Genomic DNA, 141,935 nt, shown 5'->3' with positions numbered 1-141,935 from the left:
TAATTATTAATTAAATGTATATATTAAAAAAGATTATTGAATTTAAGATTTTTACTTTTAAAAAAATGACTAAAATAGGCTTTTCACATACAACAAGTTGATGCCTGTTCTTCAACTTATAAACCATATAGTAATCCTGGGGTTTTTATTTTTAATTAATTAAACTTGTTTGTGGAGGACTGATGAGATTTTTTATTTCCTTCTTCTGTCTTCATTTTCAAAGCCTGAGCCACCCCTAAAAATCCAAAGCTTTTTATAACATTATTTCGTTGGCTCTCCCTTATAACAATTTCCAACCCCCCCGCCCCCTCTGGCCGACCATTTTGAATAAGACCAAGCGATTCGATTAGCTTTTTGGCTCAAGGCTATTAAAACCACTGTTTTTCGACTAAATTATATGTTTGTTTCTCTATTTATATCCAGTTTTTTTTTTTTTTTTTGATCGGAGAAAAAATTTAATCATTGAAATAGGTACAACGATTGAAAGGGATACAAGTATAAACGGCATCCTTATGAGAAAAACCTGACATCGCAACTAGGTTGATAAGTTAGTTATAGATGATCCAAAAAGAGTAATAAAGCCCCATTCAGTTGCAGAGGAAGAAAATACAAATACAAGAGTTGTTAATTTGTCTGCATTGATACTTGTTTAATCAGCAGCCTTTAATTTTGTGAGACCCCATAATAGGCCATAGTCCCACGTCGCCTACGATGTGAAAAATAGAAATGGTATATAAGTGATTTCGATCAACTACTGTATAACTTGATGTTAACATGTTCAGCCACGTAGTTAGGCTAACGGTTAAACATGTCAACTGGCCAAGTTGTTACAAATTTTTCACTCGGATTTTTTTCCCCAAAACTTATTTGGGATTAGCATTTTTTTTTTTTTGAGGAATTCTAATTTTATACTAGTCTCCACACAATTAACTTACAATATTTTACTTGTTTATTACAATTTTGTATTAAGTGTAACCATTAGACAAAATACATTTCCTATGTTTTACCTTTCTAAAATTTCTTCAAAAGTAATTTTTATGCACCAAATTCTTGAGAAATAAACGGAGTCTAAAAGACCAGAGCTAGAAAAGAATTAATTGCATGCCTTGTATTCACAAAAAAATCTCCAAATTTCACACTCTCAAATCCACACCAGCTCGATATAAGTAAGGTTCCTTCTACTGATCGACGGGTTGTCGATAAGCTTAAAAAAAATACCAATTTGAAATACTGTTACGCTTTTCAATACATTTGCACACTTTTATGTATTTTTCACATATTTTAATGCACTTTTTAATTAAACTTTGACAATAGTCCAGGATGTTATTGGCATTACACAATACGTAATTGGAAAAAGTTTCTTCATATCCATTATTTTGACAATCTCTTTACCTGATCATCATTGCCTGGCTAGTTGACCATTCTTGACAACACCCTTAAAACAAGCAAACAAACAGTGAAATGGTTGATGATTATCTTTACTTTTGGAAAGACAATAGACTTCTCCTCTAGTATTCATGTGACATTTATTTCTGAACTCTGAATTTGAAAACCGTACAGTCTATACACAAAAAGAAATGCACAAAAAGAAAAACCTTCCCCAAGTAGTACTATCAAGTATCAACACAAAGATATAAAGAGAGAGAGAGAGAGAGAGAGAGAGAGAGAGAGAGAGAAAAAAGAAGAAGAAGAAATGTTTTTCTTTTCAATATCCATCAGAAAACACAAAACCCCAGAAACTGAACAAAAGTCATATCTGAAAAATCTCCTTCCCCTCCTCCTCACACCATGCCCATTCAAACCTTCCTTCTGATTTTGTACTTACAACACAGTCAGTTAATAATATCATAAAGATGATCAGTAGTAGTAGTACATGGTATTTTCTCCTTCTTCTCCTTCTGCTTCTTCTTCTTCTTCTTCCTCAGCTGTCTTGTTCTCATCATTAAACAAGAAGCTGCTACTGCTATTGTTGGTAATCAGCTGTTTAACTTGCTCCAGTCCATACTCCAATGGACTCATACCACCACTGTTCCCAAAATACCCTTTTGTAGTCGTGTACTTCTGATGATCATCTGTACTCCATGCTGTAGTAGTAGTAGTAGTAGTAGTAGGAGTAGTAGTAGGGAACATGTGGTTTTCATTTGGATCACCTCCATTGTTGTTGCCATAGTCAACAATGAACCTTTGGTTCTCTTCCAAACCCAAAAGACCCATATTTTCCTCTTGCTTGATCTGACCTTTTCCATGGCTGCTAATTTGACTGCAGCTTCCATCAGAGTTATTAGATGAACAACTAGCTTGATCTCCTGATCCGAACACCAAGAACCCTTCTTTCAATGGTGGGTAATAGTGCTGTTGCATGGCATTGAACAAAAAGCTCTCTTGGGGTTGAAGATTGAGAGAGGAGCCATTTGATGTTGGTACAGAAGAAGGGGTAAAATCGTAATTATCATAGCTGCTGTGGTGGTGGAAAATAGGGTTAGGTGGTGGGATGAATGAAGTTTCAAGGCAACTGAGAGACTTGATCAATGGGCTGTAATTGTAGAATGAGGGAAGTTGTGGTGGTGGAGGGTATGGTGGTAATTTTTTGTGGTTTAGTGGATTATTGTTAAGAGCCATGTTTCCGATCATAAGCTTCTTCTTGAGCTTGGTGTTCCAGTAGTTCTTGATGTCGTTGTCGGTTCTGCCCGGTAACTGAGCTGCTATAATTGACCACCTGCCATAAATTGATTGGATGAATTAATAAGTTCAACAAGAAGATCAAAGACAAAAGACCTCTGAGTTTCTCTTTTAATTAAGTTCTTAACACCTGGAAATGGGTTTCTGGTTTTGGATCTCAACTTGGCTTCCATGCACCAGAATTGTCCAAATTTATCAGAATCTTGTAACAAACTATGTCCAATCTATCTCTCTCTCTCTCTCTCTCGTGTTCTTTAATGCCATTTTTGTGTGGTAACATCAATATTCAGTCATGATTACAAGAGATGGTAGGAGTAATAAAGTAAAAATACCAAATTTTTCTCTATCTCTTTGTGTGTGAGTGTGAAATTGTGAATTTGTCCCCTCTCTTTTTTACTATTTTCTGAGCGACATGATACACATTCAGAAATCAGAAGTAATAATTAACTAAAACTAAATAAAGAGGGAAAACACCATGAACCCAAATTTAGCAGAATCTTGAAACAAGCTACTCTCTCTCTCTCTCTCTCTCTCTCTCTCTCTCTCTCATTGTGTTGAATGGTAACATCAGTATTCAGTCATTATCACAATAGATGATAATTATGTAAAAGTAGTCAAATGTTTCTCACTAACTCGGCTTCTTTTACTATTTCTGGAGAAACATCATAAACTTTCAGACATCAGAACATAGGTCTTATTAATCATTATGTAAAAGCAATAACTAAGTTTAAAAAGTGGGGAAAAATCATGGACAGATCTATTATACGTGAGTGATCAAATGAGCATATATAGGTCTTCCATGTGTGTAGATTCCAGGAACAGCCAAAAGGAAAAAAAAAAAGAAAGCTTAAAGAGGAATCTAGCAGGATGGAGTAGAGTAATTACCTGCTTCCAATGCTAGCAAACAAGGTGCAGATAATCCTATCTTCTTCCTCAGAAAATTCACCATGTTTTATGTTAGGCCTCAGATAGTTCAGCCATCTCAACCTGCAGCTCTTTCCACATCTCTTTAGACCTGATCTCAGAGAGAGAGAGAGAGAGAGAGAGAGAGAGAGAAAATTCGTTAATGATATTCTGAAAAACAATGAATATAGCTTATACATTTTTGTTGAATTACAAGTAAGGTGATCTTTACCAGCTTTTTGAGGGAGAGCAATCCAGTTTCCACCAGTCCCATATTTGTCTATGAACTCTTTAAGCTTCAAGTCTTCTTCTGGCGCCCATGGCCCTTTCTTCACATTTGCCTTATCACAACAAGGAGCCCTCCCCATTCTCTCTCTCTCTCTCTCTCTCTCTCTAGAGGGTTGTGTTTTTGTTGGATCTGGTGTTTGGCTCTATTTAAATGGGACTTGGGTGATGGTGGGTGTGGTGGTATATAGGCTTCCAAAGTGCCCTTTTATTGAGAGACTTTTTGGGGTTGGAAACTTGGGATCGATAATGAAAAACAAAACTAAATCTTAAATTATTGTCTTAAGAGACAAAGACAAAAATGTCAAAATGATTGGCCTCTCTTTGATCAGTCTCTCCAACTCCTTTTTTTGCTGAATAATACTAATAAGTAGCTGATGCATGGATTTAGAAGTTTCTATCTCTCGAGTGATTGAAACCCTGCCTATATCCAACCTTACCCAGTCTCTTCCTTCTACAATACAAAGTCTTGAGTATTTGCGGAAGAGAGAAATTTATTCACGGCGGAATAACTTATTCATGGCTCCGTACGATCTCGGCCGTTCATTTATGCAATCAATGGTTGATATATGTTTTTCAATTTTGACCGATAACAATTAATTCTTACTGGTCAAAATTGATTTTCAATTTGGGCCATCTAAAACACTTTTGAACGCGCGTAATTGAGCGCCGTAAACTTTTTTTTTCCCGGGTTTGCTCCGTAAAGAAGTTTTTCTCTTAGTAGAAAAATCAAACAATTTGATGGCTATGGGTATCAGAATTAATTGTGACATTTTCCAAACTAGCTATAAGCTTAGGGACGTACTACATAGTTAAAATTAGGACTTTGCTACTGTGAGAATAGGTAAACCAAAAATATTGTTTTAGTTCCGAGATGTATCGAGATATGGATAATTTAATTACTTGTGACTAAGTTATCGTTCCACTAAGCCTTCTTATTCAATATTTTACAATTTTGGAAGAGGAAATAAGAACTCTTGTTCCGTTAAGAGAGTTTCTACTTATTCGGTGTGCCTATTTTTGATTGCTTAAATCTTTTAACATGTATCTCAAAAAATATGCATTATGAATCTTGTTTGGTACTCCTCTCAATTAGTTCCATTATACAAAGTTGACAAAATCATGAAATTCATTATAAATTGAAAGATGTAAGCGACCATGACACAGATTTTGAAATGTAGAAATAAGAAGGTAAAAAGTTAGTGAAACATAAGTTCTTATTGGGTAAAAAATAAGAACTTATTTTCTTAGCGGAACGGGGCCTAACTAATTACCTGTATGTGAGTTTGGTTAGTTTCTTCATACTATCATTTGTTTCTTAGTAGAGTATTCTTAATCCATGTGCTTAATTTTTATACATTATCTATTGAATAAAAATTTCAAATATCCAAAGAGCTTGGGGAACTTGCCCCATGCATCTCACCCCGAGTGGTAGGACGTTACAAGGCAACATATATTGATCATACTTACCAAAAAAACGTATGAACTCACGGTTGGATAATTGTGCAATAGAAAAGAATCATATATGTACGTCAAATTAGTGTGGGAATTAAGGAGAAGAAAAAAAACGTATGAACTCACGGTTGTACCATCCGACTCGAACCGAACATCATTATCAAACCGGTAAAAGATGGTCTTAGCCGCCAATCTAATCCCTTGATTTCATAAATGTAGATGCATGCATATAAAGTGATACGCACGTTTGCTAACAAATTAGAAGGTCCAAGATCCATTGTTAAGAGATGCCGGTTCTGTGGCATACGTAGGATGGGCACAGTGACTGATGAGAATGATCATGATCACGTTGATCATGTTTGATGGGTCAATTTATAGGATTCTGGGGCACCTAGACTCATCTGGCCAGGTGTTTTGGATTGACTAATCAGTGCTAGCTATATGTATATGTACCTTTATTGAATTGTCACAAATTGTATGCAATATATAGGTAGGCAATTAAACCATTTCGCTGCTCTCCTCTTTGCTGTGCTACATTTTCATCAACAGCAATTTTCCACTACTAGTGAGATAAAGTAACAGGGGGGGGCCTAATTAGGAAAAAATTAAGAGAGAGAGAGAGAGATTGACCACAATTATATTGTGGGTTTTGACAAATTAACACTCCCAAAGCCACTTTAAGTGAGGAAATTTTCTCATTAATTATTGGTGAATGTGATGCTGCATGCACAAAAGTACTACTACTTGAATTGATTGACTGTATGTCTTTTGTTTGTTATAACATGTGACCACCAAAACAAGCTTAAAGTTTCCCTTATTTAGTGTGCTAAAAAGAATGGTCCAAAATCAAGCTACGTAGCCATTCAATCAAAGTGAATCACCACCGCCTTGTAGAAGCATCGTAGAAGCATGAATGTCAGTCGAAATGTCAAAAAAAATAAAAAAAAGATTTGTATTAAATTTTTGCACCGAAGAGCATATGAACGCCGCAGTTAGCGATGTATCCCGTGACCCCAAAAGTAGTCTTGCACAAACTAAGTGGGGTCTGAGTTAAAAAGTAATGAGATTATGAGACTAGCTCAATGGGAAATGCAGGAAATTTAAGGGGCGGCTGAGTTAAATTAAAGTAATGAAATTATGGAGAGGTTGTAGTAGAATTATTTGAAGTCCTAAGGGGAAAAAGTAGGATTATGAAGTTGTTGGAGGGGCCAAAATGTTTGGCCGATACGAGAAATTGTACGACGAGATTAACAAGCATGTCCCGAAGTTTGGGGCAATGGCCCACCCTCCCTATTTTCGTGAAATGAAAGAAAATAGCCTCTTGGTTAAAATTACTGCTATTGTTCGTTGGCAGTTGGCACTACACAAGTATATAATATTCAAGATTTTGGAAGTTAATTTAAAAAACCTCAAAAAAGAAAAAATTAGAAACCAAGTTTTTTTTTGGGGGGTAATTAAACCATTTAAAAAAAAAAAAACTCCTTCATTTGTGTTTTTCTTATGCATGTGTACGCCGTATTCATCAAGAATATCGTTAATCTTAAGACCTAATTGCGTGCGTACATGCTAGGAGCACTTCAGAATATGTTAATTAGCCACACCGATCGAACGATTATAAAGACAAATTAACCTAAGTATTTACCAATACAGAAAGTCTAATGGTACATATGAAAAATCTGTACCAGTGAGTACAAACTCCTTTCTGGATCCATTTTGGGTCTCAAAAAAAATGATCGGAATCACTCATTTTGTTTGAAATACTTTGCTCATGGTCCCTGCAAAAAAAAAGTTCAATCCGGTATCGGTAAGAGCATTTACAAAACATTCAAACTTTGCTCTAAAATTCAAGCTTAATATCTGGGACAAAGTTGGACGTTTTGTAGGTGTCTTAATCGATATCGGATTGAGCTTGTTTTTTGCATGAGACGTAAATAAAATATTTTAAACAAAATAATCGGTTCCGATCATTTTTTTGAGACCCAAAACAAGACAAAAATGAGATTTGTACACACTAGTACAGATACCAGTAGCACCATTCTACCAATAGAGAACAAGTTGTGTCCGGACACTTTATTTGTATACCCAAACAGACAATCCCTGTTCAAGAACGGGTTTTAAGTACTTATTTTTAAAAATGTAATTTTAAGCTTAAAAATAAGACTTAATTAAATCTAAAAATATGTAATATGAATTTTGTTTGAAAGATCTCACCGTGCAAAAAAAAACTTCAAAAAATTATTTTTTATTTACATTATTTTTGAGTTTGAAAATGTGACATAAGTACTTATTTTTTAAGAAGATGTTCTGAAACGGGGCCCGGGGATGCTGCCAAGCAGCTTCTTGCCAAGCGGCCGATCCGGTCTTTCATCTCGGCACGGACGGCTTAGATAAAATCTGAGTGTATCCAAATCTTAACCGTCCTTTGCTCGGTTAAGATCCGAGCCGTCGATTGCCGAGATGAGCTGCCGGATCAGCCACTCTGCACCACTCGGCAGAGAGCTTCTTGGCAGCATCTCCCATTCCACAAGGAAGCACATGAGAAATATAATCTCACCCAAAACATTATTACTCCATCTGCCCCATAATTTTGTCCGATCCGCAAAACGAGGGCGTAAATAATACAATTTTTGCAAGAAAAATTTAAATTTGTTTCAACAATTCAGTAGATATCGATGAGTTTTTTTAATTTAAGAAAAAAGTTTGAATTTTTTCTTGAAAGAAATACAATATTTTTTAGTTCTCATTTTATGGACCAGACAAATATTTTTCGACGGAGGTAGTACTACATATAACTACGTAATTTTCAAAAATTTAGGAGGTGTTTTCGATATTGAAAAATTTGTAGATTTTTATTTGTGGTTGAGAAGTTGTTAGGTGTTTCAGGTAGTGAATAAATTGTTAAGAAATATCAAGCTATTTCCGGTAGTGAATAAGTTTATGAGTTTATGAGTAGAGTTAGTACTGTAGCAAAAAAAAATTTGTTGTTAGTGAAAATTAACGAGATAATAAAATGCTGAAATTTTTTTGTTAATAAAAACGAGATGATAAAATACGTTAAATTTTTAGTGTTTTTTTTTTTTTTTTTGGAAACACCTTGATGGTGGCGGTGAATTGTCCTCATACTCATCCAGCTATTGCTTTTTCAAATATTTAATAGGATTACACCAAGATTTTTCTACTGGAGGTGAAAATTACTACTCTATGACTTTTGTTTTGCACTGTTCCCCTTTGATTGGCTATAATATTTTACTGAGCAGATTCAAATTAAAAAAAAAAAAATCAGTCTTTATCCTCCTTTCCAGCCAATGCTAGAATTGGGGATGGTGTTGTGTAGTGGTGTGCGCAGCACCGTACTACACAACTTCAAGCCATTGGATCGTGCATCGATTTTACAGCTCGGATTTCATTTCGGCAATGAACAGCTCTCAATCGTTGGTTGCCGAGATGAGATCCGAGCCATCAGATTCACGATCCGATGCCTCGGAGATGCGCAGCATGGTACACTGTGCACCTCACATCACAGCACCATCCCGAAGTCCGCTAAATTAAATCATGTCGTTACTCCAAAACCGTTAAACAGAATTTGACCTTCGGATAACAACTCCACTTATTCGTCAATCAGAATACTAATTAAACAGCCACGCAAGCATGCTGTACATTTTTATAATATTCGTATGCTTCAGTTGCTTAATTTGGTAGTTACATACATTAACTATCTTCGTAATTGGTAGCAAATTAATTAAATAGAACCATCCTGAAAGGGAAGTTGAAATGTTTATTAAAATTGAAACGTTGGCATCAAATTCATCTAAAAACTTAAGCTTGCGTAAATGTTGCCCGGTTTAATTTCTTGCATACACATGCCTACATATGAGCAAAAATGTGTTTTATCTTGCAAAAGTACAAAAAGAAGAAGAAGTAGAAGCTATGTTTAACATAAAATGAGAAATCGTTTCAATTTCCCTCTTTCTTGAATGGGTAGGATTTTCAAGGACCCGAAAAACGTCTTGGAAACATCTTATGAAAAAAGAGAGCTTTAAAAAGGAGAACGGAACACCCGCCAAATTATAAGAATGTTTTGGATATCGTACCAACTAAATATAATTTCGGAAAAGGCACATCAAAAATGATTACGAAAACATAAACCAAGTCGAGGCCAAGATACGTGGAGGAGAGACTAACAACTTTATTAATTATATCCCCGACTTTAAATTAATCCGATCGCGAAACTCACTGAGAAATTAAAGATCTTTTTGAGCCGGAAAATGTAAAAAGCATCCACATGTGGGCATCTAAAGGAGAGGGAGCTAGGCCTTGGATGTCTGATTCATAGTGCTAATTAATCAATAAATAGATTATAATTAAGTGTATACATACCGACAAAGATGCTCTAATTAACTAATTAAAAAGTCTGAAATTCTTGTTAAGGGGGTACGTAGGGACAAGTTCATTAATTTACAGATCATTGTTCAACATGCATGCAATTTTCTTAATCAGTATTAATTAAGATATGATCACCTCACACCTCTTGTTAATTATGCGGTAAATGAGCTTGATTGAGTCATTAAGCACATTTTCGCAAGCCACCAGCCGACGGAGGGGGACCGCCTCCCACAAATTCTTAAAAAAAATAAAAATGTCTGATTTTACTATAGCCATATATATAGATAATAAAAAGCGATTATAAAAGTTTCGTCGATTATTAACGTTATTTTATGCGAACGTCTACGTGGCCTAATACAATTCACTTTGATACTCCATGCATGTAATCTCCTCCAATAATCATCAACATTTTTCGAGAACAATATTGAAGAGGAGGGTTGCTTTGCGCCTACGGAAAAGCGTTATCGAACATTTACGATAACGTTTTTCCCCATAGAAACGATCAATCCAAACATGGGAGAGGACCTGATCTGTACAAATCTTTGGTGATCATTAACCGATTAGGGAATTCTGGACTCGGGATCGCTTGGGGCTGTAATACTTTAACTATGCCTGCACATCTGTTGCATAACTCTCTGTTGTGACTAATTTTTTATAATATTCTGAAGTACCAAAAAAAAAAAACCAAACAAAAAGCTTAATTTGGTCATTAAATAGAGCTGAAAGATGGCTTAATTAAGGCTAGGGTTGTTGCAACAAAGATTTGTATAAGTACTTAAAGCTTAATTATGATGTTTTTTTGGATGTAAGCTAGCTTGCCACCTACAACACATGAACTGTGATCTCTTCTTAATCACTATCTGTCAAATGATTGTCTGCATGCAATATAAACCATTTTGGTTGACTTTACTAGAACACTATAGAAATTAAGCAATCATGCATGGATTATCCCCCTTTAATTAACCCCCTTATAATTGATGGGATATCCCACCCAACTCATGCAAGTTCACTTAATTTGTCGTATTGATTTTTCATTATGTTTTTGGCAATTTTTTTCAGCTAGAATAATCAAAAAGAAATGAAGGAAGGAACCTTCTGAGATAGAGATTCAAAGATTAATAAAAATAAATAAATTGCCGATCAAAAAAAAAAAAGAACTTCTGAGATATAGGCATAATTCTCAGTACTTTTTGACAATCTCTGCAAGCTTTTTAGCTCAAGTTATCCTTTCAAAGTCGGTCATGCTTTTGGACCTTTGGTAGTTGAAACTTGCATTAAATTAATTTACTAGACTTTGTAATGGAAAATTAGTCAGAGTTAGATTAGTACTAATAGTTTGAGACAATTAATTAGATATTATATCTAATTCAACAGTAACAATTGTCAAAAAAAAAAAAAGTACTCATGAAAATTTGCAATGGTCAATATAGTAATCAACAATTTGTCATTTACGATTAATATTTATCACTCTAAATATATGTAATTCACAAATGATTTCTTGGAATTATATAAATCTATGTTGTCAAATCTACCTCCAGTTATTCTATTTGGCGCTTTCTGGTATTATGTTGCTTTCTGATATTATCTAATCACTCTAGCTATATGTTGGTTTCTTTATAATAGTTTTCTAAACTATTTTACAACCGCACACATTTTACACAAATTAATATTTGCAAACAAACTCATATTTTTTATGTAGGGGCCGACAAACACTAGTGTTACAGTATGTGCAAAGCCCCTACATAAAGATGAGCGTGTGCAAAATGTTTACGTAAGAGTGTGTGGTCATATACTTTTTGGTTAGGATCATGAAGGTCGACTAGTAACACAGCGAATTGTACATATGCCTATGTGGCCTTCTCTCATTGGTGACCGGGTGTACCTAGGTGAGACAATCTCTCCTAGATGCATGTGTTGGGCAACTTCGTGTACAACTCATTGTGTTACTAGGCTTTTTTTTTTACGATATACAAGTAACTCTAGATATTTCTTTTAGTTATTTTGATGATCAATTCAGAAACTTATGTACTTGTCAGTAATTCTTAAGTCTTAGATTTGAAACCTGCAAGATACTATCAATTCTTGCTACTCGGCTTTAATTGCCCCCCTCCCTCCTACTGGACATTGAGAGTGATCCTCCAACGGCAATTGAGGTGGCCAAAAACTTATCCGGATTAAAAATAAATAAAAATTAAGAAAAAGACAGGCAAAAGGAAGTGGCTTAACCCTACTGTCAATTAATTAATGTTTTTTTGTCTGTCTTCTTTCATGCAGCATCGAATCTTGTTGTATTAAAAAGAAAAACATAACAAAAGGTGTTCCTATGATCTGTATCAAAAACTAAACTAATAAATAAAGAAATTAATTGATTCTTATGATATATAATGGATTCCATAGATCTTAGATATATTAAATATCTTCATGGAAAAAAGAGCACAAAAAAGACAAGTGTCATAATCCCCATTGACTCTTAGACAGGAGAAATTAGACTTTGCGTTGCTCTCACTTCTCAAAGGTTGGCAAGCTAAGGTAGAAAAAAAGTTCATGCAGCTAGCCCATGAGGAAAAAGTTGTGGTATACAACTGTCTATTGTTGTACAGTTTTGCCAATTTGTAATTGTTATTTTGGAATTATTCTTGTCATAGTTATAATAGTGGAGATTGAAAATTTTTTGCCAATAAAATAACTTGCTCTTGAGTGTGACATTAATTAGCATTACAAGTTGAATTACTATTATTAATTGGGACAACATTTCGGTTATGAATCATGAGAAGAATCAATGATGCACCGAATGAGTAATTGATAAGTGTTAGCATATATAATTGCATATTAGATAGGTATTTTTGAATGCATGGATACTGAAACTATCATGCAGAGCTTCGAAATTAAATATGATAACTTTTCGTGTTCTAATTTTGTTACTAATATAATCATTTTGTACTCCCTTCGTTCCTAAATGAGAGTTCCCTTTTACTTTTTTCTATTGTTTTTATCTTGTTTATAACTTTCAATTTATAATTTTTTTTATCATTTTTAACATTTTGTCTACTAAAACTAATTGAGATCAATCAAATAAGATCCATATTGAATATTTTTAGCATTATAATTGAAAGATATAAACAAAATTTTCAAATGTTTGAAATGGTAACATGGACTCTCATTTTGCAAGAGTCATGTGTAAATATTTGTGTGTCATCGTAGCAAATTAAGATTTAGAGTTAACATATGTGGAGTATCAACTTTGCTACAAACACTTACAACACATTCTCACAGAACATGTGAGATCCACGCATGATAACACTCATTTTATACCCAAGTAAAGTAGTAACTCAATGGTAAGCCTCACATTCGCCCCCTCATCTAACTTGAGTCCAAACCTTAGTAATTAAGATCATCTCTAACAACCTAAGCAACCCTAAAATTTAGGCAAAATGGCGAGGAAAACCCCTAAATTGAAGACTGACCCAGCTGACTCACCATCAACCTCAGCAATGAGTGGGGAGCTAGAGTAACTCGCTAAGGTTGGCGAGTTACTGTAGCACTCCCTGGGCTGCACTTTCTTCCCTCTCTCCTCTCATCTGCTTTACCACCCAACTCTGAATCTTTCACCTTAATGCGATGCCGGCTCCAATTCTCGATTACTTTGCCTTTGTGAACTCCGTTGTCAACAAGGAATTGGTAGTGTAGACTATTGTATTTTGATTTTTTTTTATATATATAGAATACGTGTGGATAGTTTAAATGCCTAGGCTATTGAAAACTTCATCTATTTGGTGAATAGCCAAATACAAATTGGCATGCCTAGGATGGGAACTGCAGTAGATGCTCTAATAGTAATGCTAATTTTCGCCGAGAGAAAAAAAAACAAAAAAAACACTCAGTTTATGCCTTAACCACCGCCTTGCAATTTCCAATTGAAAAAAGCTAGGGGGTAAGAAAGAGGAAAACAATGAAAAATGGAGGGTGGGTTTGTGGAAAATGAGGAGGAGGACCCCATCAAACGCAAAGTCAAAGGTAGCAGCAGTCTCTCCAAAGACTGGGATTCGATTTTTTTAACAACGGACAAGAGAGTTTCGCTGTCGCCGCTGACGTCACACGTTGCGTGCGAGTTCTCGCCAACTGGGCGGGAGAATCATCATCGGAGATCCGAAAGGTCCCCACGACCATCCGACGGTCGAAACGTGTCCCTCAGAGATGCCTCGATGCTCTCGCCTCCATTTGAAAAAAAAAAATTACACGAAAAGACGCCTGTCAAATTTGCACGGTGGCGAAGTAACTTGTAGCCTAACCTCACTTCTTTACCTCTTCCACGTGGAAGGTGACGATTCAATTATTGCAGGCGCACGAGTGTTTAGTGTTGTAGTTGATGACCCCTAATTTGGACTTGTCTACTCATATGCCACTTAGCGGTACCCCGAAGGCCAAGATCAGGAATAGAGCTAGAATTTCTTAAACGTAGGGCCGGATTATAATTAAACAACAAGATTATAAAATTTCAAGATTTGAAAATTTATAGTTTGTCTGGTTTAGATTTTGAGAGATTTTTTTGGATAATCGGTGGAAAAAGATAGAAAAGGAAATTAGATTAATAATTGAAGAAAAAACCTATGAGAGACCATGAGCAAAGAGAGAAATTAGATTTTGGGATCCAAAACGAACACATTTTTAAGCATTTAAGCATCTAAATAACACATAGCTATTTTTAGACAACAAGATTAAGCGCCTATTTGCTGATCGACTAAGCGCCTATTTCACATAGCTATTTTTAGACTTCGGGTTGTTGCTGTGCAATAAGGTGCACAACACCGTATTGCGCACCTCTAAGCCGTTGGATCATGCATCCAAGTTGGCGATCATCCGCAGCGAGTTTTTGTACTCTTGAAATTAATGAATATATTAGGTAACATTTTAGTGGTTGCATTTTTTTTTTCTTGTGTTACTAGTGGTATCATTTTTTGCAGTGGTCGGAGTGAGTCCCATCAATCAGTGGAAGGATCTGATCATGATCTCATGGGTTCGATTTGGGTTGGTAAACTCCGGTTGAAATTGATGAAGGTGAGGAGGAGTGTGTCAACGAATCGGGTTTGGACCGAGGCTGGTATACAGTATGAACCAGCTAGAGAGAGAATTAATTATTCTTCGTCTTTCGCGATAAGTCATGTGGTGTAATTGGAGAAAACTATGGGATTAATTTTGCTTAATTAGAGAGAACAAAATGATATATGATGTGTTGTAATTGGGGTAGAACATATATTCAAGAAAAATAATAACCTCTCACGGACCAGAAAAATTGGGTCTAGCTCAGTTTAATTTTCAGTCCTGTGTTCCGATCAGTTAATTTGTCAACATTTGTGGACTCCATCCTTAAGCCAAGAATAATTTAAATCGTTCGTCACGTCACGTTATTGCAAGGGGCGGAACATACAAGGGACTACAGCGGGCCGTAGCCCAGGTGAAGTTCTCATGAACCCCGAAAAAAAAAATTCATAAGTAGGTTCGTAGCCGAATTACTCTCGAGTCTCATCCTCCAATCAGCCCCTTTTGTCTCACATTTACCCATTAGTTAGTCATAGGAGTAGTACCGTTTTAGAGAGATTCAAGAAGTCAGAGAGAGAGAGAGAGAGAGAGAGAGAGAGAGAATTCGGCAAGACGGGGGGGCCTGTTGTGGATGCTGCTGGGGTTGGGGGCGAATCAATTGCTTGCCGACCTGAATCGTTTGCTCTCTTTACTCTTCCACCACGTGTGTGTATATATGTCAGTTCAGTTCAAGTTCACGCCATTTTACCATCCAAATCGTCCGCACCTTCTATTTTCCGATCGAATTTCGATGATTCGAGCCGCTCAATGTAATCAGAACGTGATTTTAAGAGTATCCACAAGAAATCGACAGAAAAAAAAAAAAGACTGAGAAGTGCTTGATCTGAGCAATTTTTTATTGAACTGTTCAATATCAAGCCTTTCCTAGTCATTTTTTTGCCGATTTCTCGTGGGTACCGTTAAAATCACGTTCTTATCACATTGAGCGGCTCGGATAATCAAAATTCGATCGAGAACAATGAGGTACAGAAGGTGCTTAGGTCAAGGATCCCTGACTGGATCCTAACTGTGTGTGTGTGTGTGTGTGTATATATATATATATATATATATATATATATATATATATATCCTGTTTGCACCCATTTGTTGCAAGTATGCTTAAATTTGTACTTATGTTGTTAAATGCAGAATGTGCTTAGATTTGCTAATTTTGTTAAACGCAAAGCATTGGTGTCTGGTTTGCGTGCTTAGATTTTTACTGATTTACGTAGTTAATACAGAGCACTGACTAATGTACTCAAATTAGTTTAAAATATTAGTTCTTACAATCTTACTCTTTAGGTTAAAATTATAATGCATATAGGAGGTCTCAATTCACCACATTCCAATGCGGCGAAATGTTGTGATGTTTTGATGAACGTTGGTCGGTATTTTGGTTCATATATAAATTTTGGATTAGCCCAGGACAGAATCAGTTCTTGATTCCGCCCTTGCGTGATTGACAAAGAAGAATTTCGATGCCACAAATTAATTTGGTCGGAAATTGATAGCTACACAAACAAATCATGCATGCTTGTGCAATAAGACGTGAATGGTTCAAGAGAAAATAGACTAGTCTCAGTCCCTAAATAAATGTCTAATCCGCAAACCTAGGCCTTTAAATAGATGAATTCTTTTCGTTCAAAAATTTTGGAAAATTTTGGGAAAAAATACCTTCGGGGCCAAGGCAATTTTTTCAAATTTTTTGAACCAAAAGAATGCATGCTTTAAAAACCAAGGTTTGTGGGCCGGACATTTATTTATGGATGAAGATAGTACGGAGTATTTGTTTTCTTGCACATGCAAGATTTTTTGATACAACTATTTATGTCCGATCAAACTGAATTTCGACATGATGATGATTCTTATTTGCGAGACAGGTTTAGTTCGATCATCTTTTGCAAAGCCCGAATCGAGCACACAAATGCTAAAAACTACTAGATAGGATTGAAAGATTGAAACTGAACGAGAGTAGGACGCAGGATACAGCAACAATCATGTGTAAAAGGATTTTGGCACAGCTCACTGTCCTTGATTCCTTACGAATGTTGCAGGATACAGCAACATTCGTCACAATTACCCTACGATGTGTTCTGTTTTCTGAACTTCTCTACGATGTATTCAATTTTCTCATCTTTCTCCACACGTACTGGATTAACTTATTACGAACACAGAGTCTGGAATGGCTAATTGTTAGCTCAAACCCCGTAACATACGCTTAGGGAGCCATTTTGAGATAGAACTCCAATTAGTATCACTCAATCAGGTTGAACAGTTGAACCTTTCGAAATAGTATTCCACATTTTTTGTTTCATAACACAAGCATGCAAGATCATGCACCAAGCTTGGAAGTCTTCTTCTGTTTCCAAAAGAAAAAAAGTTAAAATCTACGTGAAAGGTCAATATCCTTGGTATATTCATATTTCATAAACTAGAAACTACGACGATGAAGACAGACTTAGTCATGGTGTTGAAGAAGTCTTTACTCGTTGGAGATTAAATCAAAATCTGCTTGCTTTTCTATGTCAAAAAGTGAAAGGAGTAACCAAGCATTGAGTAATATCGTTCGATACAAGTCCACGCGAATCAAATGGCTCTAGATGCTGTTTGCATTCTAAAATGGTGTCAGTAGACATTTTGGCTCAGTAAACAATTAGACATAATTAGAAAAGTTTCGAACTCCCAAAAGCTAGTAGTATTTCCAAACAAAATGAAAACCATATGGAAACAAGAAGTATCATCCATTTACTCCTTGTTTCAGTTTTCAGAAAATACGAAAAGCGATCACAAATAAACAAAATACAAAAGGAAGACATCTAAAATATATCTGTACCAACCCTTAACAAGCGGAAAAATTTCTGGAATTGCTGATAGTCTCCCTCCCAACTTTATTGGATGTCCCAGAAGGAACCTTGTACGCTGGAAATTTTCACTTAAACGCATACATTCTTCCAAGATTGAAATAAAAAAAAGTTGGTCTACTTCTCTGTAGGACAAAAAACCTACATAAATTAGTAGGACACAAAGAGTAAGACTACTGAATTAAGCAACGCGCTTAATATCAAAACCTCTCGCAGGAGGTAGAAACATCGGATTAGGCATGGAGACCCACCTGCATCACAAGAAACAAAATTCAGATCATGCACAGCCGAAGGAACTAGTATTTACAGGTAATTTGTTACAGCAACAGTTCGACTGCACAAAACAGAACATATTTCCCGATAGTTTGAATGGATAGCATGGCCACTCACGAGAAAAGAAGACAAGTAGTGCTAAGAAGACTGAAAGAGAAGGAACAAACATGGAGAAAGCAAATCAAACAAGATATACCACAAATACATCCTACAACAAGGCAAAGGAATAGGGTTACCCAGCCTATCATGGCTCGAACCCTACAGACTTTAAGCCAGACTGTGGGAAGGTGGATTCAGTTGTCTGGCTCCCTCACCTTAATGGTTCTTCTGTGAACTCTGCTTGGGAAGCAATCAGACTTAGACTACCTGTCCAGCGGTGGTCTAAGGTGATTTGGTAAGCAGAAATGTCCCTCGATGGTCTTTCATTTTGTAGTTGACTGTACGCATAAATTAAGCAATAGGGATAGGCTTTTGAGCTGGGGCATGAATGTGGAAGTCGTCTGCACCTTCTGTAATAGAATCACATCATCATCTATACTTCCAGTCTCCATTGTCTTGCTCAGTGTGGAATGTGTGGAGGAGGTCTTCTAATGACCAAATCCCCTCTTACTTTGACTGATATGGTTGCTTGGTTTATTCAGAATGTGAAGGGTACAAGTTTCAGGAGTGGGATCTTGAGGGGTGTGTTAGCTGCTACCGTGTATAGCCTACGGATGGAAAGGAATCAAAGGGTCTTCCAGCATAAGGCCATAGCTTCTTTTTTTTTTTGAACAGCTAGGCTATAGCTCAATACCAACTTATTCTTAAGACAGTAAACTGTATTAGAGATTCTTTGAGCTCTAAAAGGGGTGTGAAGCAGTCTCCAATGAATAGAGCGCTGTGTGTCAGCGGGGGTCTTTCAGAAAGAATTTTTGGTCCAGCTGGCTAATTGTGTAGTGATTGGCTACTTGGCCGTTATTGTGGTTTCTGATTTTGAGTCTTTTTTTCCTTTTGGCTTTTGCTCTGTTTTGGTGGTGATGCTTAAATGCCTTTGTATAGCGAGGGGATGCCCCTACGAGTTTGTAAATGTGTTTGAGCTTTATTAATAGAAAGTACTGATCAAAAAATAATATCCTACAAGGCCACCACAACAAAGCAAGGAAGGGGTTAGATCTCAAACTTGAAGTTTGAAGTACAGTGATTATGGGAAAATTGCTTCCTACAACTGACTGCTTCACATTAGAGTGTTTACCTTATGTATATTCAGCGCCATATCAAGCAGCAGCACTAGTTGTAGTGCCAATTGTTTTAAGATCAAAAATCTCAATCCAATAGCCATCAGGATCCTTTATGAATGCTATCCCTTTCATCTTCCCTGCAAGTATCATCATACATTTTATGCAAGCAACAATAGCGGTTTCAGACAATGGGAAAAACCAGAAAATTAATATTGCGCTATAGGATATAGTATAGTTGTCAGAACTGCACGATTCACGATTCGATTCACTATTTGATTCACAATTCACGCAAAAACAATACAAATCTACAGGTGAATCAAGGTTTATATAAAATCGATGGTGAATTGTATGATTCACAATTTGATTCACGATTCACGCCAAAATGACACGAATCTATAGGTGAATCGAGGTTTATCACAATTGTTGCATTCGACTAATATGAAACCACTTTTGCGGTTTTGCAATAATCCTATTTCATAGAAAAGCAATAATATAAGATCATATTCTATGAAGGCTAAGCTTTCATTTGTATAACGAATCTTTCCTATTAGAGTCTTGGTCCTCTTGGACCATATGATCATCAATTAATAACAGAAAACAAAGTTCAATACTGATTTACGCTTGAATTTTCAATTTTACAACGTATCTTTATCATGTAGGTGCATAGATACATTTTCTAGTGTATTTTTTAAATTTGCACCTAATCGTTACGATTCACGATTCGGAAAAGGGTCAATCTGAATCTCGATTCACTTCGCAATTTCACAAATATGCAAGTGCAAATGAGTATAAAACCACATCAAATATCAATACAAACCATGCAGGTGGAAGTACAGAAAGCCCATCCAGGAAGCATTTTATCAACGTTAAAACAAAACCTGAAATTGGAAAGATTAAAATTACCATCATCAGGCTTCTTGACAAATTCCACCCCTAGACGTTCAAATCTTTCGCAAGCCTTGTATGTGTCATCAACAGTAATGCCTATGTGTCCTGAAAGCAAAATGAGTAAAGTCAATCTCACGACTCATGAGCCATAGGTTGAAAACTCAACACCAACTGAAAAAACAAGATCATCTTTTTAAATAACTCATCCATGCTACATTTAGTGATGTGCGGGTCATTCTTGTACACAGAACAAGGAATGGAATGGACTATCCTCATGCCCAAAACTGTGCCACTGTGGTATGATAGGTGTACACCTCTCGCAAAGTGATCACAATATTATAGGCACGAGTATACTTTGAAAGCATATTTTCCAAACTGTTTTCCACATTTCTAGGAGCATTAAAGCCATTACTTTCACATTTTGTCTAGCCAAACTCTACCCTCTCCATTTTTACTTCATTACAGTTGGTTTTCTTCTGATAAGGGAAATGTTAAGGAACATGAACAATTGGTTTTCTGCAATTGGTATTTTCCTTGACTATGATCCAAATCAAACCAAACCGAGCCTTGTGTCCCAATCAATTGAGGTCGGCTACATGAATCCAATTTTTCATTGAGCTATGTCTGGGGCTACCTGTTCACTTAGATTTAATAAGCCCAAATCCTTCTGTATCACGGCATCCAAAGTCAGTTAGGTCATGGCATCCTATTTTTCCTTGACATGATGCAAACATTTATTTAATTAAGTTGAGGAGAATGCAGTCATCATTTAAAAAGATGCCCATAGCACTTTCATTGCAAACTCACAACATGATTCGTTGTCTGCCTTTGGTCGGGGGGGGGGGGGGGGGGGGGGGGGGGGGGGGGGGGAAAGGTTCTCCCTAAACCACAACAGGGTTTGATTTGTTTAGTTTTCAGAATATTTTTTAGACAAACTAATTCCCTTGTTATTTGTTATATGTGTAGAACAAGCAAACAAATAAACTGATCTAAGATGCAATTGGACAGATCAACACGGCATTGAATAAATTAATCGGCAGTGCCAGGCCGTTCAAAAAAAAAAAAATTCAGCAGTGCCCGTGAATGGTCTTTCCCAAAACCTTATGTGTGACCTAAATGCACAAAACAAGAGTCGAATTTGTACAGCAGAACTTTAAGAAGAAAGAACATCAAATAGGATATATATGTACCATGCAAGCCAATGACTGAGAGTTACATACCAAAGCCACGAGGTTCTGAATTCCCATTATGGTGGCCTTTGAAATCAGGATCACTCTCAGTTCCCCAATTACTATGAGAAGTATCCGAGTGTTAGTGATCATCAAACAGGTGAACCATGAAGAACTTTTCAAGTGGAGAGAGAGAGAGAGAGAGAGAGAGAGAGAGAGAGAGAGCAAAACAGAATATACTGTGTGAGCTCAATTGTAGCCTTCTTACTGAATGTCCAAACAGTACGATCAACTGAATCACTTGGAGCTGATGTTGGATCCTAAATTAGAGAGACAGAGAGACGTCAAGTCTTTGTAGAAGTAAATCAGAACCAAAAGGGGGAGCAGCCCATGCATGGATGGTTAAAAAGATGAAGTTAGTCCTCCAGTGAGTTATTTTCTCCTCTTTCCATAAGGAGCACCAATTATAGAAGAGCATCTTGTCAAGAAAAAAACTTATAATATCATGCTTGTGAGAAATAAATTCCAATGATATTTCTAATATCATGCATGTGAGAAATATCATGCTTCTGAGAAATAAAAACTTATAATGTCATGCTTGTTAAAAACATTAGAAGGACAACCAAAAGTTTGCGCTTTAATGTTATGTCTTCCCCCAAGCAACTAAGGGCAATTGGGGAGTGCAATTTCTCTGGCTGTCAAGGTAAGGACCCCTTCCCTCCCGATTGGCAAAATCAGAGTCATGTAAAAGTCTTATCAGAGGAAATGCAATGATATTGGAGGATTACATAAGAGGAAGGCATACAATTAGTGAACCCAAATTATGTAGAACAGTAGAAGCCAAAGGCACAAGAATGACCACTTAGACAGTTGTAGAATACACACACACACATACACACATCTACAGAATCAATGCATAGCATCTCACCTCATAGCCCATAAAATACAAGCTGAACTTCATTTCTGGAAAATCCAACCTCTTAAGTAACCTGCAATATGCAAACAAGAAATTCACATAAAAAGCTAAACTTCAGATTATCAAAAGTAAAAACAGTTAAGCATTTACAAGGTGTATGGTTTCAACAGGACCCAAGACTAAATATTCAATCCAATTGTCCTCATCTTTGCAAGCAACTAGAAACTACTAGGAAAGAAAAGGAACACAAAGGCCGTGAAAGAAACTCCCTGCACAGTCCTTTACATATTAAACATGACGCTCTTCGTTTAAGCCCTATTAATCCAGTATTTCATTATAATTTTATTGCAGCCCGTGCTAATGAATAAGCAACTTTGTAGATCATATGCAAATAAATTCAAATAGACTCCAATAAAATTCAACAACTTTGTAGATCATATTCATATGTAAGTAAAATCTTCTGTCAAGCTTGGCTAGGTATACAAATACTGCATTTGACAATAAAGTCAAGCAAGAGCCTGAAGAATGCGCAACCGGATTGCGGGAAATAACAAATGATCTAGCAGGCACCTTTGTTCTTCATTGCAGATAACCTGGAACCTATATGTATTTAATACTCCGTATGTTAAAAAAATAGACTTGACTTGAGAGAATCAAATCAAAAATGCTAGTCACACATCCAAGTTTGCATCCACTTTTACATCTTCTCTCACAAGCAATGTTCTAAATGGCGCTTGGCGCTAGTAGGGCGGAGACCCACCTCCAAGCGCCAAGCCGCCTAGGCACCGCCAAGCAATTCGGTGTTTTTTTTTTTTTTTTTTAACAAACCATTATCCAATCAAACTATATTCTATGTATCCATAATACAAGTTCAAAGTTCTACATAACCATAATGCAAAGTTTGATGTACAAACTCAAATGAAATTAAGTAGTAGCAACTAGCAAATAAGTTGAATAAGACAATAAGTAGAAATAAACGAGATCGGAGATCCCTAATGCCAAGTTAAAAGTTCATCTCCTTTCTTTAACTCTTCTCCTCCATACCCTTCCAAAACTTGATCTACATTAGTTTAATACTATACATTTTAGGCCGCCAAAGGCCTCCAAAGACGTCGATGATGCCGCCAAACACCGCCAAATCAAACGCCAAGGGGTATTGGCGTGGCAGCAGGGTACCTCCAAGCGCCTAGGCAGCCTCGGCGGCCGCCATTTAGAACACTGCTCACAAGTGATGGTGGGACCCTCTAAATAGTGTTGTGGGTCCTAACATCACTCACTTGTGAGAGGGATGTAAAAATGGATGTACATTTGGATGTGTCCCTAGCATTGCTGGAATCAAGTATGCATAAGGTTTTAATTAGAGGGTCGTGTCATTAACCAATTGCATTACTTCTCAAACCAGCCTGAACCAGCCTTTACCAACGTAAAAGCACAAAGGATTTGGACTGGCCAGATTAGACAAGGATTTGGAACATAAATAAAAACCAAGTTCACAGTGTCTGTCATAAGCATCAGATAGACAGATAGCTCAATTGGAATTTGATTATTCGACATTTCAATTTAAGTTAAAAGGCATACCAATAGGCTACTAGCTAGAAATTGCCGCAAATACCAACATAGGGTCAAAATCATAAGTACTATCAGTCTATCAGACAACCATACCAGCCTACAAACAAACTTTTTCTCAAGATAAAAACGACTTACGACATGCCCAATACGCGAGAGTAGAAACCCAGACTCACTTTTGGATCCTTAATCCGATACATCTGAAATTCAAAACAAAAAAAAAATACAAAATAGTAACTAATAAACCTAATTTTAAAGGGTATATGAATTGAAAGCAGAAAGGGCTTAGAGTTTGTTGCATGAAATAGTCTTTGGTGGCTTCATCGGGGGAAGCTTGTAGGCCGGGGTTGTTGGATGGGGACTCCTTGGAACCTGAAGCCATTGATGACGAAACGAAACGGCAGCGATTCGAGGACTGCAAAGAGCCAAAGAGAAAATGGAGATTAGGAAAAAGGGGGGAGAGTTTGAAATCAGGGGAGTAGAGGGTTCAATGGGTTTTTTTTTTTTTTTTTTTGGACCTTTGGTTTGATGGTGAGGAAGGCAGTTGGGGTTAGAGGTGAGGTGGAAATGGTGGTGAGTCGGAGGAGAGAGAGGCGAGATAAGGAACTGGCGATTGCAGAAGCCATTAAGATTTGCAGAGAGAGAGCGCTCACCGTGTGATGACTGAAGAGTGACGAGGCAATTGGTTGACGAGATAATTTGCAGGGTGTAATATATCTCCATGCGACACCTTTATGGGTCAATCCTTCCAGGCCTTATCTGGGATGGGCCAGGCCCGGGCAGCCACTTTGTATTGGGCCATTCTTCCATCCAAAGCCCAATTTCTCGTAAATGGAGGAGGAATTTAGTCTCGTAGTGATATTGAAGAGTATGTAGTTGAGACCCACTACTGAAGTTTTATTATCTGAGAGATAGACAATTGGAATCTTTGTAAAGTAGATTTCATATGTTATTTGAAAGGGAAAATGAAAGAGCAAAAACTTTGGGATTCATCATTCTGCATCAAAATTTTAGGGTTGCATTTGGATTGATTGGTAGGGACGGCATGAGTGTTGAGCCCATCCGGGCCATCCATGCTTAGCAATGGAAAGCTCAAATTTAACCTTGACTGGACGGCTGAAATATGTTTGACCGAGATAAAATCTGAGCCGTCCATTGTTGAGCATGAATTGCCCGGATGGGAACAACACCCATGCTCAACAGGGTCCCCCATTTCTTGAAATTAAGGATTCCAAGGTTTTCAAACTCACAAAAAGTAACAAATATAAAAGTTGAGAGATTTGAAGAGAGGAATGAAAAGAAGGCCTTGCATCCACTAAAGTTCTATATGGTCCTGTGTTTTATGGGTTACTTTGGTTTTATATTATGGTCATTCCCACTAGGTTGTCAATAAGTTAAAGAAAATGGAAGGAAAAAAGTTCTATATGGTCCTGTTGTTTTATGGGTTACTTTGATTTTATATTATGGTCATTCCATTATCAGCCCACTAAGATGTCAATAAGTTAAAGAAAACGAAAGGAAAAAAGAAAAAAAAAACACTTCAATACTCTTTTTACATTTTCCATATACTTTTATCCACTTCTATACAATTTTCATATTTTTCAACCTTAACAACAGCTTAGTGTGCTGTTATTTGCATTTATCTTATAGAATGCTTCCTAAGCAGAGCACAGTGGTTTGGATAGATAAGTGAAAAAAATAAGTTGTTTTCAATTTTTTGTTAAGAATAAAGTCATCTCGCTAATTAATGTCTTGGGTATTTTTGCACAATAACATAAATAAGTTGGATTTTAAAACCCATATTAGGATTAAGCTAGGAATATGGATTAATTGGGAAGCAGGTGTATTAAACTTAACGTAAAACACATCATGAAATAGGAGTAGTATGTGCTTATTGGCTTGACAACAACAAACATTCCCAATTTACTCATGAAAGAAAAATCGAATAACGTGTGAGCATTGATGATTTGATGGTTTGGGGATTTTCATTATTGAGAATGAAAGGCTGAAATAACCTAACCGATGGTGGGCTTGGCTTTCGTGATCTTTATGCATTCAATTTGGCATTTCTTGCGAAACAAGGTTGACGTCTCTTACAAGGCCCGCCTTCTTTATTTCTACAACTTTTTAAGGGCAAGTATTTTTTTAATAAGTCTTTTTGGGAAGCTTGTTGCCCGAACTCTGCTTCTTGGGCATGGCGCAGCATTTTGGCAGGCAGAGCCATTCTCAAATGGGGTTGGAGATGGAATGTGGGGGATGGTTCTTCCATTGATATTTGGAGCGATCCTTGGCTTCCGAGGTCTCTCTCTTTTCAAGTGCTTAGTCCTCCCCCAGCAATCGCTTCACCCTTTAGTCACATTCACCGTGTCTCGGATCTTATCGATAGCACTTCCCATAGCTGGAATGTTTCATTGCTTAAGGAGCTTTTTTTGGAATCTGATGTGGAATCAATCCTCTCGATTCCAATCAGTTCACAAGGCTGCGGAGATGGGGGTTTATGGCACTCTACCAGCAATGGGTCCTTTTCAGTTAAGTCAGCTTATCGTTTGGCAAAACAAAGCAACCTTCCACGGCAGTCTCGAGAACACGGTGAGTCAATTTCGGGTATTCCTTCTGACTCTTTCTAGAAATCTTTGTGGTCTTTACCAATCCCTAATAAAGTCAAGATATTTTTGTGGAGATGTTCCCATAATGCTATTGCTGTATGTGCTAATTTGAATCGTAAAGGTATTGATGTTTCTCCCTACTGCCCAAGGTGTAAGACCAATTATGAAACATTAGAGCACTTGCTTTTCCAGTGCAAGCTATCGCGAGCGGTGTGGCTTGATTCCCCATTTAGCTCTGTGGTTTATTCTATGTGGAATTCCTTTCAGTTTATCGATTAGTGGTATTCGTTCCCCCATAATTCTTATGCGTCTGATACATTGGTGAATATGAGTGCGTTTTTTGTTTCTATTTGCTGGTTCATTTGGAAGGCAAGAAATCAAATGTATTTTGATGGCCTTGGCTAGGATGGTACTATGATTCTAGAAAAGGCTTCTACTCTTTGTTCCAAATTTAAGGTTGTCATGGTTGATCATCATTCTCTCCAAAGCCCTGTTGTTTCTGGGAGCGTTCCTATGTGGCGTCCACCTCTTGTTGATGTGATAAAACTTAATGTTGATGGGGCTGTTCAAAGGGCAAATGGCTCAGTTGGGGTCGGCATTGTGGCTCGAGATCATTGGGGGCAGATTGTGGGCATGGTGGCCATCCCTTTTATTGGGCTTTTCTCCCCTAGAGCTGTTGAGGCCATGGCCTTCCGGGAAGCTTTGGTCTTTGCAGCCAATAGAGGCCTTTCAAAGATTGTTCTGGAGGGTGATTCTCTCCAAGTTCAAGCACTTACTCAAGCAGGAAAATCTTTTGCGGATTGTAGCTCTATTCTCTTGGATTGTTTAGTTCTTTTACCTCTATTTTCCTTTTGTACTTTCGTGCATGTTAATCGTTCTTGTAGTAGGGTAGCCCATTCGTTGGCTAAGCATTCCCTATTAGGGGTTAGACTAGAAAATTGGGGGGGGGTCCTGTCCCCTATTAGCTAGCTAATCTTGCTTTGGATGATGTCCGGTCCTTTGACGGGTTTCTTCGTTAATAAATTCTTCTCTCTTTCTGTTGAAAAAAAAAAAAGGACACGTACGTCTAAGAGATTTATTTTACGTCGTCATTTCCTCGATTGATCGAGGAGGTGGAGAATGGGAAAAAGGCTAGGGTTCCACTTTAAAAACTTTAGGAATTAATCTGGTCCCAAGTTGTCGGTCTCACCTACCATTTTTCAGTAGCATCTGCGAATTTACATGCGTTTTTTCACACAAATAAAAAAATAATTACACCTGATAAAAGCGAAAAATATAAACATCAAAGTCAATCAGTTGTGGAACAAATAATGGCCAAGAGATAACGGGCCTACACAGACCAAGGAATTTCTAGCACGTAATTATAGGCCTCGAGACTGGCCACCACAATCACTACAAACCAAGTTTAAAAGAGAGAGAGAGAGAAAGAAAAACTGTCCACTACCAACGTGACTGAAATTTCGCAGCAACCTCCAAATGCTCACGCGTGAAACTAGTACAACACGGGGATAACAGTGTGCTCCAATCGTCCCGAAATGTTAGATCTTTTTTAGATGGTACTCCGTATATTGTTTTTTATTACTTATATTCTTTAATATCAATGTTAAAAAAAATTTATAATCTGCATAATAGATTTTGATCAATTCTATTAAACAAAATTTTTAAAATCGTACTCCCTCCGTTCCATAATATTTCTCCGGTCCGCAAAATGAGGATGTAAAAATAATACAATTTTTATAAGAAAAAATCTAAATTTATGAAAAAAGTTTGAATTTTTTTTTGAAATAAGTGCATTATTTTTAAGTCCTCATTTTGCGGACCGGACAAACAATTTGAAACGCAAAAATCGAAAGACATAAGCAATTAAAACGACACACAATCTCCAAAAAAAGTCCAATATTTTGGGACGGAAGGAGTATCGTTAACATCTGTGCTCATGCACAGGAGTACATTTCCATACATACATACACCTATATGCAATTCTGTCACACTCCCGCACTAACCACCTCTCTCTCTCTCTCTCTCTCTCTCTCTCTCTCTCTATAAAGCTAGACCCTCGCTACTAATTCTGCCTCCTTCCACATTCCAATCCAATTCACAGGACACAAACAATGGGCAAGGTGAGTTCAGAGTCACAAATTTGCCTACCCCCTTCAAGGAATTCCCAACTCTCTCTCTCTCTCTCTCTCTCTCTCTCTCTCTAATGATTTGTTCTTCTTGATGTTTGGTTACAGAAGAAGAGCAAGAACAACCAAGGCGAGAAGAAGAACAGCAACGATGAGCAGCAACTGCAACCGCAGCCGCAGCAGCAGAAGAAGAAGACCGAAGACAGCGAAGGAGGAGGAGGGAAGCAGGACGACGGTCTAACCACCGCGGTTTTGAAGGTCCCCATGGACTGCGAATGCGAGGGGTGTGCTACTAAGATTAGGAGGTTCGTCCGAGGAATCCAAGGTTCATTTCTTCCTCACTTCCCTTTTCTTGCTATTTCCCCATCGGTACTATGTTATTTCCACGTCCTCGTTCCATTTTTCTCGTTTTTCCTGCAATCTCGACCATCGGCTCTGTTTCTATGCAAAAACAGATGTTTACTTTGATCAGTTTGATGTGTCCCTAGCATTGTTCATCTGTTATTACTTCCGCTTTTTTTCTGACCCATTTTGTTTGCTCGCTGCGGGAAACGTGCTTTTTGACCTCCAAAATTAAAATTACTTTCCGAAATAATTTATTTGAATTTTTGTTGCATCATTTTAAAAACCTCAGTGAGTTTTAATTTTGAATTTAAAAGCTAGAAAAAAGTTTGAATTATTATCCTCTTTTTCTTTGAAAATGTTTGAATAATTATACCGGAGAGCACCTTTCGGAGGAATTTATCAAAAAAACAAAGAATAATAATAATAATAATGGAATGGAGGACCTTTTGCTGAGATTCATGTCTATGTCAACGGTATTTTTCTGCTCCCAGAGTTTTATTTCAGTAGTTTCGCAAAACATCTAGTATTTTATTTATTTTGTACTTGTTTGTGAGGTGTTGTCTTCGTTTGTTGATATGCTTTGTACATGTGTACGAAGGTGTTGAAACCGTGAAAGGAGGCGGTGAGTTAAGCAAACTGACGGTGGCCGGGAAAATAGATCCGGTGAAGCTCCAAGAAATGGTTGAGCAGAAGGTCGGGAAGAAGGTCCAGCTCGTATCTCCGGTGCCGAAAAAAGACAACAAGGACAAGGACGGTGGCGGAGGAGGAGGGGAGAAGAAGGCGGAAGGGAAACCGGACAAAAAGCCAGACGAGAAGAAATCCAAAGAGGTAATGATGAATATTCCATTTCAAAATATAAAAACAAAACCAAAAAAAAAAAAAAACAGAGGTAAGTGAAATCATAGATGCTCTCTGCTAGCCTGCGCCTGTTTTACTACTTGTGTCTTCTCCCCCGTTGGATTCTGTTGTTTTGTCTTTTGCGTTGCGCATCTGGCGCACGTTATCTCACCCTCTGACGTTTCACATCATCGGTCCTTGATTCACTCATTCCAATATTTATTTACTCCATTTCCAATTTTCCATCGTGGTTCGGTAGTAGTAGCAGCATTATTTTTTAATTGTTAAAACTATTCCCATTTTCGATATTGGTTCAACTGTATTTATTACGAGCTGTGCTACGTGCACAGCAGCTGTGCACAGCGGCCGTTTTCTCCCGCCTCGGGTCGCACAAAGATGATCGGAGCCGCTCATTTTGTTCAAAATATGTTGTTTAAGGTTTCTGTAAAAAATGAGCTTCATTCGATATCGTTAGAGGCATTAACAAAACACCCAAAATCATTTCAGAATTTAGGCCTAAATTCTGAAGTGATTTTGGTTATTTTGTTAACGCCTCTAACGATATTGAATGAAGCTCATTTTTTACAGAGACCTTAAACAACATATTTTGAACAAAATGAGCGGCTCCGATTATCTTTGCGTGACCCGAGGCGGAAAAAAACAGAATCTGTGCACAGCTGCTGTGCACAGCATGCTGTGCATGTAGCTTTTCTGATTTATTACTGCATTTACTATCATTTTTTAGGTTTCCAATAATATACACAGGTTTCTAAAATCAGGGTGCTATCTTCCCGCTGGATTTTTTTTTTTTTTGTTTATTCGAAATTTTCGATGGACATGAATTCACAAGCATCGATCAACTTTAAACATAGTTGTGTCCGGAATTATTTGAATTGTATTTGTAGGCTTTTGGGATTTCGAATCGACATTTCGCTTACCATCCAGAAAATAAATAAAAAGAATGAGAAAACATTAGACAATGCACTCAAATTACTGGTGATGATGTGAAGTTTCAAGAATTTTCGACACTTCATTCATGTACCCACGTTACCGGTTACCTTTATCATTTCGGGGCACAAATTTTGGGGCGACCGAACGAGTTAATCCCAAGTTTTACGTTATTCAGTTGTCTAATAATTACGCAATTTTGTAATTATTATTATTATTTTGCTCAAAATTAATTGTTGTTTCTGTTTGAGATTTTCTCAGCCTCAGGTGACGACGGCGGTGATGAAGGTGAATCTGCACTGCCAGGGTTGTATCCACAAGATTCGGAAAACCGTCACCAAGACCCCAGGTGAGATCATTCCCCTCGTTTCGTACAAAGGTGGTGGTTTTCTTATTTATTCTTATTGGCATTTATAGTTCTGTTAATGTTTCATTGTGAATGGTATGATTAATTATTCGTCGTGATGGGAAGAATCATAAATTTTCATTTGAAATTTTGTTAAAAATTAATCGTTCATCACGATCATTTTTGGTGGAAAAAGAAAAACATCTTTAGTGAATAATTTTACGCGTGATTAGACGAAGAATGATCCAGATGAGTTTAGAGGGGGGGAAAAACATTACCCCTGGTTTAATTTAGGAAAAACTCCCCGAATTGTTAGTTACAGTTGTATTTGGATATGTTTCTTGTTTAACGGGAATTTAATGGCGTTTCAGGGTTCCAAGACATGTCCATTGACGAGCAGAAGGATCAAGTAACTGTGAAAGGGACAATGGACATGAAGGCTCTGGCGGAGGCACTGAAGGAGAGGCTCAAGAGATCGGTGGAGATAGTCCAGCCAAAGAAAGACAACGCGGAGAAGAAAGAGAAAGGCGGTGGCGGTGGCGGTGGTGGGAAGAAAGAGAAAGGTGGCGGCAGCGAAGAGGGAAAGACAGGCGGTGACGACGGAGGCGGCCAGGTGATGGAGGAGAACAGGATCCAGTACGTGCCGCAGGAGTATCCGAACACGTACATGTACGGGTACGGGCTGGGTTACCCGGTGGAGCAATACCACCATGCCCCACAAATGTTCAGTGATGAGAACCCAAATGCCTGCTCTGTTATGTAAGGGGTCTGATTAGCAGAGGATGGGAAAGTGGAATTATGCTACTCCATAACTATGAATAGGAAAGTGTAAATAACAGGTATTTAGTGGGTTGATGAACCATATGGGGGTTCATCTCTTCCAATATCTAGTTGGTTAAGAGTATTATTATTCAACTCGAGAGGATCTCTTTTGTTATAAACTACTCTGTTTCTGTGGGGGCATTAACTATTGGAATGGTGATGTTCTAGGTTGGGATGAAGCCAACTGTACTCAAATTTTGCTTTCATATCTTTGTGGCTATGGGTGTAGTGTAGATAAACCATGCAGCTCGCGAGCTTGGTCCGGCTTAGCTTATTAACGTTCGGCTCGTTTAGTTAACGAGTCGAGCTAGAGCTTGTTTATTAAACGCGACAAAAGCTCGGATCGTTAAATGATGTTCGTTTAGTAAATGACTAAACTTGATTTGTTAAGACTCGATTTCAAGATTTTGGTTCATTTAGTAAACAATCCGAGCTCGACAAAGTTGGTTTACAGCCCTAGTCAGCATAACCCATAAAGAAATACTACTAGAATAGTATTAGTGGTTAGCACGTTGTAGTATAGGTAAGGGCGGTTCCTCTTTATTTGTTTGATTAATGATGAAAAGAAAAGGGCTTTTGGGCTTTTGCAAAAAAACCCAAACAGAATCCCCACTAGTACGCGGAAACTTTTGCCAATTTTTACTCATCTGTGTATGCACCTTGTGAGACACTTCCCCTTTGCATCTAAGTTGTTTAATAAGTTTCCTGAACAAACCATTTTTATAACCCAAGCTACTCAGCCGGCCTCGTGCTTCTCGTTATTCTTGTTATTATTGCTATTGTTACTAACTTTTAGACATATTTGTCACACTGAGTTGTTTTTTTTTAACTCGCATTAAAGTTTTTATTTTTATTTTTCACGTATTTAATTTATTTTTTGATGTCAAAATGAAACAGACACTTTATTAATTTCTCAGATTTTCTGTCATTAAATTCGGTAAAAATGTGAAGCAATCAAGCAATAGGACCAGAGTTTATCCATCTAAAATCCTCAAATTTTTTTTTAGAAAAAAAAAGTGGAAGAATATTAGTTTAATTTAGCACATACTAATATAATTGTCATTTTTTTGCTGATCATTTAGCCGAGATGCAATTGACATAGCTGGGGGAATTCAAGTGCTTACTCAGCCTCTAAGGGCAGTCCAACCTATTTCCTTTAATTTGCATGGGACACTTTTGGATGTGGAACTACTACTAGTGTTATGTTTTAGTTTTTCTTTTTTCTTTTTTTGGGCTTTGGCCCCTTCTTGTACACACCCCCCCCCCCCCCCCCCCCCCCTCCCCCAAAAAAAAAAAAAAAAAAAAAAAAACCGACATAATATTCCATTTCAATAGGATTCATCCAATGAAAATTCTCAGAGACTCGTCATTGAGAGGGAGGGGTCCTACAAATAGGAGTAATAATAGACACAGAATATAAAGAGAGGAAGGACGGGGGCAAGAATGACATGCGCAACCAACATTTTATCAAGAGAGGCAATAAATAGCTCGTACCCGTCCCTTGGGGTAGTGTGTAAATGCATATATGGTGTGAAAGAGGAAAAACTATATATAGTGCTTAATTTGCTGGGTGCTCTGTTATTATTGTCCTCTCTTGTATGGCACGAGGCAGGAGGAGGAATAGCCAGCAAACATGCAGAGTAAGGGCAGCATTCACCCTGGTGGGAACGTGGGTGGTGTTCCTTAAGTGGAGTTCATACACCCTGTCCTGCACCACCTAATTCTTACTACCTTTTTCTCTTTCACTTTGGATCAGTACTTACTTGGACCACTATAATCTTATCTAATTCCATATGGACCATATCCTCTTGTACGCCGGCTTACAAGAACGCCCTTTCACAGACAACTTTTACTCTTATTGGAAGTTATAAGTAAGCAGTACATAAGCAGTGTTGGGGGCAAAAATAAGAGAATGACAACTTTCTTTTGAAGCAGCTAGTGCTGGCTAGGTTGTGTGTTCAAATCTCATGGAGCCGAACTTGAAATGGCAGAAGCCAAATTAAGCTCGCTTAGCGTATTCATCATGAGCTGGCTAAATCATGTTGCGAGAAACTTTCATAATCCGCAAAGCGGTTAGCTGATACATCATTAATCCACAAAAAACAATTAGGTGATATATATGTAAGAATAAGGTTTCGGGGGGCAGATGAAAAAAAAAAAATTTCACCTCGAATGTCTTTCTATTCCTTACTCAACAAATAAATGAAAGAGTAACTACCAATATTATTGCGTACCATGGTCAAAGAAGCAGCAAAACCACATTTTTTCAGATTGATCATGTACCAAAATCGAACACAAAGTAGTAATGCAACAAATTATCAAAGTGGAACCTAACTCTTTCACATCTCGAAATAATTAATCCAAGTTCAGTTCCATAAATTTGTTGAGAGTACTTACTAGAGGTATGCAGAGTTTTAACATTGAAGAAATCCTAGATAGCCTACCAAATGATCGAATTGCACTTTCTTCATGCAAATATTACTCTCAAGTCCTACCCGCTAATAAAAATAAAATTTGATAGCTTTGCCATTGAGCACCCAAACCCTTGTAATCTACGGCGTGGCCTCCGATCAAACCGTCTCTCTATTGCGCGGCCTCCGATGCTAAGAAATCACCTCCTCTCTCTCTCACACCGGCGAATCTACTCTAGCTCTTTGTCTCAATCAAACCCTAATTCTTTGAAACCCCTTGAGATCATAGCGATCTCTCTCGGTCTCTCTCCTTGTATTTGTGTGTGACTCGATCTCTCTCTTAAGCAGAATGAAACCCTCACACAGGCGGTGATATCTCCGTCGTTAGCAAATTTCAGCCACTGTGAACCTGATTTTGGCGAGATCAACAAATTCTGGCCATTTTTGGGTGAGTTTCAGGCACACTCCAATTCAATTTCTGATACATGGCAATTGGGTTTGCTGATCTGTCAAGGATCACTATAGCTATATGAGGTTCCAAATATACAACTCCATATAAAACTTTGCCATTTTTCATCTCCATCATTAATTTTCTGGGGGATGGAAAATGGCTATATAACCCTGTACAGAACCCAATTGGACTTGCTCATGTATAATGCATCATTGCATTCCACGTTACCAGTCCCATCCTATGACTTTTGATGCATTAATCCCCTCTCAACGAGACATTCAGTTTTATTGGTCTTTTGTGAAAAAAAGCAAAAAAAAAGGACCCACCATAAAGAAAGGGGAAAATAAAAAGAATAAATGAGAGGGCGAATTAATAGATTCCAAACTTAAATATAAACTTCTCCTTTAATCATTTATATTTTTATAATTCTACTAAAAAAATCCATTCAACTATAATATAGTCGTGCATGACAACTTTAAGTATTTGAGGTAGGTGACCTATTTGGTTTGGGTCTACAACTTTTTTGGGCTTAAAATAAGTAAGATTTGCGAGCTCTTGCAAATTTGCAATTATCCTAATTGTTTGGAACTTGCAAGCATTCAAAATTTGGAACTACTTAAGTTGGTTCGACCTTCTAGTCAAAAAATGAAAACTATGTGCTTACCAATGCATGGGAAGGTGACATATGTCGGTAACTCTTTGGCCAATTGGGTATAAAAAAATAATAAGTGTCTGTCCTTCCTGAGATCGCATATTCAAAGCATCCTAATGCCAAATATTCCAAAGTCTTTGGCCACTTGAGGAATTGTCCGATCATTAAATTCAAGACTTCAAAATTATTTAAAATGCTCGCAAGCTGAACCCAAACTTCCAGCTAAAAAAAAGTGACATGTCGGTCAGGACAAGGCAAGGAATATTCTACCTACTAAAAACGACCTCACTCTTCGGTCATTTATTCCTTGCAACCGTCCACTCACTATTTTAAATGAGATTTTAAGATAACAATTTTTGAAGAGGATAAAGTTTTTTGTTTGATCATTTGTGGCTCTTCTTTACTATTGTGATTATTTCTAGGGCTTAAGAGAATTTATGGAAAGAGAAAAACAAGAAAAGATATTACTTAATTCTTGTTTCAGCTACTACTCCATAGAGTTGACTGTGGACTTCTTGATTGGGTAACCCACCCCTGCCTTGTTTTGGGTGTTGTTGAATTGATTCTTGAAAACAATGCATTATTTTTTAGTTTCTGTTTTACGAACTAAACAAATATTTTAGAACGGAGATAGTACTTAGTTTATTTGATTCATAATCACATCAAATGAGTTGTCATGATAATAATGCCAATTACAGAAAATTCAACAGAAAATTCAACGAGTGACACTAATATCTTATCTCAAAAAGAATAAATATGGATATTGATCATCAATCATTTTAGCTATAATTTGATAGAAAATTTAAGGATACAAAGGGAAAGAAAAAGACTAACGGGTAATAGGAAAATGTAGTCAATCAAAAGGAATTAACAAAAGCCTGTGTTCGATTTTTATTTTTTCTCCTCTCAAAAGCCAAAGCATGGCTTCTTTTTCTTTTCGTACACCACTCTTTTTTTCCTTTATTTTTTTTTTTTTGGGAGATAAAGGTACGTAAAAGCCAAAGCATGTCATGTGGTCGTCCAAATCAACTTGATTGATCTAACTTCACTCAACTTTGGATTCGAAATACTTTCAGTATTTCTTCTCATGCCCAATCAATAGACAAGAATTTTGTACTGTGAAGTTTAAATATTAACAATATATTTGCATAAAATATTTTCCATGAAAAACAAAAAAGAAAGAAAGAAAGAAAAATCAAAATGCAAGCTCAGGGACGACCCAGGCACCAGGCAATTAAGACCAGTGCCTGGGGCCTCTAATTTGGAGAGGTCTCAATTTTTACGCATGTATATGTATGTATACTACAAATTTTGTCTTCTCAAAACTACTTTCATTGGTAAGAAAAAGTTCCATTTAGCCTAAGTGATTTAGGTAAAATACCCTTCATTTTTGGATCCTCTTTTCCCAACATTGATTATTTCATAGCGTGCATTACTCTTCCTATTTCACGTTTCTACATGATAAAATATTAGAATTGTAGACATGCACTAGAGATTAAGTATTCTTATTAAGAGATAGGAGATTATGAGTTTGTACATTAATTGATACTTAATTACACTCTTAAAGACCTCACATTAAGATTTCACCTTGAGCCTCCAATGAGGTTGGGCCACCCTGAAAATGCTTGCAAAATCAGTTTCCAGTATCTAATAAAAAAAGTAATATTTTGATAATGATCTAGCCATTCCCTAATCCAACCAAAATACAGAAAATAATAATTGGGTAGGTCTATTCCACTTAATTGAACTAATTAATTTTCCAATCTTATTATCCTTTCTTTAGGATAAAGTTTTCGAGCGTCATCGGAGAAGTACGTTCGTAAATGGAAAATTGAGATCACTATGGCCAGAAGAGCTCAATAAGAAATTCCACTTCAGCCCATTTGGTTGTTGAAAATGTTTGTGAAAAATGTAATCTCAAGGAAAGTGAAGCAAAGGAAATGAATTTAATTTCTTGCATGTGTTCTGTTGACAAAAAATCTTGCAAGAAAACTCAAATTTATTCTTTTATATGCAAGATCTAATTTGCAAGAAAAACGTTTCTTCTAGAAAACTTGAAATTGTAGGTCTCATAACTCTTGTGATATCTAATCACTAACAAGTTATAAAAAAAATAATAATAATAAATTATTTTATCATTCTTTCAAATCCTTTTCCTGTAATTGAACGGAACATTCGAGTTACTACTAACATTTATCAACAACGCCATGAAGGGAGAAATTGGTAAAAGTACATAAACATCTTTCAACTATTACTTTTTTTCATAAATACCCCTCACATCTAAAAGCGCCCGTGGAAACCCCCTCAACTTCTCTCGTTATCCAAGTGACACCCTTCCATCTCAAAATCGTTTGTTGGAAGGCCACATTGGCTTTTTCTGTTCAAAAATGCCATTTTACAACTATATACACCACCCCCCCCCCCATCCCATTTCTCTGTCTCTCTTCCCTTATTTTTATCTCTCTCCCTCTCTTCTCTGTAACTCCCTACTCTCGCCTTCCTCCTCCTCCTCTCAACCACTTCCTCAACCCTCCCTCCATCATTACCAAGACCAAACTCACTTTTTCCTCCTTTTCAGCCTCGTCCTCTCCTCCCTTGGCTTCAGAAAATTCGCCGCCGTAGCTCCCTCCTTCTCAAACTCCATCGTCTGGCGCGGCCCCGTCACCTTCTTTGCCCCCTCCGACACCTCCCTCCTCACCTGTGGCCCTTCATACTCCCTCCCCTTCTGAGAACACACCGTCCCAAGCTTCTTCTCCCTTCGCTACCTCCGCACCCTCCCCTTCACCCCCAAGATCAAAACCCTAGCCCTTGCCCACTGCCTCATTGTCACCTCCTCCACTACTAACGTCTCCAAGGTCTTCGTCGGCGGCGGCGAGATCACCCACCCTAACCTCTTCGACGATGGCCCCCTAATCATCCACGGTTTTCAGGGCTTTGTTTCTTACCTCTCCCCATTCTCCTGCAACATCGAACAAACTACATCGCTCCCCTACCCCCTTCCTCCCCCTCCCCATTGTCTCAAAACCAGATGTTGTTGGGGTTGTCGATTGACTCCCCACTCGCGACATCGTCGTTTTCCTGGCCTTCGATCTGGTTTCTTTGTTGTTGGATGTTCATGGCGTTGGCGTCGTGCATCGAAGGGAGGGTTGAGGCGATGGTGGAAAATAATTTTCTTTGCTATTGTTATTGGCGTTGCCATTGAATCTGAAGAAAATTAGATAGTTTTTGAACAGACTTGGGCGTTTTTTGTGGGTTTTGGATTTGGCTGCGTCGGAGAAAGAGGTGTAATCGGTCAAGAAAGGGAGAGAGACGTCAGTATGAGACGTAAAAAGGGTATATTTGTCATTTCATTCATTCCGTTAATGGAGTTATCGATTAATTCAATTTTCAGTAGTTAAGGGAGTCTCTATGGGCGCTTTTAAATGTGAGGAGATGTTCATGAGAAAAAGTGATAGTTGAGGAGGTGTTTATGTGCTTTCACCGGAAAAAATTTTCAGCACTAGGTGGGTATCACATGGTGTCCGCTCAGCACATCCGAGTCGTTCGATAAGATTTTGAACGGCTCAAATTTAAAGAGAGAAAGAGAAGGAGTGAGAGGAAAGAGAAAGTTTTAATCTAAACTGTCTAAAAGTATATTAGATGGTACCCGCTTGGCACATCCGAGTCGTCCAATAAGATTTTGAACGGCTCAAATTTGAAGAGAGAAAAATGAGAGAGAAAGAGAAGGGGTGAGAGGAAAGAGAAGGTTTTAATCTAAACTGTTCAAAAGTACAGTGGCGGCTCCAGGAATTTGTAATAGGGTGTTCAGAAATTACCTTAAACTCTACTGGTTAATATATTAACTAATAATATATGTATAAAATCTCATATAGTTGTATAAACAGGTCAAAAAACATAACTTCTATTCTTAAAAAATTAATTACCCAGCGAAATGAGAACTTAAAAATATATACTATTTTTTTAACAAAAATTTAATTTTTTTGAAAGTTGTATTTTGTAGTAGACAATGTTTCGAGAATGGAGGGGGTACAATTTTGCAATTGTCCTGAATGAGTTTTCATATTTTTTGCCAACGTTTCTCCAGCGTATTAATTAATCTACTAAAACCCATGTTCTTTAGTTTTCATATTTCAAAAGTTGGGGTTGACCTTCTCGAAATATGTTCTTTAGAATGAAATGATAAGATTTTCTATCATAGTCTTAAATTCAAAGGAATAATATTCGAGTAAACGGGATTTGCAATGTAGTTGAATGTTGTTAAAGTTTTGTCCATAATTTTGTAAGCTAACTAGACAAAAAAAAAAGGTTATTGTCATGAATGCGAAATTAACACTTCTAGACCATGAACAATAAAGATGGAGAGAAAATGCAGAGTATAATACTTACATCAATAGATTCTTCTTTTCACTTTCTTTTTACAAATTTTGTATTATGATTATGAGCTTTATTTGATGTAATGTGTAAAATGTTCAAATATGAATTACTTGAATTGATGAGCTGTAATTGAGTTGTGATTGAGTGTTCAATTAGTTTTGAGTTAGGGGTTCAATTCTTTTTGGGTTAGGTGCTTAAGACTTTTAGAATTGGGTGTTCATTGATATTTGTGCTGGGTGTTCAAAGAAAGGCTAACTCATAATTTTTATATGTATTCTAAGCAAAAAAAATTTGTTCGGGTGTTCAGTGGACCATGGAACCTACAACATAGAGTCGCCTCTGCAAAAATATATCGGACGGCTCGGAAATACTGAACAAGCACCACGTGAGGTATATCTGTTCGGCACTTAAAAATTTCTCCCATAAAGGAGCCTTGAAAACACAAAACCTGTCATGTCAGATTTTTCTTTACAAATCCTCAAATATCTGCCGCGTTACGTGCCTTGTACAACTTCATGCGCAAAAAAATATCTTGTTGTTCTTTCGGTATCGTTACGTGGTGCCCCAACACTTTTATCTATCTCACGTAGCAATGCCCCAACGTCCAAGGGCGGAACCAAAAATGTCTAAAATAGGTTGATGGATGGAGTGGGTTGGACTAAAATTATTTGGGCTAAAATATATATATATATATATATATATATAAATTTTTTGTTTTTTTCAAAGTTGACTTGTGCTACAACCCACTATGAGTATAGTTCCGCCCTTGCCAACACCCTTATCTGTAACACATTTTATGTGCGTTTCAATGCCAAGTGTATTGACTCTGTTAAATATGAGAGAAGAAATATTTTATTGAATTCGATGATAAAACTATACAATGATACCTCTATTTATAGTTTTATACAAAGGGAGGGAATTTAACTATAAAAGAGAATCATCCTAATTCTAATAAAATCATAATCAATTATAATTAAATAAATTTAAAAGAATCATATAATATCATAATCATATCAGGACATGATTATGATATTATATGATTACTAGTATATTCTAACAGAGACTCGATCCACAAAAATGTATAATAAATAACGATGTTGAGGCACCAAATAACGTGGCGGTGGTTGTGTGAGTGCATTTGGACGTGCGTTTTGGGGTGGTTTTACTTTAAGACTTTTTGCAGCAACAAAAAATAGTTTAGGACGATTATTGTACCATAAATGAGATCTGATTCATCGACTTCATGAAAACAACAGTACAGATGGCCAATCAGAGCCATCGTTTGATGGGAATTATGGGGCACACAAAGCCAACTTGATGTGCCGTACGTGGGGGGTGGGGTTTCTTAAATTGAAAGGGCTTTGGAAAAAGCAGAGGAGCCTTTGAGTGCATTTCTTTTTCTCCAAAAGCTCTTTTTTTTTTGTTTTTTCACTTTCTCATTTACATCATAGCAAAGAAAAAGACCAATCGGGTTAAATTATCGACTGATTGCTTTGCTTTCTCATTCACTCAAGTGTTGGAGTTGGATAAGGATCAAGAAACGACGAGTAAATAATTATGTCTCTGCTTTCGATTGGATTGAGCACTTGGGTTTTTGGCTAAAATATCAGGTTGCATTTTTATATTTTTAATGACTCGGGTGTTATCAATTTGTTCTTTGATGGTAGATTTTCTTTGGATGTACAAAGTTGATAATGCGTTTTTTTTTTTTTGAACTGTAAGTAGATAACGCGCTTGAGTTCTTAGGATAATCACAAGAACAAAGAAGTGAGATATTTTTAACCATTTATACATCTCTCGTGCTCCAAATTTTCCATGATTATAACAGCAGGGTTGGTCGGAGTGACACCGTTTTGCATATCCTTTAGTTATTTTCTATTCAGATTAATTATTCAGGTCTGTGCATTATTAATCTCTACCCAAAAAGGTACAGTAGGTGGATCACAACAGGGTGCCAACCACTTCTTGAATTTCTGTCGAAACAGGGGCACGAATCCTACCTACATAAATAACCTCTTTTTTCCAACTTCCGAAAGAAGCTTTACAGGGTAGCATGACGAAATAAAGCTCCGGGTAAATTGAACAATACTAATATCTGCGTCAAAAATGAAAGAGAATAAATTATTTATACCGTCGGTGTAAACATTTGTTTCCTTCAAATCAACTGCATTGCGCCACGTCACCATGTTTTATTAATTGGGACCACTATTTTGACACGTGTCGCGATGCAATTGATTTGGAGGAAACAAATATTTACACCGGCGGTGTAAAGAATTTATTCTCAAAATGAAAAAACCCACCTTTTTTTTTTTTTTGTTAAGCAGAAAACCATCCCAATTGTATTGATACGAGAAAAAAAATACAAATAAGACAACAAAATGAAACACGACAAAATATATAAAAGAAAAGAAAAGGGGCATGAAATCAGCACCGGTGCTGGGACCCATTGTCGCATTTGTGAAGGTGTGTGGAGTGATCAAGATTTGCGACCCACTGAAGCTCGTTCTCGCTGCAGGCTGAAGAATCGTCGTTGAATCCGTTGCAGATACCGTCATCGCCACTGAAGAAAACGAAGATTGAAGATGAATTCACAAGGTATCTTTCTTTCTTTGTTTTTATTTAATGGAAGTCGTTCTCTGGGGTAGTATACGGTATGTGGAGTACCTTTCAGCCAAATATAGTGTAGGTGGGTATTCAAATTTTGGAATTAATAGGTGGGGCCATCCAATGATCCATAGCTTAGGAAAATTTAGTACTCAAAGTGGGCCATGTTTTGTCTGCATTTTAGTACACTTGTCCTTCACAAAAGTGGTACCATATTTGGCTGTAAATTCAAAACCTGTAACATATCCTAGTCCCAAAAAATTGATAGCATTATGTGACATGTTTCATACATCAAGGCCATATTATGCATATACCCCATGTAATATCATAAATATGCATTGAGATTGTTTTCAGAGATTCTTCCTAATGTAAATCAAGAATACATGTTATAAGTATATATCTTTCATGAAGTCAGTCCGGACTTCATCCCAATCCCAATTATCAAAGTTTTGAAAGATCAACACAACACGACTTTGCATCCTTTAAGTAATTTAATCTATGAATGCAAGTAACTCCTGGAAAGGTTTACAGCTGTTAAGATCAGACATGACTTTCGAGAGACGAACAAATCCGCAGACCTATTAGCTAAAGCAACTCTTACTCAATCGTTCCGTTTTTAATTCATTTACCGTTGCACCTTTTCTATTGTTTTTTGGATTGCAACCTTCTGTATTGTTATTTCAATTGCAAGAAGATATTATAGAAAATAAATACCCCAAACTTATGATGTCGTAATCTAGTTATTTGCCCTTCTGACCGAAAGGAAAAATATCTTACATGACAATTTAAAAAGGTAAAGTTTGGTGATGTGCTCCAAAAGACTTTTAAGTATGACCGACTAAAGTATTGCTTTATGAGTTTAAAACAATAAAAGAGTTTTATCTACAAAAGACAAACTACAAAAAGAAGAAAAAATAGTTAGGAGAATGAAATAAAACTGTATTTAAATTCGAAGATTTGGTTTATATTTATTTTTTGCCAAACAAGATCTATCCTACCCTACCCGACCCAACCAATCACAACAAACATCAAACTTCTTTCTATAGGATTTGAGTTGAAAACTTTACGTGTGAAATGTTGTCTGACAACTGTTGAAGCGCCAAAAAAAAGGAGCAAAAACCTTCATTTTACAGAAAAGGGGCAAAGATACGGGCCTAAGCCCATGACAAACTTGCATCAACGGGCCTAAAGCCATTTTGTCATGCAGGCTTCAGTTGTGAATATTTTCAATTCATGGCTTCACTTTTTTTTGAACAGCGAAAACAAATTTTATTATCTTCGAAGGATTACAAAGACTAAAAGGACCGGGAGAAAAGCAGGATTACAAAGACTAAAAGGACCGGGAGAAAAGCAACAAGTGCCTATCCGAGACCCAAGCCTTGATTGGCAAGATGCCAACCAAGAAACAAAAGACCCAAGGGCCAAAGCCCGACACCTAAAAAGCCTCAAAATCCAGATAATACAATGAAGATCAGATAGGATGCAGCCCAAACACCAGAAGAGGCCTAAAGCCCAAAAATAAGGGCATAAGCCCAACAAAAAAGCCCAACAAAAACCCTAAAAGGTGAAACACCACAGCAGCCATGCCCAACACACCACAGCCGCCTGAAAAAGGGCGAGCCGCTGCCACGCCGCGCCGGAGACCCGGGGATCGTGGCAGCTGGAGACCCGGGGAACAAGCCCCTGTTGCTGTCCCGGAGAACGGCTCGACCACCCCTCCAAAATAGGCCACACCAAGCCGCCCAACAGCATCTATCGCCGCTGTCCGCCTCCCCTCGCTGCACGTCGTCCACCCCCCAACTCCTAGCCGTCCAGCCCAACCGCCGCCCAGAAACCCATAAGATCCAGCCACAACTCAAGCCGTTAGCCGTTAGGCACCAATCCGTAGAAACCCAACAGTCAACACCGGTGGCCATGAGCAGCGAACTGAGACCGTTACAGAACGCCGGACGAGGATGCTGAACCATTGCCGCTGCACCACCAAACTTTGCCCCATCGCCCAAACCCCTAGAAACGCAGCCGTTCGCCGTTAGGCATCAAACCGGTGTAACCCAACAATCACATCGGTAGCTGAAATGAGCTAGGAAAGCCGGAGAGAGGAAGAAAATCTGGAAATACGGCGGCGGCCATGTCCTCCTCCACTTGACAACCTGTCAAAAAAAGAGAAACAAAGAAGAGAGAAAAAAGAGAGAGGGAGAGAAAGAGAAGAGGAAGGGAGTAGATCCCTCCCCTCCCACCGCCGGAAAATGGGGGGAGGGGAAGGAGGGAGGTTGGATGATGACGGCTAGGGTTCGAAAGTTTTTTAGAGAGAGTGTTCAACCTGCTTGCAATTGTCTATGAAACGATAATGGATTGTAGTATTCATGGCTTCACTTGGCAGCTCCCAGAAATAACTTTGTCAGTATCAAAAGAAGTGGGATTCAGAATTGTGCATTCACAATAAAATTCAGACATATGAACTAGTACACGATATACTTGAGAAATTGAGAACCGGAAAACGAAGAAAAATTATCAATACTATGTAAAGGAATTCTTTCGCACTGTCCAAACTGTATAGAAGTGTCTTCAGGGTCATGTTTCTATTGTTAAGATGAAACCAGTGGGTCGAGATTATTTCTCGACATCAGTTGGCTACTACGAAGACTTGAAAACAACCTACCCATGAGTCTGTACACGGAAGCAAGAAGGATCCCTCAGGAAATTCAAAGCTAGAAATAAAAGAATTCGTTTATCAGTGATTAGGCCGTGAATTACCGTTCTCATCCTCATCAAGTATGAGTTTGACTCCGTTGCCCTTTAGGGCATTCACAATGGCCGAGACCTTCATACGGTTCTTGAAGCCTTTCTTCTCAACCTCTTTGTTGACATCAACGTGGATCCCTCTTCCCTGTCCCTGTTCAAAACCCTCCACCTTGAGTCGCATCGCCAACACCTCCCCCACTACTGCTGCTGCCTTGGCATTGCCAGATCGACCACACTCCAACATGTTCTTGACAGAGTGTTCGACTGTCGATGCTGTTGCAACAATCTGTCCATTGTTTCTGTCTACAACGTTGGCAGTAATGTACTTCAGTGATATGAACAACCTAAGCATGTATCTCTTCAATATCGTCATATCATGAAATATCGTGAAAAAACTCCAATGTTCTGTCGCACGGGCAAAATAAGTCAGACTTAACATCTGAGGGTTCCTAGCTGCAAGTTGATAAATTGAAAAAGAAGAAAGAAAACCAATCACAGAACATGAAGTAAACAGAAATGCACACCTGCAAACAAGAAGGAAAAACTGGAAGAAAAAAGCAAAACACACTTGCATATATAAACACAGGCGTATACACTACACGGGCACAACAAATGCAGACCGCACAAGGCAAATGCAACAGAACGGATGTATATCCACAGACTGACACTTGCAATACATATGTGAATGAGTCCTAGGCATGACATTCCTCTATGTTCATGAGGATAAACATATACCATAGCTGTACATACACCTACATCTCCCTTAGCTATAGTATACGCTATACACAACCTTATGTGTTAAGTGTTAACATCTGGTGTTGAAGATCTACATAAAGCTCCTATATACCCAAAGGCAAGTTATGTACTTCAGCATATCAAACAACCTTAGCACATATTTCTTCAGTAGCGTCATATCAAGAAAAAACACCAATGTCCTGTCTCACAGGCAAAATAAAGCAGATTTAAGAAATTCAAAAAGGAAAACAAAAAAAGTCGAATCCCAGCGCATAAAACCAACAGAAATGCCCACTTGCAAGCACTATGGAAAAAAACTGGAAGAAAAAAGCAAACACACTTGCATATTGATATGAACTACCTTGGCACATGCATATCTCTTCAGTACCGTCATATCGTGAAAAACACCAATAATCTGTCTCACATGCAAAATAAAGCAGATTTAAGAAATTCGGAAAGGAAAAGAAAGTCGAATCTCAGAACATAAAACAAACGGAAATGCCAACTTGCCAAAAAATACGAATGTTCTGCCTCACATGCAAAATAAAGCAGATTTAAGAAATTCAAAAAGGAAAAGAGAAGTTGAATCCCATAATGAAAAACAAACAGAAATGCCCACTTGCAAGCAAGATGGAAAAAAATGGAAGAAAAAAGCAAAACACACTTGCATGTATATATACACCATACAAGAACAGCAAATGCCACCACACACCCAAATTCACCTGACCATATTTATATCTCAGACTGAAACTTCCAATATATATGCAGATGAGTCATAGAAATAACATTCCTTCCATATTCATGTATATCCTCAGACTGAAACTTCCAATACATATGCAGATGAGTCATAGAAATAACATTCCTTCTATATTCATGTATATCCACCTTCATATAGATAGACAAGCATCTAAGCACAGATATCTGCTCTACCTGAATGTACACCTACATCTCCCCAGCCTTATAGTACAGACAGCCTCGTGTGTAGCATAGAGTAGAAAGAAGAAATACATAAAGCCCATATATACCTGAAGTCCCAAAATCTTAGTTCAGGACTATTACGTAATCTAAGCTCCATATGTGGGATATACACATTGATGCAGCGGAAGCTAATGAAAAACGGAACTACATAATCGAGTTCGAAATCCGTTGATTCGTAACGAATACCCGGAGATCAAAATCCTTCTCCAAACCTGTTTAGTCAAAGAATACCCAGGAATAAAGGCATCAAACACTCTGTTGATTCCGTAGAATACCAAAGAATTTGGCATAAAAGAGAACACTCTTTATAATTTTATTAATCATCAAAAACTGAATAGCCATCTTTACGCAAAACAATCTCATACTCCACATCATTGAATGGTTCCTCATCAAAAATAGGCAGTTTACTCCAATCCACAACTGGATCTGGAACAACTTTGGATGTGAAAGGCCATCGAACTGTAGCCTCCTCCATGAAGCACGAACTCAATGGGCTGTAGTGAGGTTGATTATCAATGATCAAGGCGGCCCTCTTGACCAACGCTTCATGCGTATCCTCAATCCGTTGAAACCATACCCTTAGTTGTGCACCCCGTGCAGCCTCATCACCTTCGTTCACATCTTCGGCAACATAACGACCATTACAAACTCCATGTCGCACCATGATCCGGAATCGAGTGCAGGCTCTGATACCAACTGATGCAGCGGAAGCTAATGAAAAACGGAACTACATAATCGAGTTCGAAATCCGTTGATTCGTAACGAATACCCGGAGATCAAAATCCTTCTCTAAACCTGTTTAGTCAAAGAATACCCAGGAATAAAGGCATCAAACACTCTGTTGATTCCGTAGAATACCAAAGAATTTGGCATAAAAGAGAACACTCTTTATAATTTTATCAATCATCAAAAACTGAATAGCCCTAAGGCTTACAACTTAATTTATAGTAGGAGAAACCCTACACACTAGGAAATAAAGAAAAAGGAAACTACCAAAGTTAGAATCAAGTCTTCTTAATCAAATAATTCTTAAAAGGAAACTAAATAAACTAAATAATGTATACACTTATTTCTATAATTGCAAGATTCCTAACAAAATAAATAAAAACAAAAATAAGGAACTTTATATTCTTTTTTTAAATAATATATAATCTTTTCATTTCATTTTGCATCACACATGCATATATGCTTGAGTGTGTACGCTCGCGGGTTGACCAATTGTCTTAAAAACTTCAACCAAACGAAGAAAAAACAACGAAGTTTTTTTCGCGAGACAAATTTCAAAAGGTAAATATCTGCAAGTACAAGAGAGATCAGCATTACTCTTCTTACCTTAGATCAAAGCTTGGGTAGTAGACCTGTAGAGGTACAAGGATGGGGCAAAGCGAAAAGTGCTCCATTTTGCTGCAACCAGTAGGTGCTAATCCATACTGAAGTCTGGCCATATAAAGGCGGTACCTCAATTCTAACCAGATTGCTACTGCCTACCGATCAGTAACGAGTGTAACTCCTCCGCCATCACAAATAAATTAGGTCCCCATATGCCTCCCATAAAACAAATGGTCTATAATTCAGATGAAACCATTTGTTTGGAACCACACTTTGATCATATAGTTATCATTATCCACTAGCTAACGAAAATTTTATCTCCCTTTCCGCGCATGTAATTATGTAAAAAAGTAGGCTTCCCACAGATAAATGTAGTGGAAAAATAAAGACTTAAGCACAAACACACGAATAAAAGACAAGAGGCCAGCACACGAACAAAAAGGAAAGCGCAAAGGTAGATGAATTTCAAACTTAATTGCTACCTCAAGATCTCCAGCAAGTCTCCGAAAGGACAGCACCCATATCAATAAGTCACTGCGGCTTTGTCCACTTGGGGTTCCAGAACCCCAACCCTCTCTCTCAGCACAATTTTCAATAAAATTTCTCTCCACTTATTATCTCAAAAACTTTACTCAAAACCTCTACCAAACAACCCCTACAAGTTCCCAAAAGAAAGGTAGTTGATGGGAATAAGCAGTAGCAACGACAAGAGATAAGAAACAGGCAAGCCATAAGCAACCTACTTACCATAAAGCAAGAGTAAATGAGGATCCACCATAACAATGGAGTAAGACACGCATTTGTGTGCACAAGTGTCACAGAGAGAGAGAGAGAGAGAGAGAGAGAGAGAGAGAGAGAGGAGTTGACACGGTATTCAACAGTCTTAACTAATTAAGAATTGGTTACGAGAATCCTATTTGTGAATTCCTCTAATCTATGGGCATATTTCAGCAAACCACATGATACTACGTCTTCTCTTTGCTGCCTCAACCCATGTCATCTAACACTGGTTAGTTTCAAGTTTCAACTAGGAGGAAGAGAACAGGAGAAGGTGTCACATGACTCACATCACAGACAGAATAGCTTCAATGGGCATCGGGTTTTGGAGACCCACCTTCTACCAAGCTGAACTATGATAGTTTTTCAACAATAAAAGTAATACAATTTTGCAAATCAACCAGGATATGCCCCCAAGGAAGTGAAGTGTAGTGCATCAGCTTGTAGAGCATGGATGCAAGTAAAGCAAATTGCACGCAACCAACTTGATCACAGCTCATTGAATGCCCATTGAAGCTGGCTTTGTTTGCTAAATGGATGAGCTTTAGGCTTCTCAAGCACTTCAAGCTGAGCTCGACCAGATATTGGGTATTATTTATATGTCGAATTATGAAATCAACCCAGGCATTCCATTCCTCTATGGGAGGAAGTCTCCCCACGGAAGTGAGTTTTTTGATCTACCTATTATGAATGGGAAAGCTCTTTATGCCAAAAAGAGCAACAACGGGTTTCCCCACCAAATAAGAGAAAAAAATTACTTAAAGCAATTCTTGGACCCAGTCACATATACGTGATGAGAGTGGAGAATTATGGAAGATTCAATATACATTAAAATACACCTGAAGAAACTGTTCGACAAACTACTCAAGCTGTCAATTATCCGATATCAGAAAACTATGAAAGATTCTCGGGACTGCTAAGCTCCCTGAATAAGGTGCTTCTCATTACTCTCGATGGGTTGACTAAGGAAGGTTGTATTGAAGCAGCTTCTTTTTTTGGGGCTATGCTTGGTGTTTGTGCACCTTTACCTACTTGACCGATGATATGTTTAATACCATGTCCGAGTGTTAATTACCTTGTTTTCTCGCTCTCAATGCGAATGTTAATCTATGCTTGACTTTTCATTGGCAGCTCCAACTCACTTGTTTAAATAATGTAGTTGAGTCGAGCCAAGATTGAGATCTTCATGCTAGACGAGCTCAGCTCAGTCTAGGATTGGCTCGAACGATTTTCACTCTATTGTAAACAAGCAACATGACTCGTACCTCAGCACACAACTTCCCCAGAAAAAAGGAGAAGAAAGCCCTAGCTACGGGAACCAAAACAAGTATAAAAAGACTGTTAAACGGTGATTTCACCTCAACTTTATATAAACACAAGTTCGTAACCATGATCATGAAATACAACTAGAGCTTTACCATTGATTGTTTATCCCTATTTGTAGCTACACTAAACTGAACTGGCCTAAGCCTGGAATTTTATGTACCATACCTGTATCTTAACAATACAAGTCGAAAACAAAACATATAACTGCGCTGACACCCTCTCGAACCGGAGCTGCTTCATGACCAATTGAAAGCAACTCCAAAGGGTAGATACCATATCACGGCGCCTCGCAAAAAATTTGTGTAAAGATAAGTTGCCATTCCAGTATGTCCTGAGAAAGGGTGAGATAAGAAAGGGGAAGAGCCAATCAAAAAGTTCCATTTTTGGTACTTTTCTCTCCGTTTCTCACCAAAATATTCAATTCAAATGAGTGATATGGCTAGAAACCATAACCCTTTCTTTTCTTTTTCTTATGAAATCCTTCAATCCAAAGGGACTGTAATAAGAACACCCACTCTTGTATGCAAAATCAAAAGGGTATTCTGGAACGTGGAGGAGGAGTTGCCAGTTCTTGTCTAGTTTCAAACTACTGATCAATACAGACCCATTGCGAATAGTAATCTCATTCTGGTTCGGCCAAGTTTTGATCCGGGTGGTGTTAAAGAGCCATAGCGACTCAATTGCACAATACAAGGAATATTTACCAATTCAACTAAACATACAGGCTTTTCAAATCAAAGAAACAAAAAGGAAACAGAGGCAATCAAAGCAAAAGAAAGAGATGACGGAGGCAAATATTACTCCTACTAACCGTTGCGTAGAGCAAATACGCTAGAAAGGAAAGGTGTCGGTTTCGCCACCGATTTGGACCGGGTAGAGAAGATTCAGACGTTTTGTTTTCTTTCTTCGACTTTTTTGACCGCTGATACATCAAGTTGACCGCGAATACATCAAGAGGGAAGGCTATGAGCATCTCCACCCTTACTCATTTTAAGACTCAAATTTAAAAATGGGATAAAAATTACAAAAATCTCTCTCCAATTTTTGATCCAAACTCTTTCTTATTTTGGGTTTTACCCATTTTTTTGCCCAAATCTGAGACAATTTTTGTCTTGACCCATTTTTTCAACGGCTAGTTAGAGAGAGAAAGAGAGAGATGTGTAAAATTTGAATTTGATGGTTGGAGATGTGTCTATCCAAAATGAATTTTTACCCAAAATTTGACTCAAATTTGAGCAAAAATATAAGTGAAGGCTGGAGATGCTCTAAGGAGCACACAAGCTCAAACTCAGCCAGGGGAAGGGGAGACGCAAATCATTCAGAAGGAGTTTGAATAATTTAGGCCCCTTACAGAAATCTTCTAAAAATTAGCAGTTTATTTCGTATTTTTAAACTAAAAAATAATGTAAATAAAAAATAAAATTTTAATTTTGTTTACATCGTATAAAATTTCGTGATCTTTCGTACAAGATTCATATTGTATATTTTTAAATTTCAATAAGTCTATAATTTTTGAGCTTGAAATTGTTTCTTAAAAAATAAGAGCTTTTTTTGCATTGCGGAACGGAGCCATATGCCAAAACAATTACAATTTTAAAGAACGAATACCATCCAAAAACTCTTTGAAATCCTCCACGGAGTACAACCTAATATTGAATTTGACTTTAATCCACGTAGCCACCCTGAACTTAATTAAATCTCCCACCTATTCAGATCTTGCAGTTGCATCCTTAAAAATATACCCATTCCGCGTCAGCCAAATGGACCAAATTGACTGCTGATTTTATCACTTTTTTTTAACGTCACTCTCCTGCATATTTGCTAAAATAAGTAAAAAATTTGACCAAAAAATCACTAAAAACGAAAAAAACACAGACAACTAAATAGTCAAAAATTTTAAAGAAATTATTTATGAGAGAAGGACCAAACGAAGTGTTATTTTTTAAAAACTTTTAATGGTACACAATAATTTACTAAAAAAGTAATTTGATTGGATGTTAAAACATCATAGATAAGTTGAATTTTTTAATTGTTAAATAGACATTTACAACTCCTTTGGATGGAGGGGTTTCATGAAAAAAGAAAAAAAAGAGTTATGATTTCTTGTGAAATTCTTTATTTGGCTTGAGCATTTTGGTGAAAAATGAAGAAAAAAGTAACCAAAAAAAAATTAAAATTCTCGCACAGTTTTACTCTTTTCCTGAGATTTGATGAGGATAAAATTTGAGCATAAATGGAAATAAATCAATCAAAAACTAACTATTTTTGTACATCTTACTCTTCTTCGTCAGTTCACCCTACCAATGTGGCAGATACCCATGTTTTGTGAGCACTCTTCAAGACCCTGAAGTAATTGGGAGGTTGTTACTGGTGTAGCCGTGCTAACTCCTTCAGATGTTTGGATTGCACAATCGGATTCATTTAGTGGCCTGACTGTAGGGCCTCTGTTAAAAAGAAGAAAAAAATAAAAGAGTTCACTGTAATCTAAAAAAGACACTTTGTTTTTGTGTCTTGTCAAAAAAAAAAAAAAAAGGTTTTGTGAGAAATAAAAAACAAAAAAACTTCGGCCTTATTCGTTTAGCATATTTACTTTGTTTTAATTTTGTTTTTCAATCATTACCCTATTTCTCTAATTATTAATTTCATTTTTCTCTTTGTCTCTCTCTACTCATTACCCTTCTTTTCCATCATTATCCTATTTTTTCTCTTCATCCACTACCAAAACTAAAATATCCAAATGTGCTAAACTAAGAAGGCCTTCATATTTTTCTAATTCGAAATCAGGGAGGAGGCTAACAAATTTGGTACTCCAGTATATCCCCCTTCGATTCCGACACGTGTTTCTCTAGATTCCACATATACCATATAAATTTCCAAACCGCCGCTGATCAAAACCCTCGAAGGCTCAAACCCTCTCTCTCTGTCTCTCTCTCTCTCTACCTGGGCATCCCTCTCTCGGCGCCTCTCCTCTTCCGACCTAGGTAGAGAAAAAAGGCTAAACCTCGCGCAAACTACCCTGTCCAAGCAATCCACGCACGAAACCCTAGATCTCCACTCTCTCCCCTCAGATCTCACCTCACTTCTCTACCGTACGTTACCCATATCCCATTCTACATCTCTTTTCGCCTTTACTAATTATTATTATTTTTTTGGATCGATTTGGATTGATTTCCGTGTTTTTTGTGTGGAATAGATGGTGTCGGATGCGAGCAAGAAGAAGGCGGCCCAGAAGAAGGCGGCGGCGGCCGCCAAGAGAGGAGGGAAGGCCGTGGCGGCTGCGGCGTCGTCTAAGGCTACCGCTACCGTCGATGACGTGTCCAACGGAGTCGACGCGCTTCAGATTTCGGATCGGACTTGTACTGGTGTCCTCTGTTCGCATCCTCTCTCCAGGGATATTCGGGTAACTTTATCCTGAAAGGCCTTATCTTTTTATTTTTTTTGGATTGTTTCAGTTGGTTCCATTTTTAGCATGGTTTTCAGACCCTTGCTTTTTCTATTAGTCTTGTATTTGAAGATACAGGTAAAGAAATTTAATATGATTACTTTTGTAAACATGTCAATTCGTAGAACCCTTGATAGAAGAAAGATATGTTGGGAATGTGTATTAATCACTCGTATATTCTTCTCTACTGTATGTGTACGCAGGATTAAATTGGAAATGGTGTTTATATGTAAAATACTTGTAAAAATTGCAGTATTAAAGAAAAATTACAGTATTAAAGAAGAGCGGTGTTTATTTGATTTCCGGTGTCTGTAAGTCCTGGAGTCATATGCAGAATCCATTAGCACTCTCTAATTCACGAGTTTATGTGAGCAATACTTGATGATGTAGGAGATAGATTACAGAATCTACAACTTCCCAGTTTCTGTGTATTCTTTCTTCTTAACTTCCCTCCGATGGCCAACCAGTGGATGAAGTTTTGTCTAGGAATGTACTTGGGGAACCAAATAAGCTTATGCTATGTGACAGCAGGAGGAGGAGGCCTCATAACATTTAAAATGATTGTAACATTGTGGGAGGCAACCCTGTGGCCCACTAGCAACTACAGTCAAATTTGGTGGAATTGTGAAAAGAAGGCGTCAGGTGGTGGTGGGGCGCCAGGTCCAATGAAAATTGTGTGTTATTGAGGAGTCTAGCTACAATAGGGATAGATCATAGATGAATGCACTATAGTGGAGCCTAAGCAGCCATATATGGTTGAGACGGCCAACTGTTGAACCAAAGAAAGTGAACACGAAATGGTTGACACCTTCTGGGGTTTAACTTGTTTTCACATGTTTGTCCTGAAGTAGAGGAAATGTAAATAGAACAACATATGGGCTTCGCAAATACCTTTCCAAAGTAACAAGACACCAAAAGCAAATTTATTAGGTGATACAATGAAATTTTGGTAGACCCTAGGAAGGAATTTCATAATTTATGATCTTAGGCTCTTGCCCTTAAAAAATTTGGTTTATTGTGTTATGCTACAAGTCTTGGTCAAAGGTATTATTGTATAAGGATGACAATGGTTGGGGTGAAGCACGTCTCTATTCTACGTCACTAATAGGAATGGCAACGGGGCAGGGCCGGGCGGGTTTTGATGTACCCCGACCCTAAAATTCCCGAACTCCCCAAACCCGTCCTGAAACCCGATCGGGTAATGAAAAATTCCCCTGTTCCCAACCCTGTCGGGTAACGGATTTACCCGCCCCGCCCCGTCACCAATCCTAATCTACTGTATAGTTGCAGGCTACCGCTTGGACGACTGGAAGTATTCATTCTACCACAATCTCAAAATAAATCCATGTTGCAATTCAACATTCCTCCAGCCATAGTAACAAGTGAAATATCGTCAGAAAATAGAGATTGTGTTCTGAAATTGCAACACTTTCTTTACACCACAGTAAAGCAAAAAGAAAATTGGAACAAGTATATATATAGATCGGGGCGCGTTACCGTCACCCTGAACCTGGTCGGGTATTATAATTTTTGCCCCGACCCTATACCTGAAAATATGGTGGAAAACCCGCCCCGTTTGGGACGGGACGGGGCAGATTGCCAAGCCTGGTCACTATTGATTATACCTCAGTACTTGAAGAAATTAGTTTCTTGATGGCTAACCTCAGGGATAAACATGGCAAAGTTAGTCTCTTGATGGCTGCAAAGTCTGGTGCCACTTGAGGAAACCTATCCTACTACATTAGCTTTCGGTGATAGTCATCAAAGATATTCTGAGTCCATCTATACAAGGGCAAGCTAAATACGTGGAGTCACAATCTTGCATTAAGAGGGAGGATTTAATTAGAACATGAAATGTGTTTGGTGATATCATTTATGAGAAAATGCTGTTATGTTCACCTCCTAGAAGATGCAAGGTGGGAACCAAATTTTGAGGGCACAGGGAGGGGGAGGAAATATGGAGTTTGTTCTTGCCGATTATGTAACCATGTTCTTTTATACATAAACGGCATTCATATACTTATTTGTGAGAAGTAGAAGGTTGATTTCTGTCGGTCTACCAATTGCTTGCAAGGGGCCTTCTTTCAGAGGTATGAGAGCACTCACCTACCAAAAAAGGAAACGGAAAAGAAGATAAGAAAGGCCTGTAATTGGGGAATTTGGTACTTTTTGCATTATAGTTGATCCGCCTTAAATTCATTTGAATGCATGGATGACCTGACCAACATGTTGCGCTATGGTATTATCGTGCCAAATCAGTTTTGACAAGTTACCAAACATTCATGGATTGCTTTCAAGTCAACCAGTTACCAGTGTAATTATCACACTTTACTTGAAAGATAACAATCTACATATCAAGTCATTCTGGCCATCTACACATCAATGCAAGTCTTTAGTCTTGAACTGGTAATAGTTTCTTTTTGTCTCCGTTCACTATTTGATATGGAGTCTATTCTTGACATAAAGCAACTCTGTGATGCCCTGCACGACTCATAGAGGTTACCTGGATGATGTAAACTTTCTAATCTCTAGTGAGTCTCACTTTTAGCTTATTGTTGCTAGCTTGATGCACCTAGACGAGCGCCTAGGCAAGCAGATGGGTGTGTCGCCAGAGTGTTCTGCCAACTATGTTGCCAGCTTAGTTTCATGAACACTTTTGTGAATATGTCCCGTTTGTTCAACCAATCTTGTTGGACCACTTGTGGATGAGGTAATGACATGCATCAAAAATCATTTGTTATGCAGAACTGATCTAGTTAGTAATCTTATTTGTCCTAGCTGCTTAATTCTTGATACTGAGGAAGAACTGTGCTGCCTTTGCAGATAGAGTCTCTATCACTCACTTTCCACGGACACGATCTTATCGTCGATTCTGAACTGGAACTAAACTATGGCAGGTTTGTTCTGGGCCCTATTATGCCACTGTATGGTGCATGTATATATCTGTTTGACTCATACTATTTTCTTTGCAGACGATATGGTTTACTTGGATTGAATGGCTGTGGGAAATCTACACTTCTTACTGCAATAGGACGTAGAGAGCTTCCCATTCCCGACCACATGGATATTCATCACCTTTCCAGGGAGATTGAGGCTTCTGACATGTCTGCACTTCAGGCTGTTGTGAGCTGTGATGAGGAGAGGTTGAGGTTGGAGAAAGAAGCTGAAGCGTTGGCCGGGCAGGTTTGTCTGAGTGTTCTTTTTTGGTTACAGTTTTCAGAATCTGTTTTTTCAGAAACTTGTTTGGTTGACTGTTTCTAGAATTTATTTTCGTGGTTTATTTTTAAAAAAGTCATTTGGGGAAAGCATTAGAATGATTTTTAGATTCTCGATTCTCCAAAGCTGATTCTGGGAACTTACAAACGAAGAGAGTCGTGTCTTGGAGCTTGGTAATTTCAGGACCTTAATCACAAAACTGTGTTGATTGTTGCTGTTTTAGGAGGATGGTGGTGGAGAAAATCTTGATCGCATTTATGAACGTTTGGAAGCCATGGATGCATCAACTGCTGAGAAGCGAGCTGCTGAGATCTTGTTTGGTCTTGGTTTTAACCAGAAGATGCAAGAAAAGAAAACACGTGACTTCTCTGGAGGTTGGAGAATGAGGATTGCTCTGGCAAGGGCTCTGTTTATGAATCCAACCATCCTGTTGCTCGATGAACCCACCAATCATCTTGGTAAGTTCCACTGGCTTTTTTCTTTTCATTGTGCGGACTTATTTTTTTTATTGCCTTTGGTGCTGTCAAATTTATGTCTCCCCTTGTTGGGAATTTTGCAATAACAATGTGTTACCCAAATACTAATACGAATATAGTAATACCCTAGCGATCGATGTCTGGAATGCTCGTTTTGAAAAATGTTACAAAAACACTGAATTTTAGGGATCCAGAGCAGTCTCAAAAGGTTTTTCATTCTATCTTCTTTACAGTTTCCTTGGAGGAAAAGAAAAAAAGAAATGTAGTAATGTTGCTGACTTGATGTAGACGTCCACAGTCCATCAAGCCATCGATGGGAACTGTTAGAGTCGATAGGGAGCAATATTATGGTGAAAATACTATATAAAATCACGAGTAGAGCTTCTCAAGGAAAAAATGTAAAAGTTTGGCCACAAGGCTCATAGAACTGCGATTTATTTAGAAACTTTTTGAAGTGATAATACTCTTTTATTTTATGGTGGTTGCTTCAAGCCCTCAATGAATTAATTACATTAGAATATTGTAACCTGTAGAAGCCTACCTATCTATGAAAGTTCAAGGCATGTGGCGTACCACATTCCCTTTCACCATAGCGAAAGGATTCCGAATTCCAGGTAACATGGGCTTGCTGTCAGATGTTTTTTTTTTTTGATCAGCAAAAGTAACAATCTTATTTAGGGAAAGGGGGAAGGGAAATTCGAACCGAAGGTTGAAAAATACATCTAAGGGGCAAAGCCCGCATCACCTGATGGCCTAAACGCCCAAATAATACAAACGCTGTCAGATGTTGATATGGTGTTAAGGTCATTCAATTCAGATTTAGCTGATTATGATGTTACAAGATATGTTTGGTCAAGTTTTAGATGGTAAGGCCAAAAACTAGTGACCTTGACTGAGAATAATTCTGTTATCACTAATTGTTGATGTGGTTGATATGAAGCTTTGTTTTCCTTCTCATTTTTCTCCCTCGATCCCCTTTGATCCTGCGGTTTAGAAATGTTAATAGTGAACTTGCGGTTGATCTTCCAATAACAGATTTGGAAGCTTGTGTCTGGTTGGAGGAAACTTTGAAGAATTTCGAGAGCATTTTGGTCGTCGTTTCACACTCGCAGGACTTCTTGAATGGTGTTTGCACTAACATCATCCACATGCAAAGCAAGAAACTGAAGATTTACACCGGTAACTACGACCAGTATGTTCAAACTCGTGGGGACCTAGAAGAAAACCAAATGAAACAATACAAGTGGGAGCAGGAGCAGATTGCCAATATGAAGGAGTACATTGCCCGCTTTGGACACGGATCAGCAAAACTGGCCCGCCAGGCGCAGAGCAAAGAGAAAACCCTGGCAAAAATGGAGAGAGGTGGTCTCACAGAGAAGGTGGCTAGAGATCAGGTTCTGGTTTTCCGATTTCCTGATGTCGGGAAGCTTCCGCCTCCTGTACTCCAATTCTCGGAAGTCTCTTTTGGCTACAACCCCGAGAACATTCTCTATAGGGATCTTGATTTTGGAGTAGATTTGGACTCTAGAATAGCTCTAGTGGGGCCCAATGGAGCTGGGAAGAGTACTTTGCTGAAGCTGATGACAGGGGAGTTGACCCCCCTCGACGGCATGGTCAAGCGGCACAACCACCTGAGGATTGCTCAGTACCACCAGCATTTGGCTGAGAAACTTGACCTAGAGATGCCCGCTCTCCAGTTTATGATAAAAGAATACCCAGGAAACGAGGAAGAGAAGATGAGGGCGGCGATAGGCAGGTTTGGGCTGACCGGAAAAGCCCAGGTGATGCCCATGAAGAATTTGTCTGACGGGCAAAAGAGCAGAGTGATTTTCGCGTGGCTGGCGTTTCGACAACCCCAGATGCTTTTGTTGGATGAACCTACTAATCACTTGGATATTGAGACTATTGACTCGTTGGCTGAGGCCTTGAACGAGTGGGATGGTGGTATGGTGCTCGTTAGCCACGATTTTAGGCTCATAAACCAGGTGGCCCACGAGATCTGGCTGTGTGAGAATCAGAAAGTGACACGATGGGAGGGTGATATCATGGACTTCAAGAAGCACTTGAAGAAGAAAGCTGGTTTGTCCGATTGAAGCACGTTTTAGGCTTGTCTTCTTTGTTATAATAGGGTTATATGATTCACTATGAAAGAGGACCAGTGGTCTTTACAATGTGCTCTCTAGGTGGAGATTATGAGAACAGCCAAGGGAGCAGAGGAGGCGATGAAGGTTCTCTACTTTGGTTAGCTGGAATATTTTTTCCTCCTATATTCACATCATGCATTTAGAATTTTGTTTATTCTCGGCTGTGGACACCAATACGATATATGACGGCTGGTAATTTCTTGTTGAGCGGATACGCGTGTTTGGATTATGTCATTTTTATCTATTCAATTTGAACCTGACATTGTACTTGAAATTTATGGTGATCTTATTCTACTATTCACCATCCCCGTTACTTGGCTTCTAGTCAGTTTTTGTATGGGATGGCTTGTAATGATATATGGATTTCAGTAGTGTTTTGTTTTGCTGGGTTGCAATTTTGGATTTATCTTCATGTCTAAAAGTTTGGCCGAAATTGTCTGTGGGGTTCTCTTATCAATTTCAAAGATGGTATTCCATATTTTCTGAACTCAAATTCGGTCTCATTTACCAAGTCCGTTGAATACATCAAACATTGAGAGTTATTGTGTTGAATATGCGTGTGTGGTGATGCAGTTATAATGTGTTAATGGGTTCGGTTAAGTTGAAGAGAAAACAGCATAAGCCGATCTTGTAACGGTTAACGAAAATATCATCTCCTCTTTCGGCATGAAGCAACACCAAAACTAGGGTTAGTTTTGCTCTCAGAGTAGCCCTGCGATTTTCTAAAGCTTCTCTTCAGTTGCAGAGATGGATTACGGACGTCCAAGTGATCAACAATGCTATGATGATCATTCTCTTCGACCTTTTATATTTTCGTCAAACAGATGACATTACATTATCATGGTATTCATGAATTTCACCTCTCACTAAAATTCTGGAGTCGTGGGATGTGCCAACCCAGATGGTAAATACAAAAGGATGAGAACAGTCGCCCAAGCATTAGCATTTAAACTGTTAAGAGAATAGATAACTTGACCTTCCATGTACACTCTCAGCACATACAATCAATAATTTCACAAGCAAAATATCATTCCGGATGAGTTTTTCATCACTGAATTATCTGTCCTTCTCCTACTCCTCATCGAGTATTCGCTCAAGTTCTCTTGGAGAACAAGGGAGTGTGAGTGCACCCTCACCATAGAAACCCTACACTTCGGCTGCTTGCTCCAATATATGGCCACTTGAAGGAAGGAAGGGTGAGTCAAATAAGTCAATGGAATGACAAATCTCTTGAGCTTGTAATCGTCCTCTGCTATCACTGCAAAGTACCCTTGTTTCACATCTTTTGGTACGTTGTTATCATCGGTAGTTGAGAATGGCAACAAGTGATCAAGACTCTTTTGATGCATCTCCACCGCTGTCTTAAGCTTTAGAGTACTGATCCCATTCTTATGTTTCTTACCGTTGGCTGCAACCTTTGGCATGGCTTTTGGTTTGACTCTTTATGATCAACTCACGTCCTTTTACATGAGGATAATGCTATGTCTCCCCCTTTTTTGGGGACAATTTACATGGTAGCATTCTTATATATATTAGAGAGAGAGAGAGAGAGAGAGAGAGAGAGAGAGAGAGAGAGAGAGGGTGCTAATGTGGGAGACCAGTACATGTGAATGAAGTTCAAGTTCTATATCACAAAGAAGTGAGAGGATCAAGAGATACACAAACACTGGAGAATATTATTGCTAAGTCTGAGTACGTAACTGGTGGCCTCCTCCTTTACATATGATGATAAATAACCCACCTTCCTGGCATGCCACTTACATTATGATCCATCATTTCCTCCTAGAAAGTTATAAGCATAATATTACAAGTACCGGACAAACACTTCAGAGTTCAGGCCATTATCACATATAGACAAACAACTCTACTACTCTCTAAAGAAATGAAATGACTGAAAGTTAAAGTAACAATTATTGTTGCTACTTGAACTTTATTTTCGTCACCCATGAAACGTCCCTATACCTAGTCACATCTGCTTTCCAATTAGGGAAACTAATTCATTCGAGAATTTGAAGTGGCAATCATTTTAAGCTTTTAGTGTAGTCTTGAGCTTTTCTAATCAAATACTATTAACGCGTATACAGTGCACATGTCTATCTATGTATATATGGTTCTGTTTGATTTGTGAAGCGTGATTCAGCTATAGATTACCTCTACGTTGACCACGTCAAGTCTAAGGGTACAAGCAACGAGGGCTCAACCAGGTTGGAAGGAGTATTATTGTAATATTGATGATGTAAATCCTAGAATTTAAATATCATGCTATACATGGATGTAACTTACGTTGTTCCTTCAGTTGATACATAATAAAAACTGCCATAAACGTAATCACATAAAAATCTCTCTTTTCAATTTGCATTCTCTACTTGATTGTTCTTCGTGTGCTGTGTGTGTATTATTCTTTGGCCGAATTCTCAACATGTTCTTAGTTAAGGGGCTCCCAATCCGTTGTGGCACATGCAATTCGGACAATAGAACTTGATCAAACCATGTAAAAGATGAGCTGGAGGATATCTAGAGAGAGAGAGAGAGAGAGAGAGAGAGAGAGAGAGAGATGATTGATTTTGATATTTTAGGGATCATATTGGTCCTTGTTTGGCATGCCTTCTTATATAGCTATAGACATTATTGAAAATGGCCCTCCAGACTCATACCAGGGACAGTCTCTTCGATTCTATGGGTACCAAAAACATGGTGCGACAAGAGGGAGAAATTTAAGGTAGTTTACTACTTTTTCTTTAAATTTTTACAAACATTTGTTCGTATCAGTCATCTCTAATTTCTATTTTGGTTGAATGGGGTAACGAGGGTGAGGTTTTCGCAATGCTGATGCAGAATTTGCCCGTAGAAGTTGACGATGGTAGAAATGCTTCAAGATTTGTTCACCTGTTGCTTTTCTGAAGATGATCAAAATGTCGTAAGAATTTAATTGTCCAAGGATTGAACCCTCCGCGTAACAAACAAATTAGCTTAGCTCCAAGTTTCGTAACAGTAATAGTTGTCCAAAAGGATGCTCAACTTAACACCAAAGTACAAACGCAAACGATGGAATCTCTAGAGATTTGTAGTCCAATTCCATATCTGACTTTGAACAGCTTAAGCATCATCCGGTGCGACAATCTCACTTTTTAGGCGAGGTTCACAGGAGATGAGAATGGAGTAAAAATAAAAAGTTTCACTGCAGAAGTTTTTAATTGCAGTACAGATAAAGCGAACGAGGGTGTGCATGCAGTGAATGTTCGTGAAACAACTTCAACTAAATGACTAATCATTCTCAATGGAATGGGGGAATGGGGGAGAAATAAAATGAATTCGACCCGAAAACATGCTCTTTGTATTAAGATTGCACTAAGACGCTACTGATAACATGACCTGAAACCATGCTTTCTGAGCACCATTCCATATTTTCCTTTCCAACATTTACAAAATACAAAAAATCCGCCAAAGATGCCGATAGTACATTCATTCATCTAGCATTGTTTGTGTCCTTACGATGAAAAAATCTAAGGATAGATGTGCTTCTCCGGACCCGAAATTGCAGCAAAATTAACACGAGAATCCGGTACCCAACCGCCATTAGGAACAACACCAGTAAATTTTCCCACTTTGAATTACTGTTTGGAGATACTTCATACGCACTTTGAAGTGCCTGATAACCAGAGATCGTCCTTACCTGCCCAACCGCATAGGAAGTTCCAATGTACTCATTCTCCAACATCCCCTGAAACACAAGCAGGTAACAGATACGTGAGATTCAATCAGTATACTAAATAACTAATACAGAAACGGACACTACTACTAAAATTTTCTGTTTTTCCAAGCTATGTAACAATATTTTCAGTACCAAAATTGCCCGTAGAAGTTGCTCTCAACCTCTACTACAAGTTTTTATTTACAGCTTGGAGTCATAAGTCCATCTGCTCTCAACTGCTTCAGTTTCGATTGTGGAGGATTGGTAGTGAGATTTCCATTTCCATGGCACAACCATTGGGTGTGCTTACCTTCTTGTAACATTAACTACAATTCGTTCAGTGGGATTCACAGTAAGTTAGTAGCCCATTACTAACTACAGCATACTTGAAAATTGTGGGAACAATCTTTATGTACAAGTAGAAAAGTGAACACTACGGTACGGGTCCTCTGGCCAGAGATTCCAAAAATGGAACTGGAATAACATATGTTGTGACAGTCAAGTTACTTTTAAAATCCGCAGCAGTATTACAGGGTGTACTGGAATGCCATGGCGAATAATGAGTCTCGACTTGCCTGGATTGAGTAAGTGTGGAAAGCAATATAGGATATTGGGTATGTCCAAACTAATTTGGGTAAAGTACTTCGAACTCTGAAATAGCCAGCCGAAAGCATCATTACCACCTGCAATGCCATACATATGACCCATTAGATAAAGGTTAAACAGATACATGGGCAACAACGAAAATTCGAAAATAGTAAAAAATGGCCCCCATAACATCCACGAGGTCTTTCAACAAAAACAAAAACCAGATTAGTCATGTAATTAATTTAAACATATCAAAAGAAGATGTAGTATTAAAGAGTAGCTTGATATAAACAGTTGAGTCCATTGTCTAACAACCTAAGCATTTGGGACAATTGGAGATTCAATAGGGTCTCAGTGTTCTCAATATTGGAAGGTCTTTGGTTGTAAGTTCCTTTGCATTTGTTACCCATTTACAGTATCCTTCTCATCATGAATGAATGTTTGCATTTCCGTGTGCTCGTGTCAATGTGAGAAACAGTATTGAACAGCTTGATGCAAAATGTTGCACAATTACCTAACAACTAAGCTTAGGGGACAATTAGGGATCCAAATAAGTACATGGTACTGAATTCTGATACATCAAATCAGTCTGCTCATAAGAATATGGAGAAATCACAAATGAATGGAGAGAGAGATGACTAGTAGTTTGATAATAAAAAAAGGCTCTACTATAAGTTCTACATGAAAAGTTTGCATAGTGCATCAGGTACTTACATGTATGCACACCAAAGTTAAGATGCTCCAGAAAACATCTTGCCAAATGGTAACAAGAGCCAACACTAGTCCTTCATTTACTAAAAGACACATGAAGAAATTCAGCACAAAGTACATCAACAAGCTGAACTCGTCCCGAAGCCCAATGAGGAAATAGAAGACAAGACCAGATGAAATGGATATAAGGAACAAGAATGGGATACTGGAGAGGAGTTGCCCAAGTAAGAAAACCAATGATCCCGAATGCTGATTCAACTGTTCACAAGCGTATATCTGCATCATCATGTGGAAATTTAATTAAAGTACAGAATAGCAGGCATGCATAAAGCATCCATGTGGTGTTTCCAAGAATGATGTAATGCTATGCACCACTTGGACACTCCATCTAATGCAAATAATAAATAGTGCTTTAGATGTTCATAAATTAGGTTTAAAAGGAATCTTTGCAATGACATTCATGTGATGTTCTACAATATCTAAGAAAGTACTAAGAACTTTTTTCTACTGAAAGTTTGAAAGTTCATTTGTTACAAGAAATGATCCAACTCGCATGGTGGTTACATAAAATGAAAACTAAACTCCTAAGTTCAGCATGCTTACACAAAAGGTTATAATTAATTGAATGTAGGAGGATAGTTAGTTTCAAGAAAATGTAAGAACCAGTAGGCGTCAGATGTCTAAAATGAACCGCACATTTTGCAATAATAACACTTTCAGATGTCTAAAAAACAGTAAGCAGGAAACTCAAAGGGACTGAAATACAAAATCAGGCCAACACTGGCAGTAAACTACTATTTTTAAAAACTGACATACAGCTGGAGGTTTTCTAAGCAACCCACTACTCATTTGGTAAAAAGTTTAAAAACCAGACGCAGTTCTCAAGCTGACACAACATGTTTTCCAATGTAGTCTACCAGATGTAAAGACTATACTATCCATGACCAAACAAAATAGTATATGCAAAATCTTCAGACATGAATGCCTCAAGTTTTCTTCTTCGATTTCAAAACCGCCTGTTATTACCCTTTTGAATAAACCTCAAAAGCGCTAGTCACATGATTCTCTAGAGATTTTCATTATAAGCTAAATGTAGACAACAGTTTCAAAGATAATTTTCCATGCAAATGGTATCTTACTGGCAGTTTCGTAGGCTACTTGAAGTTAACATAAATGGTCAAATTGAAAGTTCCTATTACCTTGATTTCTTTCCTCTGTGCAGGCACTCCAGCAATGCTTAGAAGTGAAGTAAACGATACAAATACAAATATCCCTGCGACTCTTGTCTGCATTTCCATGTCAGATTGTCAAAAGGTTAGACACCTTGAAAAGACAACTAAACAAGGAGATGTAACTAAAGGTTTTGAAAGCATAAATTAGAGTTAAAAAGCAACACCGGACTACTAAACAAGAATTGATTAACAGTACATGCCTTGATGCAAACATCTCAAAATCATTTTAGGGCTAACAAAAAAAATCACATCCCTGTGATCGTTGACAAAAAAATGCACCACCAAGAAGCCAGCATTAAAAGGTTCCTTCATTTTAGGGATGAACTCCAGAGTAACTATTGATAAGCTGGAAGAGAGAGATTTTCAGATTTGGATTTGAAAGTACCAGTTTTAGGTTGATATAAGCGACAATGAACCAGGCTGACAGCTGCATGTTACAATTTCACTATTGTACGGAAAGCAAGGTGTCTGATCTGAAATTACAAAACTTACCACAACAGATGACAAGGAATGCCCTAATCCAGAAAATACTGTTCCAACACATAGTGTGAGAAGCATGTAGAGAACCAGCCGAAGCCAGTAGAATTTCCACTCCCTTGACACAACCAATAAGGATCTCCAAGTCAAAACTGCAATTCGAGTGGCATTGCTTGCCTTCCCCTTGCTTTTGAGAAATGAACCTTCCTGTGTTAATATTGCTTGTAACCAGTTAGGGAAGATGATAGCCCAGATAGCAATCATATGAAAATTATAGCTGTTCATTTCAGGCATTGGACACATGCACATTAAAAGCACAATGGACAAGTCTTAGGGAAAAAGATAAGATATCAGAAGAATGATGATAAGCCAGACACTAGACACATTCAATTCAGGTACAACTTTGAAAGGAAACAAAAAAAGGGAACATTCGAGGACTCACAACAGAGAACACTTGGAATCATGAACTGAAACATACATCCCAATTCCCTACATTAACCTCCATTTTCACAGCTTGGATTTAATTTTAACTTTTTCCTGTTTCTGATACCAAAACACAATTGAAAGTTCAAGACAGCAGTTCATCTTGAATTTCTCCTTAGAAAACTGAAACTCCATACGTAAAAACACCCTTTTACTAACTATTTTGGACAGATTTTTTTAATACAAAAATCAACTATTTTGGACAGCTTGACATACGTTTTTCAATGCATTTCCTAATAGCATAAGCTTTAGGGGTTACTGGGGAATTCAAATTCATAGGTGATCCGTTACACGGACTTGAGTATTGGTGTCAAGTCTGGGAAAATCTAGATGTGACTACAGCTTAGGGGTGACGCGCAAAGGAAGCCTGCCTAGGTGGGACAAAAAAAAAAGTACTCCCTAGGTTCCTTAGTGTTGGTCCCTTTTGGGATTTCCAACTTTCTAATAAGACATGTAATGATTCATGATTGCACTTAAATTCAAATTTAAAGACATAATTTCCATCATTACTCCTATATTCTAACCACTTTGGAACACTTAAGTCATCTATAAAGGATTACTTAGGAAAGCTACTGTTTGAGTTTTTAAAATGGACCAACATTTTGAATTTGCCAAAATGGAATAATGGACCAACAATTAGGAACTGATGGGAGAATTCAGTAATGCCAATACCTTTTCAGTAAGCTTTAGTATCATAGTCTCAACTGCAGCAGCATCTGCTGATGATTTATAAGTTGCTTCAAGAGTTCGAATTGCAACAGCAGTGTCCATATTTACAGATGAAAAATCTCCCTGGTCATCCTGTGAAAGATTGTTTAAACCACTTAGCATAAATAACTAGGAGAGAAAAAACAGAGTTTAACCACTGTTTAGCCACCACTTCATAGATACAACCAAAAACAACAGCAACTTTAAAAAACCAGCTGTCATTAAAGATTAATACCACTACCCATAACAAAAAGAAATCAAGCTGCAACGGTAAGAATTAGTAAAACTGCAAGAAAAGAAGCAAATACCTGCCAATTTTTGCACATTGCAATGATCCTGTCGAAGTCTGTATTTATTGCACGTAAAAAGTGATCAGACGGACTTTGCATGATTGGGCACGGAAATCCAGCATTTGAAAAGTGCTTCATCAACAGAAGGCATGTTAGTTACAAGGCACATATGAGGAAAAGTAAATCATAACTAAGAATCTCAGACGATAGCAACAGTATTTGATGTTCACGTCCTCACATTACTCCTGGACATCCTAGCAGCATCTAATAATGTAATAACATAGAAGAAGAATAGCCGTTCAAAAAAAAAAACATAGAAGAAGAATATAAATAGTAAGGATGAATAACCAGTATCATTAGTCTTTACTACCTCAATCGTCTTAATTTGACAATCACTCGATTCCAAATCTAGAAACACCACATATAATGGGCTCACAAACTCTTTAACAAAGCTCTAGATTGAAAAGGGCAAATGAATATTTTCTGGTGACGTATTACCTGCAAACAAGCCAATGTCTCTCCAAAAAACAGTGTGTTTCCGTTTGAAAGCAGACAGATTCGGTCAAAGAGGCCAAACACTTCTGTGCTGCTCTGGTTGATAGTAAATATAAGAGTGCAACCTGTGCTCGCAAGCTTCTTTAATGTAACCATCATCAGAAGTGCTGAAACACTGGAAAAAGGAGAACCCGGTTTTAGTTGTCATCAGAGTAAAGCACATGGTACAACATCATGACATAGCAGTATAGCACTTCTAGGGGCATTGAGTCACAATCCACTTAACGCCCTTGACCCTTTCTGTTTTAAAGCAGAGAAAGAACATGGAGAAACAGGAAAACAAAAAAACCTGTTAAGATGATAAAGAGGCTCGTCTATAAAGAGAACATGCGGTCTCATGACAAGCTCTCGAGCAATACTAACACGTCTTCTCTCGCCATTCGGAAGGCCCTTCTGGTAACAGTGACCACCTATGAGTTTATTTGCATAATCACCCAGAGACATAGCAAGGATAGCATCCTCAACCACACTCCTTCTCTGACAGAAGAAACCAGGAAGCTGGAGCAGTGCCGAGTAGTAAAGGAACTCACGCACGGTCAGGGATCCAATAAGTGTGGTTTCCCTCTCAACAAATCCCTGTTTACAATGCCACATCAGAATTTGCAAACTCAAAAAATTATAGACATTGAAAGATGCACTGCAATCATGAGGTTCAAATCTAAGGCAGTCTTCCAGCCTGATATCAAAATCAAACCAAGTATAACTTGTTCATGTACTTTTACACAGCACATGATAATATAAATGAGTCTCTTGATAAGCAAATTATACAGTATGGAAAGATGCAGAAAGCACCGTCAATAGTGTGCAAGTTCAATGAAGAGAAGTTGAGAAGGATTTATGTGGTTCGGCAAGGATGAAACAGAAAGAGAACTATAAAATATTGAATTCCAAGATTTAGATTCATAGAATTAGAGACTACTCCCAACGAAATCTACTAATATCTCACTTCTAGAAAGCTCAACTGAAAAACAAACCCATCATACACACTGCACCCTGTTGCTTTCACACAACCCAACCACTTCCAAAGTCTCATCCTTGACCTGCACACATTAACTGTTGTCAAATAATCTGTTGGCTTTACTGTTTAATTCTCACTGATCTTCATCTTCTCCTTCTCCTTCTGCTTTTTGGGGTTGTAAACTCCCTGGTTTTAGTGTTTATATGCATTTTTACTGCAAGATTTCAATCTTTGGTGTCCTAGATATCTCTTATATGTATTTTATAGTCTTTTCGGTAATTTTGTTTCTTTCACAAAACAACAAAGAAAGGTTTGACCCAAAAAAAACAACAAAGAAAGACAAAGCACTAGAATAGCATGTCACAACAAGCACACAAATTGCATCTCTTTTGATACCGAAAAAATTATACACTTCTAACCACTAATTACAGTTCACTAATTCCAATTTTTTTAGCAAATTCGTAAGTTAAGAATAGGCTTGTCACAAACCAATGTCACGGACACTACAAACACATGGGTAAAAGAAATATGGTAACAGATTGATTTGAGTGTTGACATCCGGGAGTTCGGGAATGGATTCAAGTTTTGCAATCTGAAGAGAATCCTGTGAGCTCAGGTTTTGAACCAACAGAAGGGGGATCAGCCATAGTGGCTGAATTGATGATTGTTAATTTATAAGCAACATGCAATTGTAAAGGAGACCGTGCAAGGTGAGTGGAGGTCGTATAAGATAGTTCATAAGTCACTGTCTTATCTGAAATCTGTAGAAGAGAAGAGAATCTAACGTGTATAGAGTTGTACACAAATCAATCAGCAAGGTCATCATTTGTCATTAAATTTTTTGTATTTGGACAAGTAGAAACGTAACTATTGCAGTTTTCATATACGATGGAAGTTGCAGTTTCACTATAACTTTTACTGATACAAAACCAAGCAAAGCATTTTGAGAAGATACCAAATTAAGCCAAAAGCCCAATACACACCTCAATGTAAATTATCACTGAGTAGATTCAATGGACACAACATAATTCATTACTTACATAAGACCCATATGGCAAGCGTGATTTCTGTCCATTCACAAACACCTCCCCATACATCTTGGCCGAATCATGCAACCTTCCTACATTACAAAAAAAAAAATTAGTTGTTCCATCTACGTAATTAAGTGCACTTCCGGTAATAACAACCAATGTAATGCTAGAAACCTGCAAGAGCTCTCAATAGTGTCGATTTCCCGGACTTGGCGGGACCCATAATAACTGTCATTGTCCCCGGTAATGCATACCCGTTTGAACTCTTCACAACCTTATCAGAGTACTTTCTTTTTCCCTTTATAGAAACGGTTAAGTCCTTCCAAGCAAGTGAAGCCCCTGCAATATTTCTCACAACAACAGCACCCTCCGGCAACGGTGGGGATGGAAATGACCCACTATTGAGCTTTGAGAGAGATGGTGACGCTGGAGTGGTGGCAGCATTGATGGAATCGCCACCTTCCTCCATCCTAACTTCGACATCCGTGTCATCCCAAACTGGTGAATCTTCGAAGGATATGGGTTGCCTGACTGAACCAGGTTTCCGTAGATAGAAAAAATTACTTGAAGGCACCCTGCTCGCTGGACTACTCGCCGACGAAGAAGAAGATCTGTAGTTATCTGATTGAGTCTGTATTTCTTCCATTTGACCTTTTCCAATAACTGATCGCATTAGAATACATAACAAAATTCTTATGAGTACTTTAATGGACTGAATGCATAACAAAAGACTTTCAATAACTCAAAAATTCAATTGCACGTCTATTTACTTTTTAGATGAACAACCCAGAAACCCGAATGCCTTCAATCCAGTTGAGTATTTGAGACAGCTGTTCCTGCATCCAGCAGAAATTAAGCTAATAAATTACAGGAAACAAATGCAATGTCCGACTGGAGAAGTAATTTCCAATTGGATGCAAATTCAGAATCAATAAAACTTCTCAGATACTGTTTTGGAAACATAACACGCTCAATGTCCTCATTATCTTATTTATTTGTGGAGGGAAAAAGTTGTTAAGAACTTGAAAACATCTTTTTAATGGCAGCTAAAAGTTGGATTCATTTCTGGAAAAAGCCCACAAATCAAGTTTCGAGAAAATGGCAACTAGTTGAATCTCCTGAATAGTTATTTGCAAAATTGATTCTAAAAACTGCTAAAATAGAGGCTTGTTTTCTGATAAACAGAAGAAGATAAACGCACATAGAAAATCAAATCTTGGGTCTTTGCCTAGTTGAGGCGAACTTTTGCAACAGTCACAACATTTTCTTTTCTTGGCTTATTTTTTTCTTTTCTTCTTTTCTTGGATTACTTATTTCCCCAACTCTACAGTTTCTTAAAATGAGCCAAGAAACCCAAAAGGATGAATACACATACATATCACACTTCTAGACAGCATAAAGAAGATATGCGAGCAGGTGATTTCATTTGATTCATTCCAAAAAAATCATTTTCCCTACAAGAAAACCCACCAACTCCTTGCAATAAGCAGTGCAACCCAACTTAGACAGTGGAATTTAAGACCCAGAAAACAACAAAGAGTGTTAAAGACTAGACAAGAAGAAAAAAAATACTGAGTGCGAAAGAGAGATAAGGGACTTACCTGGATCGGAGGTGGAGGTGGAGGTGGAGGTGGAGAGAGGGCAGAGAAAGGAGAGTGTGAAAGGAGTGATATATGAAAAGGACAATGAAATACTGAAATGTATTGGATAACTATAGTGGATCTTTTTGACCCGCTTGTTTTCCGGTTATTGTAATGTCTCTTGCTTACTTTATGCTACTACTACTTTTTTTTTCTTTTCTTTTTTTTTTTTATTTTCCTTAGTTTATGCACAAATATGGGTACATTATTTCAAAGAGCAATCATTATGTCTTGATACCTTAGATTTCAAAGAGAACATGAATGTGTAAGGTACTGGAATAAACTTTCGCTTTGTTCTGGGTAGCCCAAGCTTATAAATTACACCAAAACAATCCGGCATAAAAAAATCTGGCATTTGGAATATGGTTCAGCCGTTAGTCACGCAGTTTATTAAAATTGCATTTGTTTGCGCTCTCAATCATCTCTGTGCTCAAACTTTTAACCTTCGCACTCGCGAATTATAGTTGTTTGAGAAGTTTTTAAAAGACACTTTGACACTCGCGCTCCTGCATCCGTCCTGTCCGTGCATTATGTGAATTAGCACAGGGCACCCGTGGCAGTAATCTATCCCGCATATTTTTTTTCATAAAAAAGGATAAGAATAGATAAAATCGAATGAACAGTGTCATCATTGGTTATACAAGGAATCTGCCCTCAGTAGGTGACAGATAGTATCCGTCCAGTTTAAGTAATTGTACGTATAAAATGATTCAAAAGAGTATAATTGCAGAAATATGAAATGTTAAGTTGCAAGCAAGCTTAGCGTATAATAATAATAATAGTAACTAGGATCGATCATGGCAAATTGGCAATCATCAGAAGTTTCTTTCGTTGTAATTAATCCACTGCAAGATGATTTCAGTTAATAATTATAGGCGTGGACAATGTTTAATTAATTGCTTATAGCACATACCAAAATATTCCTTAAAATAACATGACCCGCAAGAACTTTGCAAGCTAGCCCAAGTGAATGGGCGTTCGAAATTTATCTAGTCATAGGATCAACTCCCCCAACCCTCACTGACCCACTAACATGCACGGCATGTTTGGAAGGGGTCACAGACTCACAGGGAGGCTAGATATGGGACAGGGAAAAAACATTCTTCAAAAAATCAGTTTGATTCAATATCGATATATAGGTATATCAAAAATTAAATTTTGATTTATAAAACCGATGCATGTATCATTTTAACTTAAAAAACTATTGACTGAATTCAGACCGTTGATTTTATAAACCAAAATTCAAAATAATACATGCCGTCGATTTTATAAACCAAAATTCAATTTTTGATATAGTTATCGATGTTGGGTCAAGCTATTTTTTTTTGCATATATACACTACTCTGTGGGCCCTATAAAATAAACGGTTCAGATTATTGCGATAAACTGTCGATAGAGCCCACACATGGCAGCGGTACAAACCCCATGTTTGCACCTCTTCCGTAAATAAGTTAATCTCTAAAAGAAAAGAAGCATAAAGAAAAGAAGCAGAGGAAGTTCTGAAAACAACATTAAAGTATGTTTTAAAAGTGTAAAAAAAAATGTGAGATGTGCATAGAGATTCCAATGTATTTTTAATTTCCAGCTTACTCGCTGGCTAATTGGCAATCATTAGCACATTCTATTACAATAATCCTATCTTAAGGGTGGTATATGCTATATACTATCTACTGAATTGTTTTAGGCCCCATTACTTCCCAAGCTTATAGGCCCCATTCTAAATACATTTCTGTACACTGTACAGGTAGTAATACAAACCCTATCTAAACAATCAAAAGCCCCTCAAATTTCCAAGTTTCCATAATTTCGACCCTTTAAATGTTTTAAGAAATCAAAAAAAAAAAAAGTTCATACATACCCAAAGTCCATGCAAAAAATTCTTATCTATAGTCAAAATAGGATATTTTCTTGTCCATTGTCAACCCTTAATAATAAAGATTCTTTTTTTTAAAAAAAAAATTCTGGTGCTTGTTGTCATAAAGAAGATTCAATAATAAAGAATAATTCTAATCTTATTAGTTATTAGAAGCCCACTTATGGACTTTGCTTCAAGCCTCCTAGAATATTATTAAAAACGTAGCACTAGTTAATTATGGAAAATGATATTGGCACCTCAAAAATTGATACAGGCACTCCAAAAATAAAAGAAAGTGACTTTGGAATTACATTGATTTTAAAGTGTCTGCATTAATTTTTGGAGTGTCAATATCATTTCTCTTAATTTTATATATATAATCTTAATTATGAATACATAGAGCAACAAACTCATTATCTTGAGCCGTGGGATAGCACTATCCCTGTCATAGCTAGGGTCATAGGAATAGCCCTTTTTGGGCCTTCATGCACTGGATATACAAGTCTCTTTCCATGCATTAATGTCGTAGGTTTTGGTTGGCCGATGTTTATCACATTAATGGACCAATGATCAATGGTCCTGTGTCCACCTCCTCTGATGAATCGTAGAGATAGTTGACAAATCTATTTTAATTTGCAATTGCATGGACGAAATTTAGGGTTATGCTACAATACACACTCTCTTTTTGGGATATGATAATCCACCAATGAGAGGAGTAACATTTCACCGGGAAGCATAACATTGGCGTGACATTTTAGCCAGTAGAGGTAACACCTATGAAGGATGCGTTATGACATTTTAGCCAATAGAGGTAACACCTATGAAGGATGAGTATCATATGTACCTCTAATCATTGAGAGATGTAACTTTTTTTTTGAAAGTAAGGGGTGTGTTGGAGCTTTTCCCCAAAATTTAATATTTCCTGACTTCAAACCTGCGGTGTCTATGCCTTAAAAAAAATAATTCATGGTGTTTCCCCACAATTCCATATCTTTCGATAGGCAAAGGAAGGTTAGAATATTTAGATAAACACCTAAAAGAGAACTTGAACTCTTGACTTTCTTTCTCATAGCACTTAAGTGCACCTGATGCCGTTGGGCCAAAGATCTTGACCACATTTTCATATTAAAGTAAATAGAATCCCCAATGATATCCCCATCAAAGAGAGATTTAGCTCTCATCTTTGGATTTCCCTCAATAGCCTAAACAGGTGTGAGCCCTTCATTGCCAGTTTTAAGTTCCTATTCAATTAAAATTGGGTTTCTTAATAAGTCTGCAATATTCTTTTTTAAGTCAATAGAACAAGGGTGTTGATAATGCCATTTTTTTTTTGTTAGTGCCAAAACTACAGTACATAAATGCCTTGTCAAGACGTTTATGCACTACAATTTTGGCACTAAAAAAAACATTTATGGCATTATAACACCTTAGGACAAAAATTAAAAGTTACTAACATTCCGAACATAGTGCACGTCGGGAAGGGAAAAAGAAAAAAAGTTTTCATTTTTAATAACCCTTGACATTTCCCTTCACGTAGGATTTTTGAATGCTGAGAAAGTGATACAGGGTGCACAACTTCTTGCATGATAGAATAGATGCATTATCTCGTGTAATTCAGGACATAAAAAGACATAACAAGGGATAGAGCCCAACTTGGTGTTTTACTTATAGGGTCCTGCACATTATAATTCTATTTTAATATGTTATTCCCAATATTTTTCCCCTGGTTGCAGAAACACTCTATGCAATGAAGGAATGGCGGATTTAAAAGTTTGTGGAGCATTTCTTACTTATGTCGTGTGTGGGTACTTGTTCATCTAGATCGAAATGGGTCATTTTGGTTTTTGATTTTGGAATTTGTAAATTCAAAGCATATGTGATCACTTACTTTCATGATTTTTTTAGTAATTGCACGCGCACACACATTGGGTGTGCCCAAAGTACTCTAGTTATAATTAATATGTTGTGGATTCAGGCTGTTCAAAAAAAAAATAATACGTGTTGTGGATTCAATTTTTTAGAATTGTGCTCAAGATAGCTTTTCTTGAGATTGACTAAAAAACAAACACATGGTTTATAATATCGGACATCATGAAAGTAACCCTCTTGATACTATTTAATTTTACTATAGCTGATGAAACCCGGTCAAATAGGAGGAAAAATATTAATTTGGCTCATTTTGGTGATGCTCGTTGCATCGTATGTTTATTTAATTAAATAAAATAACTTATTAGCACAAATTTGACGTTAATTACTTAGTTTGTATTTTACAAAATGAAAATACTAAGAGCATCTCCAACCATAAGGCGTTGATTTGAAATTTTGACCGTGGAGTTTTTTTAATTCCCCAACCATAAGTTGTTTTATTTTCCCTTCCCAAAAAGAATTCATATTTAATTTGAAGATCTTTTTTGTTATACACTTTTGAAGTATTGATTTTGGAGAGTTTAGTTTTGCGAACAAATTTGTCGTATTAATGTGTGAAACATAAAATTACTTCATTTGTTTTCATTCTTTAGTTTTTTTTGAGAGTCCGTATCACTTTTTAATTGATTATATCTTACAATTTATAATTTTTTAGGTAATTTTGAAAACATCTTTTAAAAGAGTTTATTGAGAACTATCAAACAAGATTTATATTGCATATAAATAGTATTACCAGTTAAAATTATACTTAGTTTTTTATTTGATTGGGACAGAACGAGAGACAAAAAATTCATATTGCATATAAATAGTACTACTACGTATTACCAATTAAAAATTATATTGTACTTAGTTTTTTATTCGATTGAGACGAGAGGAAAAAAAAAGGGGACGGATAGAGTATTATACAAAAGATTAGATGGATCAAGAATATCGTTCTCCTTGAAAACAGAAAAGAATCGGGAATCAAACCAAATGTTGAGCTTCATTCTGCCTAATAAAGAGTAAATTGTCTTAACTCCCCTTCTACTATTACCCACTTTTTAATTGCCCCCCTAAAGTTGAAACTCGGACACTTAACCCATTCATTTACTACATTATGGCAATGAATCCCTTCAGCCATCAAATGGTTAGGGTTGTGGATGGAATATACCATTGGCATAACACATGACCTTGTAATAAGGTATCCTAAAAAAAATTACTCTTCTTCTATGTATGCAACACACACACACACCCCCCCCCCCCCAACACACACACACACACACACACAAGGGCCGGTTCTGCTCATTCAACATTTGGCACAAGTTTCGCATTGAATCTCCATGCAAATGATCGAAGTCGTTCAATTTATTTTAACAAATTTTCCAAGAGTTTGCTTAAAAAAATAACTTATTTGGATATTAGTAAGGGTTTGATCAGTTGATTCCAGTCAAATTTTACAAGATAAAACTGAATGAACCGATAAAGCCCTTACCGATATTTGAATGAGTTGATTTTTTACGTGAACTTTATAAAAATGGGTTTTAAACAAATTAAACGGATCTAATTATTTGTGTAGAACTCTGATTAGTTTTATGTCAAATGTTATGTGAGTGAGATCGGTCTCATATATATATATATACCCCCCCCCCCCCCCCCCCCACACACACACACACACACACACATATTATGATTTTCGTTGCAAGTTTATAACTCTTCTTTCTAAACACCCATCACACTGCCGCTGTCGGTAGCCCCACTATGACTACGCTAATCATTATCAGATTGTAGCGCCCACCCCTACACTTCTCCATCCATTCTCCTTATGGGGCCTTTCTCAATTGCATCCTTGGCATCCCCATTACATTCACATGTGCAATCATAGCCTCTTCCTCTATTGCACACTCCACCCATACCCATATTCTATCCCCCTTACTCTCTCTACTCATTATTTATTTCTTTAATCATTCACTTACCACTAAAATCTCGTATCTAGCCCTAAGTAGACAAATCTCACATTTCAATAGAGCTTTGACGCCAAAATTGCCCCAAATCTTAAGCCTGAATTAAGACCTAATTAATCACCGTTGTCACATACAAAATAGAAGGAGCTGCAACCTTACAACACTTGCATTTAGAAAGAATTGAACATGTAGTTTTTTGTGTTTTCTTAATGGTGTGTAGATATTTGTGGGATTATTTAGGCAAATAAAATCATCGCAAGCGATGGGGCCATGTTGTAGTTCAATGATTTTAAGGATTTTTTTTTCCTCAAACTAGTTCCACTTGACGTCTCTCAAACTTTGTTACAAAAGACAAAAAGCAAAGATAAAAAAGGAGATGCGAGTGAACACATAGAAAGAAAGAAAGGTGCTCAAGTTTCTTAGTGGCTGGCTTTAGGTTTGTGATATGGTTGTGTTGAAAATGGAAGGCTCTGCCTGGTGGTGGAGGTGAACACTAGGGAATGGTTGTTGGTTGTAAGTAAGCCTTGAATGATTGCAATGGGGGTTCTAAGCAAAGATGATGGGTGGATCTGATTAGAAGTAGAATTTCCCTTTACCAACATTTAATACACCTCTGATGTTTATTCTTTCTTAAGGAGGTCAAGTGTTCGAATTCAAACTCCAGGGGGCGAGCAGAAAATAGTGGTAGACGAGAGGGGTTTATTGTAATTTACCCGCATAAAAGTTTTCTTGTAGAGTGGGGCAAAAGAAGCATCTAGAAGGTAAAATAAGGAAACCTAAGCAAAATCCCCTCCTACTTCTAATACAAAAGAAAAACACAAAACCGTACCCAGCCAAGCAATAAATATCCCAATCCCAACCTAGTCCCCATATATCGCTCCGTTCTCTCCGCAATCGTTTTTTTCTGTTTTCATCATCGTCTTCTTCCTCTCAGATCAAACCCACAGAGCAATCGAAGGACGAAGAAGATGTCTCACCCAGCCGAATCCTCCGAATCGTGAGTCCCGATCGACTAGCTCTTCTCTTCTTTGGTTTAACTTTCCGAATCGATCTGAATCTGACATTGTTTTGAAACTTTGAGACGAATTTTATGACAAGGGTTTGGTTCTCTTTTATTTTATTTATTTTCAGTAAAGGAGGGGCTAAGAGGGACTTCTCCACGGCAATCTTGGAGAGGAAGAAATCGCCCAATCGGCTCATCGTCGATGAGGCCGTCAACGACGACAATTCCGTCGTCGCCATGCACCCCAACACCATGGAGAAGCTGCAGCTTTTCCGAGGCGACACGATCCTCATCAAGGTTTGTTTTTTTTCCCTGTTCGTTTTCCATTTGAACGTGTAGTTGAGTTTGCATATCTTGTGAATCGGGTTTTTAGGGTTTGTGGAGAATCGGAGAGGTTCTATTTGTCTGTCTATTTCTCATCAGTGGATGTTATTTATAAGACTTATGAAGTGGGTTTTAAGGGTTTGGAAAGGGTGGGAGAGGTTGGGGTACTTTCCGAATATTCTGGTGATTTATGGAAGCATTGGTTTGGTTTTGTTTTGTTTTTCTTTCGCTCTTCACATTGTTGCTTTAACGGTTTCCGTTTCGTTTGTGTATTGCATCTGATGCATTAATCACCTTGGAAGGAATTGGAGAGGTGGGAATTGAAATTGTTGTTCAGGCTTAGGACATGAATTCATATAGAAGTTCTGGTTTGGTTTTGTGTTCTTTTTAGTTTTGCTTGTGCTTTTCAAATTGTTGCTTTTATGTTCCTCTTGTTTCTGTATTGGGTGTGATCTGCTTGGTAAGCGGAGGTAAGTTGATGCTAGTTGAGTGAGCAGAGAGTGATTATCTTGGAAGCCTTTTGGAATATGTGCTTTTGAAGGTGTATGTAGATGTGGACTGCAAGAATATCGTTATCTTCTCCTTCTCACTCACATGTGCATGTTTAAGTGGGCTGACGCTGATGGAAAGGAAATGTATAAGTTGATTGATTGAATTGAATATCTATCTGAAAGCTAACATATTGATGTTCAGTACTTTGTCCACTCAATCATTAGTATTTTGTCGCAATGGGATAACCTTCGGTCCTCCACTGCTGTTCCAAACTCTATTTTACATCAATAGTGAAAGCTGAAGATGTTTGAATTTATTTTGACGGACAGTGTATGGTAGTGAGTCTGAACAGGTGATGCTTGTATGTATTGAGCTCGCCACTGTAGGAGGATATCTGGGATGAAGTTTAAACTGTATCATGGACCTTGGTTGCTGTTATTAATATCCTATATCCCGATTTTATCCTTTGTGGGTGTGTTGGATGGGGAAGGAAGTCCGATGAATCTCTATTTTCTTTGAGTCTCAGATAATATTGTGTATCTGAAGTAAGCAATTGTTAATTTGAAGCTTTATTCATTGATTCAAGTTAACCAGGTAGCTTTATTCATTGATTCAAGTTAACCAGGTCAGCGGATGCGCTTGGCTATAGTTTTAGGCATGCTTGGAATCTCTAGGTTGGGGTAGAGGACTTCCAATGTGAATGCTGAACATAGTGAGTTAATGATTGATGAGTGGGGAATGATGCCAGGTATAGTGCTTTATATGTCTTGGCCTCAAAGAGGTCCAGTAGTAGAAACTGAACTGTAGTCTGTAGGATAAGCCTGTGACTCTGTGAGGAAAAATAATTTTTTGATTTTTAGGGTTTTATTCTGTCCAAATAGACGGCAATGAAATATTTTAATTGGTGATTGCTTATTCTGCGTAATTTTTAAGTATATTGGTATATTCATGTGATTTTAGGGAAAAAAACGGAAGGACACAGTCTGCATTGCCCTTGCTGATGAAACATGTGAAGAGCCGAAGATCAGAATGAACAAGGTTGTCAGGTCAAACCTGAGGGTTAGGCTTGCTGATGTTGTATCTGTGCACCAGTGCCCAGATGTTAAGTATGGGAAACGTGTCCACATACTGCCACTGGATGATACCATTGAAGGCATCACAGGGGATCTGTTTGATGCCTACCTGAAACGTAAGCTTATGAACCTTGTTTCTACCTTTGCATGTGCACTTACTCTTTTTAGCAGTGTTTGTTGCTTGCTAGTTCGTCTAATGTTTAAGCTGTTTGTTTGGTTTCTTTTTCTTTTGTTGCAATATCATGTGTAAAAAAAAGTTGCCATGCGGTTTTCCTTGATGTTATGTGCGCACCCCCCCCCCCCCCCCCATCCCATAATGTTACTCATCTTTGGGAATCCCAAATCTTTAAGGAGACGTGGCAAAAGATAATTGCAATCATGTTTAAGCGGTTTCAAACACGGCCCCTTCTGTAATCATGTTCAAATACGGTTGAGTTTTGGAAAAATAAAGATTTTATACTTCTGCTTTCAAAGTGGAATGATGATTTGGGACATTCGAAATGGAATGATTAACCAATGATTTTGGACGTAGGAAGAAGTTATTTCTATTGTTGCATGATCTGTTTATACTTTTGCTTTCAAAGTGGAATGATGATTTGGGACATCCGAAATGGAAAGATTAACCAATGATTTTGGACGTAGGAAGAAGTTATTTCTATCGTTGCATGTTGCATGATCTGTCCATCACAGGGGTTGGGTGAGGATGTCGTAATCCGCTTCTGTGTTCATTTCTCGGTTTAATTGCTCCCTTGCACAATAGGTTCTAGAATACGAGGTTGAATCGAACCTTAGGGTGTTTGCGATAGCTGTGGGAGCAGATTTTTAATAGTAGCCTAAGCTTCAACTTTAGATTATAGACTTTAATAGAATCAGGTAAACTTGTTTCTCATAGCTGTGAAATTAAGGTTAATCTGTCTCGAAAGCTGATATGGTTTGTTGTAAAATGCTGGAAATCAGCTTTCATATTACTTAGAATCCAACAACTGATTGGTCGTAGGTCGAATCCTACTTGGGGAGATTTGATTTATTGTGAATTCTTTATTTGGTCCCCAAAGCACCCCATAACAAGCTTCTCCATAATCAAATTTCAGACTATTTTTCAGCTTCTAGTAATCACCTAGAATCTCAAAATCTACATACAGGAATTTTTGACAAATACTGAAAACTGCTTTTTAAAAGCTAAAAAAATTTCAGAATCTAAGCATAAATTTTTTCGTAAACTGGGTCTTAATTACTTAAATTAGTTTCAAGTTTGGGATCTTGTAATTTGACGTGTCATTTGAATTCTCTTTACTTGCTCCTGATGATAGACTTTGATTTATATCAGTTCTCAAATTTGATACGATAGTGATTATATCAATTGTGGATATCTTTTTGCAGCTTATTTTATGGAGGCATACCGCCCAGTGAGGAAAGGAGACAATTTCCTCGTGAGAGGAGGGATGAGGAGTGTAGAATTCAAGGTCATTGAGACTGACCCAGGAGAGTACTGCGTGGTTGCCCCAGACACGGAGATCTTTTGTGAGGGGGAGCCCGTGCGAAGGGAAGATGAGGATAGGTTGGATGAGGTTGGCTATGATGATGTAGGTGGTGTTAGGAAGCAGATGGCTCAGATTCGTGAATTGGTGGAGTTGCCATTACGTCATCCGCAACTTTTCAAATCTATCGGTGTAAAACCACCCAAAGGCATTTTACTATACGGACCCCCTGGCTCCGGGAAGACATTGATAGCCAGGGCTGTCGCTAACGAGACTGGTGCTTTCTTCTTCTGTATAAATGGACCGGAAATTATGTCCAAATTAGCTGGAGAGAGTGAAAGCAATCTTAGAAAGGCGTTTGAGGAGGCTGAGAAAAATGCCCCATCTATCATTTTCATTGATGAGATTGATTCAATTGCTCCAAAGAGAGAGAAGACGAATGGTGAAGTTGAAAGGAGGATTGTTTCGCAGTTGTTGACCCTTATGGATGGACTGAAGTCTCGGGCCCATGTTATTGTGATGGGGGCCACAAATCGTCCGAACAGCATTGATCCTGCTTTGAGAAGGTTTGGTAGGTTTGATAGGGAGATAGACATTGGTGTTCCTGATGAAGTTGGGCGCCTTGAAGTTCTTCGCATTCATACCAAGAACATGAAGCTCTCAGAAGATGTAAACTCAACTCCTATTTGTTGTTTAAGGGTGTTTTTTTTAATGAAGTATGCATTTAGGCTGATTGACAATTACAATTTCTTTTTTTGCAGGTCGACTTGGAAAAAATAGCTAAAGATACTCATGGCTACGTTGGTGCTGATCTCGCTGCTCTTTGCACTGAAGCTGCACTACAGTGCATCAGAGAAAAGATGGATGTCATTGATTTGGAAGATGATTCTATCGACGCTGAGATACTGAATTCCATGGCAGTATCTAATGAGCATTTCCATACTGCTCTTGGAACAAGCAACCCATCTGCTTTGCGTGAAACGGTAACTTTTGTTACAAAAGCAGTGTTCTATAGCATGACCTTGAAGTTTATTGTATTTTTTGGTGAAAATCAGATGTCAATTGGTTTGAAGTTCTAATGATTGCATTTCCGAATAGGTTGTCGAGGTGCCAAATGTCAGCTGGGAGGACGTTGGAGGGCTTGAAAATGTCAAGCGGGAGCTTCAAGAGGTAATAAGAATGCTTGAATTTCATTTGATCTGTATTATTCTGGTCGTATCTTTTCTGCCTGCTTACATCATCTTCTTTTTCTTCCTCCCTCTTCTCCTTTCACAGACTGTGCAATATCCCGTGGAGCATCCCGAGAAGTTCGAGAAATTCGGCATGTCACCTTCAAAAGGAGTTCTTTTCTATGGTCCACCTGGATGTGGGAAAACTTTACTTGCTAAGGCAATTGCTAATGAATGTCAAGCCAATTTCATTAGTATTAAGGGACCTGAACTTCTTACCATGTGGTTTGGTGAGAGTGAAGCCAATGTTCGAGAAATTTTTGACAAGGCTAGACAATCCGCACCTTGTGTCCTCTTCTTTGATGAGCTTGACTCTATTGCTACTCAGGTCATTTTTTAATCTCCTTCAGTTCTTCAGGATTTTTATTTGGATATGTGGAGTTTGTATGAAAGTAAAAACTACTCGCATATTGAGTGGTGGACAATTTCAAAATGGTTTGAGATTCAACAGAAGATTTAATTTTAGAACTTCTGTTGTATGAGCTCCTTAAGTGTTAAATTCCATGTGCTTATGCTTCCACTAGTTTGGCTTCCTGGTTATGACTTAACAGTTGACATTGATCATCGTTGTTTGCAGAGGGGAAGCAGTGTTGGAGATGCAGGTGGCGCGGCTGATCGAGTTCTGAACCAACTCTTGACTGAAATGGATGGCATGTCTGCAAAAAAGACTGTTTTTATAATTGGGGCCACTAACAGGCCCGATATCATTGACCCAGCACTCCTTCGGCCTGGCCGTCTTGATCAGCTAATTTATATTCCTCTGCCAGATGAAGAGTCACGCCTTCAGATTTTCAAGGCATGCCTTAGAAAATCACCTATCTCCAAGGAAGTTGATTTGAGAGCCCTTGCCAAATACACTCAGGGTTTTAGTGGAGCCGATATCACAGAAATATGCCAGCGCTCGTGCAAGTATGCCATTAGAGAGAACATCGAGAAAGTATGTTTATCTTCCCTTTTTTTTTTCCTTTTTCTGTGCGCTTTTAATATATCATTTTTGAAGGATTATGAAGTTATGTATGCTTCTGTGGACTTGCTTCTGCGCACTCATGTGAACTGAGTTGTTGCAGAAGTCTGGGGTAATTGAACCATCAGTAGTCCAATGTCTTCAACATAATGCAAGTCTATCTTGGTCCATTTATACTGGGAACAACAGAAAGGGGAAAATTTGCTGCATAATCTATTATCCATTGATTGTCAATTGTCATACTGTTAGTCATATTTTCGTAGTCATCTACGTTCCTTTGGGTGCCTTAATCTTTTACACACACTCATCCTAGTGTGGTATCAGAATTCCATTTTTAGGGTGTGTTGTGATGCTATTTCCCTTTGATATTTAAGACTATTTACAAACTGTTGCAATTTTGGATGATAAAGTTTGCTCTGGAACAGTGTTTGGTTGGCCAGTGTTATCTGGTCCTTGACCAAACTTTTTGTAGGGGAAGTAACTGAATTAAGTTTAAATGTTGAGAGCTTTAGGGTGGGGTTTGGGACTTGGGATGCTCTGAGGGGTGCATATTTTCTAGGTTGGCCTTCAGCTTAATGATTTGGACCATCTTATTTAGGATTGCATGCTAGAGGTCCTGCCAACTTCAGACTACTTGTGATAATTGGCCATTACTGATACTCTGATCATCGTTGTTATTAGCATGCTTTTGGCCACATGAGATGGGGTGCGGTGTTTTTGTCCCTTTTGGTTTTTAGAGATAGTTGACCAAGGTTTTGTTCAATATTGCAGGACATAGAGAAGGAGCGGAGAAGGGGGGAGAATCCTGACTCCATGGACGAGGATGTTGACGACGAGGTGGCAGAGATTAAGGCTGCCCATTTCGAGGAGTCGATGAAATACGCCCGTAGGAGTGTGAGCGATGCTGACATACGCAAATACCAGGCCTTTGCCCAGACCTTGCAGCAGTCTCGTGGTTTTGGATCTGAATTCAGGTTTTCCGAGACAGCAGGAACTGGAGGAGCTTCTGGAACTGACCCCTTTGCGACTTCTGCTGCTGGGGCCGACGAAGATGACCTTTATGGTTAGGATATATCCTGCTCTTATTTATTCAAGGATGGTTTAATGTCTTGCTTTGTTCGCTACTCATGGATGGTGCATGGAGCGGACAATCACTTTATCGAAGACGTTTATATTAATTGGGGGGTGGTTCTGGCTGAACTTTCTGTTTCCAGCTTCACTTGTATTTTGTTATTTGATGGTAATACTAGTATTATTTATGGATGGATGGATTCTTTACTGTGTTTGTCATGTCATGGGATTTTTTAGCCTGAGAACACGACTCCAGACATTATTGCATCCGGAGTCCTTTGATGTACACAAGTTTACATGCATCGAACGGCTCCGGACGCAATCGCAATCGTATCTGGAGTTGTGTTTTAAAGTTGTGTTTGTAGACTTTATGGAGATTTTATGGGCTGTTCTGCTCCAGGATACGCGTGTGGTGTGTGGTCTCGACCAAATTAGATTTGAATGTCATGGTATTCATAGCCTGAGATTTGAACAGAAAATTGCAACGAGAGCATATTTTATAGTATTGTACGATCTCATTTCATTGGTCATGTATGGCGTGTGCCCACGTTGAGTCTAGGAGGGTATTTTTCCTTTTTAAGAAACGAAGTAATCATTGATTTTAGGTAGAGGTGGCAAATGGACGAATTTGTGTTAAATTAGAGAAGTTGTGAGTGAATTGGATCTTTAATGGGTCATTGATCTATTTAGACTCATTAATTATAAATCTAATTATGGGTCATTGATCTATCCGCTCTGGCCATTAATCCAATTATATACTATATGCTAAAATTTAAAATACTAAAATACTTCTCTCTCTCTCACCCAGGCCATGGAAGCTTCTCTCTCTAACCTAGGCCATTAAAGCTACTCTCTCTCTCTCTCTCTCCAAATATATCTCTCAAGAAACCCACTCCTTCACTCTCTTCCAAATATAGGCCAAGAGAAATTGTAAAAACATGTTTCGGATAGAAGCCTATGGAGCTTCAAAACTCTTGAGGAGCCCACAGATCACTCACGTCAGGCCTAGAACCGGCGGGCTGCATTTTTTGTTAAAAATGTGAGAGAAGGCAACAAATCTTTAGATCTTTAGGCAAATTAAGTTGTGGACACATGTATTTGATAGTGATTCCGAGGATAATATATGTAGTTGGGGAGTTTACAGACACGAAGTGGGTACAAACACGAAGTAGGTTAGGATCAAAGAGTGAGAGAATACAAGACAGGATATATTAGGAAGACACTGGCTTTCATTAACTTGAACTAACTTGCCTTTACAACGGGGAGAATCCCCCTTTTATAGGCATAAAAGGGTCATCTGCTTACATCATAGAACAGTATGTAAGTACAACCATTATTACAAGTTACTATTACTAGTCCATCTACGTAGGACTTTTTCTACCTATGACTACTTTTACATTTATTACTTTACAGACCTATGACTACTTTTACATTTATTACTTTACAGACTTTCACCCCTCTCCGGAAAGAGGACAATACTACCACACTTTATATTACAGTACATACCAATAATATGATACAACAACAAACAGTAAACACCAATAATTTTCAACCTTGTCACTCTGGATCATCTGAACTACTTTCTTCATCCCTGTCAGTCAAGTAATACTGTTCCAAAAGATGGCGGATATTTTGGCGCCATTCTTCCGGATAAGTATCATTGAATTTCCAGTTTGCAGATTCATAATGGAGGAGAGATGAGGGAACGTCTGCAGGTGTCAATCCATTGAGTGAACACATTGTTTGAGTCATGACTAGATAATTTTCGCTGTGGATCTCAATACTCGGGGACTCTTGATATGCTGAAAGGAATATAGTGTGATACTCCTTTCTCCAAGTAATAGAACCATCAGGATTAGGAAGACATCTGTTGTTGCGAGTTGTCCAAAAAGCAAATTGGAGGTCTTCGTCTGGACCTGTGGTGACTTGTCTGACCTTCTGTTGCCAGTAGGGTATGTTGCCAAAGAGCAGAAGAAATTTCAAAAAGAAATCTTCTGGAAGTTGAACTTGATTGAACGCCGCATGAGCAAGATAAACCAAGACTGCTGATTTATTAAAACAGACACTTATAGTATAAACATCGACTAAATACCATAAGAGGAGAGACTTCTTTTTTGAAATTAAAGACATTATGGTAAGACACTTCAAACTGGGTGAGAAAAGGATAGACATGGTGAAAAGGTAGACCTTTTATGGGACCTTCATCAAGACCATACTTGAAAATACAGAGATGTTGAAGGTTTTGACACATTTGGACACATCTAAAAAGAAGGGTTAACTCTAAACGATGACACTGAAGGTGGACAGGGAGATTGACTGGGTGGAAACAGGAAATCATGGGAAAAGAACCAGGAACAAAGAAATGTGGTTTTGTTTTTGAAAACTGGTTGATTTCTTTTTTGAGCTTTGATAAAAAATCAGGGAGGACATTTGTTTTTCCTTTTATGTGAACAGCATCAAAGCTCCAATTGGAAAACCAATTTGCCCATCTGAGTAACTGTGCCTTTGGAAGGTGCTTCTGTTTGAACTTGAGCATACTGGGGAAACTCATCATATCAGTCTCAATCAGGAAATGATGACCGATTAGATGAAATTCAAACTTCTCAATGCTCCTTTTGATTGCCAGAATTTCTTTGTAAGTAGAGTGGTAATGAAGTTCTGCTGGAGAGAATGCACCACTCTTGTATCCACAAATTCTGCGCTTTTGATCTGTATTTTCATCCAAAAGAATTGCTCCCCAATATAGATCAGAGGCATCTGTTTGAAGGACTCTCTTTCCATCTGAAGGTATGGTTAATGGAGGAAGAGTTTTGGTTAGGGCTTTGAGGTCTTTTACAGTTTTGGTACAAAGGGTTGACCAAGGAGGAGGGGTTTTCTTTAGTAGAGCTGAGAGAGGAGTTCGGTATTGGGCCAGGTTGGGAATAAAATCAGCCATATAGTTAACAATTCCAAGGACCTGTTGGACTTGTTTGACTGTGAGATTTTCATCTGAAAAATGATCAAGTTGGGAGGCTATATGAGGCTGGAGGGTATATTGACCTTTAGAGATATGCATCCCTAAAAAATCAATTTCTGGTTGGGCAAGAAGCATTTTTTTCTCTGAAAGCATGATACCATGGGTTTGGACTAGGGAATGGAAAATTTGTAGTAAGACAACATGAGACTCAATATCTGGGGAAAAAAGTAGGATATCATCTATATAGACAAGGGCTGAGGATAGAATTGGAGCAAATACCCGAATCATGGCCTTTTGAAATAAGGATGGAGCTGTTTTCAATCCAAAAGGCATGACTGACCACTGAAAGTGGTGGTCTGGAATGCAAAAATCAGTTTTAGGGCGATCATCTGGATGGACGCCCAGCAGCCAAAAACCTGCTTTTAGGTCAAACTTTGAGAAAATTTGAGCTTTAGGCAAGTTTGCAAAAAGAACACTTCTTTGACAAAGAGAGAATTTGTTATCCTGCAAAAAATGATTAAGAGGCTGGTAGTTGATAACCAGGCGAAGCTTTCCTCTTATCTGCTCTGTTCTTTTGTTCACATAAAATGCTTCACATGCCCACTGAGAGGTTGTGGTCTCAATCAAACCTTCTGATTGAAGTTGCTGGAGCTCCTGCAGAGCAAGCTGATAATGATTTGGGTTCATTCCATGATGGAAAGCTTTGGTGGGGTTGATGTCTTCATTTTTCTTAAAGGGAAGAAAAATGAAGAAATCTGAATTTTTTCAAAGTGGATTGGAGCATTTGGTGAGGAACTGGGAATGGGATTCAGCACAGGAAGTTTGGATTATGGCTTCTTTGATGGTGGAGAAATTTTCTAGAGAAAAGAGATTTGGTTGGGTGGTCCAGGGTAACAAGTAGTTTTTGTATTTCAAACCTTTTTTGAGCCAGGAAACTTTGCTGAGATTTTGGAGAATATCAAAGCCTAACAATAAATCTTTTCTTGGGAGATCAGAACCATAGACTTGGTGTTTTATGGTGTATCCTGGGAAAAGTTGGATGATAATAGGCTTACTGATCAAAGTGATGACAAAAGTTTCTCCATTAGCTGCTGTAAAGGGCCTGAAACAAGACTGCCAGTAAAACCTGGGAAGGATTGCTGGGTTGAGAATGGAGGCTGCTGCACCAGTATCAAAGAAGGCGATGATTGGTATGGGTTTCTCATATTTTCCAAGCAAAATTTTGACCTTGGCTAAAGGCTGAGCCAGCATGATGTTGGAAAACCCAATTGTTTGGACTTCATGGGGGAATGAGTCAGGATCATCAGAAGAGTCACCTGATTCTGAGGAATCGTCTGAATCACCAAAAGTGAATGCAAGGACTGCTTCATCTGTTGCTTCATTGTCGATAGAAAAAAGAGACTCGACATCAGCATCGTCAAGATCATCATCAATGAGAGACAAAGAGCTCACCATTTTGTCTCTTGCTGCCTTATTTGGACACTGTTTTGCATAGTGCCATTTCTTTCCGCATATGTAACAGTGATCAGACTTTCGCTGCACTCTGAATTTTTTCTTCTTGAAAAATTTCCATTTTTTCCGGCGTGAGAACCTGCCAGATTTTGGAAACTTTGAAAACTTGCCAGGAGATTGGAACTTCCATTTCTGAAAGTGTTTGGACTTCCGGTATGAAGGACGGCAAGTACACTTCTTGTCTTTGCACTTTATGGATAAGTCTGGTCGGTCACATGCTTTGCCAAGAAGTTTTTCCTGTTCTTCAAGAGTTCTGAGGAATTTCTGGTGATTGCACAATTTTTCCAAGGCAATCAAAGAATGCTGGTAAATACCACCAAGAGATGTTGCATTCAATGTCAATTCTTTTGTCTGAAGTAACCTTGTCGTCTCATTTCCCAATGGTTCAGGAAGGGAATTGAGAAAGGCTTGCTTGAGATTGACATCATCCATGCCGTTGAGAAGATAAAATCTCTGAGACATGCGGTCATAATGAATCTTGAGATCTTTCCTTTTGAATGAACAACACTTCATGCTGAGATATTCCTCTCGAACAAACTCTTTTGTGTTGTTGTGGTCACCAAGAAACTCAATATGCAAGACTGAGATGAATTGATCAAGGGTTGGCAATTGTTTAAGTTGTAGCTGTCGGTACTCACCCAGAGCTAAGTACCATTGACGTAGACGGCCAAGAAATTTTGCTGTACACTTAGTAATAACATCATTGAGTGTAGCATTAGGAGAGAGCATAGCAGCAGTGCACCAAGCATGAATTTCATAAAGTTTATCCAACCATTTTGATGGGGAAATGTTATCAAAGGAGAAACCTTGGGCATGGATATTGGAATGTGAGAAGGAATCAAAGGTTGGGATTTCTGGAGGTGGAGGTGTATTAAACTCAGGACCTCTTCAATGATGGGATCTTCAACATTTTCCTCTGGGTTTTCAGGGTTCATCATGAAAACATGAGGAATTGGCATAGAGTTTGCGGATTCAGTATCTGAATCAAACTCAATAGTTGGTTCAGGAGATGGAGCTTCAGGCATACTGGCTAAGGTATGTAGGAAGGTGGAGATCGGATTTTTAGCAGGGCTAGATGTTGGTTGGACCATTAACTGGGGTGACTTGGAGTTTGGGTCAGATGGTTTGGAGGGAGTAGAGGTCGATGTAGATGGTGGAGACGGAATTGTTGGAGGCTGGATAGGTTTTATCTGGGGCTTTGGGAAAGGAAGTTTTGGTGGAGATGGTCTTTTTGGTGGAGGAAGAAAAGCTGATGAGCTCCCAAAGATATTGGACTCACCAAATCTTGAAGTAGGATTTATAGGTAAGGGTTGAGACATTTGAGGATACCCAAACAAACATTCTTGAGAGTAAGAAGGGAACATGTCAAATGGGCTTTTTTGCTGAGAATACTGCTGAGCTTGAAGTGAGTGAAGCTGGTTTTTGAAGTGTTTCATTTCAGCATCCTTTTGAGAAAAAGCTGCTGAAAATGCTTGGTTGGTATAGGCCATCTGGAAAAGCTCCTGGTGAACATTTTGAATTTTCTGCTGCAGATCTCTGATAAGAAGTTCCAAGGTGGATAATTTCTTATGAACAACATTCTCCAAATTTTGCTGGGAGTTAGCAATTCTCTGAAGAATTTTGTTCTGAGCCAGAGAATTTGCTGACTGCCAATTTATTGCTGCTTCTGCTGCTGAAACGGCTTTGGTACTACCATCAGGGAGAATGATAGTAGAGTCTGGAATTTTATGCCGATGGGTCGTCCTTTCTTGGGAATTATGAAATTCCAAAGGAGGAAAATCTGCTTCTGTCCAGGAGGGGGATGAGGTGAACATGAAACATCCACTCGGTTATTCGATGAACCATCATCAGATGGAGGTTGAGGAGGAGGTGGAGATTTACAAGAAGTGGGAGGTGACGAAGGACATATGGGACATGGTTCTTCAAAGTCCTCATCATCTTCTAGGAGACTATCTTCTAGACACTCATCACAATTACAGGCATCAAAATAACAATGACTTGTTTCTGGATTTTTGAAATAGAAGACTGGAAGGCCACTGGGATCAAAATATTTAATTGGAGGACCAGGCCTAGAACCATCCACAAACATGTTAATTCTTGAAGAAAAAATAACAGGATGGATTGAAGATGAGGCAGAGGTTTCTTTTGGAAAAGTGATTTCCACAGTACCATCAAGTTTGGTGATGAAAGTTGGGTTGGATATTTGGACAGGTATGGGCTTGTTTTGATTTTTTTCATAAGCTGTAACCCAAGATTCTGGGAGAAGCTTGAGAAGCTCAGGACAGAAAATTTGTCGTGGTACATGGACACAAGAAGCTTGGAGGTGCGTTTATAGTGAGGAAAAGGGCTTCATCTGTGGAGGAAGGTAAGGACATGTCAAAGGCATGGTTTTGGAGACGGTAGGCCATTTGGTAGTGAATGGTTGCTGCATATGTGGTGGATATTTGGGAGGCACCACCAATTTGAACCTGGACCTTCAAGGCGGATAGCAGATGAGGATCTGCTAATGGCATGTTGAAATTGAGGTAGAAGGTAAAAATCACAGTTGCAACATTTAGAGTGGTTTGGACTGTAGCGATACATGCGTGCTGATACTATAGAAACCTGGTATCGACCAGAGCAAGTCTGGAAGTAACAGGCAAACATTTTCTACCATGGAAAGTAATAGCCAAGCGGATTGCACCAAAAGTGAAGATGGGTAAATCCTTGTTGTTGCCAAAGGCGAGGCAAATCAACCGGGATTTCCAAAGGTAAAAGTTGTTCAGCTTCTGTAGCTGCTATGAAGCATTGGTCAAATTTAGAAGCTTGAACATATTCTTTTACGGAGGTTGGGCGTTTTGTGGAGAAAAGTTGGGTGACGGTCTTTTTTACAGAAGTTTGTGGTCTGACAAAAGCATTATAGGGGTTTAGGAACGGGAGATCAGTAAGAGGAACCTTACTATCATCAGGAAGGTATTCAAACTCATACAAATATTCAAGATTAGAAGAAGAAGATGAGGAATTTCTACTGGTGGAGGAACATGAAGGGACTAAGGAATGACGTAGCAGAGGAGTGGGTGGTAAACAGATGATTCATTTTAAGTAGAAATCTGGGTTCTCCTTTTCTTTAGTACATCAAACCTTTTCTTTTTCAACGTAAAAGACTTCAACCAATTTTTGATCAATAAAATTTTGTATACCAGGGTAGATAAACCGAGACACACTGCTCAATAGCCAAAAGTCTCAAGGTACTTTAACCCACTGATACAAAATTCTTTTAACCAAAATAGTTGATGAAGTTTCTGATGTGGAGGATCCTTAAAAGGCAACCACAGAGCATACACTTCAAGTTTTTCTTTTAGAAAAGATTTGAAGTAGTTTTGGAAAAGAAGTTCCCAGAAGAGGGTTTAAGCTAGAATGGAAGACATGGCTCTGATACCAAGTTTACAGACACGAAGTGGGTACAAACACGAAGTAGGTTAGGATCAAAGAGTGAGAGAATACAAGACACAGGATATATTAGGAAGACACTGGCTTTCATTAACTTGAACTAACTTGCCTTTACAACAGGGATAGTCTCCCTTTTATAGGCATAAAAGGATCCTTTGCTTACATCATAGAACAGTATGTAAGTACAACCGATATTACAAGTTACTATTACTAGTCCATCTACGTAGGACTTTTTCTACCTATGACTACTTTTACATTTATTACTTTACAGACCTATGACTACTTTTACATTTATTACTTTACAGACTTTTTCCCCAGTATGCTCAAGTTCAAACAGAAGCACCTTCCAAAGGCACAGTTACTCAGATGGGCAAATTGGTTTTCCAATTGGAGCTTTGATGTTGTTCACATAAAAGGAAAAACAAATGTCCTCCCTGATTTTTTATCAAGGCTCAAAAAAGAAATCAACCAGTTTTCAAAAACAAAACCACATTTCTTTGTTCCTGGTTCTTTTCCCATGATTTCCTGTTTCCACCCAGTCAATCTCCCTGTCCACCTTCAGTGTCATCTTTTAGAGTTAACCCTTCTTTCTAGATGTGTCCAAATGTGTCCCACCCTTCAACATCTATGTATTTTCAAGTATGGTCTTGATGAAGGTCCCATAAAAGGTCTACCTTTTCACCATGTCTATCCTTTTCTCACCCAGTTTGAAGTGTCTTACCATAATGTCTTTTATTTCAAAAAAGAAGCCTATCTCCTCTTATGGTATTTAGTCGATGTTTATACTATAAGTGTCTGTTTTAATAAATCAGCAGTCTTGGTTTATCTTGCTCATGCGGCGTTCAATCAAGTTCAACTTCCAGAAGATTTCTTTTTGAAATTTCTTCTGCTCTTTGGCAACATACCCTACTGGCAACAAAAGGTCAGACAAGTCACCACAGGTCCAGACGAAGACCTCCAATTTGCTTTTTGGACAACTCGCAACAACAGATGTCTTCCTAATCCTGATGGTCTATTACTTGGAGAAAGGAGTATCACACTATATTCCTTTCAGCATATCAAGAGTCCCCGAGCATTGAGATCCACAGCGGAAATTATCTAGTCATGACTCAAACAATGTGTTCACTCAATGGATTGACACCTGCAGACGTTCCCTCATCTCTCCTCCATTATGAATCTGCAAACTGGAAATTCAATGATACTTATCCGGAAGAATGGCGCCAAAATATCCGCTATCTTTTGGAACAGTATTACTTGACTGACAGAGATGAAGAAAGTAGTTCAGATGATCCAGAGTGACAAGGTTGAAAATTATTGGTGTTTACTGTTTGTTGTTGTATCATATTATTGGTGTGTACTGTAATATAAAGTGTGGTAGTATTGTCCTCTTTCCGGAGAGGGGTGAAAGTCTGTAAAGTAATAAATGTAAAAGTAGTCATAGGTCTGTAAAGTAATAAATGTAAAAGTAGTCATAGGTAGAAAAAGTCCTACGTAGATGGACTAGTAATAGTAACTTGTAATAATGGTTGTACTTACATACTGTTCTATGATGTAAGCAGAGGACCCTTTTATGCCTATAAAAGGGGGACTCTCCCCGTTGTAAAGGCAAGTTAGTTCAAGTTAATGAAAGCCAGTGTCTTCCTAATATATCCTGTGTCTTGTATTCTCTCACTCTTTGATTCTAACCTACTTCGTGTTTGTACCCACTTCGTGTCTGTACCCACTTCATCTCTGTACCCACTTCGTGTCTGTAAACTGTAGATAAACAAAAATTTAATTGATCTTGGAGTATTATTTTCGTGATTTTTTGGGGTTGTATTTTTTTCAAAAAAAGGCAAGCCTATCCCGCGGGCCCATTACGCATCATCAATGGCTAAGATCAGTCCGGAGCCTCCAAATTTTTCTTTGTTTGAATTGAACAAACCACATAGGAGAGAGAGAGAGGCCAGAGTCGACTGATTAAGGTTTTTTGTCACTAATGAAAGGAGTTTTTTGTTGGGTTAGATGGGTTGGACCCATTCTAACCCAACTAATATCTAATGGATAGGTTTGGGTTGATTAAAGGGTCGGTTAAATTTGCCCCCTCTTATTTTAGGGGTGCAAATTGTAATATACTCCAATATTTGAAGTCCAAAATAAGGAAAACTTCAACAGATAATGGCTTAAGCAGATGGAGGGAGTATAAATCTCTTTCATGAAGCAGTAGTATTCTTTGGTTACTGTCAGATATTGGTTTCTTGCTAAACCTGTATAGTCAAATCGTTAATTCATGAAGCCGAGGCAAACTCAAATCGTGGGACATAAAAATAAAAGGGTCCTACACCTACAAAGATAATTTACGGTGTTCTTCCGTAATTCCATCATGTAGAGTGCAAACGAGACTAGCCGAAGCCAAGTTTCAGGGAGTTCGAGCTCGACTCATTTGAAATTGAGTGAGCTTGAACTCAGATCCAGGGGCGGAGCAATGTTGGGACCCGGGAGGGCTTCGGCCTCTCGGTCCTAGTTCTTTGAGCATTCGAGTTTTAAAAATTTTATTTTGTATATACCTAATTTTGAATATTATTGATAATTATTCGTATATACCTACTTATAATCGCAATAATTTTTATTCGATTTGATAAAAAAATATTATTTTATAATATCATTTCTCAATTTCTCTCATAAATAAAAAAAATAAGCACGTGATAGTTGATATAGCCTAAAGAATCATTTTAATGTACAAATGTAATGAATTGAAAAGCAAAAACCTTATATAAGTATACGTCCCAATAAAAAATATAGGTCTACGGAGTTGGCCTGTAACGCCCCTAATTTTTGGAGCGTTAAATAGACATTTTCATTGAAAAACTAAATAGAGTCTGGCTCGATATTACATCATGATCTTAACAAAGTACTTTTATTCAACAAAACAAGTGGGAACTAGGGTTTCTATCTACTGCTCCGCTTGTTCCTCTTTCCTGGCCAGCTCCTCGGCCCTAAAAGTTTCCAAGGTGTAGAGTTCACCCTGTTCGTCTATAAGATCTGACACATTATACCAGCGTCGCCACCAATATAATTTGTTAGGGTCACCAAAGGTAACACAATGAGTTACAAAAGCTCAATAAAATAACCTATACCATTTAACCCTTAACTTACAAACAATCGATTTCAAATTCAATGATTTTCACATAGTTCATACATATTCGACAAAACAGTTAATAATAACACATCCTCATTCATTATCCAAACAAACGTTGGTGTTCTTGATTTTTTGAGTTTCTCCTACGCGACTTCTCGTAGACCGTGTCACCATTTTTCACATTTCATAAACTACATCAACATTTCCAAAAATCGTTTTTAACGCACTCAAATTCAGTTCCGCCGTTCCGGTCTCCCGAGTATCCTCACAATGGTTCCGCCGCACCGGGTTCCCATTGACACACTTTACATTGGCGCATTTCCGCGGATAACTAAGCTACACACCCAACCTCAGTTCCGTCGTTCCGGTCTCCCGAGTATCCTTACAATGGTTCCGCCGCACCGGGTTTCCATTGGCACACAAAACACACACCACATAATGAGCTACCACGTCCGGTCACATTGCGGTTTCCAAAATATTTCTCATTTCAAAAACATGTCTTTTCATTAACTACACCCTAGGTGCCATGTTTTTACTTTCTCGATTTATGTGTCTCGTTCTCATGCAACGACTCTGCGGTAGGACCTTTCACATACGTAATCATAAAGATATAATTCATTGTAATCTTGAAACTAAATTAGCAATATCATCCAACTTTATTTTACTAATCATGCTCAAATCACCACTTAAAGCATAACACCACATGTACGGACGCCTTTGGAGTGAAAATCACTTATGCTTTACAACAAGACAAGTAATACAAACAATTCATGTATACATGTTCATAACCATCTTAAAGATCAAAATACGAATACTTCTATCAAACGATAAGTCTTATCTTTCGAAAAATCGTTCTTTCCTCCTTTGTGGGAAGTTCAAAACAACAAATGTTTATTAGAGTAAAAGTCGTTCATTTCAACATACTCATACTTCCATAAGTTGTTAATTATCATGCATTTCAAACCTTATGGGTGATAGATAACCTTATATACTTAAAGATAGGATATAAGAAGATTCTACGTTAAACTTTTCAACATACGGTTCTATGTTATACGTTGAGTTAGTGGACAAAGGACTTTACCTTTCTTCTTGGCGGTAGTGACGACTACGGAAAAGTAAGTCCGTGGTCGAATGGAGTAACTTCCTACGGTAAGCTTCCGGTAGCTTTGAAAGAGAAAAGTTTCTCTCGAAACTAGTTTGTGACTCAAACTACTAAACTTTATGGATCGAAATGGTGGTTTAGGATGAGTTTCTTGAATACTTAGGAAGAACTTAAGAACAAGAAGAACAAAGTAACAATTCAAGGATTTTCTAGAGAGAGAAATTGATAGGTGAAGGTATGAGTTGAATGGGGGGGGTTGCTATTTATAGCAAAATTTGGCTCTCCCTCTCCGCTCCTTGGCCGGCCCTCTCTCTCCCATTTTCTCTCATGATTTTGCTCCATGGACTTGTCAAATCAAGTCATTAACCAAAATCCTAGCCTTCCATCACTTGTCAATCCAACTTTTAAGCTATATCCTAGGTGATTATGAAGGGTTTTTGGCTTGTTATGTCCTAGGAAGGCTTGTCTTGCAAGAATGAACATAATGATGGGCTAGGTTATGTATGAAGAAGTTTAAAATGGGTTGTCAAATAGGCTTAAGGCTAAAAGGATGACTTGTGGGAGTGAACAAAGTCACATGCACACACCACACTCTCTCCCTCTCTCTCTCGGCCTCCCCTCTCTCTCCCTCTCTCTCTAGTACTATATATATATATATCTACATATATGGTTATATATGAGTACACTTAGGTATCAAATAGACTTACTAAGGCTAGGAAAAGAGAAATGATTATGGTAAGGCTTCCAATGACAAGAACATTGTCCATTGGATAATAGTTTCCTAGAAAGTGTATCTATGCATGTATAGGCTCATATAGGCATGCTTAACATAGCTTATGAGGTACATATATACATATATATAAATATATACATGTATCTAGGAAAGTAACCCTAGAATAATTAGGCTTAAGGTTATAACTCTAGGTTTGCATGCATAGCATGACTAATGTTGCTTCTTTTGGAAGCTAAATGATGACTTCTTTTGGTATGACTTGTCTTGTCAAGTCAATACATTCATTGGCAATTTCTAATATCTATTGTCCAAGAGATAAAAATTTTCCTAGCATTTATTAACTAATGGGTAAAAGAATAATGATGAGAAGTAAGGTCTTGATGTGACTAGACATATAAATATATGTATATATAAGTGTAAGACTAGACATGATTAGGTCCAAGTAGGCTTATAAGGCTAGGGAGAGGTAATGATTAAAGGTGAGAATCTTCATGACTAGATAATACCCAATGGGTAACATTACCCCTAGCAATCATATATATATATATACACACACACACACACACACTTAGGTTCAGGTAAGGGAGCCCTTAAATTACAAATCGTGCAGGACTCTCATCTTAGCCGTTGGATTAGATCCAACGGCTGGCATTTTAAAGAGCATTTCGTGGGTAATAGCCGGGCGGGTCACGGGTAAATGGGAACACGCGGGTCATTCCATTAGAAATCGGATCCCTTCTTTCCCCTTTTTCATTCGGCCTTTCCAGATACACAGAAGAGAGAGAGAGAAGCGAAGGCGATTCACAGAAGAGAGAGAGAGTGTGAAGGCGATTCACACTACTCAGACAATTTCGACGACGAGAACACCACAAGGTCTCTCTCTCCCTCTCTCTCGTTCCGTACAGAAACTGGCTTGGTGTTCCCTAACCCGTTGTGTTTGAACACAGGAGAACGGAGAACGAAATCGATCTCCGATGAAGCCAGACGACGAAGAAGAAGAACACCACAAGGTCTCTCTCTCTCTCTCTCTCTTGTCTCTCTCGATCGCTCATTCTCTCTCTCTCTCTCTCTCTCTCTCTCGTTCCGTACAGAACCATAAACCCTAACCCGTTGTGTTCGAACATAGGAGAACGAAGAATGATTTCGATCTTCGACGAAGTCAGTTGACTATTAAACCATAAACCCTAACCCGTTATATTCCCACACTTCATGTGATGTAGTACTTAAATTTGATAGTTTGATGGGTATTATAAAAAATTGCAACACGGTAGTACATGTAGCTAGTCATTGGAAATTGTAATTGGTCATGGTTCTATGCATCAATTATTAGTTGGTGTATGACTAGGTTATTTTTTGTTGCTTATAGATCGTAAACTCTGCCCACTAGCTATGGAATAGGCATAGTAGTTTACTGAATATGCATCTTGCACTCTTGTACAGATCTTATATGTTTGAAGCAGAAATGGAACATGAAGAAATTTCTGGCGTCAATCAAACCCCCATGTTTCGACCACCACCTCAAAGGTATATCTTTCTCTCTGGTGTAGACAAATAGTGTAGAACGTTGTTTTTCTAGTGTAGTTACCTAAATAGCTATTGTTGTCTTTTGGTGTTTAGAATGCTGTCTTTGGATGATATACCACTAGTCTCACCATCACCATCTCAACCGTGTGTGGAGTCTGGTAATTCTGCCCAACTACTTTTCTCACCATCACCATCCTCACCGTCACCATCTCAACCGTGTGTGGAGTATGGTAATTCTGCCCAACGACTTTTAACTCCTCAAGTGAAAGCTGAATTGATACCAAAAATTGGACAACAATTTGATAACTTAGACAAGGTTTTCAAGTTTTACAACAATTACGCTAAGGAAGTTGGTTTTAGTTTGCGAATCTTTTCTAGCAAGACGAATAAGAACAAGGAAATCATTAGGAAGGAGTATGTTTGTTTCAAAGAAGGGGTGAGGAAAAATTCTAAAGCCAATAAATGGTGTCGGGGTTTAACTAGAGAGGGTTGTCGTGCAAAACTGTCAGTCGTGAAAAACCGGTTAGGTGAAGGGTTTGTTGTGAAACAATTTGTTGAGGTGCATAACCATGAACTTACGACGCCAAAGAAGGTGCATTTGTTGAAATCTCACTGTCGAGTGTCGGATGCACAAAAATCATTATCACAACAACTTTCAGCTGCAAATGTGCCACCCTGTCAACAAATGAGTTTTTTTGAGGTGCAAGCTGGGGGTCTTGAAAATGTTGGCTTTACACGACGAGATCTTTACAACTATGAGAGGGATAAGAAGGCATTTGTTGGTGGACATGACGCCAACATGTTGTACGAGCATTTTGAGAGGAAAAAAGAAAAGAATCCCGGTTTTATGTTTACATTTGAGAGAGATGATCAAGATAGAATGACTCATTGTTTTTGGGCCGATGCAACCTCTAGGAAGTCATACCAATATTTTGGGGACGTAGTGGTGTTCGATACAACATACAACACAAACAAATATTGTTTGATATTTGCACCTCTATTTGGGGTTAATCACCACGGGTAAACAATGCTTTTTGGGTTTGCATTCTTAAGCGACGAATCAAGTGATTCCTTTGAGTGGCTTTTCAAGGAATTCTTGAAAGCGATGCCTGGACCCCCGCCCAAAATCATCATTACTGATCAAGATCCAGCAATGACCAAAGCAATTGCTTGTGTTCTTCCAACTACGTTTCATAGATATTGCATTTGGCACATTCTTAGTAAATTTTCTGAAAAGATAGGTGCATTGGCATATAAACTATATTATGAGGAGTTCAAAAAATGTATTTGGAATTCCGAGAGCCCCGAAGAGTTTGAAGCAATATGGGCAAATCTTGTCGGAAAATATATGCTGTCCAACAATGAATGGTTGCAGGGCAAGTACAAAATTCGTGAGAGATGGGTGCCAGCATTTACGAAACACATTTTCTTTGCTCACATGACAAGTAGTCAAAGAGCTGAAATTTTTCATTCATTCTTCAAGAGGTATGTGTCTTTGGATAATTCAATGTTGGATTTTGTGACACGGTTCAATAGTGCACTTTCACGTCTACGACATAATGAATTGGATTTGGATCGCAAGGATGTATATGAGAAGCCAATCTTGAAAACCTCGTGGTTGATGGAAAAGAGAATGAGTGAAATATACACATTAGATATATTTAAGAATTTTCAGGGGGAAATATTTCAAATTGATGCATATGTGCTTACGCTTACACATGAGGATGAACATCGATGTGTGTGGGAAGTTCAAAGGGAAGAAATGGAAGCTTCGAGAGGTTGTAAGGTTTCGGTAGACAAGTTATCGAACCATGTGACTTGCAGTTGTAAGATGTTTGAATTTGACGGAATTCCATGTCGACACATGTTGGCGTGCTTGTCTAGAATGCAGATTAGGGAACTCCCTACGGATTACATTTTGCAGAGGTGGACTAAAACAACAAAAGCGGGCAGAGTTATGGATGACTTAGGCAGTGCCGTGAAATAAATATGTGATCGTTCGGTTTTAGTGAGGCGAAAGGGTCTGTTCGAACAAGCTCATGATGTGATTGAAAACGGTGTAATAGATGAAGAAGGAACTGAAGTGGTATCCAAGCACCTATCACTTGCGAAGAAGGAAATTGCTTTCATGAGGAGTGCTTGCAATGATGGTTCAACGAGTCATACCCAAGTGCCTGTTTCTATCGGAAGCCAATATAGTTTTAAAGACCCACTTAAAGTTAGGGCAAAGGGTTGTGGTAAGCGATTGAAAGGAGGAAAAGAGAAGATCGTGAAGAAAAGTAGGAAATGTAATGGTTGTGGGTTAACGAGGCAGTCGCATGACAAAAGAAATTGTCTAAAACTTCTTAACATGTAGGTGGATGCATTTAAATATGTTCATTTATAATTTTAATCGTTTCATAGTGGCCTTTTAATTTAATTGTTGTATTTTTTTTTGCCTTAGCAGAGTCGCAAGATGTTAGGTTGGACGACGACGACGACGACGATGACTTTGACGATGAATGTAAGTGTTTTTTTTTAATGTGAAATACGCACTTGAAATAGACATCGACTATGATTATACATGGTTTGAATGCTAATTTTATTTGTGTTTCAGGAACTACGTGGGTTTGTGGTTCCGGAGATGGAAATGGCAAGGCAATAGAGAGATACAAAGGTTGTGATGACTTGGAAGATCTTGGGTTAATGGGACCTGTGACCTTTTTTTTGTCTTATAATTGGGCTTGGTTAATGTAATGGTGTAGTAGTTTGACTGCGGCCAGCGGCCAGCTTGTGTGTTCAACATTTGTAGTACGGAGAATAAATCCACGTAGTGCTTGAACAACTTGTTTGATTATTCTTCTCCAATTGCTAAATATTTTTCATGGCAGCTTAAAATAAAATGTGTGTTTTTCACTTCTTTTTTTTATTTGTTTTAAAAACTAGATAAAAGGCTATGCGCACAACACGTATGTCATGCCCGTTGATTAGAAATTGGTGCGAATAAGTTTGGGTTACTTGGTAGTTGAGTAGTAGTGTCATATTTAGCAAAAACCTTGATGAGGAACTAAAATATAGTAAATCTCTTTTCATGTACTACATCATTCAGTGCGGCATTGAAGGGTAATGAAAAATCAATGGAAGCATGCTATGAAAAGTTGCACACAAGCCACTATTTTACATACAAGCCACTACTTGACAGAGATGGAAGAAGATAATGTTTTTTTTGTTTAAACAGTAGCAACCAATAGTACATTATTGTTTAAGCAGACAATGTTAGAAGTCCATTAAGCTGTGCTTTAGATTACGATCGATGTTACTTGCTTTAAAAACAGAGTCCAAGTACAATGGCGGATGCTATGAAGAAACACACTATGTTTCTCTGTTTTCCTTCTTTTTGAAGGGGTACGGAGAGAGGAAGGAGTGTTCTAGGCATAGACTTGAACCAGATTCACAACCACTAGTACATTTTGAATCCAACATACCATCCATTTCATAATACAAGTTGCCCTCAACCAAATGTAAACCTCCATCAAGTCATGCTACCAATTTGAACGAGAATACACAAAATGTTAATATTTTCATTACATTAATATTAACTAAGGCAAGTATTTCATGTTCCTCATGTTCGGAACAGTTTCAGTTTTCTTCATGAATCACACAACAATGCATAAAACTAATAACATAATCAAACACTTTGTTTTGTAGTCAAACAATTTAGCTTCAGCTTCTTGTAATTTCTTTCCCAGCTTCTCGTTCTCTCTTGTAAGTTCCTCCACCTCCTTGCTCAAAACTTGATTATCTCGTCTCAAATCCGAAATTTTCCTCTCCATATTCTTGTTGTCAGCTTCCAACATTTGTTTTTCCGTGTCTCTTTCAGGGTCAATCCAATAGAAGAAGCCACATCCATTATTAGGTAGCTGGATAATTTTCAAAAAAAGGACATCAGTTTCTAATGGATGGAATAAATAATAAATAAGAAAAACAAAATATTACCTTATAGTTTGCACAACCAAGGAATCTTCTTCCCCGATTAGCCTCTGTGTTTGCAGTTCTTATAGGTGATGGTATTCCACATTTGCAAGGAGGGCCTTCACTTATGCTATTGAAATGGGAAGAAGAAGATGAAGTAGACATCTTTGTACTGCAAAAGCAAATAGGAATTTGAACTAGATTCTTCTTATTTGGGGTATTGTAGTATAAGGTGAGACCAAAAAATGGCATCTCTTCGAATATGCTTAATTCACAAAGAGGCTTTATGCTTAAGAACATCAGGTATTGGACTTAATTAACAAAACTTTTTTCTATGTGTGGTCCGAGTGGAAGGTGGATTTATCTAGAGAAAGGGAAAAAATATGAAAGAAAACATGCATTCCAAAAGCAGTGAAGTGAAGAAAATGAATTATCCAAAATGGTACACAAAAATAAAACGATTAGATTCTTATCCTCTTTGATCAACAAAGGAATGTGATTCCTACCTCTATCTTCCCATCAAACTAGCTTTCCCTGCACCTTGAATGGGGAATTTTCCCACCCAACAAAAGGATCATCAAGTTTGGCAGATATTCTTAGGTACCATTTGGCAACAAAAAAAAAAAAATTCCACCTTTTTAATCAGCATGTTTCCTTTTCTAAGGATATAGTCATATGAAGGGCCATTGAGGATACAGTCAAATTTTGACCTCAAATTACTAATATCATTAATACCCACTTCTAAGGCTGTGAAAATATCTGGTAAATACTTCCTTGGTTCATCCATGTTGGATAACCATTGAACATGGCCGTGAAACAAAGAAATGGATAAACCAGACATACTATGGGCCTGTCATAATTATATCCAATACTGGGTCGTGATTGCCCATATGTTCCAGTTTACAATTGTAGAAAAAATTGACATCATTCCCAGGATAGTATTATCCATAATGCCACTGAAAGTTAAGTGATAGTGGCTTCTTCTCATCCACAACCAATTCCATTAGCCAAACTATAATATGCAATAAGAAAAGTATACACTCAAGACATCAAACAAAATTTGCATGCTCAACCATCTATGCTAATCACTAACGTTAAGATAGTTCAAATGATATTTCAGCATATTCGAATCAAACATACAAACGGCTTCTGGTTCGAGTCAAGTTAAGCCCTAAATCTGGAGCAATTGCCCTAACCCTTCAAATCAAGCAAAGCCCTAAATCTAGAGCAACAGCCGTAACCCTAGTTTTTGTACGAGAGAGAGAGAGAGAGAGAGAGAGAGAGAGAGAGAGAGAGAGAGAGAGAGAGAGAGAGCTTGTGGTACCTTGAGGTGTTCTTCTTCTTCATCGTCGGAGATCGAAATCGTTCTCCGTTCTCCTGTGTTCGAACACAACGGGTTAGGGTTTATGGTTCTGTACGGAACGAGAGAGAGAGAGAGAGAGAGAGAGAGAGAGAGAGAGAGAGAGAGAGAGAGTGTGTGTGTGTGTGTGATCGAGAGAGACAAGAGAGAGAGAGACCTTGTGGTGTTCTTCTTCTTCGTCATCTGGCTTCGTCGGAGATCGATTTCGTTCTCCGTTCTCCTGTGTTCAAACACAATGGGTTAGGGAACACCAAGCCAGTTTCTGTACGGAACGAGAGAGAGAGAGGGAGAGAAAGAGAGGGAGAGAGAGACCTTGTGGTGTTCTCATCGTCGAAATCGTCTGAGTAGTGTGAATCGCCTTCACACTCTCTCTCTCTTCTGTGAATCGCCTTCGCTTCTCTCTCTCTCTCTTTTGTGTATCTGGAAAGGCCGAATGAAAAAGGGGAAAGAAGGGATCCGATTTGTAATGGAATGACCCGCGTGTTCCCATTTACCCGTGACCCGCCCGGCTATTACCCGCGAAATGCTTTTTAAAACGCCAGCCGTTGGATCTAATCCAACAGCTGAGATGAGAGTCCCGCACGATTTGTAATTTAAGGGCTCCCTTACCTGAACCTAAGTGTGTGTGTGTGTACACACACACATATATACACACACATATTTCTAGGTGTACTTAGGTCTAAGTAGCCCTAATCGGTCTTAAGGAAGGTAATGATTAGGGTTAGGATTCCAAAGGTAATCCTATGGACCAATGGTTAACCATTTCCTAGAAATTAAGTCTATGGTCAAGTAGTCATAATTAAAGTAGACTATGAGTGCTACTTTTGGTAGTATCATGATTACTATCTTTGTCCAATGATCCTTAAATACTAGGGAAAGGTAACTAAGTCAATTGGTACTTAGGCTTGCCTAACTAGATGGTTGGAAACAAATCCTATTACCCAAAGGATAAAAATTTTCCTAACAACTATCGTTCAATGGGTAAAGAGAAAAAATATACTTGGAAGATGTAATGTTGAGGTGCAATGATTACTTTCTATGGTCCAAAAGGTTCATAAGATTCAAAGAGGGTCAAAAAGGTTCATCTAGAGTTAGGAGAATATAACTAGGTGAAGTGATAGTTAGGTTTCTCTAACTAATTGGTTGGAAGCTAATTCTACTTGCCAAGTAGGATTTCTAGTCAAGAAATACATTTTAAAGATTTTATTTTACTCGCTAGAAAAATATACAAGTACTTCTACAAACATACTTGTCTTTAGAAAATGACTAGATTGTCCGTTGTAAAGGAATTCAATTTTTTAAGTCTCAAATATAATTATGACGGATTATTAGAAATTAAAAAGGAATTTTAAAAGCAATCCAAGTAATTAAAATAAAATTCAAATATTTAACGAAATTTTTATTTACAAAAAATCAGGGTTGTTACACGGCCCCCTCGGGGTTAAAATCCTGGTTCGATTTTTTTAGTTTTTATTTTACCCCTACCTCCAACCCTAGTGTCGATTGAAATTGTGACCACAAAATTCCTTTATTTCCAGCAGGAGAACTCAAATTTTGAATTTCTCTTTTGTAACACTCTTCTCAAGTACTTGTTCAGAGAGTTTCAATAGGTATTTCAAATATACTCCATTTACTTGGAGAGGATTAAGAGTTTTGGCTTAATAATTTTGTTAGATTATTTTTATCTGTAGTCATCTTTTTTTCCCTTTTTTCTTGCTAATTTTGTGACATTTTTGTGAATTATTAATTCTTCTGGATAAGAGTAATAACAAAAATAAAACATAAAACAAACTTAAAAAGAATTTAAATAAAAAAAAATCATTGAAAAAGCCTGTCTGTTTTGAATTGTTTTTTAAGTTTTAGTGAACATTTTTAAGGGCTTGATCATATAATTTGTTACCTTTTAGATTCTTCTCTTCAAGGCAAACTAATATTTCAAAAAAAATTTGATGTAAAATTAAGAAAAGATAAATTTATTTTAAATAAAAAAATAATACAGAAAAATCATTAAGCTAAGACACTCAGGTTGGAACAAAAGGTCACCTTCTCCTTTAACAAAGAAAAGATTCAGAAGATTTTAAATAAACGTTCAGCTTTTATCCCACCCAAAAAAGAAAAAAAAAGAGAGAAATAAGTAAAAGTTTTCTTAGAGAGGGTTCAAATCCCACGAGCCCTGTCCGCTATTTGTCTTCATTCTTCATTAACTTTTCTGTCTGGTAATTTTAGGTACTAGGAATTGCCCGTGCCTAAGGTACAAAGCAATGCGTTTTGAGCACAAAAAGTTTTTTTTTTTTTTATCATAAAAAGTGTTTTAGTTTTTGATCCCTTATCGCTATTTTCAATTTTATAATATGAAGAATAATATATAATCCGTGTGTACGACACTACTAATGATCATCCAAATCACATAAATTTGAGCTAACAAATTCAAACCCAATACCATGTTGCATTCATATGATTCTATGTTTTTTTTTGTTTTTGTTTATGACCGTAGGGAAATCAACTCTAAAAGGAAACAAATTAAAAGAAAATATTGAATTGAATGTAATGGAATCAACTTTAGACAGAAATCAATTATTTAGTTGATTTAAATTCAAAAAGATAATCAAGTTTTTTTAAGGGAACAACCTAAAAGCAATCAATTGTAAGAATTTACCAGTCATAATGTTAGGAGGTTTATATTGGGAAGTATGCTCTCAATTGGACGGATAAGATCTATTGAAAATTCGATTTGATGGTTGTAGAGGGTGTTGGGTTTGTACGAATAGACAAAAATTGCTTTGTTTTATAATATAGAACAATATATATATATATATATATATATATATATATATATTAATTATTTTGCCTTACGTAACTTTTGTTTAGGATTTCATCTTAATTTTTGGAATTAATCATTTATTTCGAATCAGAAAAATATAAAAGATGTAGCCAGTGGACAAATATTGAAAAGTTCATGTAAGATGACAGTTTGAACAAAAAAAGACAGTTGTTTGATGGAGTATAATTTTTTTTTCGTTAGTAAACTTTTTTGTTGCGGTTGGTCATAATTATTTAGTACTCTCTCCGTTCCGTAATAAGTGTTTGACACGTAAACTTAGGCCTTTAAAAAAAAATATTTGTTTTGTTAAAAAAATCAAATTTTTTCCACAAATCAATAGATGACAATAAATTCTATTAGATTGTGAAAAAAAGTTAGATATTTTAATGAAAAACATGCATTTTTTTTTGTAAAAGCTAGGTTCGTCCACCGGATACTTATTTAGAGACAATGGTATACTTGTTATACTGCTCTGATTAATTCAAAAAATATGATGCAAAATCTAATAATTATTCAAAAGAGACCAATAAAATACACAAATTCCAAAATCTCCTGTACACTATTTTTAATAATTTTTTTTTATATATTTCTCACCACTCATTACTTTAAAATAAACATCTATCAAAACACAAACCGAACCGGACTTTATGGTCTCCGGATTTAAGTGGTAGAATAGGATTTGCTTTGTAAAAGAGGAAAAAAAAAAAAGAAGTTTTCTTGCGAGTAAAGAAAAAGAAGCAATATAAATATCAGAACTCAGCTTCATATCCTCTTCCCCGTTCTATCCGAAGTCGTTGCGTTCTCATCGTCTCCTCTCAGATCATCAATCGAACTACAAACATGTCTCACCCAGCTGAATCCTCCGACTCGTGAGTCCAATTCACCAACTCTCCTTTTGTTTTGACTTCCCAATCCATCTGAAAATCTCCCACTGTTATCAAATTTGGACGATTTTTTTTTTTTTTTGTCGAGGGTTTGATGGATTATTTTTTGTTTTTGTTTTCTCCAGTAAAGGAGCGTCTAAGAAGGACTTCTCCACCGCAATCTTAGAGAGGAAGAAGTCGCCCAATCGGCTCATCGTCGATGAGGCCGTCAACGACGACAATTCCGTCGTCGCCATGCACCCTAACACTATGGAAAAGCTGCAGCTTTTTCGGGGTGACACGATCCTCATCAAGGTTTGTTTGTTTTCTCGCCTGTACACCTGTATGTGTAGTTGAGTTTTGAGATCTTGTGAATTGGTTTTTTTTTTTTTAGGGTTTTGCGGAAATTTTGAGAGGTTGGGGATTATTTAGTTGTGGAGTACTTGAAGTGGATATTTTGATGTGGAAGTTTTGGTTTAGTTTTGCTTCAACTTGTTGCTTTAATTGGTTCAATTTGGCCGATCAAAAATAAAAAAACGGTTCTTTTTGTTTGTTTATTGCATCTGATGTCCTTCATCAGTGAATCTTATAAACAAAAAAGAATTTTAAAGTGGGTGTTAAGGGGTTTGGAAAGAATTGGAGAGGTTGGGGATGTGATGGGTTGCAGGAACAGACTAACGGGGTGGTTATATGGGTGTCTATGTTTGGTTTGTTCATCTTCTGTATAGCTACGTTCTTGAATATTGAGTAATTATGAATTTTGGAAGAATTTTGGAGGTCGTGTGTTTGTATTGTTTAGATCTTGTGAATTGGGTTTTTAGGGTTTTATGGAGAATTGGAGAGGTTGGGGTTTTTTTCTTGTATGGGTTAGTTCTGGAGGAGTAATTGAAGTGGGGATTTTGATGTGGAGTTTTGATTTAGATGTCTATCCACTTGTTGCTCTAATGTGGTTCTGTTTGTTTATGTATTCCATCTGATGTCCTTCTCAGTGAATGTTACAAAGAAGACTTATGAATTGGGTTTCTTGGGTTTTGTGGAGAATTTGAGAGGTTGGGGATTTCGTGTGCGGTTTAGTTCTGGAGGAGTAATTGAAGTGGGGATATTCATGTGGAAGTTTTGGTTTATTTTTTGTTTCAAGTTGTTGCTTGAATTGGTTCTATTTATCTGTGTGCTGCATCCAATGTTCTTCATCAGTGAATGCTACTTAGAAGACTTACGAAGTGGGTGTTAAGGGTTTGGGAAGAATTGGAGACGTTGGGGATTTGAAGGGTTGCAGGGCAAGACTAATCTAGTGGTTATATGGATCCCTATGTTTGGTTTGTTCATCTTCCATATAGGTATGTAGTTGAAGCTTGAGTAGTTAAGAGTTGGGTTTTCAGGGTTTGGATGAATTTCAGAGATCGTACGTTTGTAGTGTTTAGGTCTGGAATATCCTGGTTATCCAATGGAAGTTTCAGCTTCTTATGGTTATTTGAGTGAGTCTGAACAGGTGATGCTTGCATGCATTGCGCTCACACCTTTGTAGGAGGATATCTGAGATGAAATTTAAACTGTATAATGGACCTAGATTGCAGTTATTAGTTTCGTACATCCCGATTTTTTTCCTTTGTTGGTGTGTTGGGTGGCGAAGGAATCCTGATAGATCTGTATTTTCTTTGATGGATAATGCGTGTGCCGAAGCAAGCAATAGTTAATTGGTGACTTATTTGTTGATTTAAGTTAACCAGGTCAGTGGATGTGCTTGGGTTATAATTTTAGACTTTTAGTCATGCTTGGAATCTCTGGATTGGGTTCAGAAGTTCCAACGTGACAGCTGAATCTCACGAGCTAATGATTGATGAGTTGGGAAGGATGCCAGGTTGTGTGCTTTATGCCTTGGCCTCAAAGAGGTCAAGTTATAGAAACTGAGTTGTAAGAGGACATATACATTTGTAATTGTTACTGCATTTTAGGGGAAGGATGGGAATGAAATATTTCAGTTGGTGATTACTTATTCTTTGCAATTTTGTGTATATTGTTTTTTTCCAATATGGTTTCCAGGGGAAGAAACGCAAGGACACAGTCTGTATTGCCCTTGCTGATGAAACCTGTGAAGAGCCTAAGATCAGAATGAACAAGGTTGTCAGAGCCAATCTGAGGGTTAGACTTGCTGATGTTGTATCCGTGCACCAATGCCCAGATGTAAAGTATGGGAAACGTGTCCACATATTGCCACTGGATGATACCATTGAAGGCATTACTGGGGATCTGTTTGATGCCTACCTGAAACGTAAGTTTATGAACCTTGCTTCTGCCTTTGTGTCTGGACATTCTCTATTAAGCAATGTAGTTTTGTCAACTTTTTACGTGGTTTCCATGGTTTCTCTTTCTTTTGTTGGGTCAATAATTATATGCTTTAACTCCCAGAATTGTCCCGGTTTCTTGGTTGTAAATTCGAAACACGGTTTTCCTTAATGTTATGTGCTCCCCCAGCCCATAATGTTACTTCTCTCTAGGAATTCCAACTCATTGAAACTGAGTGAATCTGTTTCGTGGGAAATCTACTGATTGACTGAATGATTAGAGTTTCATGGAAGAAAGTTTTTTATTCTGGCTAGCGAGCACAGAAACCGGATTCCTTGGGGAAGATAGCGAGAGAGGGGCAGATATCGAAACACGGGGGAGTGCTGAAATGATGCGCATCTATCCCCTACATGCATTTGAGACGGCTTAAGAGTGACTTATTCCGCTGTCTCCGTTTTCAAACTCAAACTCATTTCATCGGTGTCGACATTTTTTCTTCATCTCAGCCAGTTCCGGCTTGCACCGCAGAGGCTATATCTCGGCCTTTCATTGATTGATATTCTTTTAATTCATTTTTGAAGCCCTTCCTTTGGTACTGCGGCCAGAGAGTCAAATAGGTCGGGAAGAAAGAGTCTGAGGTCTGGTTGGACAATGAAAAGCATCAGTTTAAAATATTATCCCTTATTTAATCATGTTCAAATAAGGTTAAGTTTTGGAAAAATGAGAATTGTATGCTTTTGCTCTCAAAGAGGAATATGATTTGGGACATTCTGAAATGGAGAGATTGACCCGTAATTTTGGATGTAGGGAGAAGTTATTACTAGCACTACGTTTGTCCATCACAGAGGTAGGGTGAGGATGTTGTAGTCCACTTACGTTTTTGTTTCTCGGTTTGAATACTAGCACTACGAAGTTGAATTGAACCCTAGTAACTTAAATTCGTTCTAAGCTTCAGATCCTGTTGTCCATTTCCATGTCATTTGAATTTTTTTGTACTTTTTCCTTGATGATACATGATTTATATCGAGTTGTCAAATTTGATAAGATGGTGATTTAAATTAGTTGTGGATTTATATTTGTAGCTTACTTCATGGAGGCATACCGCCCAGTGAGGAAAGGAGACAATTTCCTTGTTAGAGGAGGAATGAGGAGTGTAGAATTCAAGGTCATTGAGACTGATCCAGGAGAGTACTGCGTGGTTGCCCCCGACACAGAGATCTTTTGTGAGGGGGAGCCGTTGCGAAGGGAGGATGAGGATAGGTTGGATGAGGTTGGCTATGATGATGTAGGTGGCGTTAGGAAGCAGATGGCTCAGATTCGTGAATTGGTGGAGTTGCCATTACGCCATCCGCAACTTTTCAAATCTATTGGTGTGAAACCACCCAAAGGCATTTTACTCTATGGACCCCCTGGTTCCGGAAAGACATTGATAGCTAGGGCTGTCGCTAATGAGACTGGTGCTTTCTTCTTCTGTATAAATGGACCGGAAATCATGTCCAAATTAGCTGGAGAGAGTGAAAGCAATCTTAGGAAGGCATTTGAGGAGGCTGAGAAAAATGCCCCATCTATCATTTTCATCGATGAGCTTGATTCAATTGCTCCAAAGAGAGAGAAGACGCATGGTGAAGTCGAAAGGCGGATTGTTTCGCAGCTGTTGACCCTCATGGATGGACTGAAGTCTCGGGCCCATGTTATTGTGATGGGGGCCACGAATCGTCCGAACAGCATTGATCCTGCTTTGAGAAGGTTTGGTAGGTTTGATAGAGAGATAGACATTGGTGTTCCTGATGAAGTTGGACGCCTTGAAGTTCTTCGCATTCATACCAAGAACATGAAGCTCTCAGAAGATGTAAGCTCAATTGCTGTTTCTCGTTTAAGGTTTTTTTTTGTTGTTGTTGTTGTTAATGAAGTGCAATCATTTGGGCTGATTTACAAATACAATTTTTCTTTGCAGGTCGACTTGGAAAGAATAGCTAAAGATACTCATGGCTATGTCGGTGCTGATCTTGCTGCTCTTTGCACTGAAGCTGCGCTTCAGTGCATCAGAGAAAAGATGGATATCATTGATTTGGAAGATGATTCTATTGATGCTGAAATACTGAATTCCATGGCCGTAACTAATGAGCATTTCCATACTGCTCTTGGAACAAGCAACCCATCTGCTTTGCGTGAAACGGTAACTTGTGTTACAAAGCTGTGTTTTATAGCATGATCTAGAAGTTTATTTTATTTTTCCAAAATCAGATGTCGATTGGATTGAAATGGTATATGATGATTTTATTTATGATTGTTGCCGAATAGGTTGTTGAGGTGCCAAATGTCAGTTGGGAGGACGTTGGAGGGCTCGAAAATGTCAAGCGGGAGCTTCAAGAGGTGATAAAAATGCTTGAATTTCATTTTATCTATATTATTCTGGTTATATTTTTTTTTCCTGGTTACGTCTTTCTTTCTTTTCTTATCCCTCTTCTCCTTTCGCAGACTGTCCAATATCCCGTGGAGCATCCAGAGAAGTTCGAGAAATTCGGCATGTCACCTTCAAAAGGGGTTCTTTTCTATGGTCCCCCTGGATGTGGGAAAACTTTACTTGCTAAGGCAATTGCTAATGAATGTCAAGCCAATTTCATTAGTGTTAAGGGACCGGAACTTCTTACCATGTGGTTTGGTGAGAGTGAAGCCAATGTTCGAGAAATTTTTGACAAGGCCAGACAATCTGCACCATGTGTCCTCTTCTTTGACGAGCTTGACTCTATTGCTACTCAGGTTGCTTTCTCATTCCTTCGTTTGTTCTTCTGGAGTTTATTTCCGTCATGTGGAGTTTGTATGAGAGTTGAAACTACTCACATATTGAGTGGTGGATAGATGCGATATTTCTTCAAATTCTGCAGAAGGATTTAATTTTAGAACTGTCGTCATATGAGCACCTTAAGTGAAGTCCATGTGCTGCTTGTGCTTCAACTAGTTTTGCTTCTTGGTTATTAGTTATTACTTTCGTTGTTTGCAGAGGGGTAGCAGTGTTGGAGATGCAGGTGGTGCAGCTGATCGGGTTCTGAACCAACTCTTGACTGAAATGGATGGCATGACTGCAAAAAAGACTGTTTTCATAATTGGGGCCACCAACAGGCCTGATATCATTGACCCAGCACTCCTGCGGCCTGGCCGTCTTGATCAGCTAATTTATATACCTCTGCCTGATGAAGACTCGCGTCTGCAGATTTTCAAATCCTGCCTGAGAAAATCACCCGTGTCCAAGGACGTTGATTTGAGAGCCCTGGCCAAATATACTCAGGGTTTTAGTGGAGCTGACATTACAGAAATATGCCAGCGAGCGTGCAAGTATGCTATAAGAGAGAACATCGAGAAAGTATGTCTTTCTACCCTTTTCGTTTCTTTGTGCCCTGTCATTTTTGTTCTGAAAGGATTATGAGGTTATGCTTGCCTCTGCAGACTTGCTTCTGCTATTCATCCATATTCTCATCTGAACTGAGATGTTCAATAGATGTTTGGCGTAACACAATTATCTAAGAAGCAAGGACACGTCTACGGGCCACACGTATCCATGTCCGAAACGTGTTGGTCATGGACATGACACAACACTGTCTAGACATGTTTCGATTATGCCCAAGCCCAACTACATGTTTGATTTTTTTATTATATTCCTTTTACTCTCACACATTGTGTGGATACTCTAGGACACGTTGGGGACAATCTTGGGACATGCCAAGGACATGTTAGGAGGTTAAAAAACAATTTTTAAGACTGGGCCCAGAGTGGAATTTTTCATATATGAATCGTTCAAGGATATGCATATATAGGGACAGGGATTTATTTCTTCATCGTTTTAATCTCAATTTGATGGAGAGAATGTTTTTGAATTTTATATGAATTCATACAGATACATCTATAATAAATACTTTGTACGTATTATATGTTCGACGTGTCCTCAATGTGTCTGTGTCCTAATTTTTGAAGACTGACGCGTCTGCATCCGCCTGTCCGTATCTTGTCATGTACTATCCCGTGTCCGTCTTCTTAGAAAACTATCAGTAGTTCTACTTCTTTAACATCTTCTATATCTCGCACCACAGAACACAGCGGGAAAATATTGGCTGCATAATTTGTTAACCATGAGTTCTCATTGCATATGCTACAATGTCGAGTCACATTTTTTCGTTATCATCCACGTTCCTTTGTCTGCTTCATCTTGCACGAGCAACTTTCTTGTTGTGGTATCACCGTATCAGAATTCCATTTCTTCTTTGAAGAAAGATAAATTATCTGTGCTGACTCCTTTTGTTGCCGGATCAAAATAAAAATAAAAATAAAGACTCCTTTTGTTGCTGTGTGCATTAAGTTAATATTGATATGGATATACTGTTGATGTTTGGTTGATAAAGTTATCCTGGATCAGTTTTGGTTGGCCAGCATTATCTTGTCATTGTACCTCTAACCCTGACAAATTTTTTTGCTGAAATAACTGAAGTTTAGGTCAAATGTTGAGAACTTTTGGTGTTGGGAATCTTGTGATAGCCTGAGGGGGGCCTATTTTCTAGGTTGGCCTTCAGCTTAATGATTTAGACCACCTTCTTTGGGTTTACATGCTGGGAGGCCCTGTCAATCTCAGACTACTTGTGATTTGCAGTTATTGATACTCTGACCATCATTGCTATAGTTATTTTTTGAGGTCTTTTTAAATGTTTGTATTAGCATGCTTATGGCCACATAAGATGGTTGTGTTGATTCTGTTGCTTTTTTTGTTTTTAGAGAAAGTAGGCTGAATGTTTTGGTCATATATTTCAGGACATAGAGAAGGAGCGGAGGAGGGGGGAGAACCCCGACTCTATGGATGAGGACGTTGACGACGAGGTGACAGAGATTAAGGCTGCCCATTTTGAGGAGTCAATGAAATACGCGCGCAGGAGTGTGAGTGATGCTGACATACGCAAATACCAGGCCTTTGCTCAGACCTTGCAGCAATCTCGCGGTTTCGGAACGGAATTCAGGTTTTCTGAGACAACAGGAACCGGAGGAGCTACAGGATCTGACCCCTTCGCGACTTCTGCTGGTGGGGCCGATGAAGATGACCTCTATGGTTAGGTTGTATCCTGCTCGAGTTTAATGTTTTTTTTTTTTTTGCTTTTTACGCTACTCATGGATGTTTATGGAGGGGACAATCACTTCATCAAATGCTTGGATGTTAAGGGTGGTGTTTCCGGCTGAACTTTCAGTATCCGGTTTCACTGTTGTTTGTTATATGATGTTACTTAATATTTATGAATGGATGAATACTTCACTTTATATTTGTCCTCATGTCATAGTATTTTTTTAGCCTGAGATTTTATGGGCAATTCTGCTCCCAGATGCGCGTGTGGTCTCAAACAAATAAGACTAAATACTTTTAAAGTGGCTGACCTGTTTACCAATAACTTGCAGAACTGTGTGATCAATTCTCACTGACAGCCAAATTCACACGTGATTGCCATGAGGCAGAGGGCACCCCCAGTTATCCCAACATAGCTTTATGTATGTATCCCAGGTTTTGACATCAAATGAGAAATTTTCTTGTACATATTTGGAAAGATTTGAAAGTGACAATATGGCACTTAATGTGGGACTGAATCAAACTGCAGACTCCTGCTTAGTTTTAGCTATGGACACTTGCATTCAGTGACTTCTGTTTGTGCAATGACTTGCTTATGACAGGCCATGTGGTATGAGTTGTTTTTTTAGCAGGAGTGGCAGGCCATGGTCTCTCTCTCTCTCTCTCACTCAGACACACACACACACCCCCTTGGAATTCAACCCAACCACCTTTTGGCCTAAACCCAGGATGTTGCAAGTGTCTTCACTCTTCACTTGGTTCACAAAATATTGTGGGGAGAGAGAGAGAGAGAGAGAGAGAGAGAGAGAGAGAGAGAGAGAGTGCTTGAATAGAATAATCACTCAACATGTATACTTACATTGGACGCACTTTATGAATTCTCACCCAAAAACCAAAAAAACAAAAAAAAATCTCATTAGACACCTCAAAAGTTGTACGTCTTATGCTGCCCCAGGCCACAGCTGCTGCCCAGCAACCTACCAAGTGCATACATCAAAACTAAATGGAGTATTACTATCACTTAAGCCCTTCCTCACAAAACATGCAGTGTTCATGGTTTATTCCTGGAATTGGAATGCCTGCCAGTACTACTAGTAGAGCACCCCAAGGAGCCCATAGTCTGATAATTCACGTATCGGCTTGGTGCAGAAGAATGCCGAAACCCCTTGGGCATACAACCATTCACTTCCCTCCCTCGAAAAAGCTGCTTCTTGTGATCCATAATTAGGGGCTTCATGGTCACATATTCTTCAGCACTTGACGATGGTTCGTGACGGCTGGCCATCGTTACGTCTAGAGGAGATAACATGAGTAGAAGAGCGATGAGGGTAAAATGGAGAAGAGTAACAGACATTTGTATAATTGGAGTTCTTTTGCGGGTGTTTTTTTTTTTGGGTGAGAGGAGTTTTGGCCTAGTGGGGTGTGAGTACTATGTAAATATATAAGGGTGGAGGAAGAGGTGAAAAGGAGGGAGAGACTTTAAATAGGCTCGTGAATTAGCTGATGCAGGGGAAGGCAGATGGTATGTCACAGCTCATTGCTAGCAATTGCAGAGAGAGAGAGAGAGAGAGAGAGAGAGAGAGAGAGAGAGAGAGTACTTTTGGGGTGGTCATGAGTTGGTGTGGTGGGTGCTCCTTTTTTTGACTGTGGAAGGAGGTGAGGATGCCCGTGAATATCTGCCGTTCTCCTTAAATCTTTGCAATTAATCCCTAAGTTTCAAATAGCCATATTTGGTGGAAATGCTCAGGCCCGGTCATGAGATTTTGGAGGTCTCTGGTGAGATATGTAAATGGGATCTCTCATGTTTTCTATACAAGTTAGTTGTTCAATGTGAGAAGCAAAATTGTCTTGTGGCTTAGTGGCATGCTGCTTTGAGCATGTTTTCGGTATCTTAGATCACGAGTTTGACTCCAACGCCATCAATTTGAACGATTTTTTTTTGCACAATTTCAAAAAATGTGGGCGAAAAAATGAGGCCTCCATAGATTGAACACACGACCTCAAGATTAAAGGATGAAGATCTTATCACCACATTACACTCTCTCATTTGAAAAATATTTGACATACATAATATTTTACATATTCTGCTATTTTGGGCCTAATTATTGGGCCGAAAATTGAAGGCCATAGACGGTCGCCTGGTGGGCCCATGCCTAGGGCCGGGCCTGGAAATGCTCCTAATTTCTAGATCAAGGAACAACATTCGAGTTTAGGAAAATTTATCTTAAAGGGCGGGTTCAAATAGCCGTATTTGGGGGGGGGGGGGGTGTCCAGTGTGTTTGAGACCCATTCCTATTATGAGCGAGTGTGTGTGAGACCCACTCCTATTGTGAGGGCGTGTGTGTAATTGTTTGTGTGTGATTATAGACCGCTCCTACTTATTGCTCTATTTTTTTTCGTCAATCGATAAAAGAGAGCATTTTACATCAAATATGAATGACAAAGTACAAGCCCAAGACACTACATAAATTATGAGAGTTCACGAGACAATCAAGCCCAACAATTCAATCAATACAAGAAATAAGCCCATTATAGGGTAGAGAAACAAAGAAAGAAAGGAAAAACCCTTTAAGGGAAGAACACTTATACGCAGGTAGGCAGACAGACTCAAACTCCTAGCCTCCTAGTGAGATGCAAGAGTTCTGCTAAACTGAACAAGCCCCATTTGGTTTATTGTTTTAGTATTATTAGCCTTCCAAACCCAAGTAAAAATCTCTCAAATCCTTATGCCACGGGGCAAATTCAAACAACCCCCAAGAGAGCTGGAACAGAGAGGTCTGTCTGAACAAGGTACGTACACATGCACGTTCGATTCATGACCGCCTTTATAAAAAAAGTTACTTTTGATAAAATCAAAGGAAGTTGGCGTAGGTATGGAAACAACCCAACAACCGCCTGGATTCGATTCAATCACACTTATTATGGTCCTTTATGGCCATGGGTCGACGTTTGCAGATGCTAAGATATGTTTGATTGATTTCAGGAGCTAGGAGTGATAAATGACTATAAATGGTTTGGGAAGAAGATTTATTACCAACTTTAATATGCACAAAAGATGGGAAAGCTGAGTTTCAAGTATTAGTATACTAGTAAACAAGTCCACCTCCTAAGTTACTCCTGTCTTTAATCTGGATGGTATGCTAGCAGTCTAGCACCAATGACTATCATTACTTTTTGGGGACAAAAGATAATGAAAATGAGTTTTTATTTTTATTTTTTATAACCAGATGCTCAGGTCAGGTTGCGGGCACCTCGATTAATTCCGAAGTCTTGAAGCTAATGAACCGGCCGGGCAAACTTTTTAGTGACTCCAAGATTTGAGATGTTTAGCCCTTATGAGATTTGAACATTTATTGGTTTCTCATTCCTACTTGGTCAAACACTTTAGGGTTATAATGAAAATGGGAGTTCAACCATCCATAATGTCTGATATGTGTTTGTGATTTGAAACTTAGACTTCTCACATCACATAGAAGCTATTTAGCCTACTAGTTAAGAATGTAATCCATGCGGGTTTTTTATGAATAAAAGATCATCTCATGTGATGGTCCCTTATGTGATTCTTCATATGGCGCAAACTGGGACTAATTAAAGTTTTAATTCACGATCCGAACCGTTCATCTAGTTCATTAGAGACTAATAATTGCTTGGTTTAATAATTTTTGTCACAAGTGAAATCAATGGTGCAGTTAAAATTTCCTTGTAAGGGTGTGAAAACCTAAAAGTTAAAATATGAAAAATTAAGCAAAAAACACTATATTCCCACACAAAAGAGTATAAACGGTTGCTATCACACTTGGCAAAAGTGTTTTACTTGTACACAATAGACGACAAAATGAGGAGATTTTGGACACAAAACTCAAATATTTTAAAATAGAATACAGACGTTCTTTCAAGTCACAAAAACTATCTATATATGGTTGAGTCTATTGCAAATATTAAAATTCTATAAAAAAGAGAGTAGAAGAGAACAGAAACCCAACATAAATTATTATGGGTAAATGTTAGTAAAACTTAAAAGTGCCTAATGTATTTGGTTAGACGAGTGCCCAATATAAATTTAGTTAAATGTTCTAATTTAAAATGGGAATTGGGCATTGTGGAGGGTGCCAGACTTATGGGACCTCAAAAAAGTTAGTATCAATACGTACATATGTAGACCGTAGAGGTAATAGCTATAGTGTACGCCCCGGGTGAAATATACATATGACCGTTTATTTCTCTTGTTACAAATATAATTTGTTTAATTTGATAATGATGTTCAATGAAATTTATTTTTTGTAAGGACGTTAAACACATCGAGATTTACAAAATGAACTGTTCGAATTATCAAATGAACTCCTGATCGGTTATATTTTTGCGTCACATGAGAAATTATATGAGGATCTATGACATGAGAAGATCTCAACTCGGGTTTTCAAGACTTACGAAATAAACTTTTCAGATTGTCAAATAAATCCATGATCGGTTCTATTTTGCATCACATGAACATCTATCATGTGAGGAGATCTCAACTCGGGTTTTTATATGGTCAAATGTGGTTTTAATTTCAATAACTAAGAGTAAATTTATATTATACTCCATTGTTTGCACCTACAGAGGGTATATTGGTTATTCGACAAAGCTGAATTTCAGAGATAAGAAAACAAGCGGAAACCGAAAAGCGTTGAGTCATTTTGTATGGACAGCACAAGGACGCACTGAAATGGAGCTCCCATTGCAAACTCTACCTTTTGCTTCTTTTGGCAAGAGTAAGTTTACAAAGCCTAATCTCTCTCTTCTCTCGTACTTCTGATTTTAATGTCAAGCATTTCCCAGCGGTGCATCTGTTTCTTGCTGCCTCCGTCAGTCATGGCATTTGGTAACAGTGGTCCTATCTCCATACACGCAATTATGCATACAGTTGTTTGTATTGATCATGCATCTGTAAGTGTCAATCGATGCAAAAGAACCTGACCCTCATAAAATGAACTAGTTAATATTGTATCCCAGTCATTATGGATACACAAACCTGTAGGGGGGGCTTTTATGGGGTTGAGTGATAGTGATTTGGTGAATTGATCAATTACATGAACAGCTGAGTAATGAATTCATTCACTGTTCCCGTAGGCCACATATACACGTATACGGGGTGTTTCCACTAATGAATAAGTTAGGGACCACTACTTTTTGGTTTTGTTCTTATTCAAATGTTTTTCGCATTTGTTAGTTTTGTGCCAAAATTTTATGTGATATTGGTTCGTCTCGACGAGAGGAATTGGAAAAGTACAAAATTTTGACTTTTACTTTGGATATTTTGGGAAATATCCAAAGAAAAACTCAAAAAGCTGTGTTCTATTACTTATTCATTAGTGGTCTATAACCTCCCTTCAGTAATTCTCTGTCTTTAACCAAATTAACCACCAACTACTTTTTTTTTTTGATAAGTAACCACCAACTACTTTGCCATCCACTAATCTATATCATGAAAATATCATGTCATTAATATTAAGATATATGAAAACGCCAACACGTTCTTTAGGGAGATGGGAGTCCTCCATCTGTTTTGTGGTTCCTTTGTTTGATGGGCTATGGGTATTTCCTGCCTCACTTTCTGAAACCAATTATGGTGAAGCTGGGGAAGATAAGTCTGTTGGTGGCATTGATGAAGCCTTCAAGTGTAGTTAATAGTATGTTGATGCTCATTTAAGATGGGTTCTTGATGACTTTGGTTTTCAATTAAGATAAAAGGAAATTCTTGAATTGGTTTTAGGGGAGCCAATGCTGTCAAATTTATAGCGCAGGGAATGGTTGGGGGAAGCAAAAAATTGAAACACCAAATTTACAGCTTTTTTTCCTCGTCAACCAAATTTACAGTCAGGCAAAGTTGAGGTGTCTTTTTTTTCATAAGCGGGCAAAGTTGAGGTTGGGTCTGGTACATTTGGTTGACGAGGGAAAAAATTATTTCGCAGGTTTTTTTCCTCTCGTCAACCAGCAATGATGCTACTTTTGCATCTGTTGATTGGTGAAGCGGAAATTAAAGCCTTGGAGCATCCTCCGGATATTCTTACTATTGCGTAGATTCCATAGTACGTAGGTCTTGCCTGATAGAGTGGTTCTTGTGTTTAATGCGTAAAACTGCGTTTACTATGATTTTTGAGTTCTGGGTGGGGGGACTGGGAAGTAGAAGTAAAGTAGAAAAACATCAGCAAAACCTCAGAATCCATTTCACTACGGAATATATGGAAGCGTCGTAGGATAGAGTTTCAAGTTATCAAGTTTTATGACTTCTGAGGAATACTTGGCCATACACAGTTACTCTTTGCAATTAGCGGAAAGATATTCAATTAATAAATAATATTAGTCTTAAAGGAAATCTTGGTAAAACCTATGGGAGATGAAGTTTCCAAATTATCTTGTTTATCAAAGTTTGAGAGTATAATACTAATAAAGTCAGATGGGGTTCTGTAACTTTGCTGGGCTTAACACCCTCATATGGCTGTACACCATGTCATTGCTTCTACTATGTTCCTGGATCTTGTCACATCTGAAGCCTTTTTGATGAACATTGGCCACTGGTCTTTATCTATGCTGATCCACTTCAGAACTACACATTTGGGTCTGGTACATTGTAATTGCTGGTTGTAAATCTTGAGAATACTTTCTTTTTGCAAATGGAAAATTTGTCAATTCAATTTAAGGAATACTACTTGAGTAAGTTCAGGTTTTTTAAATCCACCCAGAGATAATACTCTTTCCCCTTCAGGATCGCAGTTATATTAGTTTCGTTGGGAAGTCAACGCCCCTTGTGGGAGCAGATATTTAACCTAAAGTTTGATTACTACTCTGGGGCCGCAACGTAGTTGCAAAACCTAGCCCAATATGTCTGTTAAAGTTCAACTAGAACATGGTCGTTAAGATTAGTATTATTTTTGGAAATTGTTGTTAACATTGTGTTGCGATATTATAAGAACATGTTGAAATATAAAGATTCAAATCGTACAACTATTTTATGGCAAACTGTTAATAACTGACTCATATGCATGGTGTGGGCGTCTATGATATGGATACACCATGCGTTGTTCTATCTTTATTCATGTTTTATGATTTTATTAATATACTGAATCATGTCACCATCCATGAAGGTTGAATGAGTAGGAAAAATCCTTTTTTTTGTTCATACTTGCTTAAAAGTGAACAAAACATATGTTGCTAAAGTTTTCTGCCATGTATTATCATTTTATCCTGACAGCAGCACTATTAGATCAAGAAACACGTGGGAGAGGGTGGAGTGCCCTTGGGAGATTTCTTTTCACAGTTTAAATTAGAAACCATATTTCAGGTAGCTGTGACCAATTGATTGAGACTTAAGGCTCTGTTTGGTTTATTCACAGGATACTTGGCCAGAAAAAAAACATACCAAATTTGTTTCAGGTTGTGCCTTTTCAGTTCTGAGGTGGACAGTAAATTGTTATCTGAAGAGAGCCTTAATTGATAATCGCATTCCTATTGCGTGATGCTCAACAACATGCATTCGAATCTGACTCTAAAATATTTTTCTGTAGGCATGTGTCAAAAGAAAATTCATTGGTCGTTTTCTTGAGTGGGTTGGAGAGTGAGATCTGTTTTGTAGAGAATCCCATTTAGAAGATCTGTATCCTTTTCCAAATAGAGTATGTTTTGGATCTTGTATTCCACATGTTGTAGAACCTGCAAAATTTGTGTTGGTTGGAATCTGAACCAATGATAGCTAACTGTAGTTTTGATGCTGTGAAGCAGCAAGGAACTCCAAGCTTGGAGATCACCATGCATTTGAGAGAAGTCCTCAAAATCCGCATTTTGCATCATTTGTGAAGTCAAGAGAACCAAGGAAACGAATAATGATAGTATCTTCTACTTTACTAGAAACAGCTGCGTCTGTTGCAGTTGCTGCTACGGTTGTGGGTGCAGCAGCTACCCTTCTCGCAAAGAGAAGCAAAGCTTCTGAAGAAACTGAGGTCCGTCCGTGGGTACTTTAAATGATACAAACTATCGCTTCTAGCACCAGTTATGGTGTTAGGATTATGCAATTACACCGCGTAGACGATCACCATATCCAAATTAGTTTCAACCAGATCTTTTCAATGAATCTGTTGCGTTGCATTTAGTGTGATGCTGAATACCGCCTAAACTTTTCCTTTTATACCACCATTTGATCCTTGATTCTATTTAACACACAAGAATGCCTGTTCTTTCTCTTTTTACCACCATTTGATTCTTGATTCTACTTAACACACAAGCCTGCCCATTCTTTGCTTCTCTTTGCAAAAAGGAGACAGTCCTGTTGGATAGGCTTAGAAATTACCCTTCAAAAGTCGTTGGCACTACACTATGGAGTGCAAGATTTGACCTACATCAAAAAACTTGGGTAAAAAGTGGTTTATTTTTTCTTTTGCTTAAACCATGAAAAAGAAGTTGATAAACATAACAGTGGTCAGGATATTGGTCCTTGCTGGGACTGGGATAGCAGCTTTGAATAATTGATCTAATGATTAGCCTTACGATATCTTCTTTTCCTGAAAGTTTGTTTAATCTTTTATAAAGTTCATTTATTACTAGTCGACTTCTGCTATTTACGACTTCTTTCGTGAAAAAAGCAATGACCAGGAATTCCACCATAAACATTATAAACAATATAGCCAACCAAAACAAAGGAAAGCTGTAGAAACGCCGTTTCTTTGGGCATTTAAAGATTAACGTGATTCATCTGACTATTCTGGTCATGACACTTGCTTCTGATCAGCTCTCTTTTATTCCTTCTTCAAATGTAGGTCCCCTTAAAACTCTGTGAAGAGTGTGGTGGTTCTGGTATTTGTCCTGAATGCAAAGGGGAAGGATTTGTGCTTAAGAAACTTTCAGAGAAAAGTGCTGAAAGAGCGAGATTGACTGCAAAGAATATGGCCACGAGATACACTGCAGGGTACGTTTTCCTCTCTCTCTCTCTCTCTCTCTCTCTCTCTGTGTTCTTATCATGAACTCGTCTATTGGATCAACAGGCTTCCTAAGAAATGGAGCTATTGCACAAAATGCTCTTCTGCGCGAAATTGTAGTGCATGTGGTGGAAGTGGAAAGCTAAGCTACTAGCTTTGTGCTAGTATCTATTGGCTTCGTAAAACATACAATCATGGAAGACTAAGGCTAAGCTAAACATTCTTTTGTTCCATTTTCTATAGTTATCCTTGTTAAAACTGCGCCCTCTGTTTGTGGCTAACAATTTGGTTCTACTAGTTTTATTGGAACATTCTTTTTGTACTGTAAAGAGGTATTGGAGTAGTTTGCGATTAGTACAATGCCTGTTGACATAATTCGCTTATTGCCCATTTGTTGAAATTGTTGTGCATGATAGACTGAAACACAATGCTACCGTTGCCTAACCGTGTCTTGATCAACAAAAATGGTTCTTCAAAAACCTCTGGTTTTGCAATTTTTGCTGACAATAGACACCCTATTTTCTTGCTGCAAATAGAATGCCTATGAAGTCCTTCTTACAATCGGCAAGGAAACAAACACTTCAATCTTTTGCTAGCCTACAATGGGAGTATGGTCAAGGAGAAAAAACTACAACACATTGATGACACTATATCATCAGTGACTCATGACATTATTGTCTAGCAATAAGTTCCACGTAGTACAAATTTTCTTGGTTTTTCCTGCTCACTCGACGGTATATGTTACAAGAGGGTATCGGGTACAATGCAGAAAAACCCTCCACGAATGTTAGATCCAGATTCAACCTAAACATGGTTTGGTGTTGAATCTGGCGGGGTTGCTGCTAACATGACCCGATGTCTGTGCTCCGACCGGTTATTCTCGGCGAACTTGAGGCTTCCCAAATGCATGCCTTTCTCCTTCCCCTCACTCCACTCTGCCCCATAACAACAATCTTCACTCCCTGTCACCCTATCGTCCGTCGGCCCAAAAAACATACTCCCCCACTGCGGAAAATGCACTATTACCACAGGAAGAGTGCAACACACAATCATCACCCCCATATACAACAACCCCGTCGCAGTCAAATACTTTGAGCTCATAAAGAACAACTGGGTCAGACCCGATCCAAAGTTCCCGCCGGCCCCAGTCATCCCAGATATGACTCCGAGAGATCAGCGGGAAATGAAGGGGATGCTGCCGAAGGTGGCCCCACAGGCAGATTGGGCCCCCACGAAGAACAAGATCATGAACGTAAGGGCAGTGGGGAGGTTATTGGTGCGGCTGAAGAGGATGCAGAAGACTCCCCCGAGGGTTTGGAGGACCCAGAGGGTCCATAGACCGCCCCGCATTCCAAAGATTTGGGCTGCGTAGTCCGAGGCAAATCCGCCAGAGGAGCGGGCTACAAGGTTGGTCATTCCAAAGGTGGCCGCTATGGTTCAGGCTGTCTTAAGCAAACAAATTTTGAAGTTTATATCCCAGATGAAAACTGACATCAAGTGACAACACACGAGAACATCCGTTTGTAATCTTCTCAAAAAAGTTCTTACAATGTGTATTTCTAAAGTATAAGATGTTCCTAGATGTTGCCATAAGGAGAGAAAAAAAGGGTTCGGCATAAAATCTCAAGAATTGTGAGAGAATACAGATAACAAAAACTACGAATCATACTGTTACCCATTCGGAGTCCGGATAGTTTTTCAAGGAAACAACCTAAGTTTGGCAAAATGCTCCATCAATATAAATATGCTCACTGCTAGTTCCCATAAGGGGTTTATAGAGTGCCATCAATCACAAGAAGGACAAACAAACAAACAAACCCCCCCAATTTCAGGCTTGTTGGTTTGTATGATCTGCACACATCAATTACCTGTAGTTCCCCTCCTTTGAACAGGTTTGTAAAGCACAACAGTAACAAATTTTGAACGGAAGCGATGAGTGATCCCAAGAGCCACAACAGGTCGGGAGGGTTCCCTGTTTTCAATGTAAAGGTGGTTGAGAATCACATTTTGCGGCAATGGAAGCGATGCTGGAGCATCTCTGCTTGTTGGATAGCTTAGCAAGGTGTGTTGAAGTTGAGGGGGGACCATAGGTGGGTCCCGTGTCTCATCTCCATTCCCGGGGAACACGTTGCTGTAACTCGAATCGGGTGATCTTGGAACTTCAAATCCCGCTACAGTTGCTTCGTCCTATACAGGTTTTACATGTTCAGGGCCCATTTGGATTCAGGTGATGTAGAACACAAAGGATTTGAGGCTTACCTGACCTTCACCATATGGGTTCATTTTAGAAGGTAATGCAACTGTCTACCAATGCAAAATCATTACACGGTAGAATCCTTTGTAGTGATGAACCTGGAACTAACAAAAGTTTTCCTTTGGTCAGCAGTTGGAGATATGGTAACCAACAGTTACAAAATTACATGAAATAATGTGAAACTACAAGATTTGCAGACAGAAAAAAATAAAACTGCAACCTGAAATTCAACAAAACTTTATCCGGACTAATTTAGAATATAGCAATCTAGAGAGAGGTATGAGAGTAAATCCTTCATTTGCTTGGAGTTCTGGAGTGGATCTGTGGATCATAAGCATAATTTGAAGAGCTTCAAGGTTGATTTCATCTTTTTCGTCTAGAGAGAAGTCTTTGGTCCTATGCAAATGCTGTATTAAGGGATTCGGCGCAGTGTGTTTTCAGCACGAAGGAGCAATGGTAGTGGATTGGGAAAGAGCTACTTAAGTACTAAGTTGTGGATTAAACAGGGGTCCGTTAGTAACATCTTACACTTGCATTGATTTTTAGTGCTTGACTGTCTGGGATAGGTCCTAAGCTCATCAACGAGCTTTAGATTGACAGGGATGGCTTTTATGCGTGTCAGCCTCTATCCCATTCTGCAGGTATGGTACTATGGTTCCTTGATCAAAGATCGACAGGTGATCCATCCTTTCTCCCCATTTCGTCACAGAGGCATTTTCCACCCCGCCGGGGCTATCCATATAAAAAATCATTGTCTCTGCTCTCGTCTCTTGGTTGTTTGATTATATTATTTGCATGCGACTTGATATGGGTCTAGTTATATTGCATTGAACTGCAATACATTGATTGTTAGACTCGTAGTTTGTGAAATTGCCCTAGAAATTCCGTAGTAGCAAATCAATCGATTTTAAAAAGGGAATTTCAGAAGTGAAGAACTCCAGCTCCTCTGATACATCTGCGTGATGGAAACTTCCGTTGAATTTTTGTAAGTGATTACTGAACCTTCGATCCTTCAGGAAATGATAGAAGACTCCCCAAATTGAGAGAGGTACCTTCAATGCCGCCTGTTGGCTCAATCAATAAAGGATGCCGCTTTCCTGGTACTATAGCTAGCTGCTAGATCAGACTTGTTAGACAAATTATTTCTATTCTTGTAGGATTTTAATATTTTATACTCAATAGATTAGAGGGTGAGATCTTACATGACACCTTTTTCCTATTTGATTGGTTTCAAGGAATTGGTTTTTAAGTATAGACGTATATATGCCCATATATAGGCAACGTCAGGGGCGATGCCAAAGAAACCCCTTAGAGGGTTCATAATTCTCCACAGTTTACGTTGTTACTGTCAGGTCACTGTTGGAGATAATTTTTCTGTGTTTTCGTATAGAAATACTATCTTTAGTAGTACATGACATCTATATGTACAGAAGAATAACTCATCTTGTCTCCTCCCAGTGGTTTTTTTTTTTTGTGCAAAATTGGTGTGTGAGTTAGCTGTTACCTGGCTTTGAGGTACAATATTCCAAATCTGAGTTTTACTGGCTACATATTTCTTTGTTAACGTGGCAACAAGTCATTGGCTTCTAATCATCAATGTTGGTGTACTAAATCATTCAAAGAAGCCAGAGAGTTGGTTGTGCAAATGTTTCAGTCAAAGAAGTCAGAGGGTTCAGTAATGCATTTATTCCTCTTCCCCAGTAATCACAACACATACACAGTAACAATTATCGAAACTTCACTGGGTTCACGCGAACCCACTACCTTCATCGTGGTGTCGCCACTGCACAATGTACATCTACGGGATGCTACTGAAGTACAAGGCAAAAGATGGAAACCCCTATAAAAACAAAGCAGAGATAACACCTACAAGGGTCAAGTATGCAAAGCATCTACAAAAAAAACAGCAAGATAAAAGCTAGGATAAAGGTGTGAAGTCCAACATCGGCTGGGTACCATAGTAATATGAAGTAGACAAACGGAGGGCACCCTCACCTCAACAACTAGCTTATGGGGTTAAGTTCTACCCAAGACCGTGTAACATGGTATTAGAGCTATGTACCAGAGATGGGTAGGGTGCGTGTAACATGGTATCAAAGCTAGCTACCAAAGATGGGTTGGGTGCGTGTCTCTAGCCTGCATATGGCAGATGCTACCGAGTGAGCACGTTGTGCGTGAGCGAGGGTGTGAAGTGAAGTCCCATATCGCCTGGGTACCAAAGTAATATTAAGTAGATGAGTATGAGGACACCCTCACTTCAATAGCTAGCTTTTGGAGTTGAGTTCTACCCAAAACCGTGTAACAAAAGGAACCTATCTTCCAAATACACCTCATAAACTAAAAGGAACTCTTTAATCTAGCAATTTGTTCATCAACACCATGAACATCCTGTCATTTTGGTCTCTCCACAAGATCCACATAAAGCATAAAGGTGACACCAACCTTATTTCCGTTCCTGTTTCCCAAATTCCCCACCAAGAGCCACACCCACCCACCTTGCAATACATTGGCAAGATCTCTTTGAAACACCCTCTCACCTTCCAATACACCGCAACATCTTTTTGGCACACGAATACATTCCAAAGAAAGTTAGCCCCACCCAAGGCACCTCAATCTTTTACTAGCCTACAAATAAACCTTTAAACGTACACCACCCCATTTATCCTTTGTTACCTAAAAGTAAGTTATACCTTCAAGTCCAGCTATTTAATCACGCAATGCAATAGTGAACTGTGAATTTAGCGCAGACAGCCCACACTTACTGGAGCGGCACCATTCTTTGCTCAGGCCTCAGGGTATTAAATTGACTATGCCAGAACTAACCCCAAAAGCACCCATTCATGTACATTGTACATGTTTTGGTTTTTTCTTCTTGTTGAACAATATTAATAGTACATTAAACTCTACTAACTTCGTAATTAGTATGTTTAGTTAATTTCTTTTATCCAATTTGTGAAACTTAAATGTTCGCACTGTCTAAGCTCACAAAAAATTCTGGAGCTGCTCCTGAAAGTTAAGCCTTAGTAGCACTCTCATAACATCCAGAAACTCAATCCTAATGAATGTCCTTCATGTTTCATCACAATACAATATGCTGCTTTTACAAATTTAAACAGAGGGATCTTCCTATTTTATTATTTGGACTGTCCTATAGGCAACATCATCCTATTTTATTTCTTTACCGATAAAAAAAAAAAAAAACCCATCCTATCTTATGAGCTTAGCTCTTCCAAGTACCTAAGGAGAAAGTTCCCCATTAGTTAATTGGCATCATAATTGCCAATCCTTCTGAAACGAGTAATCAACTTCCTTAATGATACAGAAAATTAGCAGATAAAAAAATTAACCTGTCGCACAGCTAATACGATTTGAAAATGTGCCGAAGCAAGAATGCCAGTGTAGGAGTATGCCAAGGAATCATAATGTAAAAGACTTGCAACAGAATGTCCTTCATGACAAACAATCTAAGTAACTAACCATATAAAGAATCACGTAACCTCGCAATGAATCCAATTTAAAGATGAACCTAATAACCACACTAAATTATCTAGCATTAGACATACACAAAACATCTAATGGTGGCCTTTGTGAGCTACCTCGACCCATCCCCTAATGAAAAAGCCTAACTAAAAGGTAATGCTACAAAGGCCAAAAGCTTATTCTTTACCAGAACAATGTTCACCAACCTTCCTCACCCAAGACGAGAAAACCATTTTGTGCTAGCTCGGGCCACTTGCTAACAATCATTGACCTATTTTATATGAAAATAATATGAGGGTACATATATGAATCCTATTCAAGATACGAATACACACACACGCACACATATGAATGCCGATAAATTTTTTACAAAAAAGATATGAAAAAATTCCCTAAACTAAAGACACAATAGCTGTAACTGGGGTTCAACTTAGAAACTTGAGGAAAAAACTGGAGAGACAACATGGTACACTAGATATTTTTATTATATTTAAAAAGGTGGCAAGACCTCCCCTTGCGTAAGCTCACTACTACTCCCACTATTTTCTCAAATCACATCAGGAAAGATCGACTCTATGCCGCTGGATTGCTATCTCATGGTTCCTTGGCAAGGAGAAAAAGTGGGGCCTTTTACACAGTAGGAAGCCTTGTTTCAAATCACACAGTAGGAGGCCTTGTTGATACAGTTAAAATCGTTAAAATTTTTGAAATAGCTTCTCTTTTCTTGGATTCCGTGGTGATGTTATAATTTGACTTTTACAATCCTGCAATGTCTACTTTGAAAAATCTTGCATCGATAGATTATTAAATATTTGAAATGATGATAATAATCCTATCATTATCCTACTCCCCTCAAATATATCTTTCAATTGTCCTACTCCTACCAATTTCACAATAGGCATCTGACATGTTTTAACACATAAGTCCTACCAATATCACATTCCACATCACAGTTTAATTAGTAATTCTATCAGGACATGCATGTTTATAGATCTAAAATGTTCCTGTAATTACTTGAAATTTGACAAGCTTTATAAGTACTTGGAAACAAGAAGTTTGATTAAACATGTCCACCAAAACTTAATGATAGCCCTAAGATTTCGTTTTGTAACAAGCCAGAGTTGACGTGGATGTCCATGTATATTAATATACAAAGCCATATAAGAAAATTCAGATGTAGATATAATATATCCGGACGATGTACAATTTACAAATATAGTACACTCTGAGGACTCATCAAGCCTTATTATTGGCCATTGATGGTCGGTGGACAGATTCATCTAAGATCTAAAAATGTTTTCTCTTGATCTCTAGAAGTACAAGTTTCTCTTCCAAAAGACTCCATGGTGGATTTAGGGGAAACAACTCTATTTATTCCTTTTGGATTCCATAAGAAAGGACAATTTCTAAAGCTCCCAAAATGGGATGATGGGCTACATTGGCTAGATCGGAAGGTTTTTGGTTGCTGGATTTCGGAAAGCAACTATTATGAGGTGGTTTAGCGTCGAATTGGAGGAAATAGGCAAGGCATCAGGGTTTAGGCTTGGCTTAAGTAGTGTTTTAAAGGTGAAATATGGCCTGTCTGGTGTGAACAATACCGAGGGAATGGCAATTTTGTAGCTCTATAGTCTACGCCAGGTACACCAATGAGCAAGAGGCAAAAACCTTTTTACACCAGTAACAGATGGCCAACATCTTTTCCATCAGGAGATATGATATGAAAATAAAATCTAGAAATTTTTACTCTTCGAAGTACCAATTACTAATTGTTTCTATTGACTGAATATATAACTACACAGAATAACACACGCACACAAACACTTCCAATGCTAACGCCAACGCCAACACCAAGGAATCGTGTTACACTAGTTATATGTTACAGTTATAACTTCTGTGCTATGCCCATCGACAGTGTCGACAGTAACAATCAAGTGAGTTTGTGTTCAGGATATGCTCAACAAGTATGAGAATGAGTCCACTACACCATTCGACATTTAAGTCTATACTGCTTTCCAAAAACTATAGTCTCTCTCTCACACACAGTCACAAACACACACACACGCACAGAGTCACACGTATGCGTGCACACACACACAAAAAAGAGCGAGATGTTTAAACGACGTCACCTACCATTGACGGCTACAGTTATTATCAATTACAAGGCGATATTATCATGAATGCTACATTTAATTTTATCTCATGTCTTACCTCTAGAAGTCTTTTAATTGTTAGCATCTCAAGTCTACGATTCTTTTTCATCTAATCCTTTTTAATATGGCCCAATAACACATCGGGCAAAACACCAGATTGACGATCAATGGTGAAAGCCACAACAAAACACCACTACAACTGAATGTTATGTAGGGCACTGTTAATGACACTTATTATGAATTACAACTCCACGGCATCATGATGGCCTATCGTAATAATACCATGTCTTACCTTGAAAGCACTTTTACGTATTAAATGGAGTATTAATTTCTCCAGATTTATGAGACATGTTCGTCCAGTCTTTTAGAATATGGAGACAGCAACCAAAGGTTTTGTCCCCCAAAAGGTCGCAAGGTCAAATTTCACGAAGGCCAACGTTCCAAACCTTGGGGCCCTTTGCGAGATTGTTTACTTCAAGGCCCCAGAATTAGCCGAGGTGAGCGCAAACAGGCCCAGACACTAGAGGGAAGAAATTATCAATGATGAGTAGTCAAATGCCTGATCAACGAGAATCAAACCCCGATGTCACAATTATGCATTTGTATCATATACAAAAGTAACAAAATAACTAGGGGTGAAGTCAGCTTATCCAAAAAAAACTAGGGGTGAAGTCAGTTCGGTTCGGTCGGGGATTTCGCATGACCGAGGCCGAACAGAAAATTAATATTTTTACTCTTCTAAAACCGAAACAGATCGAGACCAAACCTAGACCAACCGAAACCCGAATTTTCCCGGTCGGTTTTCTCGGTTATATTTTCACCCCGAAAAATAACATCATCAACAAGAATGTAATAATTTCTGACTGGTTCACCAGATAATGTTCTCAAACTGTTCATTAATGTAGCTGTGTTTATGCACCTTAAACCGGTTTATCTAAAGACCCAGAAACAAAATAAGAGCTAAAAAAACCTCAAAAACTCGAGATAACCAGTCTTTGGAAACTAGAAACGTTAGGCAAATCAAACCCTACTTTGTAATTCAGCATTCATAAAGCTAGAAATCACGAGGAAGCAATTCACTTTTTCCTATCAATAAGCGCAAATTTAGAAGGAGAACGAGAGAGAATCCAGGACGGGGACAACATTAGAATTACCGATACAGTAAAATTGCATTACATAAGAATAAATATCAAACACACAGACAACGTATACAAGTGTATAGATATACAGAGAGAGAAGAGACCTGGGAAAGCAGAGCAATCGGAGTCTAGGATTGGAGAAAATTCTGAACTTTTCGGCTTCAAATCAATAACGATTGAAGAATTTTTTTTCTTTTAGTTTCTGGCACCTGGTAGCGCATTTTGGTTGTGTAGAATAAAAGGGCAAGTCCGGTTTGGCTTTACACTGAACACGGTTCAGACCGGAGTGGTCTCCATGAAGACCGGTTCAACGGGTCATCTTTTTGACGGACCCAAGGCTTCATTGGTTTGGGCTTATTATTGGGCCTACGCAGTTATTGGTCCAAACATCAAAATAGTACTTACACTGACTCCTATTCCATGATGGGCTCAAAAGCCTTCTTAAGGGCCCGCTTGGGAATATAAGAAAAGGGAGATTAGGGGTAACCCGGACTAGTTTATCCAAACTCAATTATGTCCAGAGTTCGTTACAGCCATCAAGCCCGGATTTTTGTTTTCATTTTACTAGAACTAGCAGCAAACTCGTGCTATGCACGGGAATTGTAACACGCAAAATAATTAAATTTTAGTATAAACTTCAACCATACTTTTACTTCTTTTATTTAACAAAAAACTTGTAGAAAACCCGTGATGCACGAAAATTGTTACACGCAAAATCATTAATTTTTTATGTAAACGTCCAAAGTATAAAGTGGGAAGTGAGAAATTATTCTTTTTGCCTCTCTATTATATAGGAATTTTTTTTCTTATTTAAGCGTTTTTATATCAAAATAATCCGCATTGAGAAACTATGATTTTTCATCTGGATTGAAAAAGTGGGAAGTGAGAAACTATGATTTATCAAAATAACACGCAAAATCATCTGGATTGAGGATCACCCCTTTCTCAAACTCATTTGGACTAGATTTTCCATAAGGTTCAACAATGTTGTTCTCCTCCCTGCAGTCAAAACTAGATTTGAATTGATTATGTGAATCACCAATACCTTAACGAGGTAGTAAACGATGCACTTTCTTAATCAAGGTAGCAACTTGTGTTTTCAACAACAATTGTACCTTATTGTTCAAAGTAGCAATTTGTGTACTCGACTCTTCAATCTCATTCCTATAACGATTTCGATTGCCAAAGTTATCAATTCCATCACTAGTGTGAATTCTTTACCTCTACCTCCCCTTCTTCCTCCCAATCAACTAAATCAAACCCAGTCAACTAAGTTTCCAATAGACATAGTCACCGTACCCATATCCAGATTCACTGTGTTTCATTAACCCTTCGGCCATCTTAATGCACTTCCTATGGTTTGACGTACCCACCTTTAGATTGCCCGTGACTGCCACTCGAATGCGACAAAGAATGTGTGGTGGTTTCGCCGCCGTGTCCTAGTAGCATCGTTGCAACCATTGTTCTTCAAAACACCATCGAACTTAAGCCATGTAACTCTGTAGTGTGTATCTGTCTAGGTAGGTTTTTTCGGTACCGTAGCTTGGGTATGAAAGATGGTAGTGGGGATGGGGGACGGAATGCAACGGTGATGGGTGACAGAGCTTGGGTGTGAAAGATGGTAGTGGGGATGGGGGACGGAATGCGACGGTGATGGGTGACGGTGGGCAGCGGTCGAGAGGATGACGGTGGGGGAGGGTGACTAATTTTCAATTAAAGAGAGAGTGTTAGGTTTTTGAATATTATGTAGGAGATAATGGAAAGGGCTTAAAATAAGACTCCGTTCCAGAAATCTTCTCAAAAAATAAGCAGCTTATTTCACATTTTCAAATTCAAAAATAATATAAATGAAAAATAAAATTTTAATTTATTTTTGCACGGTTTAAAAAATCTCAATGAGATTTATCAAACAAGATCCATATTGCTAAGAAAATTATTTGTGTAGACACATGATTTTTGAGCTTAAAATTGTCTTCTTACTATGTAAATACTTAATTGGGTTTATGAAACGAGGCATAGGATTGTTATTTGTGTATATCTATAAATAATGAAGGACTTCTATGTCTATATTTTAGTCCTAAAATTCTTTGCCTATAATATTCAAAAAATTGTTATTTGTTTATATCCATAAATAATGAAGGACTTCCATGTCTATATTTTAGTCCTAAAATTCTTTGCCTATAATATTCAAAAAAATACTCCGTAACATGGTGCATTAAGGGCAAAATTGAGCTTATAAAAAATTGAGGATGAAAACATAATTCAAAAAAGTGGACAGGAATGAAAACATAACTCATAGTATTTGGTTTGGAGAGAGAGGAGAGAAATAGAAAAATCTAGAAATGTGAATAGTGTAATTTCCCCCTCATTTTCCTCTCAATTTTCACCCATTTTCTTTTCTCTTCCTTTCCTCAACTTTCCAAACAAGGATTAGAAGTACCCTTTATATCTCCGTATAAATATTGGATACGCTCGAAAACTGAAATACTAAAATCCTCATTGGCACTGCTCATTCACACTAAAATGAGAAACCCTCGTTCATAAGGCTCATTCACTCGGATGATGAGGAAACTCGTAATCGTCAAGAAGTAAGCCCCTTTTGATGGATGGAGTAATTTCAAGAGAAACAAAAAGAAAGGGTTTTGGTTTCTAGCCAAATCACTCATTTGGCTTTACTATTTTGGTGAGAAATAGAGGAAAAAGTACAAAATAAAATGTTTTGCTTGGCTCCTTCCCCTTCTCACCCAATCTCTGGTGAGATTTTATGAGAAAAGACTCTCCTTCTTATCTCACCCTTTCTCACCATCAGTGGGAAGTCTTTTTTCGTAGAAAGTGTTCTATCCTTTTCTTAGTTCTATTTTCATACAAAAAATACGTGGTTTTGATCCGCCTAGGGTTTTTTTATCGAGCAGGTTTGTGGTTGAACACAGAATAAAGGTTGAAGTTCCCACCCCCTCCCGGAATCCCCACACCTCCCCAGCCCCATACCCTTGATTTGTTATCCTTGTTGTAGATTGTTCGCTCGCTGTAGCTATCTTCGCGCTCGCTGTACCACTTTCTATCGAGTAAAGAGAAACACAAGTTAAGGGGTGTTTGTGAGCTTACTTTTTGGCTTTTGGAATTATGATCAGAATGTATTTTGTATTTGGTAGAGTGTTTGGATGATATGTGCAGAATGCATTTTGCAGCAGGAGTAGTGTTTGAGAGATATGGAATGAAAATGAATTATGGATTGATTTTTTACTATTTTGCCCCCAGTTATGAATAATGGTGTATAATGTATATAAATAATGTTTTAATCAATTTTTTTAAAATTTTCTTTTGAAATTGCGTATTCTACATGAACTGAAAGTGTCACACTATTTTTTAATTATGTTTTTATTATTTCAATTATTCTTTGATCTTACTTTTCCACCAATAATGTTTTTATGTTTTAAATTAAAATAATAATTTAGTTTAAACCAAAGTAATCGAAAAACCAAACACTCAACATTACAGAAATTGAGAATCTAAACATCACATCACAAAACATTACAGAAATTCAGATTAAAAAAAATTACAGAAATTGAACAAACATATTACAACACCGAAGAACTCATCTAACGGATACGGTGAGCGACAATCCAATCCCAAATTGAAGCCCTTACATTTTCCATGTCATGATCATCGCCAACGAATACATTTCCATGTTGACCATTAGGTGCCGTAGTTTCCACACCAGCATCTGAAGGCAAGAAATTAGGTCGCCGATCATAGAAGTCAAAAGGAATATCGGGTATGTTACTCCTTATGAAATTGTGGATGGCTATTGTTGTAGTTACAAGATCTCTATGTGTTTCTATGGAGTACCCAACAAGAATGTCGCATACCAAGTAGGTGAACACTAGTTTGGTTTTCACCTCGCTAAAAACAAAGCAGGAAAAAAAAAGGTGTTTCTATGGAGTACGTTACTCCTTATGAAATTGTGGATGGCTATTGTTATAGTTACAAGATCTCTATGTGTTTCTATGGAGTACCCAACAAGAATGTCGCATACCAAGTAGGTGAACACTAGTTTGGTTTTCACCTCGCTAAAAACAAAGCAGGGAAAAAAAAGGTGTTTGGTCTTCCTAAACTTTGCTCCAATTTTGTATTCGTAAAACCACTATAAGTTCTTGAAATATTTGTAAGCAACTTCATATATTATTATTCTTTATCCTTCATCTCTTCTCTAATGATTCAGTGTTTTAATAGTGAACGATTTCCTACAACTGTCACAACAAACTCAAAGGCTAAGCAATCTATCATGTAAAGTGTACATGCCCATTTAAAGTTTATAGTATTTCATTACTTAAATATGCCGGATCTGAAAAAGATTGAGAAAAAACTAGGGCAACAAAATAAACCAGATCTCAATCAAGAAAGATCAAACATTTATAGAAAGATCTGTTGGGTTTTTGCTATGTGAAAAATAAGGGAAAAGCAAGAAAGAAAAGTCGGTGGTTTTTTCCCTTGGGCAAAGGAAAAGATTTGGACCGTTGGTCATTGTATGCCATGGTTGGGAAAGTGGGCTGGCATGGAGCATTAAATGTGGTGATAAGCTCTAGAATATCCTCAGCAATTCTAGAGGCTTTTGCTGCCATGTATTTAAGGGATTTGTGCCGTGTGTGAAGGGTAGAGAGAGCAGAGAAGGCAGAAAGATTGGGAGCCCCATGGGGTTTTTCCCACCGTGAAAGGTTTTGTGTGAGAGAGAGAATAGTTGAGAGGAAAAATAGAGTTGTGGGGGTGAGTGTAAAACATTGTGAGTCATGTGTTAAGAGTTCGGGGAGGGTTTTACATCTCATATTGTAATCTCTATTTTTCATATAGTGGAAGATATCTCTCTCCCGTGGACGTATCCGAGTTTGGGGAACCACGTATTTTGATTGTGTTGCTCTCTTGTGTGATTTCGTTTTTATTTGTTGCGCTTCCGTTGCGGATGGGATTATCGGGAATAATCCCAACAAGATCAAACATTTATACAATGACATAAACTCAGATTGAGTTGCAGAATCAAGGGTTTTACCAATAAACAAACTTATCATGCACGAATACCCAACACACTACTGTGAGAATCCTAGATCTGAAATTGGAAAGAAACAAACCAGGATCGATTACTGGTGCAAGAGGCGAGAAGGTGAAGGAGGTGAACGATTTCCCCACTTTGGTCGAAGGTCCAGTCGTCTGCTCTGGCCTCTCTCTTCTCGTTCTCCTGGTATGTGAAGAACTGTGATAAATGTGAAGGAGTAGAGAGGAGGATCAGTAGAGAGGATAACATCGTTCAAAACGAGGGCTTTGTGGAATTATCTCCAAAAGGAGAGGGTAGGGATGTTTTTTGGCATGGTAGGAGATCAAAAATGGGAAAAGCTCCTCCTAAGCTATTTCTGGCTTTTGTTTTAGAAACCTCAAAATGGAAAACCCATTTTTCGGAAAACCCATTTTGCCACTTTCAGCCAAACAGTCAAAACACAAAAATGAGAAGTGGAAAATGGGAAAAGGGGCCATCCAAACACCCACTTAGTTGAGTTGCGGAGGATAGCTACAGCAAGCGAACAATCTGCAGTGGCTACCGTCGGCATGGAAAAAGACTTCAACAAGATGGCCACAGCCTGCGAAAAATCTTCAACGGCCTTTGTTGGGGTTTTGGAACATGCCAATAACGACAAAAGAAACACTCTCTGAGCCTGGATAAAGGGGTATATCTCTCTCTCTGGGCATTATTGTCCTGTTTCCTTTTATCATGTACACTAACTGTTTGAAATTCATTTAGTTGTTATTATAGTTTTAATGGCAAGAGGGTGACATGGATATTACGAGATTGTGATGGGGATAAGTTTGGCAATTATGAGATTGTGATGGGGATAAGTTTGGCAAGAAAAATACTGTTGCTTCATTTTATAAAGTAGATCATGCTTACCAAAAAGAAACAAGCGAATTAAGGGTCACAGTGTCCGAAGTATCAAGTCCTTTATTAGGTAGAACATGATAGTCCTCATTTCAAAGTCTGGATATCTCTTCGTTGCATTTTTTCATCGAAATTCTTTCTAAATTATTTCTACTTTTTCGGATTAGACACACTCAATTGCATTGTCTTGGAGCTCATTCTGTAGCTTTATACAAGGGTTTTCCGCTAACATCTACTTCCTCGGATATAGGGTCTCGGGTGTAAAACTAAGGGTTATATGGCCTAGGTTTTTGTAAAAGGACGCTTGTAAATCCTATCTGATCGAGAGAATCCGATTGAAAAGTGGATTAATTTAGAGTTACAAGAAAGATTATCTGTTTCTTTTCGGAACCAGATAGTGTTCTAGAGTTTTGATTGGATGCTTATGGATAAATAAAATTTTACCTTACCCATCAAAAAAAGTGCCAAATTTTTGTGTGGGGTTTAAGGGGAGCTTGAATTTTTATGTGAGCATCACGTAACCTTTTGTTCTTGGAACATTTGTGATTATTGTGGCTTTTCGCCCGTATGAGCTACTGCTGACGCAGTTGATATTCCTAGCTCTATCAACTTTTCTCTCGGATGTGTATTTTATGACCCCCAACTCCCTGAGCTGATGGGAGAGCGAGAAATGCAGTGAACAATGATTTTATACCATATTTAGGGGGAAATAGTGTCCAAACGACCAAACTAAATATATATGCTTTTGTTATTCAAAAACTCATTGGGCATCTCAAGATCCTCAACTTGAGTGCAGTGTGGAGCCACCCTACAAGTATTAGGAACCTTCGCATCCAATTCCCGTAGATATCTGCAGCTCATTTGCGGCCAACTGTGTATGAATTAGTTCAAACTTTTGGGACTTGCATTTTTTGGACTTTCAGATAACGAGTAAGCAGGTCCATACTTGTCTGTCTGTGTGTGCATCCCTTGGAATGTTGTCTTTTTGGCAAAGCGTCTCCGGAAGTTGCATTTTCCATGCTATTGGGGTTGGTTTTGGAAAGGATACCACCTGTTAGTTGTTGGACCTGTTTAACTTATCCCTATCAATAGATTACTTATTTGCAAAGATTAGCCGAAGAAAGCTTACACTTTAAACAAGTAAAGAGCATGGCGTCACTTTCTCACACTCGGACATATTAACTTGTGACAGTGTGTGGACACTTCACATTTTTAGGAAACAGGAATGATAATATTATGTGATTCCTGGGCATGGTGTAAGTCATGTTGCAATTTATTTTCACTCCACTAATTGTTAAGGACCTTAATTTTAGCATACCGATTGATATGTGAAAACAATTCAGTAGATAGCATCCATCGTTGTGATGAGCTGATGAATATTATTGCTTTGGGCCAGAAAGATGAAAGAGGAGTGTTGACTTTTCTAGTTTTTTGACTTGTATTCTTAGTTTTTATTGCTTACTCAAAAGAAATGCATCATCTGTTGTCTGCTCAAGTAACAGCGAGATGGCTTTGGAGAAAATGTTATTCATCTGATTTGTGTTTACATCTCATAATGTACGTATGTCCAGACTACCAAGGAGAAGGAGGGGGCTGCTCAGGGAAAGGAGAAGGAGCAGAGGTACTGAACCTGAAGGGACGCCATGGTGGAGCCGCCAAGTGCTTCAAGTGAAGACCTTTTTTCTATTGACTTTTAATTGAGAACCCTGTCATGGAACTGTTGCGACTCTATTGAGTTTTTTCCAGATACTAGCTACTCATATTTTGAAAATTCATGTTTTCCTACTACTTTCCCATTTTGAATGGTTTTTGGTTACTTCTAGTCACTGGATGAATGTTATGCCAAGTTATGAAAAACTACCTTGAGTCATTGAATGATTCAGGAATGTGATTCTTAGGTATGGAGAAGTATACACGTTTCTATGCCTAAGCCCAAAATGGAATCCTATTCATAATGTAGCATACCAGTATGAGAAAGATGATGGAGATCGAGGGGGTACAACTCTGCAAACGTGATCGAGGGGGTACAACTATGATTTTTCATCCGGATTGAGAAAGTGGAAAGTGAGAAACTATGATTTTTCATGCATCTGCGATATCAAAATAGATATTCCATAAGGATATCTCAAACACAGTAGTTGAATCCCAATGTTGGCCCTCGAACTGACCTTGGTTCCTATTTTTCCAAATAAACCAACTCACAAGAGCTGCTAG

At 38.1% G+C, this 141,935-nt stretch overlaps 10 protein-coding genes, 1 long non-coding RNA gene and 1 pseudogene across 31 annotated transcripts; 6 read left to right on the top strand and 6 right to left on the bottom strand.

Annotated features, from left to right (window-relative positions):
- Window positions 1-1,684: 1,684 nt before the first annotated feature.
- LOC131314954 (transcription factor RAX2-like) lies at window positions 1,685-4,265 on the bottom strand. Its single transcript, XM_058343956.1, has 3 exons — window positions 3,815-4,265; window positions 3,565-3,694; window positions 1,685-2,716 (listed from the first exon to the last, which is right to left on the bottom strand). Exons 1-3 carry the CDS (start codon window positions 3,948-3,950, stop codon window positions 1,858-1,860), a joined length of 1,125 nt encoding a protein of 374 aa, XP_058199939.1. The 5' UTR covers window positions 3,951-4,265; the 3' UTR covers window positions 1,685-1,857.
- Window positions 4,266-17,461: 13,196 nt separating this feature from the next.
- Window positions 17,462-24,488, bottom strand: LOC131314953 (lactoylglutathione lyase). Of its 3 annotated transcripts, none has more exons than XM_058343955.1 (9): window positions 24,325-24,488; window positions 23,961-24,086; window positions 23,810-23,871; window positions 22,118-22,178; window positions 21,430-21,509; window positions 21,241-21,311; window positions 20,036-20,125; window positions 19,147-19,269; window positions 17,462-17,893 (listed from the first exon to the last, which is right to left on the bottom strand). In XM_058343955.1, exons 2-8 carry the CDS (start codon window positions 24,051-24,053, stop codon window positions 19,169-19,171), a joined length of 558 nt encoding a protein of 185 aa, XP_058199938.1. In that variant the 5' UTR covers window positions 24,054-24,086; window positions 24,325-24,488; the 3' UTR covers window positions 17,462-17,893; window positions 19,147-19,168. The 3 variants fall into 3 exon arrangements, with proteins under 3 accessions (XP_058199938.1, XP_058199935.1, XP_058199937.1); XM_058343952.1 differs by lacking the exon at window positions 24,325-24,488 and adding an exon at window positions 24,190-24,324; XM_058343954.1 differs by lacking the exon at window positions 24,325-24,488 and adding an exon at window positions 24,190-24,324 and having other exon boundaries at window positions 17,462-17,783.
- Window positions 24,489-28,223: 3,735 nt separating this feature from the next.
- LOC131314952 (heavy metal-associated isoprenylated plant protein 3-like) lies at window positions 28,224-31,896 on the top strand. The gene is made up of 5 exons (XM_058343951.1): window positions 28,224-28,397; window positions 28,512-28,728; window positions 29,347-29,576; window positions 30,795-30,882; window positions 31,251-31,896. Exons 1-5 carry the CDS (start codon window positions 28,389-28,391, stop codon window positions 31,640-31,642), a joined length of 936 nt encoding a protein of 311 aa, XP_058199934.1. The 5' UTR covers window positions 28,224-28,388; the 3' UTR covers window positions 31,643-31,896.
- Window positions 31,897-43,436: 11,540 nt separating this feature from the next.
- On the bottom strand, window positions 43,437-51,017 carry LOC131314950 (uncharacterized). 14 transcript variants are annotated; one of them, XM_058343938.1, is made up of 4 exons: window positions 50,892-51,017; window positions 48,460-48,632; window positions 46,032-46,085; window positions 43,437-45,870 (listed from the first exon to the last, which is right to left on the bottom strand). In XM_058343938.1, the coding sequence occupies exon 4, from the start codon at window positions 45,507-45,509 to the stop codon at window positions 44,925-44,927; it is 585 nt and encodes a 194-aa protein (XP_058199921.1). In that variant the 5' UTR covers window positions 45,510-45,870; window positions 46,032-46,085; window positions 48,460-48,632; window positions 50,892-51,017; the 3' UTR covers window positions 43,437-44,924. The 14 variants fall into 14 exon arrangements, with proteins under 14 accessions (XP_058199921.1, XP_058199920.1, XP_058199929.1 ...); XM_058343937.1 differs by having other exon boundaries at window positions 48,460-50,411; window positions 50,892-50,952; XM_058343946.1 differs by lacking the exon at window positions 48,460-48,632 and having other exon boundaries at window positions 43,437-45,340; window positions 50,892-50,940.
- A 1,954-nt stretch (window positions 51,018-52,971) lies between these two features.
- Window positions 52,972-59,741, top strand: LOC131314949 (ABC transporter F family member 1-like). The gene is made up of 6 exons (XM_058343935.1): window positions 52,972-53,169; window positions 53,274-53,480; window positions 56,346-56,419; window positions 56,495-56,705; window positions 56,962-57,196; window positions 58,250-59,741. The coding sequence occupies exons 2-6, from the start codon at window positions 53,274-53,276 to the stop codon at window positions 59,305-59,307; spliced, it is 1,785 nt and encodes a 594-aa protein (XP_058199918.1). The 5' UTR covers window positions 52,972-53,169; the 3' UTR covers window positions 59,308-59,741.
- Window positions 59,742-62,669: 2,928 nt separating this feature from the next.
- Window positions 62,670-71,829, bottom strand: LOC131314948 (ABC transporter G family member 3). 3 transcript variants are annotated; one of them, XM_058343933.1, is made up of 13 exons: window positions 71,684-71,828; window positions 70,853-70,918; window positions 70,257-70,745; window positions 70,092-70,171; window positions 68,383-68,669; window positions 68,037-68,208; window positions 67,557-67,670; window positions 67,213-67,341; window positions 66,073-66,264; window positions 65,548-65,634; window positions 64,352-64,624; window positions 63,625-63,732; window positions 62,670-63,079 (listed from the first exon to the last, which is right to left on the bottom strand). In XM_058343933.1, exons 3-13 carry the CDS (start codon window positions 70,726-70,728, stop codon window positions 62,825-62,827), a joined length of 2,169 nt encoding a protein of 722 aa, XP_058199916.1. In that variant the 5' UTR covers window positions 70,729-70,745; window positions 70,853-70,918; window positions 71,684-71,828; the 3' UTR covers window positions 62,670-62,824. The 3 variants fall into 3 exon arrangements, with proteins under 3 accessions (XP_058199916.1, XP_058199917.1, XP_058199915.1); XM_058343934.1 differs by having other exon boundaries at window positions 70,853-70,912; window positions 71,684-71,782; XM_058343932.1 differs by having other exon boundaries at window positions 70,257-70,918; window positions 71,684-71,829.
- A 6,375-nt stretch (window positions 71,830-78,204) lies between these two features.
- LOC131314943 (cell division control protein 48 homolog E) lies at window positions 78,205-85,284 on the top strand. The gene is made up of 9 exons (XM_058343921.1): window positions 78,205-78,440; window positions 78,575-78,743; window positions 80,223-80,451; window positions 81,716-82,482; window positions 82,575-82,796; window positions 82,912-82,983; window positions 83,089-83,370; window positions 83,620-83,979; window positions 84,778-85,284. The coding sequence occupies exons 1-9, from the start codon at window positions 78,412-78,414 to the stop codon at window positions 85,072-85,074; spliced, it is 2,427 nt and encodes an 808-aa protein (XP_058199904.1). The 5' UTR covers window positions 78,205-78,411; the 3' UTR covers window positions 85,075-85,284.
- On the top strand, window positions 78,752-80,104 carry LOC131314947 (uncharacterized). Its single transcript, XR_009196542.1, has 2 exons — window positions 78,752-79,856; window positions 79,888-80,104. It is a non-coding gene; the product is annotated as an uncharacterized LOC131314947 (long non-coding RNA).
- Window positions 85,285-108,264: 22,980 nt separating the features above from the next.
- On the top strand, window positions 108,265-116,024 carry LOC131314942 (cell division cycle protein 48 homolog). The gene is made up of 9 exons (XM_058343920.1): window positions 108,265-108,452; window positions 108,593-108,761; window positions 110,487-110,715; window positions 111,812-112,578; window positions 112,684-112,905; window positions 113,031-113,102; window positions 113,208-113,489; window positions 113,731-114,090; window positions 115,527-116,024. Exons 1-9 carry the CDS (start codon window positions 108,424-108,426, stop codon window positions 115,821-115,823), a joined length of 2,427 nt encoding a protein of 808 aa, XP_058199903.1. The 5' UTR covers window positions 108,265-108,423; the 3' UTR covers window positions 115,824-116,024.
- A 3,886-nt stretch (window positions 116,025-119,910) lies between these two features.
- Window positions 119,911-125,150, top strand: LOC131313874 (uncharacterized). The gene is made up of 5 exons (XM_058342372.1): window positions 119,911-120,009; window positions 120,389-120,578; window positions 123,586-123,815; window positions 124,617-124,765; window positions 124,842-125,150. Exons 1-5 carry the CDS (start codon window positions 119,911-119,913, stop codon window positions 124,927-124,929), a joined length of 756 nt encoding a protein of 251 aa, XP_058198355.1. The 3' UTR covers window positions 124,930-125,150.
- On the bottom strand, window positions 124,894-126,269 carry LOC131313873 (high-affinity nitrate transporter 2.1-like; annotated as a pseudogene).
- A 100-nt stretch (window positions 126,270-126,369) lies between these two features.
- On the bottom strand, window positions 126,370-134,044 carry LOC131314945 (SNF1-related protein kinase regulatory subunit beta-3). 4 transcript variants are annotated; one of them, XM_058343927.1, is made up of 3 exons: window positions 133,903-134,044; window positions 127,035-127,127; window positions 126,370-126,962 (listed from the first exon to the last, which is right to left on the bottom strand). In XM_058343927.1, exons 2-3 carry the CDS (start codon window positions 127,056-127,058, stop codon window positions 126,636-126,638), a joined length of 351 nt encoding a protein of 116 aa, XP_058199910.1. In that variant the 5' UTR covers window positions 127,059-127,127; window positions 133,903-134,044; the 3' UTR covers window positions 126,370-126,635. The 4 variants fall into 4 exon arrangements, with proteins under 4 accessions (XP_058199910.1, XP_058199911.1, XP_058199912.1 ...); XM_058343928.1 differs by having other exon boundaries at window positions 127,035-127,133; window positions 133,903-134,025; XM_058343929.1 differs by having other exon boundaries at window positions 127,040-127,127; window positions 133,903-134,004.
- Window positions 134,045-141,935: the final 7,891 nt, after the last annotated feature.

Source organism: Rhododendron vialii, chromosome 13a (genome assembly GCF_030253575.1).
Source record: "Rhododendron vialii isolate Sample 1 chromosome 13a, ASM3025357v1".
Taxonomy (NCBI): domain Eukaryota; kingdom Viridiplantae; phylum Streptophyta; class Magnoliopsida; order Ericales; family Ericaceae; genus Rhododendron; species Rhododendron vialii.
Note: the sequence above shows the minus strand (reverse complement) of the source record. Positions and strands in the feature narration are given on the sequence as shown.

What these genes read in the sequence shown, in the direction of transcription:
- LOC131314953 (XM_058343952.1), bottom strand. Translation starts at nt 24,297, where the DNA reads ATGGCTTCTGCAATCGCCAGTTCCTTATCTCGCCTCTCTCTCCTCCGA. An exon ending in TCCTCACCATCAAACCAAAG is followed by an intron (nt 24,087 to 24,189) that starts GTCCAAAAAAAA and finishes GGCTCTTTGCAG; the next exon opens with TCCTCGAATCGCTGCCGTTT. An exon ending in TGTATTTTATGGGCTATGAG is followed by an intron (nt 21,510 to 22,117) that starts GTGAGATGCTAT and finishes TCTCTAATTTAG; the next exon opens with GATCCAACATCAGCTCCAAG.
- LOC131314945 (XM_058343927.1), bottom strand. Translation starts at nt 127,058, where the DNA reads ATGAACCCATATGGTGAAGGTCAG. An exon ending in ACCCATATGGTGAAGGTCAG is followed by an intron (nt 126,963 to 127,034) that starts GTAAGCCTCAAA and finishes AAACCTGTATAG; the next exon opens with GACGAAGCAACTGTAGCGGG.
- LOC131314952 (XM_058343951.1), top strand. An exon ending in GTTCGTCCGAGGAATCCAAG is followed by an intron (nt 28,729 to 29,346) that starts GTTCATTTCTTC and finishes ATGTGTACGAAG; the next exon opens with GTGTTGAAACCGTGAAAGGA. An exon ending in ACGAGAAGAAATCCAAAGAG is followed by an intron (nt 29,577 to 30,794) that starts GTAATGATGAAT and finishes AGATTTTCTCAG; the next exon opens with CCTCAGGTGACGACGGCGGT.
- LOC131313874 (XM_058342372.1), top strand. Translation starts at nt 119,911, where the DNA reads ATGGGAATTGGGCATTGTGGAGGGTGCCAGACTTATGGGACCTCAAAA. An exon ending in GTAGAGGTAATAGCTATAGT is followed by an intron (nt 120,010 to 120,388) that starts GTACGCCCCGGG and finishes TCAATAACTAAG; the next exon opens with AGTAAATTTATATTATACTC. An exon ending in AAACTGAGGTCCGTCCGTGG is followed by an intron (nt 123,816 to 124,616) that starts GTACTTTAAATG and finishes CTTCAAATGTAG; the next exon opens with GTCCCCTTAAAACTCTGTGA.
- LOC131314954 (XM_058343956.1), bottom strand. Translation starts at nt 3,950, where the DNA reads ATGGGGAGGGCTCCTTGTTGTGATAAGGCAAATGTGAAGAAAGGGCCA. An exon ending in TGCTCTCCCTCAAAAAGCTG is followed by an intron (nt 3,695 to 3,814) that starts GTAAAGATCACC and finishes CTCTGAGATCAG; the next exon opens with GTCTAAAGAGATGTGGAAAG. An exon ending in TTTGCTAGCATTGGAAGCAG is followed by an intron (nt 2,717 to 3,564) that starts GTAATTACTCTA and finishes AATTTATGGCAG; the next exon opens with GTGGTCAATTATAGCAGCTC.
- LOC131314943 (XM_058343921.1), top strand. Translation starts at nt 78,412, where the DNA reads ATGTCTCACCCAGCCGAATCCTCCGAATC. An exon ending in ACATGAAGCTCTCAGAAGAT is followed by an intron (nt 82,483 to 82,574) that starts GTAAACTCAACT and finishes CTTTTTTTGCAG; the next exon opens with GTCGACTTGGAAAAAATAGC. An exon ending in TCAAGCGGGAGCTTCAAGAG is followed by an intron (nt 82,984 to 83,088) that starts GTAATAAGAATG and finishes CTCCTTTCACAG; the next exon opens with ACTGTGCAATATCCCGTGGA.
- LOC131314949 (XM_058343935.1), top strand. Translation starts at nt 53,274, where the DNA reads ATGGTGTCGGATGCGAGCAAGAAGAAGGCGGCCCAGAAGAAGGCGGCG. An exon ending in CTGGAACTAAACTATGGCAG is followed by an intron (nt 56,420 to 56,494) that starts GTTTGTTCTGGG and finishes TTTTCTTTGCAG; the next exon opens with ACGATATGGTTTACTTGGAT. An exon ending in CTGAAGCGTTGGCCGGGCAG is followed by an intron (nt 56,706 to 56,961) that starts GTTTGTCTGAGT and finishes TTGCTGTTTTAG; the next exon opens with GAGGATGGTGGTGGAGAAAA.
- LOC131314950 (XM_058343938.1), bottom strand. Translation starts at nt 45,509, where the DNA reads ATGCAAGTGTGTTTTGCTTTTTTCTTCCAGTTTTTCCTTCTTGTTTGC.
- LOC131314942 (XM_058343920.1), top strand. Translation starts at nt 108,424, where the DNA reads ATGTCTCACCCAGCTGAATCCTCCGACTC. An exon ending in GTTTGATGCCTACCTGAAAC is followed by an intron (nt 110,716 to 111,811) that starts GTAAGTTTATGA and finishes TTATATTTGTAG; the next exon opens with CTTACTTCATGGAGGCATAC. An exon ending in TCAAGCGGGAGCTTCAAGAG is followed by an intron (nt 113,103 to 113,207) that starts GTGATAAAAATG and finishes CTCCTTTCGCAG; the next exon opens with ACTGTCCAATATCCCGTGGA.
- LOC131314948 (XM_058343932.1), bottom strand. Translation starts at nt 70,755, where the DNA reads ATGCGATCAGTTATTGGAAAAGGTCAAATGGAAGAAATACAGACTCAA. An exon ending in AGACATTGGCTTGTTTGCAG is followed by an intron (nt 67,671 to 68,036) that starts GTAATACGTCAC and finishes CTGTTGATGAAG; the next exon opens with CACTTTTCAAATGCTGGATT. An exon ending in TACTAAAGCTTACTGAAAAG is followed by an intron (nt 66,265 to 67,212) that starts GTATTGGCATTA and finishes ATATTAACACAG; the next exon opens with GAAGGTTCATTTCTCAAAAG.